Genomic DNA, 144179 nt, shown 5'->3' with positions numbered 1-144179 from the left:
CAGCCTTCCCTGTCCATCACCAACCCCTGGAGCTTACTCAGGTTCATGTCCATGGAGTCAGTGATGCCATCCAACCATCTCATCCTCTGTCATCCCCTTATCCTCCCACCTTCAGTCTTTCCCAGCATCAGGATCTTTTCCAATGAGTCAGTTCTTCACATCAGGTGGCCAAAGGATTTGAGTTTCAGCTTCAGCATCAGTCCTTCCAATGAATATTCAGGACTGATTTCCTTTAGGATTAACTGATTGAATATCCTTGCAGTCCAAGGGACTCACAAGTCTTCTCCAACACCACAGTTCAAAAAGCATCAACTCTTCAGCACTCAGCTTTCTTTATAGTCCAACTCTCACATCCATACAAGACTACTGAAAAAAAACATAGCTTTGACTAGATGGACCTTTGTTGGCAAAGTAATGTCTATTTTTTAATATGCTGTCTAGGTTGGTCATAGCTTTTCTTCCAAGGAGCAAGCATCTTTTAATGCATCTGCAGTGATTTTGGAGCACCCAAAAATAAAGTCTGTCACTGTTTCCATTGTTTATCCATCTATTTGCTACCAAATCATGGGACCAGATGCCATGATCTTAATTTTCTGAATGTTGAGCTTTAAGCCAGCTTTTTCACTCTCTTTCACTTTCATCAAGAAGCTCTTAGTTCTTCTTCACTTTCCTCCATAAGGTGATGTCATCTGCATATCTGAAGTTATTGATATTTCTCCCAGCAATCTTGATTCTAGCTTGTGCTTCATCCAGCCCGATATTTCACATGATGTACTCTGGATTTAAGTTAAATAATCAATATGACAATATACAGCCTTGACATCCTCCTTTCTCAATTTGGAACCAGTCTGTTGTTCCATGTCCAGCTCTAGCTGTTGCTTCTTGACCTGCACACAGATTTCTCAGGAGGTAGGTCAAATGGTCTGATATTCCCATCTATTTAAGAATCTTCAACAGTTTGTTGTGATCCACACAAAGAATTTAGCATAGTCAATAAAGCAGGAGTAGATGTTTTTCTGGAACTCTCTTGCTTTTTCAATGATCCAACGGATGTTGGCAATTTGATCTCTGGTTCCTCTGCCTTTTCAAAATCCAGCTTGAACATCTGGAAGTTCTCAGTTCACATACTGTCTATTCTCCCTACGTATATGTATGGTTAAAAATTTTCATAGTAGAAAATTAATAAAGTCTCCATACTTCTGCCTTTACCACTCCAGGCCCTTAGTACTTCTCCTTATAAGTAGCCATTTTATTTGGAATAGTTAGGAAAATAATAAAAATAATCTATACACACATATGACAACATTGTTTATACTTTATAATTAGTTTGCCTAAAAGGATGATATCATAGATACTGTTCAGTAGTTTGCATTTTTATTAAGCAAAATATTCTAGAAAACTTTCTATTTAGCACATACAAATCTGCTTTATTCTTTCTAAAGGCTATTGAATAATACACTATATAAGTATACCATAATCTATTACAATTTATTTAAGTATTCATCCATGGACAAATGGGCTTCCCAGGTGGTGCTATTAGGAAAGAACTCATCTGCCAGTGCAGGAGACATAAGAGACATGGGTTTGATCCCTTGTTTGGGAAGAGCCCCGGGAGGATGGCATGGAAACTTACTCCAGTATTCTTGATTGGAGAATCCCATGGACAGAGGAGCCTATACGATTGCAAGGGGTCAGACACAACCGAAGTGACTTAGCACACATGCACACCCTCCACGGACAAATACAGACTACAGAATGGATTTGCTTGGTGGAGGTGAGGGCTGGAGCACTAGAGTAGGTGGGGAGGACCTAGAAGTTACTTACCCGAGAGAAATCGACTAGAATAAGGTAATTCAGTGGGATAGAAAGAAGCGTTTAGATTAAAAAATATTTAAGAAGCAGAATTAAAAGAACTTGGTGATTTCTTGAATATGAATGAGGAAGTGGGAGAGGTCAGGGAGGACCCCAAGCTTTTTAACCTGGACAAGTGGTAATAACAGTCTTTAAAGAAAGAAATTAAATCACTCTCACAGGAAGGAAAAGCTAATGAGCTTTGCTCTAGACAAGTTCAGATTCAGCTGTCTGTAAGTCTTCACAGTTGCCTACATGCATCCTAAGGTCAGGAGAAGGTGGAGTGAAGCAGAAGTCTTCGGCATATACTTGGTGATGCAAGCCAAAAGAGTGAATTAAATCACCCAGCCTTTCAGAGATACAGTTCTCTTCTTAAATGGTATGATAATGCTCCTCTCTCAACCTCCAGCACATGTACACAGAGAGAGCAGAACCATTCTGGAGCCAACACTATGATTTACTGTTTTATGATGTGCCAATGCTCACATATGCATTATTTATGAACACAAAGTGACAAAATAAGTTTTGTGTTTTAGAAAGGTTACATGAAGGATGACTGAAACCTTGGAAGGTATAAATTATTATTCTAGTCATCTATGTGAGTAAGAATGAAAGCTTGATCTAAGCATGGCAGTAGACTTAGAAATGAGGAAACAGATTTGGGAAATAGTTATGCTAGTTTCTCTTCCAAGTTTCAAGGCACATCGGCTCACTCAGATGATCTCAGATAATAGATTAGAAAGATGGATGAGGAAATAAGAAATATGAAGCTAAGTATTCTCAGCAGGTTTTGTAGAGAAATAAATCATTATCAGAACATGATACAACTCATGCAATTTGATATTATTTCAATTGACTTATAATTTCTATTCACTTGTGATTTCCCTACCTCATGGTTTTGGCTTTTACAGTTTTCTCCATGTTACTGTTTCTGTGTTTCTCAACCACTTCTGTCCTTCTGTATATGTCTTATATTCAAATTGTCTAGAGAGAATCTGATTGGTTAAATAAATTGTTAGCCAATATAGCATCACCTTGTGAAGAAATCTTTTATGCCTCCTCATGGATTGCCTCTGAGCACTCCATTCCTTGTTCAGTGGAACATTACATATATCAGTACAAATATAGAGGATACATAATCTATTGATGTTCAGAAGAAATGTTTAATGTGTTTAGGACGTTGCCTGGGAAGGCTGGTGGTGTCTTAAAGCCTAAGAAGCTTCACAGAAAGTGATGAATTTCTCTGTCTCTTTTCTCAGTCTTGCAGTCTTGGGTTTATCTCTCAAGGTAAAATCCAATTAAACAGGCCCACTGAGTCTGATGTACAAACCTGAATACTAACTTACCAACTTACAATGAGAAATTTTAAATACTGGGGACTTAAATTACTAAGTCCACGTAACATATATTTTCTCCCGGTGGGAAGACTCACAGCTTCATTCCATACAGGAAGAAAGGGAAAGACAATTCCAGAAAAATAAATGACCCAATCAAAAAATGGGTCAAAGAACTAAACAGACATTTCTCCAGAGAAGACATACAGATGGCTAACAAACATGAAAAGATGCTCAACATCACTCATTATCAGAGAAATGCAAATCAAAACCACAATGAGGTACCATTACACGCCAGTCAGGATGGCTGCTATCCAACAGTCTACAAGCAATAAATGCTGGAGAGGGTATGGAGAAAAGGGAATCCTCTTACACTGTTGGTGGGAATGCAAACTAGTACAGCCGCTATGGAGAACAGTGTGGAGATTCCTTAAAAAACTGGAAATAGAACTGCCGTATGACCCAGCAATCCCACTTCTGGGCATACACACCAAGGAAACCAGATCTGAAAGAGACACGTGCACCCCAATGTTCATTGAAGCACTGTTTATAATAGCCAGAACATGGAAGCAACCTAGATGCCCATCAGCAGACGAATGGATAAGGAAGCTATGGTACATATACACCATGGAATATTACTCAGCCATTAGAAAGAATTCATTTGAATCAGTTCTAATGAGATGGATGAAACTGAAGCCTATTATACAGAGTGAAGTAAGCCAGAAAGATAAAGACCAATACAGTATACTAATGCATATATATGGAATTTTAAAAGATGGTAATGATAACCCTATATGCAAAACAGAAAAAGAGACACAGATGTACAGAACAGACTTTTGGACTTTGTGGGAGAAGGCGAGGGTGGGATGTTCTCAAAGAATAGCATTGAAACAAGTATACTATCAAGGGTGAAACAGATCACCAGCCCAGGTTGGGTGCATGAGACAAGTGCTCAGGGCTGGCACACTGGGAAGACCCAGCAGGATGGGATGGGAAGGGAGGCGGGAGGGGGGATCGGGATGGGGAATACATGTAAATCCATGGCTGATTCATGTCAATGTATGGCAAAAACCACTACAATATTGTAAAGTAATTAGCCTCCAACTAATGAAAATAAATGAAAAAAAAAAATTAAACATGAAAGAAAAAAAATAAATAGTGGGGACTTAAATCACTAAGTCCATGTAACATATATTTTCTCCCGGTGGGAAGACTCATAGCTTCATTCCATACAGGAAGAAAGGGAAAGACAAAGGGCACGATGTGCACGCCTATACCCCTACATTCTTTTTTTTTAAGTTTTTTCTTACATTGCTTTCTTTTGGAACTATTTATTTATGGCTCAGCCGAGTCTTCACTGCTTGCACAAGCGCTTTCTCTAGTTGTGGTGCGTGGGTTTCTCACGGCATTGGCTTCTCTTGTTGCAGAGCACGGGCTCTAGAGCACCCAGGCTCCAGCAGTCGTGGCCCACAGGCCCAGCAGTTGCGCTTCACAGGCTCTAGAGCGCGGCCTCGTTGTTTGTGGCACACAGGCTGAGTTGCTCTACGGCATGTGAAATATTCTCAGGCCAGGGATTGAACCCATGTCCCCTCCACTGGCAGGAGGATTCTCAACCACTGGACCAGCAGGGAAGTCCTACCCCAACTTTCTTAAGAGAAGCTTTAAGGAAGACTCACCCAACAACTTCTGCTTCTATTGTGCCAACTGGAACCATGTCCCATGACCTATTTATCTACAAGGTCAGCTGAGAAAGAATGGATTTTTGCTGGAAGGATTGCCACCCTCAAATAAATCAAGATTCTGCTTGGCAATAGGAGATAATTAATATTAAGTAGGCAAGTCACCATCACTCTCTTCATAAAAAGTAAATGAAAAAAAGTAGAAAACATAGTACCCAGGAACTATGAAGTCTATAAAGGAGAAAAATAGGAATTGTCCATATTGACAGTGAAGGGAACACTAAGCAAATAAAAACAAAGACAGACACTGCTACAGGAAACATAACAGATTTATCAGTCACAAAATGCTATAGGGACATTCTGAAAATATAGCAGTAATAGTAGCATAATTTTTGAATCTCTCTTAATCCCCACATAGAACAAGGCAGGTAAATAGTGAACAAAAACCTCTTAGACAGCACTTATAGAAAACTAGGTGATAAGTTATTCCCATGAACCTAAAATGCAAGTAGCTATAAAATTCCTAAAAGAAAACATAGGAGAAAATCTTTTCAATCTTTGGGACAGAGAAAGGTGTTTCAGATGGGTCACAAAAGGCCCAACCATAAAAGAAACCGCTAAGGAGTGTTTAATTCCTGTGCAGAAGTTGTGTCTCCTATTTGAACTTTCTATCTGCATCTAATAAATGTTTAGATCTAGCTGGAATTCAGTGCATGTTAAATATGATGTCTGTAGTTCAAATGGTTAAAAGCATTGATGAGGGTGAAAGAGGAGAGTGAAAAAGCTGGCTTCAAACTCAACATTCAAAAAAACAAAGATCGTGGAATCTCCTGCAATGCAGGAGACCAGGGTTCAATCCCTTGGTCAGGAAGATCCTCTGGAGAAAGGCAATGGCAATCCACTCCAGTATTCTTGCCTGGAGAAGTCCATGGACAGAGAAGCCTGGCAGGCTACAGTCCATGGGGTTGCAAAGAGTTGGACACAACTGAGTGACTAACACACACACATACTACATACAAAAATCCAGAACGGAGCTAATGGGAAAAATAAAACCTGGAGAACATGGCAAGAAAAATAGTACCACAGTGAGCCATCTGTGTGTTGAAAAGAATCTATAATATAGTGTACAATAAATGCTTAGGGAACTGGTTAGCCAGTAGATCCATAAAACCTTGTGGTTTTATGTTACATACTCTTTTAAAACAGTAAAACCCAATCAGATTTTATATATTAAATCGCATAAAGATATTAAATCATGATGTCCTAGTTAATGGATTTGCATTTTATCTGCTAAGAATTTGAAACTTTCTCAAAAGACTAAGACTACTGTGATTTTCTGTGACCACGTCACACCTTTGTCAAGTTTCTCTGAATTAAGTTGTATGCCTGTTCAAGGAGCTCGCCTTAGTCTCCCTGTTCTTAAAGCAATAGCACCACCCTGTGGTAAGATTAAAATGTTCAGTTACTAGGTCGACTCCAACTCTGCGATCCCCACGAACTGCAGCACTCCAGGCTCCTCTGTCGTTCACTGTCTCCTGGTATTTTGCTCAAATTCATGTCAACTGAGTTGGTAATGCTATCTAACCATCTCAATCTCTGCCGCCCCCTTCTTCTTTGGCTTTCAATCTTTCCCAGCATGAGGATCTTTTTCAATGAGTCGACTTCACATAAGGTGGCCAATGTATTGGAATTTCAGCTTCAGCATTAGTCCTTCCAATGAATATTCAGGATTGATTTCCTTTAGGGTTGAGTGGTTTGATCTTGCCATCCAAGGAACTGTCAAGAATCTTCTCCAGCACAATTTAAGATTATCAGTTCTTCGGTGCTCAACCTTCTTTATGGTCCAACTCTCACATCCATACATGGCTACTGGAAAAACCACAATTACGACTAGATGGATCTTTGTCAGCATAGTGATGTATCTGCTTTGTAATACGCTGTCTAGGTTTGTCATAACATTCCTCCCAAGGAGCAAGTATCTTTTAATTTCATGGTTGCAATCACTGTCCGCAGGGATTTTGGAGCCCAAGAAAATAAAATCTATCACTGCTTCCACTTTTCCCCCTTCTATTTGCCATGAAGTGATGGGATCAGATGCCATGATCTTTGTTTTTTGAATGTTGAGTTTCAAGCCAGCTTTTTAACTCTCCCTTTCACCCTCATCAAGGAGCTCTTTAGTTCCTTTTCACTTTCTGCCATTAGAGTGGTTTTGTCTGCATATCTGAGGTTGTTGAAATTTCTCCTGGCAATCTTGATTCCAGCTTGTGATTCATCCAGCTTGGCATTTTGACTGATATACTCTGCATGTAAATTAAATAAGCAGATTATTCTAATATTCTAAATAATAAGATAATTCTGTCATTTTTGAGATTGCACCAAGTACTGCATCTTGGACTCCTTTGTTGACCATTTCTTCTAGGGAATTCTTACTCATGGTAGTAGATATAATGGTCGTCTGAATTAAATTCTCCCAGTCTCATCCATTTTAGTTCATTGGTTCCCAAAATGTCAATGTTCACTCTTGGCATCTCCTGCTTGACCACATCCAATTCACCTTGATTCATGGACCTAACATACCAGGTTGCTATGCAGTATTGTTTTTTACAGCATTGGACTTTACTTTCACCACCAGACAGATCCACTGAGCAGCTGTTCCCACTTTGTCCCAACTGCTCCATCCTTCCTGGAGCTATTAGTAATTGCTCTCTGCTCTTCCCCAGTAGCATATTGAACACTTTCCAACCTGGAGAGCTCATCATCTGATGTCATATCTTTTTTTTGCCTTTCATGCTGTCCATAGGGTTCTCCAGGCAAGACTACTGTAGTAGGTTGCCATTTGCTTCACCAGTAGACTACTTTTTGTCAGAACTCTTTACTATATCCTGACTGTCTTGAGTCACCACGCACGGTATGGCTCATAGCCTCAATTGAGTTTTGCAAGCCTTCCTCACAGAAGCACATACAACTTTTTACAGCTGTTCTTTTTGTGTGTGTGTTTGCCAATTTATTTTTTAAATTTATTTATTTGTGTGTGTGTGTGTGTGTGTGAAGTGTGAAAGTCTCAGTTGTGTCTGACTCTTTGTGACCCCATGGACTGTATGTAGCCTGCTCGGTTCCTCTGTCCATGGAACTCTCCAGGCAAGAATACTGGAGTGGATTGCTGTTTCCGAAACTAGGGATCGAACCCGGGTCTCCTGCATTACTGGCAGATTCTTTACCATCGGAGCCACCAGGGAGTTGTTTTACAACATAGTGTTGGAGTCTGCCATACATCAACATGAATCAGCACAGGTATACATACGTCCCCTCCTTATAGAACCTTCTTCCCACCTCCCACCCCGTCTCACTCTAGATTGTTCCAGAGCACCAGTTTGGACTCCCTGCCTCATACAGCAAATTCCCACTGGCTATCTATTTTACACATGGTAATGAATATATTTCAATGCTATTCTCTGAATTTGTCCTACACTCTCCTCCCCCCTCTATGCCCACAAGTCTCTTCTCTATGTCTGTGCCTCTATTGGTGCCCTGCAGATAGGTTCATCAGATCATTTTTCTAGATTCCATATATGTGCATTAATATTTGGTAATGATATTTGTTTTTCTCTTTCTGACCTACTTCATTCTGTACAACAGGCTCTAAGTTCATCCACCTCACTAGAACTGACTTAAATTCATTCCTTTGTATGGCTGAGTAATATTCCATTTTATGTATGTACCACAACTTCTTTAGCCATTCATCTGTTGGTGGACATCTACATTGCTTCCATGTCCTAGCTATTGTAAATAGTGCTGCAATGAACATTGGGGGGATACATGTGTCTTCTAGAGTTGTGGTTTTCTCAGGGTATATGCCTGATAGTGGGATTGCTGGGTCATATGGTAGTTTTATTCCTAGTTGTTTTTTTTTTTAAAGAAATCTCTGTATTGTTCTCCATAGTGGCTGTATTCATTTATATTCCCACCAACAGTGCAAGAGGGCTCCCTTTTCTCCACATTATCTCCAGCATTTATTGTTTGTAGATTTTTTGATGATGGCCTTTCTGACTAGAGTGAGGTGAGACCTCATTGTACTTTTGATTTGCATTTCTCTAATAATTAGTGATGTTGAGCATCTTTTCATGTACCTATTGGCCATTTGTATCTCTTCTTTGGAGAAATGTCTGTTTAGGTCTTCTGCCCAGTTTGTGATTAGGTTGTTTGTTTTCCTGATGTTAACTGTATGAGCTGCTTGTATATTTTGGAGATTAATCCTTTATCAGTTGCTTCATTTGCAATTAATTTCTCCTATTCTGAGTGTTGTCTTTTCATCCTGTTTATGGTTTGCTTTGCTGTGCAAAAGCATTTATGTTTAATTAGTTCCCTTTTGTTTATTTTTGCTTTTTTCATAGAAGATCTTGCTATAATTTATGTTGAAGGGTGCTCTGCTCATATTTTCTTCTAAGAATTTTATAGTTTCTGGTCTTACATTTAGGTCTCTAATCTATTTTGAGTTTATCTTTGTGAATGGCGTTAAGAAGTATTCCAATTTCATTCTTTTACACATATTTACAGCTGTTCTTAACAAGCCAAATAACTCTTTAGCACTCTAATGAACCTTTGGATGCCTTCTCAGATTAATATTTGTAAATACACAAAATACAGTACCTAGAATTACAAACAGAACTACTCATGTGAAAATACTGTTATACTTTTATATAAGAAGCCAGAGTAGGAGACTAGGAACATGAAATTATGTTTCCTTCAGAAGCAACGCTTCTCTATTATTCATGTAATTGTGGGTTGTAATTTTAGTTGTGTTTGCAGGTAGGTCTTTAGGTATCATATAATGGTTTTTCCTTGATCTTTATGAATATTTATATGCTTTATAAGAATGAGTAGGATTTTAGTCTGAACAGTGAAAAAAAATGTTTGGTTTTATATCCAGGTCCTCTAAATACTTGAAATTTAGTTACCCTTGCCAAGAAGAAAGGATGGATTTCACAGGGTGCTTCTGAAGGGGTGGCCTTGGAGAATAAGGGCTCACCCTGTGTGCCTTCATGAGACCCATGGAGTGAGGCAGGCTGAGCAGCTGATGCTCTGATACAGCTTTGCTGGGTGATTCTGCTCAGAATTAATTTGTTGCTCACAGTAACTCTAAGTACCATTAGAAGGCATTGTGAGGACTCTGATGCCAGTCAGAGGGGAGGCTATTGGTCAGTTTCTTGGAGGTTCAAAGCCAAATGCTAACATCACACAGGTGCAAACTCATAATGGAATCACAGTACTTATTAATATCTTTTCCTCTTATTTTAGAAAAGGCTGTGTGTGTATATATATATACATATATATATATATATGTTGTGTGTGTGTGCACCTATGTATATTCATGTGTGATTAGAGGATGGTGACTTATCTTTTTTGTTTGTGTCACTGAGTGTATTTTTAGTGCTTGTTTTGTTAGGCATTGTGCTACTATGGCAGGTTTAAATTTTAGACCCCGACTAAGGATGTATCAGAAAGACAATAATTGTATTTAATCGAATTAAGTTAGAGTCTACTCCAAAAATATATATTACTTTTTAATCAGGAGGAAAATAAAATTTAAAAATCTCTATGCCCATATTGCTCAGTCATTATTGAGCCTCTCTCTGTATCAGACATCTGGAGCCCCACTTCACATTCCCAAACCTTCAGCTCCAGTGGCTGTGACAAACAGGTTCCTGCAGGCTTCCTCTCTCTTAGCATGAAAGCACCTCCCCTCAAGCTGCGCCCACTTTTCCTCACTTTCTGCCTCAGGGCTTCTTTGATTCCTTGTTGTAAGTGCCCATATGTGCCTGCTCAGCTCTCATATATACATGAAAACAAGAGAGGTGTATGTCCCAACTGATTACAGGCAGGAGTAGAAGAATAAATGCTTCTTCCTCTTTCTCCTAGTCCTCAATTCTGATGTGAACCCATGCTAGTAACCAACTCAATAATACAATCTGATATTGATTTCCCCTCACTCTCTGTGCTGAACTCCTGCTCCATGGGATTACGTCCCAGATTACCTGTGCCCCAGCTTTTCTCTCAAACTGTCATCTCAAGGAAATATAGGCAAAGACACACTCCCGTCCAACTGAGTTATACAGAAGGTTCAATGGAGCTTATAAAGAACAAAGTAGATGGAGAAACCACTCCAGGCTTTGGTTGCACCACCAACTGGATGCTCATTACTTGAGCTCAAATAGTCCCTTGGAAGTTTGCAAGTATGGAAGTATGCCCCTTTTGGGCACAGTATATTTACAGATCTGGGAGTCAGGTACTAGCATGTAGGCTCACCTATGCACTACACACCTGTGGAGATTCAACCTCCAGTAGTTCCCCCATCCTAAAGGAATATCCTCCATCCTTTCCTTAATTTGGGCAGAAATGTCCACTTCCTCTCTGATCCTATTTCATTCTGTATAAGAATACCCACTCCCCTCCCATACCACTCATACCTAAAAAAATCTCCTTGATGAGTTTAAGCTTTCACAAAACACAAGAAAAGCAACTTTGTTTTCAAACAACAGCTTTCTTCCTTATAATAACTCCCAGGGAAGGGATGCACAAATGACCTTCTTGGAAAATGAAGAAAGGGAAAAAAATAGGGGAAAAAACCCCACATGAATTAATATTGCAAAACAAATTTCTACATTTATATTTTGTCTCATTTGGATGTTACAATTACCCAGTGAACCAGGTCTTATTATTCCTCTTTGAAGATGAGCAGATGGCTTGAAGTTTAGTAATTCTCCCCAGAGTCTCAACGTGGTGAAGCACAAAGTTGAATCTAGCTTTGTCTACCTTCCAAGTCTTTTCCAGTATTAGTACTGTGTTATCGGGATGAACAGTTTTGTTTTGATTTTTGGCCTTCAATCCTCAATTTCTGTTTTCTTTATCACAAAAAGAATCTTGCTTAATTGAGTGTTCTTCTATTTTTCATTGCTATCTCTCATTTGTCTTATTTTATAGAATTAATCTTCACAGGGGGACTGTATTGACTAGACATATTTCAAAAAATTAATTCATGCTGCTTTAGATGTATCTTGACATACAAATATAAATAGAAAAGCACTTACAATCTGGACCAGCCATGGAATTTCTGCAGTTGTCACTCATCACAAGTGCCAAAACAGAATCTGGAAACCTCTCCCACAAGCTGGAGGGAGATTCCTACAGGCATAGATTTAAGCAGCTGGAAAATATAATTTTATGAACGTTTCCAGATCTTCCCTGAGTCTGAATGCTTTTAATGGACAGATGCAAGCTGTAGGGGAAGCTGCAGTCTTCTACCACAGCAGCAGTGGGACTGGATACCACTAATCTTAGAGTACTGGCTCTGGTTTAAGCATTGTGGTTTATGCAGCAGCTGTGAACTGTGTTACAAGGCTCCAGGTAGGACTTTTCCTATCTCTGAAGCTTCAATCACTATACAATTGGCTCTAGGTGATCTCTGTGGAGATGCAGACATGCTCAGGAGACTAAAGCCTTGACCAGGCCATCACTTTCCCCATTTTTGATACAAGTAATACAGAAATATATTGCTATAAAAATTTAAACCACACAGAAATGTATGGGTAAAAAGTAGCCACTGGGGGGGAAAAAAAGTAACCACTATAACAAATTGGTATATACACTAAACCTTTTCCTACACATGTTTTATACACACATGCAGAAGACAATGGCACCCCACTCCAGTACTCTTGCCTGGAAAATCCCATGGACGGAGGAGCCTGGTGGGCTGCTCCATGGGGTCACTAAGAGTCAGATATGACTGAGCGACTTCCCTTTCACTTTTCACTTTCATGCATTGGAGAAGGAAATGGCAACCCACTCCAGTGTTCTTGCCTGGAGAATCCCAGGGACGGGGGAGCCTGATGGGCTGCCGTCTATGGGTTTGCACAGAGTCGGACACGACTGAAGCGACTTAGCAGCAGCAGCAGCAGCAGCAGGTGTTTTACAAAATAGAATTGAACCAATGACACCAAACCCTGCCTTTTTCACCTTAGAGTATAATTAATGGACTGTTGCCACTATGGGTTCCTGGTTTCTAATCTCAACTGAAGAAAAATTTGCAATTCTTTTTTTTCCCCGTTTCAATTCCTAAAATTATCTTTGTTCAACGAGGGATACCTCACTCCTCACTCCCATGGCTTCTCCAAAACCTTTGACTTTTTCCTCAAACCCTCACTGCTGTACTTAAGACCAATGGTTTCACCAAGAAAATAGAGACCATGATGATCTTTACTCATCTTTATTCATCATTCATTCATCTTTAAAAAAAGAAAAGTCCTTCAATCACTGCCTACCTACCATCACAACTGCAAGCTTACCTCAGGTGCATTCTCTTTCAGGCTCTCCTTCTTTGCACTAGAAACGTCATTTTTTCCTTAAAATCTTTCCCTCTACTCATACATTCCCACACCAGGGATGGTGTGAGAGCTAAAAAGTCTAAAGTGCAGTCTTGTTCTGCACTTCCTAGCTGTATGATCTCAGACAAGTTACCTAAGTTCTCTGTTCCTAGGAAAGGGTCTGTGCTCACTGTCAGTGAATGATTTATAATGAAACTAATCTAAAAGGTTTTTTTTTCTATTGTCCCCTAAGAACACTCAATTGGTGATGGACAGGGAAGCCTGGCATGCTGCAGTCCATGGGGGTTGCAAAAAGTTGGACATGACTGAGCGACTGAACTGAAAAACTGAAAGAACATTCATTCACTGGTCTAGTCATTATTCTGTCTCTTAGTATAACATTTTCTTCAATTTTGTCAATATATCATTTTCTTCATTAAAAAAAAAAAAATGCCCAGGTAAAAGACCAAGAAAGTGCCCACAAACATAGAATGTTGTAATAAATTTCTATGTAAATCAACATCTTTAAAATAAATTAGAAACCTTAGAAACTTTCCAGGAAAACAGAAAAGAACCCGAAGAACCTAGACCTATATTTTCTCATCAGTCTGTCACTTTATTGTTATTAAAACAATAACCAGGATGGAGGAATAATAGGAAGCCTACTGTAATGCAGTTGACTACTATTTCTGTAAAAGTTTTCGATTAAATGACTCCCAAAACTATAGCATGGGAATTTGGAAAGGACCCTTAAGAAGGTTCACCTAGTCCAAAGCACAGAGTAGCTCTTTCTAATATTGTTGACATAGTTATGATGGTAGGGAGAAAACTCCACATGCAATTCTATCCAGATGATTCTTTTCTTAAAATAGGATTTAAATTCCCTGAGGAAATCTGTTGTCTTGGGTGCTTCATTTTCAAAGAAAGAAAATTTTGCTTGAGAAGTCTCCAGGAGAATGAACTTTAAAGAAAAAAAAAAAAAAGAAAAAATTTTCTCTTATATTTAAGTTTGTTGTGTTGGCTAATCTCTAGGAGACTCTGTGGTAGGTTTCTGCCGTCCATGACTTGTGATAGCTTAATCAGCACTCTAAGACGTCTCATCTAAGGTGCTAGTATCATTGATAGTAGAGTCTACTGTTGAAAAATTGGATTATCCAGAGGTTCACCTGCTATGGGGTCTCATGCAAAACTCGCCACAAGCTTTTATGCATAACATTCCTCTCCCCATGAGGTTTCACCACTTTTCTGAGAACTGAGACTTTCACTATGCGCCTTTAAGCTTAAGGTGCTTTCTTTCACGTCACATCTCCCCATAGATTCAGGTAGGAAGTTGTGGGGCGTAAGCGAGTCTGGATGTCCTTAACGGAAGTAAAGTCTGGGAGCAGCTCCCTCGCTCCTGTCCAGGATGTGCGCTGCTGCCATCTAACCCCACCTGTGTGACCCTGGGCCAAGACACAGACTTCAGATGCCTTGTTTTCATAGCCACAGCCTAAGGGAAAGACTGCAATTAAACACACATCTAAGGGCTGACTGTAATCCTCTTCAGAGACCCCAGAGCACTATCTTCCTGCTTTCCTCTGTCATGCTCCAGAGCACAAGATCCCAGATTTTACAATACTCTAAGGTATGTTTATGGGCCTCAGTGGCTCAGTGGTAAAGAATCCGCCTGCTAAAGTAGGATATGTAGATTCGACCCCTTGGACAGGAATATCCCCTCAAGGAGGAAATGGAAACCCACTCCAGTATTTTTTTGTCGGGAGAATCCCATGTGGAGCCGGGCGGGCTACAGTTCACGGGGTCACAAAGAGGCAGACAGGACTAAGAGACTGAGCATGCACACACACCCAGGGGACACTTCTAGATTGTTTGGTTAATGGCCAGAAGAACCTGCACTCATGAGTCTCCTGGGACTGCAACAAATAGAGAGACACTTCTTGGTAGCCCACTACCCCAGGGCATATCACAAAAAGATGGACAGAAGTACACCACTGCCCCAGTGAGAAAGAGACCTATCTGCTTGTCCTAGAGCATGACCTAAGGGGAAGACTCCAGGCCTGGCACACACTTGGGGCCCACTAAGATGCCCTCTGGGGAGGCAGTCTCTCCCTCTGCCTCACTCCAGGCCCACAGAGCCATATTTTTATACAAAGTATACGTGGTGTGTACATATTATTTATCCTCTTTTCCCACAGAACCATTTCAACACATCTTAAAATATCATGGCTTATGCAACAACTATTATTTCCATTTTGGGGTTATTTTCAATTTTTTTTAATACTCTAATAACATACATCTATTGTGGAAAATGAACCTCCATCCATAGTTCTTCAGGCACTCTGTCTATCAGATCTAATCCCTTAAATCTATTTGTCACTTCCGCTGTATAATTGCGGCTTCCCTGGTGGCTCAGATGGTAAAGCGTCTGCCTGCAATGCGGGAGACCTGGGTTCAATCCCTGGGCTGGGAAGATCCCCTGGAGAAGGAAATGGCAGCCCACTCCAGTATTCTTGCCTGGAGAATCCCATGGACAGAGGAGCCTGGTGGGCTACAGCCCATGGGATCCCAAAGAGTTGGACACGACTGAGTGACTTCACACACTCACACACACTGTACAATTGTAAGGGATTTGATTTAGGTCATACCTGAATGGTCTAGTGGATTTCCCTTCTTTCTTCAATTTAAGTCTAAATTTTGCAATAAGGAGTTCATGATATCAGCCACAGTCAGCTAAAGCCATCCCCCAAGAAAAGAAACACAAAAGGGCAAAATGGTTGTCCGAGGAGGCCATATGAATAGCTGAGAAGAGACGCTAAAGGCAAAGGAGAAAAGGAAACATATATCCAACTGAATGCAGGGTTTCAAGGAATAGCAAGGAGAGATGAGAAAGCCTTCCTCAGTGATCAATGCAAAGAAATAGAGGAAAACAATAGAATGGAGATCTCTAGAGATCTCTTCAAGAAACCTAGAGATACCAAGGGAAAATTTCATGCAAAGATGGGCAAAATAAAGGACAGAAATGGTATGAACATAACAGAAGCAGAAGATATTAAGAAAAGATTTTCATGACCCAGATAACCACAATGGCGTGAGCACTAACCTAGAACCAGACATCCTGGAATGCGAAGTCGAGTGGGCCTTAGGAAGAATTACTACAAACAAAGCTAATGGAGGTGATGGAATTCCAGCTGAGCTATTTCAAATCCTAAAAGGTGACACTGTGAAAGTGCTGCACTCAATATGCTAGCAAATTTGGGAAACTCAGAAGTGGCCGCAGGACTGGAAAAGGTCAATTTTCATTCCAGTTCCAAAGAAAGGCAATGCCAAAGAATGTTCAAACTACAACACAATTACACTCATCCTCAAACGCTAGCAAAGTAATGCTCAATATTCTACAAGCGAGGCTTCAATAGTACTTGAACTGAGAACTTTCAGATGTTAAAGCTGGATTTCGAAAAGGCAGAGGAACCAGAGATCAAATTGTCAACATCCACTGGATCAAAGAAAAACCAAGCGAGTTCCAGAAAAACATCTACTTCTGCTTTATTAACTATGCCAAAGCCTTTGACTTTGTGGATCACAACAAACTGTGGAAAATTTTTGAAGAGATGGGAATACCAGACCATCTTACCTGCCTCCTGAGAAACCTGTATGCAGGTCAAGAAGCAATAGCTAGAACCGTACATGGAACAGACTGGTTCCAAATCGGGAAAGGAGGATGTCAAGGCTGTATATTGTCACCCTGCTTATTTAACTTATATGCAGAGTACATCATGTGAAATGTCAGACTGGATGAATCACAATCTGGAATCAAGATTGCTAGGAAAAATATCAATAACGTTAGATATACAGATGACACCACTTTATGGCAGAGAGTGAAAAGGAACTAAAGAGCCTCTTGATGAAAGTGAAAGAGGAGAGTGAAAAAGCTGGCTTAAAACTCAACATTCAGAAAACTAAGATAATGGCATGCGGTCCCATCACTTCATGGCAAATAGATGGGGAAACAATGGAAACAGTGACAAACTTTATTTTCTTGGGCTCCAAAATCACTGCAGATGGTGACTGCAGCCATGAAATTAAAAGATGCTTGCTCCTTGGAAGAAAAGCCATGACAAACCTAGACAATGTATTAAAAAGCAGAGATATTTCTTAACCAGCAAAGGTTCATATAGTCAAAACTATGGTTTTTCCAGTAGTCATGTACAATGTGAGAGTTGGACCACAGAGAAGAATGAGTGCCGAAGAATTGATGCTTTCAAACTGTTGTGCTGGAGAAGACTCTTGAGAGTCCCTTGGACAGCAAGATTAAACCAGTCAATCCTAAAGGAAATTAATCCAATGAATATTCATTGGAAGGACTGATGCCGAAGCTCCAATATTTTTGCCACCTGATGCAAAGAACCAACTCATTGGAAAAGACACTGACACTAGGAAAGATTGAGAGCATGAGGAAAAAGGGGTGACAGAGATGGCATCATTGACCCAATGGACATGAGTTTGAGCAAACTCCAGGAGTTGGTGAAGGACAGGGAAGCCTGGCGTGCTGCAGTCCATGAGAGAGTCGGACATAGCGACTGAACAACAACAACAATTGCATGTAAATTATACCTTAATAAACCTGATTTGAAATAAAAATACTTTATAGTTGTACTCCCTATTGCATCACTTAATGCCTGATATATGAATGAGCCAAGGTCCAGATAGAAAAATGGAAACCACACTAAGTACTTCAAGAGGAGATTTAAGAGATTGGTTACATAGGTGTGAGAGACCTGAAAGAATGAATAAGCAACACTGATGTAATAAAAAATGGTAACTGAAGGACCTGCTACCATCCCTAAAGCTGAAGGAACAAAATGGAACTGGCATCTTTGAGTTCAGTGCTCCAGGTGAAACCTCAGAGGAATGAGTGCCCCCAGGCTATTGTGGGTATCTCTGCAGAGACAGGAAGTGATTGGATTAAGAGGAAATTACTGTCACCAGGAGGACGGGCCACTGCTGGGGCAATCCAGACAAGAAAAGGAAAAACAAGAAGGAGCAATCTCTTTTCTGTCTCTTTTCTAGCCTCCAGTCTCTAGCGGCTCCTATTGGTGGAAACTCTCAGGGACCAAGCCAAGAAAGGAGAAATTTTGCTTCCAGAGCCTAACCTCAGCATCAGAGAACAAATTATAGAAAATATGAATGTGAAACCAAAAGATAACACATAAATGACACTTCTGGTTTATCCCACTTTTAATAATACTAAGATTAGTCAGGAACTTCAGGTGGTTTCAGCCTAATCCTTCTATTATCAAATCCCAATCAATGTTTCATTTAAAGGTTTTAGCATCCACTGGTTATTGCTGCCTACATTCATTATTTCATTTGTGTTACAACACAGTAATTTTATGATTTTAGCATTTTTGTGCACTTTTTATATGGAATTCTATAAAGAATCTGAATAACTGTTAGGTTATCCTGAAATACAGTTTATACGGGAAAGGCAGGAAAAATCTTGATTATTATTAATCTTCAGTTGCTGACCTAGCATCCAAAGATGATCAATGAGTTGTGACTTTTGTTAGTATTAGACAATTGGAACTTTTGCTGATTATATTTAAAGTCTTTTTAATTCATCAAAAGCATTCTTCTTTCTGATATTCTGATTGTTTTAATTAGGTCAGTGGGAGCCTTCATAGTTTTTTTTGTTTTCTATATTTTTATTTATTATGGATTATTCTTGCAAAAATGTCAAGAATGTCCAATTTAATTCTGCCTCCTCCCACTTGATTCTAAATCTCTCAGATCTTGGAGGAAATTTGCAACTTATTTTTCACCTTTCCTCACTTAGCAAGGTGCTAATAAATACTTGAATTGTCCACTTCTGAGCCACCTTACACCTTGTGGAAATATTTTTAAATGGCCTTTCAACAGTGCAAACAAACTTAAAATCCAATTTTAATTACTAAGTTTAATAAAGTTGTTTAACCAAATCTTCAAGTCCAGTCTTAAAATCTTGAATATTATGTGTGCTTCTTGGTGGGGGCGGGAAGGAAATAACAGTGCAAAAGGTAAATAGAATTGAATTATGCAATCTAGAGAGGAAGTACCTTAAGATTTTAAATCTGTGCATGTTCTTCTAAACTAAGAATATAGATATTTTTCCTAAAATGGATTCCGTTTAGCTCTTACTTTTGTAACAATGACCATCACTGTGGAGTGTGGGAGCAATTAGAGAACAAAATATGGATTTGGAGACTCATCTTCTTAAGGAAGACCCACTCCAGTATTATTGGGCTTCCCTTGTGGCTTAACTGGTAAATAATCCGCCTGCAATGTGGGAGACCTGGTCTCGATCCCTGGGTTGGGAAGATTCCCCTGGAGAATGGAAAGGCTACACTATCCAGTATTCTGGCCTAGAAAATTCCATAGACTATAGTTCATGGGGTCGCAAAGAGTTGGACACGACTTTCACTTTTGCTTTCACTGGATACTGGAGAGTTTTGATAAGACTGGGAGTAACTCCATCTTTGTTCATAAAATGTCACTGAGTACCTACCACCTGGTACATAGCCAGGACTTCCCTGCTGGCTCAGACAGTGAATCTGTGTGAAATCCAAAGACCTGGGTTCGACCCCTGGATTGGGAAGTTCCCCTGGAGAAGGGAATGGCAACCCACTCTTGTATTCTTGCCTGGAAAATTCCATGGACAGAGGAGCTGTTGGGCTACAGTCCATGCAGTCACAAAGAGTTGGACATGACTGAGGGATTAACACTTTCATTTGTTAGGGAATTCTTCTAGAAAGAGTTAGCAGTCTTTTGGTCTGCATTAATACTGTTCTTTCCTCGTGTGTAGGTAAAGAAATAGGTAAATTACAGCATCTCCAACCAGATGCCCAGGTCAAAACTTGGGGAGATTTCCTAGGCTTCTCTTTCCTGTGTAAGGTGTTATTGATATGACTTCTTTTGACCTATCCAGTCCTTGCCCTCTTTTCTTTCCTTCCACCACTGCAATGATTTAGACTTTCAGTTTAACTGAACTAAGGTTGTGTGTGTGTTCAGTCCTGTCCAACTGTTTGTGACCCTATGGACTGTAGCCTGCCAGGAACCTCTGTTCATGAAAATATCCAAGCATGAATACTGGAGCAGGTTACCATTTTCTACTCCAGGTGTTCTTACCGACCCAGGGATCAAACTCATGTCCCTTACATCTCCTGCATTGGCAGGTGGGTTCTTTACCACTCTGCCACCTGGAAAGCCCTAAATGCCTCCAGTCTTCACACTTCAGTTTTTGCATTGCTATCAAAGTAATATTTCTAAGTGTGGATCATTTCACAGCCTTTGATTAAAATCCTTAAACTGCTCCTCTTTACCTTTTGGGGGAAAAAAGCCAAATTTCTTAAAATGGAATATGAGACCCTTCATGCTCTGTCTTCTATAGAACTTTTGTCTTCCTCCTTCCTGCTTCCTATGTCATCCCCAAGCCCCCTCAAGTCACATACCCAATGCTCCAGCAAGAAATACTGGCAGAACTCACCACAATAGGCTCTGAGACCTTTCCACATTTGAACACAGCTGTTCCTTTTACTTAGAAATTTCTTCTCTTTATTCAAAAGTCAGCCCTGGTATCACCACCTTTGGGAAGCCTTGCCTGATTTCCCTTAGCTGCCTCCACAACCTCATGTGGTTGCATCACCACAGTGATCACCACACTATATGGCATTTACTGTCTCTCCTGGGCATCCTCATGTATTTAATCTTTATCCCCAGCACACAGCACCATACTTGAGTATACCCTAAATGAATGTGTGCTGAGAAAATAAATGAATAACTGCATAATCTTTTTTTGTAGTTTATTTAACATGTATTTTATAATAATTTTGTATTGATGTCATGCCTGATGTTAATCAATATATAACACATTGTGTTACATCTCAGTTTTTTTTATGAGCACAAAATCAAAAATATATTTATAAGCTTTCAGGAGGCATATACATTGGCGCTAAACAAGATGATAATGTATAAAATAGTATTTTTAAGTATTATTTCAGACATCTCAGTATGGAAATGAGAGCATTTTCTTTTATTCTTAACCATGTTTTTATTCTGAGTTAGATCCCAGCAGGTGAAACTGATTGCTCTCTTCCAACGATCTGGGCTCAAAAGACAAATACAGCTGCCGATGTCTTCATCGAATTCACTGATAACGAGACCTTTGCTGGAAGTGTCCATCCTGCTATCGCTCTTCTAGGGTTGTTAAAATGATTGTTATTGTTTAGTCGCTAAGTCATGTCCGACTCTTGTGATTCCTCAGACTGTAGTCATCCAGACTCCTCTGTCTGTGGGATTTTCCAGGCAAGAGTACTGGAGTGGGTTGCCATTTCCTTCTCCAATAACTGCGTAATCTTAACCCAGCATTTTCCAAACATTTTTTACAGAATGGTTCTACCAACTCACTTATACTACCACCGAAAGTATCATTGAGTTTCCTATTACTCCATATTCTTACTATCACTTGATAGTCTTAGACTTAAATTTAAAACATTGTATTCGGCCTGTGGTGGTATCTCACCCTAGTTTTTGTGTCTTTAATACGCTAATAGATACGGTTTTAAGACAAGCTTTTTCCCCCCAACATGTAATACTTACTAAGATTTTCTGAAAGAGCGAATGCAAAGTCCCTATAGTTAGATTTTTTCAAAGAATGGTGGGAAAGCCATTGACTCTGGAGCAAGATGCAGAACTGTAGTCAAGACCTTGGAATCAGAACAAAAATTTATCTCAGCAGTGGTTCTCAAATTTTTGTATTCACATGAAAACCCAATGTCCTTGTTAAAATTGAACATTCTTGGGTTGTGTCACCCAGAAATTCTGATTCAGTAGTTCAGAGACTGAGCCCTAATATATACATTTTAAAATAAGTTTCTCAAGTGATTCTGATGCAGTTGACTTTCAGTCCACAGAATAAAAAGCACTGTTTAGAGAATAAGGTTTCTTCCTAAATGAGCATTTGTTGTTGTTTTTGTTGTTGTTTAGTCACTAAGTCGTGTCTGACTCTTTGTGACTCTGTTGGCTGTAGCCCACCAGGCTCCTTTGTCCATTGGATTTCCCAGGCAAGAATACTGGAGTGAGTTGCCATTTCCTTTTCAAAGGGATCTTCCTGACCCAGGGATCAAACCTTCATCTCCTGCATTGGCAGGCGGATTCTTTACTGATGAACTACCAGGGAACAAAATTAGAGAAGTTTAAAATATACCCTGCAATAAGCGAAAACCTCTGATTGTGTTGCAAAATCAAGAGTAATTATGGGGAAACGGTATGGTGAAAGAGCATTGGTGCTGCTTTCAGAAGAGGTGGATTTGAGACTCAGGGTGTGTCATCTTAGGCAAATCCCTTAACCTTCCTGAGTTTCCATTTTTCACCTAAAATTAGTATGAAACCTATCCTACCAACCTTGCAAACCTGTGTAATGGTTAAAATGATAGAGTGGGAAGGCCCATACAAAAGTAAGATCTAATCATAGTTAAAGTAACGATGATTGTTTTTCTTAATGTATAACTTTATTTATGTATTTTGCTATTTATTTTTGGCTGTGCTGGGTCTTTGTTGCTGTGCAGGCTTTTCTCTCATTGCAGCAAGCAGGGTCTACTCTTTGTTGCAGTGGGCAGGCTTTTCATTGAACTGGCTTCTCTTGCCGCAGAGCACTAGGCTCTAGGACACACAGGCTTTAGTAGTTGTGACTTGTGCGCTCAGTAGTTGCAGTTCCTGTTTACCCGGCTATAGAGCACAGGCTCAATAGTTGTGGCACAAGGGCTTAGTTGCTCCACAGCATGTGGCATCTTCTAGGACCAGGGATCAAAATTGTGCCTCCTGCATTGGCAGGTGGATTATTTACCGCTGAGCCTGGGTAATTAATGAGCCTGGTAATTCCAGGGAAGCAACCCTTCCTGAATTAAAGAAACAGTATTTAGCCTCAGGAGCATTTATTTCTTAAAATAACCTCAGCTGCTCTCTATGAAAAGGAAACTGTAAAACCATTTTAAGTTTGCAAAGAAAATCTTGAGTGACAAGACCAGGGATTCAAATCAATTTTGAAACAAGACCAGGATTCTAATCTTACTAACCCACGTCACTTTTCATCACACATTACTCAAATACCTTTCTCATTCTTTATTATAATCCACAGAGCAAGTGATTCCGACACACACCTGAATCTGAGCACCTCTGCTGTACTGCATTGGGTGTAATAGTGGAGTGGTAATCTTTGTCTTTATCTTTTATTGTACTTATTTGATAAAAAGCTTTATTGAGGCATTATTCACATGCATACAATTCACCAATCTAAATTGTACAATTCAATGGTTTGAGTATAATCACAGAGCTGTGCAGCTATCTCCACTATCAATTTTACATTTTCATCACCCAGAAAGAACTTCCCGGACAGCAGTCATTCTGTATTCTCCCTTCCCCTCAGCCATTGCCTAACACTAATCTACTTTCTGTATGGATTTTCCACTTAAGACCTTTCATATAAAGGGAAACATGTAACATGTAGCCTTTTGTGATTGTCTTCTTTCACTTAGCAGATTTTCAAGGAGTATGCTCTCTTTTAAAATTATCAGTGTATCAACCGTATAGTTTAGAAATAAGACGAAAAAACCCATAATCCCATTCTAATAGTCATTATCATAGTTTTATTTTGCACTCTGTAGGTGCATTTTCATCTTTTTGGAAAACAGATGGAGAGTGACCCTCGCTCCCACCACGACCCCACGAATCCCGCGCCACCGGACTCCCAGCCTCCCAACTCCCGGACCAAGGGGAGCCATGGCAGGGGAGGAAGAAGCGGCCCCGCCCCGCCCCGCCCCGCCCCTCCCCGCCAGCGCCTCGCTGACGTCACTGCTCCGGGACGCAGACCCCCGCCCTTCTTCCCCGTCGCGGTTGCTTTGACAGAACGCGATGGCGGCGTCCGCGTCTGCCGGAGTACCGGCGACCGTGTCGGGAAAGCAAGAGTTTTACCAGCTTCTGAAGAACCTGATCAATCCAAGCTGTATGGTGCGGCGGCAGGCAGAGGAAATCTATGAAAATATCCCAGGTCTGTGTAAGACTACATTCCTCTTAGATGCCGTCAGAAATAGAAGAGCGGGTTATGAGGTGAGACAAATGGCTGCCGCCCTGCTACGACGGCTTTTGTCCTCTGGGTTTGAGGAAGTCTATCCAAATCTGCCTTCTGATGTTCAGAGGGACGTCAAGATTGAACTGATACTGGCTGTTAAGTTAGAAACACATGCTAGTATGAGGAAAAAACTTTGTGACATTTTTGCAGTGCTGGCCAGGAATTTGATAGATGAGGATGGCACTAACCACTGGCCTGAAGGTCTGAAGTTCCTTGTTGATTCAATCTACTCTAAAAATGTGGTTCTATGGGAAGTTGCACTTCACGTTTTCTGGCACTTTCCGGGGATTTTTGGGAACCAAGAGCGGCACGATTTGGATATCATCAAACGGTTGTTGGACCAGTGTATTCAAGATCAAGAACATCCAGCAATCAGGACATTATCTGCTAGAGCTGCAGCTGCATTTGTACTTGCTAATGAGAATAATATTGGTCTTTTCAAAGACTTTGCAGACTTGCTTCCTGGAATCTTACAGGCTGTGAATGATTCATGCTACCAGGATGATGATTCAGTGCTAGAATCCCTTGTGGAGATTGCAGATACTGTACCTAAATATTTGGGTCCTTATTTAGAAGATACTCTGCAACTGAGTCTAAAGTTATGTGGAGACTCTAGACTTAGTAATCTGCAACGCCAGCTGGCACTTGAAGTAATAGTGACCTTGTCTGAAACTGCCACCCCAATGTTGAAAAAACATACAAATATTATTGCACAGGCAGTTCCTCATATATTAGCAATGATGGTTGATCTACAAGATGACGAGGACTGGGTAAATGCTGATGAAATGGAAGAAGATGATTTTGACAGCAATGCAGTTGCTGCTGAGAGTGCATTAGACAGACTGGCTTGTGGGCTCGGTGGAAAACTTGTTTTACCAATGACTAAGGAGCATATCATGCAGATGCTACAGAGCCCTGACTGGAAATACCGACATGCTGGATTAATGGCCTTATCTGCTATTGGAGAAGGATGCCATCAGCAAATGGAATCAATTTTAGATGAAACAGTTAACTCTGTTTTGCTTTTTCTTCAGGATCCTCATCCAAGGGTGAGGGCAGCAGCCTGTACTACACTTGGACAGATGGCTACAGATTTTGCACCTAACTTCCAAAAGAAATTCCATGAAACTGTGATTGCAGCTCTGTTGCGTACTATGGAAAATCAAGGTAATCAGCGTGTACAGTCACATGCAGCTTCTGCACTTATTATTTTTATTGAAGACTGCCCCAAATCATTGCTGGTTCTATATTTGGATAGTATGGTAAGAAATCTACATTCTATCTTGGTGATTAAACTTCAAGAGTTGATTCGCAATGGAACTAAGTTGGCCTTAGAACAGCTTGTGACAACCATTGCCTCAGTTGCAGATACAATAGAAGAAAAATTTGTACCATACTATGATATATTTATGCCCTCACTAAAGCATACCGTTGAGCTTGCTGTTCAAAAGGAACTCAAACTTCTGAAAGGAAAGACTATTGAATGCATTAGCCATGTTGGTCTTGCTGTTGGTAAGGAAAAATTTATGCAAGATGCATCAAATGTGATGCAGTTATTGTTGAAGACACAATCAGACTTAAATAATATGGAAGATGATGACCCTCAGACCTCTTACATGGTTTCAGCATGGGCTAGAATGTGTAAAATTCTTGGAAGTGATTTTCAACAGTACCTTCCACTGGTTATTGAGCCTCTTATTAAGACTGCTTCAGCTAAACCTGACGTTGCTCTCTTAGACACACAAGACGTGGAGAATATGAGTGATGATGATGGATGGCAATTTGTAAATCTTGGAGACCAGCAAAGTTTTGGAATTAAAACTTCAGGACTTGAAGCAAAAGCAACTGCTTGCCAGATGTTGGTTTATTATGCTAAGGAGTTAAGAGAAGGATTTGTGGACTATACAGAACAAGTTGTAAAACTGATGGTTCCTTTATTGAAATTTTATTTCCATGACAATGTTCGAGTGGCAGCTGCAGAGTCCTTGCCTTTTCTCCTGGAATGTGCAAGAATTCGTGGGCCAGAGTATCTTGCACAGATGTGGCAATTCATATGCGATCCCTTAATCAAGGCTATTGGGACCGAACCTGATACAGATGTACTCTCAGAAATAATGAATTCTTTTGCAAAATCCATTGAAGTAATGGGAGATGGGTGCCTTAATGATGAACACTTGGAAGAACTGGGAGAAATATTGAAAGCAAAACTTGAAGGGCACTTTAAAAACCAAGAACTAAGACAGGTTAAAAGACAGGAAGAAAACTATGATCAACAGGTTGAAATGTCTCTGCAAGATGAGGATGAATGTGATGTTTATATTCTGACCAAAGTATCAGATATTTTGCACTCATTATTTAGTACTTACAAGGAAAAGATTTTACCGTGGTTTGAACAGCTACTTCCATTAATTGTGAATCTAATTTGTTCTAATAGGCCATGGCCAGACAGACAATGGGGATTGTGCATATTTGATGATATCATAGAGCACTGCAGTCCAACCTCATTTAAATATGTTGAATATTTTCGGTGGCCAATGCTACTAAATATGCGAGACAACAACCCTGAAGTCAGGCAAGCTGCTGCTTATGGCCTGGGTGTTATGGCACAGTTTGGTGGAGATGATTATCGTTCTTTATGTTCAGAAGCTGTTCCACTGCTAGTAAAAGTTATTAAGTGTGCAAATTCCAAAACCAAAAAAAATGTCATTGCTACAGAGAACTGTATCTCAGCAGTAGGGAAGATTTTGAGGTTTAAGCCTAACTGTGTAAATGTAGATGAAGTTCTTCCACACTGGTTGTCATGGCTTCCATTGCATGAGGATAAAGAGGAAGCTATTCAGACTTTGAGTTTTCTCTGTGACTTAGTTGAAAGTAACCACCCCATTGTACTTGGTCCAAATAATTCCAATCTTCCAAAAATAATTAGTATAATTGCAGAAGGAAAAATTAATGAGACTATTAACTATGAAGATCCTTGTGCCAAACGCCTAGCTAATGTTGTACGTCAGGTACAGACTTCTGAAGAATTATGGTTGGAATGCATTTCCCATCTTGATGATGAGCAGCAGGAAGCCTTACAGGCATTGCTAAATTTTGCTTGAAGCACTTTAATATTACTTGAATGTCATCCCCCATAAAAGTAACTCCAAATAAGTGTTGTGAGTGGATTCCATTATGATTGAGAGATCTGTTCTCTCCCTGCTAAGCAGTTTATATTCCTTCCCAGTGTTTCTCCATGATTAGTCAGTGTTATAGCCTCTTGTTTACCTTGCATGTTTTATCAAACACAGACCTTGGTGATAACCTGTGCTTCTGTTGTCTTAAAATGTTTGTCACCTATCCTCTATTTGATGTGAAGTATGTACGTTGTTGCTATTTGTCTAAATTCCTGATGCTGGGCAAGCAGTGTGCTTGGTTGTCGTGCTGCCTAACACAAGATGTTAAAGAGTGCACAAAGATGGGATAGAAGAACTTCCAGGACAAACCCTTTGAATTGTGAATGAAGAATATAGTGATCATATTCTATGATACTCCTAGTTTTCATAGTAATGGGAGGATACTGGTATTGGAAAAGAGTTTTGAGATACTGCAGAGGATGTGGCGAGTTTTCTCCATAATCAAAGAACTTTTTAATAATGTCCTCCTGAGGCTGAGACATATCCATATTCTAGTTCCCAAGGTGTCCAGCTGATAGTTAAGAGAACTTTAAAATCTTGGCCAGATCAGTCTGTTTTTAACTTATCCAGGACCACAGGACTCTTCAAGGACTCTTAAGGACCACAGTTACTGTAAAGGGTATCTTGGTGCATCTGACATTGGTAGCATATAACGTACTGTAATACAGTATTTGACAAAGAGTAAATGATTATTTGTGGGAGTCAATCACTGTTAAGTGTTTGAGAAGAATATTGCATTGTATATGTATGCCATTTTTCCCTGCAAAGCAGTTTAACAAGAGAAGCCCTGATTCAAAATGGGGCTTAAATTTCTATTTTGAAGAAACTCTTAGTTGTATAGTAGCATTAAAGAGAATTCAATTGTGATCATGAAAGGGAAGCAAAATTAATCTTTAAACATGAAAAAGAAAACAGCTTTGAGACAACCATTGATTTAGCAGTAAGCGTGGATTCTAAGAAAACAGTTCTATAAATCTGGGGTTACTTATATTAGTTACAATGTTGGTCTTTAATCTCAGGCTTTTTGTAGGGTAGAAAAAAAAGCTTTCTACTCAGCAAATTATTTATCCAGAATTTAAGAACAAATACATCTGTCATGGATTTCCTGGGGCTGTTATGAGTACTGTGTATGTAAAGTATTTAGTGAGTATTTAAGATGTAGTAAGTGCTTAATAAATGGTAGCTGTTACTGCTGTTGGTGTTTGTACCTCTTCTGTGTTCTTTTATGGTCTGGAATTCCTTTTACATTAAAATTTCCCTGTTTCCCCTCCTACCAGTTCATGAGCAGGCCATCTAGGCCACTGTGGACAGAGATACGAAATTGAGATTTTAAATATGCAATTCCTATACATTCCCTGCAATTATTTATTGTTAATGAAGAGAAAAAAAGAAAAGCACATTGGTTGGGGTACAGTCATAATTTTAATAAGATTAAATTTAAAAGTATAGATGAATAAATAAAAAAAAACCCCACCACAAAGTATTAATAGAGGTTTTCTATGGACAGTCTGACTGAAAGGCAGTTTTTCTTCTCATTTATCTATATTTCCTAAAAGCTCAAAGAGCTTTTTCTACTTTCATACTAGTTAAATTGGCCTTGCAGTGACATGTAGCTAAATTTCCTTCTACTCATCCAGGAGTCTTTATTAATATTCCTTATTTAAGAAGACTTTGGTAAACATTTCTACCAATTCCATATATTCTTGTGCATGAAAAATTGGAAAATCTACCATATGACTTGGAATTAGGCACCTGGAGAATTTTGAAGACAAACCTAGATTTGAATTTTGCCAAGCTGCTTTTTGAACCTAAATAGTTTTCCATCAGTGAAATAAGCATAAGGCCTAGCTCATGGGATTGTGAGAATTAAAGAAGGTAATGAATATAAAGTGATCAGTGGCACAGCGTTCAATAAATGCAAGCTAATATTATCTGAGAGTCATGAAATATGGTTGGTGGCTAAAGAGAGGAGGGTGACATCTGATGGGATGGGTCCAGATTCTTGGGCTTTCTCAAAGGAAATGAGAGATGTCCAGTCAGACACATTTTTGGTTGCCAGTCCCTGAAGTAAGACTGGTCTGCCTTTGTTCCTGATTTAAGACTCATCTATAGACCTGAGCTCGATTCCTTGGGTGGGAAGAAGGGAAAGGCTACCCACTCCAGTATTCTGGCCTGGAGAATTCCATGGACCATATAGTCCATGGTGTCCCAGAGAGTCTACAGGGCCAAGTGACTTTCACTCATGGGTGCTAAGGAGAGAGAATGCTGTAAATGCCTAATAAATTACAAATGTCTGATGAGGTAAGAGGAGATTTAGATAAACTAGATGATGGGTGTGTGTGTGGGGGGGGGGGGGGTGTCAATACCCTAAAACCTTAAAAGCGCCCCTTTTTAGGTAAGCACTCTTACCTAAGACTGCTATCTAACATACTGGACCCCTCTCCCCCCCGCCCAAAAAAAAAGGAAAAAGCTTTTTAGTTTCGAATTTTATCAGTGCTTTAAAGGTCCACATTGATGGGAAGTAAAACAGTCTTAAGAGTCAAAATATCCCAATCATTTTGTTATACATCTTTACTTTTAAAATGTTTACTTTCTAAAATTTTGATTCTGTATTCAAGTAATTCCACGTTTCAAGCAAGAGCGTCCTGTGTAAGCAGAAAAGGGAATATGTGCATCTTTGAAAAAGAAAGGGAGAAAATAGTAATATCTGCATTAAGGAACCGTTACTTTCTCCTCATTTTTAAGCAATATGTCAACTAATGGAATGATAACCTTACTTCTTAGACATTCCCTAAACAGTAATTTTTAAATGAGATTGAAAGGTTATGCCAACGACTGTTAAATGCTGCAGTTCTGATTTTAAATATTTGAACACTAAGTCCCAAGGACTTTAAATAAGGTTTCATTCCCTTCCTTTACTCTTAGCAGATGTCAAAAATTGAGAAGGTGGGGATGTTTTTTCATTTTAACGGAAAACATGGGATTAACTTCCAAAATAGGAACTGATGTTAAGACTTGGGGACAGGAGTTTTAGAAATTCGAGTTCTACACATCTCTTTTTCTTTTGCATGTGAACATATGTTCCAATTAGTCGAGTTCTTGAACCTTTCTAAACTTTACAAAATGCCAATTCTACGTTGAAAAACCAGCAGTCACGTGGGGAGAGGGCAGTGTGCAAAAGGAAATTTTTTACAATGGATAGGATTTACACTCGATGTCTACTTACAATTCACTTTCCATCAACGAAAGTTGTCTAGCAAGCGCCTGCAGGATTAATTGTAGCTTTCAGCGCTAATAGGTGTCTCGCGGAACAACTATCCTCTTAGCACAGCCCACTTCTAAAACCCTTTCAGCCTCCCACTCAGGAGGTGGCGAGCAAAGCCCGGCGGCCGCTTTGCTTCTCTCTTTACTCCGCCCCTTCCAGTTGGCTACAAACTGATGACATCATTGCTCCGCGCAACCTACCAGGCCTCAGGGTCTGAAGCTGAGACGGAGTCCTGGCTTTCACGTAGCGGTACGTGAGGTGGGGGTGGTAGTGTTCTACTGCGCATGCTCACCGTCGACGGCGACGGTGCCTCTTTCTTTGCCTTTTTCCACAGCTCGCCCCAACCTGGAGAGCCGGGGCAGGGGGGGGGGCTGAGTGCCCTCCCCCTTCTCTCCCGGCCCCTCCTCTTCCCCCCGCCCAGTAGGGCTTCTAACTGACAGTTGTCGCCAGGCCCCGTCCGCGCGCCGCCTCCTCCTGCCTGGGTCCCCCGCAGGTAGAGAGGGGCGGGAGGGGGTGTGAGGGAGAGGAGGAGGAGCCCGAGCCGCGGTGGCCCGGCGTTTCGGCGCCCTCCGGGGAGGCTAGAGAAGAAGCCCACTTTCCTCCTCGCCCCCTCCCTGCCCTCAAGCCGGCCCGGGAGGGGGTGGGGCGCGGAGGCCAAGCCAGGCCTGGCGGGTTAAGAGCGGCCGGGCGGGGCGCGGAGGGGTGAGGCAGGCTAGTGCCGTGCGCGCGCGCCGCCGCCGGGGGGAGGGGAGAGGAGGGCACCTAGGCTCTCCTCTTCTCTCCCCCCTCCCCCGCGCCCCATGTAACCCCGCCCCGCCGGCGGCAAGCTCGAGACCCCCGCGCGCACCGAGCCGAGCCGGCAGCTGAGGAGAGCGAGGCCCGATGCGGCTGAGGCTGCGCGGAGCCCCTGAGCCCTGAGGAAGCGGTCCGCGCTCACGCGTGCCCCGGCGCCTCGAGCGGCCCCTGCACACCCCCAACCTGGGCCTGCCGGAGGCATGAGCGTGCCCGGGAAGCCGGGGGAGATGAAGCCGGCTGGAGAAGAGGAGCGGCCGCCAGCGGCGGCCGAGGAAGAGGACGACGACGAGTTGGTGGCAGCGGCTCCGGCCTCACGGCCGGCCCGAAGGAGTGCCTCCTCGAGGGAGGACGCGGACGACGACGAAGAGGAGGAGGCGATGGTGGTCGGGGGCGGTGGCTGCAAGGAGCAGGAGCTGACCTACGAGCTGCAGCAGGGCTACCGCATCCTGGGCGAGTTCCTGCAGGAGAAGCACCGAGGCCTCACCGCCCCATTCCTCCAGCCCTTGGGGGGCGTTGCCACCAGGGAAGAGGAGGCGGCCGAGGGGCCGCGCGGCGGAGGCCGGGGCAGTCGCGCCCTCCCGCAGCAGCCCGGTGAGGGCATGTGTCTGCTGAAGATGGAGGAGAAATTCGCCAGCGGCCAGTACGGGGGCATCACCGAGTTCGTGGCGGACTTCAGGTTGATGCTGGAGACGTGCTATCGCCAGCATGGAGTGGACCACTGGATCTCCAAACAGGGCCAGAAGCTGGAGATGATGCTGGAGCAGAAGTTGGCGCTTCTTTCTCGGTGAGTGAGCCCAGTTCCCGGCGGGACTGACGGACTGACACAAACACACCCTCGCACGTGTCCGAGGATGGGTTGGGCCAGGGGCCGGGGGGCGTCGCTGATAGGTGCTGAGTCAGAACCCCGGGAGGAGGAGCAGTGCTGGGCGGGGGCCCGCAGGGGTGTGGTGGGTGTGGGCCGAAAGAACCCCACGCCCAGGCAGGAAAGAACCCGAGGAGAAAGCCGAGAACCGAGCCCTGAAGAGCAGGTAAAGTTTGTGGAAGTAAAGTGAAAAGGTGCCCGTAGGAAGAATTACAGGAGCAGGGAGAGAAAAAGTTTTAGTGGGATGGAAGTTGGCTTTGCAACTTTTATTAGACAGTTTTGGCAAGAAAATTTTAAACGTTTATGGAATGAAATATCATTAGAAATTTATTTTGGCGCTTGTAAAAGGTGGTTTCAAACTTAAGGTTATATCGTTTTAGTATTCAGCTCTGTCATTGGAGATGTATAGTGTTATTAAATGGTTAACAGTTACTGTGGCATATTCTTGGTTTTTTCTCTCAGCTTCATCTGAGAGAACCGAATTTTTGTATCAACACAAAAATTTTAATACGCTTAGGATGTTGGTATTTATTCTCCCAGAAGTCATAGGCAGGTCAGGTGGCTCGACTCTGTCGTGCACTCTAGGTAGGTGGGTGAGAGGGTGAGTGGGTGTGTGCGCCCTCGGTACACTCTAGGTGGGTGGCTGTGCTTAGTCGCTCAGTCGTGTCCGACTCTGCAACGCCGTTGACTGTACCCCGCCCGGCCCTCTGTCCATGGGGATTCTTCAGGCAAGAATACTGGAGTGGGTTGCCTTGCCCTCCTCACACTTTAGGTATACTCCACCCGTATATCTACTCAATTATTTTTCCTTTCTAAGAAGTGATAATGTAACACAGGAGGCTACCAAAATAAACATATTAATTTATATCTCTGTGATTTATAGGAGTCAGTTGAATTTCTCTAGCGGAAATTCGTCAGGAATAAAAAAGTAATTGAAAGCTGTTGGAAATTGTGGTTGAAAGTGATCCAGTTGTTTGACCCTTTACTAGTGGAAGTGAACTTGCAAATCACTCTACGTTTTTGGCCTCAGTTTCCTCATCTATAAAATGAGGATAATGACAGTACCTAATTAATGGGGTTGCTGTTTATTAAATGCATTAATAAATGTAAAGTCGAATGTGCCAGTCCCATATAGTTAGCTCAAGATAAGTTTTAACCATTATAATACTAGTAGTGGTAGTTGAATAAAATGAATAGTCTCATATCTGAAACTGGGACGTGTGCGAGTACTTTTATCCAAAAGCACCTGAAAAGTTGTGTTAACTTTTCTGTCCTTGATTTATAATTGTAATTTTAAAATAATCTAATCTGTCGCTGGCTTCCAGTTATGCTGTTTTTGAGACTACCAGTGACTTCTTTCACTGAAAACAATGGTTAACTTAGTGCTTGACTCATTAGGGCAGCTCTGTTTAAGGAACATCTTCTTGAATCTTTTTCTAATACTGAATTATTTGATAATAGAATAATTCACAAATTTGTATATTACTTTTAATACTTTAGTGGTGTTTTATTTATGTAGTGTGTTTGTTACCCTTGTCTTCACAGTGTTTCATAGCTATGACTCACATAAGAAACAGTCCATTCACTTTATTTTTAAGTAGTAAAGTATATTCCAAGTTGATGTCACAAGATTTTAGATGTGGAAGAAGCTAAAGAGTTTATCTAGTCCAAGCATCTAGTTTTACAGGTTAGAAACAGGGATTTAGGGAATTCCCTTGTGGTCCAGTGGCTGAGGCTCTGTGCTCCTGATACAGGGGGGCTGGGCTCGATCTCTTGTTAGGGAACTAGATCCCACATGCCACAACTAGGACTCTATGCAGCCAAATAAATAAAAATAAATGTTAAAAAAAAAAAACAGGGATTTAGAATGAGGCTATGATATAACAGCATCCATACTTAAAATATTCTTTTGTTTATAAATATAATAATGTATTTCTGATGTTCTTAGTCCTGGAGAGATAAAATTCTTGCAGTTTAGTAGTAAATGAAATGAAACATGATGATCTCAAAGAGATAATTAAGGCTTTTTGAGTCCCTCACTTTTTTTGGTATTTGATATGTACAAACATTTTGTAAATAATAGGTTCGACAAACCACAGTTGTAGATCTAGGAAATCGTTTCTTTTTCTGTACTAACCTAAAATCCAAGTCATTACTAAATAAATGCTTTGAGTGAGCACTACTTCAAGAAAAGCGTAGATTATAGCTGTTTGGTATGCAATTAGGATATATAGATGCTCCAGAACAATACTCTCTTATAATAGACTGTCCACGTGACTAAGACTTTCAGCAAATAGATGATTCAGATACCTTATTTCTAAATAAGTGATATATCATATTTTAGTAATAAGAAACACTTAGATATTAAATTTGTTCTCTTTTGTCTTCTCATATGTATTTGTAAGATACTGAATTAACCCTTATTTTCAAATTTAAGGAGAATTTTACAGCTGCTTCATATATTACTGAGCAAGAAATGAGGTACATCAGATAGAGAGGGTATCACATTATTGCAGAGCAGTCCAGTGGCATGTACCTTGGGCAGATTGTATAACTTGAAGCTCAGTGTTTTCATCTGTGCTTTGAAAGTATTGATTGCACAAATGTGTATCTTTCAGAACTATTCATTCAGATATCAAAAGAGAGGTTTTCTGCTTTTTTAAGTGGTATATAGTTGAGTAGGGGAAAAGACACGTAAAAACATTGATGATTCTACAATATAATGGAGTTAAAAGGTATAGAGAAGCTTATACTTGAACTATTTCTTAAAGAAGTTGAAGCTTGCTTCTGGATTTTCTTAGAGGGCTTGAGAGAAACATTCCAGATTATTGAACTACAGTGAATGCAAGGCATGGGACAGCAAGGTGTTTCTGGGAACTACAGATACTTCTTCTGGCTACAGTATGGTCTCCAGAATAGTGTCTGCTTTTCAGCAGGTATGCAGGATGATCGACTGGGGAGAAGAAAGAAAACATTACAACTTCAGTATATTTTATTTTTATTTTATCCTGTTAACATTTCTAAATTTTTTGGTTTGTGTCTTGTGTTTATGATAGCACTACATGTATATGATCTACAAATGACATTTTATCATAATTTAATTATATTAGTAATATATAACAATATGTTATATATATATAATATTTGTGATAGAACTATGACTAAGACTAGCGTATCTAGTCTCTCAGTTACATATTTTAGAAAGGATCTTATTCATGTATTTGAGGCAACTGAGGGCTTCCCAGATGGCGCTAATGGTAAAGAATCCACCTGCCAGTGCAGGAGACGCCAGAGATATGGTTCAATCTCTGGGCTGGGAAGATCCTCTGGAGTAGGAAATGGCAACCCACTCCAGTGTTCTTGCCTGGAAAATCCGATGGATAGAGGAGCCTGGTGGGCTACAGTCCATGGGGTCACAGAGAGTCAGACTTAACAGAACACGCCCGCACACCCAGGAGGGAAATAGCAATTAGCATTAAGGAGTAGGGAGAAAACCATCTAATAAGTGGAAAGGAATAGAAAATACTTAGGAAGTTATGCCTAATAAGAATTTTTGCCTCTTCTGAATTTTAAATTATATTTTTGAATGCTTTTAAATTTTAAAGTATTTTTGAAAGCTTTAAGAATGTTGCCATGTAGTTTTAATAAGTTATAATTACAGAATAGGCATCACTAGTGACCCCAACAGAGCTGAATTTGAAGTTTTAGTTTTGGCCATTTAAAATAATATTTTGGTGAAAATAAGCTTGAACATGATATATATCCTTGTTGATTTCTGAGTTAAGTTGCTGTTAAAGAGAGGCACATATAATGGGTTATTTTTTTTTAAAGGCTTCCTTAAAATACAGGTAAAGATAACTTAGTTTCGTAATTGCTTTTTAGTCAGACATGAACATACAAAAGCATCATTATGAAGCCTCAGAAATTTAAAAACAGAGGTTTCCAAGTACAGGTAGTAACTGAACTACATATGGATTTTGTACATTGATTTTAATCTCCTTCTTAGTTAAATTTGAAATTTGTTGACTTGTTTATTCTCAGCTAAGATCAAAACCCAGAAATTAACTGGGGATTTTAACAAGGTGTTTCTTATTCCCTAGTAGTTCAACTCCCACTGGAATGTGTGATTCTATCTTTTTTATGTAAATCTTTAAAAATTGAATACCTTTGGTAATAGAATCTGGGTTTACTTCTTGTTCAGAATTATAGAATGTTAGTGCTTGATACGCCATGTAGTTCAATTTATTATAGTTGCCATTCTTTTTAAAAAGAAGTGCCATTTAAGAAGATTTAGAAAATGTTCTAAGTGCAGTGATAAAAGGATGAAGCAAGGATTTCAACTAACAAGACATTTTTTGAGCTCCTGCTTTGTTCTGTGACTTAAGGGACAGTTTTGGCCCAAGAGGTTTACATACACAGTTATGGTAAAGGGTTAGAATATATTAAAACTGATTTTCAGATGTGATCCATTGTCAAAACACCTGGAAGTCATGGGGCTGTTTACAGTGCATCCTGAGATATCTATATATTTAGTTGTATGATCTTTTGCTAGGGGAAAAAAAGGCTTAAAACAAATTATGGGAGGAAACCCTTAATGATGAGATTCTGCTGAGCTCCTCAGATTTTTCTCCCTACAAACTGGGAAAACATAATCATTTTTGGATTTTTGGTGGTATATGTTGGTTTTGACACAGTCGAAAATCTGCATCTAACGTGACCCAGCTAGACCCTCCATATATTTTGTTGTTCTGTCACTCGGTCATATCTGACTCTTTGGGACCCCATGGATTGCAGCACGGCAGGCTTCCCTGTCCTTCACCGTCTTCCGAAGTTTGCTCAAACTGATGTCCATTGAGTCAGTGATGCCATGCAACCATCTCTTCCTCTATCGTCCGCTTTTCCTCCTGCCCTCAATCTTTCTCAGCATCAGGGTCTTTTCCAGTGAGTCGGCTCTTCTCTTCAGGCGGCTATAGTATTGGAGCTTCAGCTTCAGCATCAGTCCTTCCAATGAGTATTCAGGGTTGATTTCCTTTAGGATTGATTGGTTTGATCTCCTTGCTGTCCAAGGGACCCTAAGGAGTCTTCTCCAGCACCAGAGTTCAGATGCATATACTTGGTTCCTCCCTATCGGGGGTTCTGAATCTGCAGATTCAACCAGCTGAATCCAACTGAGGACCGTGTTGTAGTGCTGTAGTATTTACTGTTGAAAAAGATCTGTGTTTAAGTGGACTCAAGCAGTTAAAACATCTGTTGTTCAGGGATTAACTATATATTCTAAGGGTGCATTCTTTGAGGACTACTTTATTATAGAGTTTATTATTGAGCTTTATTATAGAGTTTTATGAAAGTACAGAGGAGGGATCAACTACTCGAAGGAGGTGGGAAAGCTGGAATCGAAAAAAATACTTTATTAGATTTTATTTTAGAGGTCATAATTTTGAAAGGTGAATAGACTATTGATAGATGAAGTTGAAGAGTTCATGAAACAATTATTTGACCTATCCTATGATGTAGTTTGTGAAGCCCCCTGTGGTTACAGTGATAAACATGACTTTATCCCTTACTTAAAAGTGGTACACAAACAAACAATTACATGTATGGAGGCAGAAGAGGGCATATTGCAGAGGAGTGGTTTATATCCAGTGGTTGGTTAGTGTACAGAATGATGAGATCCTGTAGTGGCAGATAAGTCTAGAAAGATAAGCTGGGACTAATTATGGCGGATTCGTTCAAAAAGACCCTGATGCTGGGAAAGATTGATGGCAAAAGGAGAGGGGGGTGACAGAGGGTCAGATGGTTAGATAGTATCACCGACTCATTGGGCAAGAATTTTAGCAAACTCAGGGAGATAGTGAAGGACAGGGAAGCCTGGTGTGCTGCAGTCCATGGGGGTCACAAAGAGTCAGACATGACTTAGCAACTGAACAACAGCAACAGTAATTACAGAGGACCTTGATTGCTTGCTAAGGAGTTTATAATGTAGGCATTGTGGATTCATCACAGTTTTTTTTTTTTTTTTTTGCATTTTTTTTCCATTTATTTTTATTAGTTGGAGGCTAATTACTTTACAACATTGCAGTGGGTTTTGCATCACAGTTTTTAGCTAAGGGAGTGACATGATTGTACTACTATTTTAAGGTTTGAAGGCTAAAATGGAAGAAGAGAGAATGAAGGAAACCTATTAAAAGGCTCTTGAGTTAATACCATCAAAAAATAATAAGCAGTAGAAATAAATTGGTGGATAAAGCTATAAGAGAAGTAAATTCTGCAAGTAAAAGTAGTACAGTAGCAAGCTACTGGATGTGGGTGTGATGGAGAGGATGATGTCCAAAATATGAATAAATTTGAGCCCAAGTGATGGTGATGTTGAGGGAATGTGAAAGGAGGCATGCATTTGAAGATACGCAGCTGAGAATTATTAGAAGGCTGAATATGGAGCTCAGAAGTGACTTGTGCTAGATTAGAGGTGTTTAATTAGGAATTAACCTGCAAAAGGAGAGTGGTTGAAGAAATGGGAGGGAATAAGATTGCTCAGGATAGAGTCTAGTAAAAATATAAGGGGATCCAGGACAGAACCTTGTGTAAGGATTTGTCTTCAATTTGGAAAGATTAGAAAAATATGATTAAAGTGTGTATAATTTTATATTAAAAGATGAAATGCTTAATTGAGAAAAGGCAGTTAATGAAGCTGAAAAGAGTAAATAAATAAGGAATAAATAAGGGCTTCGCTGGTATCTCAGTGGTAAAGAATCTGCCTGCCAATGCAAGATGACACAGTTTATGTCCCTGGTCCAGGAAGATCCCACATGCCATGAAGCAGCTAATAAGCCTGTGCACCAAAAAAAAAAAAAACAAAACAAAAAACGTCGTGGAATAAATAAAAGGTATCAGTTGGAATATAGTAAAGTTACAGGCTTTAGTATTTTAGGAGATTTTGTTCCATTTGAAAATGATTTAGATATAATACAGTAAAAAAAATGCCCTAATAGACTGTAAGGTGTTTTGCCTCAAAGTTTGTTTCTCATTGTATTTGTGCCCTTGTAATTATTTTTATTTCTAAGAAAAAAAAGTAGAGCAAGGGTAATAAATCATGTTTTTGGAGAGAAGATTATGTTCTTTTTGTATTTGTGTTTTAGCTCTCAAATGATCTCTAGGTTCTCTCCACAAGAGTAGAGAACAAATAATAGCTGTTTTCATTTACAAGGAGCTTCCATAATAATATGAATCTTTAAAGCGTATTTTAAATTACTTGAAGAGGTTGTTCTTCTTCTTTTTTAATGGGAAGCACTAATAAACCCCAGTGGTGGTGTTATCTGATAACCAAGCCCTTTGTTACATCATCTTCCACTTGGGACCAGTGAATGTTCCACAATTAATTGTGCTTAAAATCAAGATATTAAACATATACACCTTGAAAAAAAAAAGACTAATGAAAACCAATAAAGTGTTAATAGTGGTTATTCATTTTGCTTTTAAAATTTTCTTTATGTCAGATTTTCTGTGATAAGCAGATTACTTTTATAGTTAATAAAAGATTATATTTAAAGGAAATTAGAATCTACAACTTTGAAAAAGAATTGGGTTAAAAATATGTATTATCAGAGTTGTAAGACAGTACAGTCATGTTAGATGCTGTAACTGGGTGGTGTAACTGTGGGTGATTAATTTTCCCGTCCACTTTATACTTTTTTTTTTTTTTTTTTTACAATATGTGCATGCATGCTAAGTTGCTTCAGTCATGTCTAATTCTGCAATCCCATGGACTGTTGCCCATCAGGCTCCTCTGTCCATGGAATTCTCCAGGCAAGAATACTGGAGTGGGTTGCCATGCCCTCCTCCAGGAGATCTTCTGGACCCAGGGATCAAACCTGTGTCTCTTATGTCTCCTGCACTGGCAGGCAGGTTATTTTACTGCTAGCACCATCTGGGAATCCCTGATCGTGTGTTATTGTTGTTACTTTTTATAATACCTTTTTTTTCCTTTTTTTTGAACCCCCTTTCCACCTCCCCATAATATCATTCAAAATATAAAATCTTCAGATTTTTGTAGGTGCAGTTTGAAATGCTTGAAATAGCTAGTACTAAGAGCTCATTTCAAGCTTTCATATTTAAAGCTTTTGAGTAGAGCCATCTGAATGTACGTTCAGACAAAAATAACTCTTCTGATAGCTTGTTTTATATCTCTTCAACGGTAGTATATCTGGAAATTCAGCCTTGTTCATTTCTCTCTAGGCATCCCTCTAAAAGATAAAGATGAGAATACAGATTGAGATAAACTAGTTTAAGGTGAAACTACCTCTTGTTATACTTTGTAAGTACTACTTTATTAATGTTGCTCTTTTGTGGAAGTTTAAGCCTTCCAAGTTACAATCAGTGAAAAAACTTTTGCCAGGTTATAATTGCAGAAAGTATTTGAACTACTATTTAGCACATGAAGTGTTTTGGAGAGCTTCTCTTTCCAAAAGATATCCCCCTTTCTCCTTCAGATATGTCTCATCTGCTCGACAAAGGTTTCTTTCAAATGGTAACGTGCCGGTTTATAATTACTACAGTTTAAGTTTGCAAAAGCTTTAAAGGTAAATAGTTTTGTTTCAGTTCTACAATTTATACTAACCTAGTACATTGACATTTATGGTAATGATGTATGTACATTTTCAGTTTTTTAAGGTTGAGATTAGAAAGAAAATCTCTCTTACAAAATGTGCGTGCAGGTAGAATATTGGAATTACTTTCCCTGTGGCATTTCATGCTTTATGTTCTTAAACTTGTTTTCAATTTCAGTGGTAGCTTACTTAACAAATACAGTAAGGTACACCAAGATTCTGCTAAATATATAATTCCTAGTGAATTCAGGGTCTGTTCTTGTGTCTTCATAAAATAAGAACAAATCCATTTCATTTGGCACTGAGGAGAGAAACAGATCATCTCAAAAACTGATATTACATAGAAGTGTCTCCCCATAGACATAAATGTGGATTGTTTCCATGTTCGCCCATGAGCCCAATTTTTAACATGTGAGTTACTAAAATTGGAAGATAAAAATATTAAAATATAATCAGTAAACAAAGTAGAAGGCATATTTTATATCTATCTTCAAATACTTATGCTTGAGGAAAAGCAAGTTTAAATTTGACTCTTCCCACAGATAAGCTCATTTTCTGTCTCCCTCACTTTCTACTCTGTTGCTACCTTATATGCAAGGCTTTCCCTCTGTCTGGTCAGTATGTATCCTTTCTTAACCTTCTTTGTCTTCCTTCATAGCATTTATTGCAGCCTAATAAAAATATGATTTAATTATATATCTTTTTCCCCTGTCTCACTAGAATATAAAACCTATGCAGGCAGGGACTTTTTCTGCTTGACTTGTTACTATTGACTTCTATAAATGTTAATTAAAAATTAAGTAGTAAGTAGCTATAAGTTGTACCAGTCATTTTAAAAGATTTTGGGACTGTGCCTTTCAAAGAGTATTTCCTAAATCACCAGCATTAGAATTGTGTTAAAGGCAGAGACCTTGGCCCCAGAATAGCATACTTAAATCTGTTAACCCAGTATCTCAGGGTGGGGATAAGGAAGCTACATTTTTAATAAACTCCTAAATGATTTTTATGCAAAATAAAGTTCCAGGGCTGATACTTCAGGATATAGTAACACTGTTTCATGATTGATTTCACCTCAGAATTTGAAATTTCTTTCATTGAAGTATTTTTTTTTAATCACTGCTTTTACACTTGTCAGCCTTTAGGCAGAATGAAGGGAAGGTAGGAGAGAATTAAGAAGCAGATTTCATATAGTCATGTGTTCTGTGAAATACATACAGCTTGAAGAAGTGGTAACAAGTGAGGGATAGTGTTGGGGGAGGGGTGGGACACAGGATACTAGGTGTTTGCATTTCTATTCCTTTGAAAAAGAATGGAGAGACCTTGAAAGTCACATGTTTATCATAGAATATTACACAAAGCAATCTCTAATTTAGAATTAAAATAGTCTACGAGTAATTCCTGTTACATAGGGCTAATGTGTTAAATAGTACCAGAATTTTTAAAAGCCTGAAATTAAAGATCCAAGATTCTATTCCTGTCGCTTTTATGCATTTAAGCCTATTTGTATGATCTTACTCATAAATCAGCTGTGGATAGTAATGGTATTCTTTGTGTTTCTTATTTGATTTTGGGGAGCAATGAATAGAGATCTAGGTTAGCTCTCATAGCTTTGTTCTGCACTGTATCAGGCAAAGTAATGTACTAGTTGACCTTATAGTCTTTTGTTTTTTAAATTTTTTATTTCTCTTTTAAATAGTTCAGTTTGAGTTCCAAGCCTTTATGATATTTAAAAATTAGAGTTCTAAAACCCCCTATCCCATACTGTATGCAAAAGTGTGTGTGGGACTATGGACTGGTGCCTACATTTTATCTAGGGAGAGGGTACAAAACTTTTTATTAGGTCAGCAGAGGAGCACAGACCGAAAAAAAGTTAAGAACTGTAATTTTAAGACACAGAATTAACAAACATTCAATAAGTTATGATGATGTTTGGTTAAAGTAGAGCAAATAAATAACAGAATTTGAATAGTACCTGAAGATAGTCTTACATTATCCCTGTGTTTATACTATTTGGTGTTCAGAGAGACTTGTTTATTAAGTAGTAGTTTCGCTCTGCATTAAATTGAGAGGAAAAACGTTTTAGAAATAGCCCCCTTGGTATTCTAGAACTCTGAAAGAGTTAATATATGACTTACTGTACTGAAGATGTCTTAACTTTGGGAGTAAAGTGAGTTTAATTCTGGTTTTGCCACCGACACTTGTGTTGAACTAGACATTGACTTTCTCTGGAATTCAGTCTCCAGTTGTTGCCATCAACGTCATCAAATTCAGAGCAATTTCAAAACATCAGGAGTGTCTTTTCTTCTTCTCTTTTTTCTATGTCTAGTGAAATCCTAATTATTATCTGAGGCTCAGCTCCGATTTTACCTCTTCTATGAAGTCTGATACAGAATTGTTTTTTCACTGCATTCCATGATTCTTCGCTTTGCATTTGGTTATAACACTTAAAAATTGTATGATAGTTATGTGTCTGTCTGTATTGTGATATTAATTGGTAATCCTTCAGTTAATGAAATAAATGAGCTTATCAAAATCAAATAAATACTCAGTTATATCAAGTCAGAATTTCTGCTTTTTAAAAAATATTCACCAAAATTGTTATCTCATAAGGAGAAATTGCACAATTTCTTCCTCCTTTGTTTCAGCTTGGGTTAGGTATATTCCTCTGTTCTTAGCCCACTTTTTGTATTCATATGATTTGTATTGATCGGCAGTGTTCAAGATGAAAATGGAAAGATGAAAGCTGATAAACTAAGTTGATGTGGAGGTCTTTCCAGGCAACAAGAATAGCATACTCAAAAGTGCAAAGCAACAAAGTCACTGTATGTAGTTAGGAAATGGTCAGTAGTTTAGTTTGGCTAGAGTGCTAGTTATATATAGAAAAGTAATGACAGCTGTGACTGGAAGGGCCAGATTATGGAGCCAGATCTTAAAGTGTCTAATATGCTGTGCTAATAGAGAGTTTGATATTCCTTGTTAGTGAGTTATTAAGTTAAAAGGTTTTAAGCTAGAGAATTACAAGAGACACATAGATGGGATGAATTAGAAGAGAAAACTAACATCAGTTTGATGTTTTCCCATCCCTTAATTTTAAGCTTAGTTAATAAGATTTTAATTTTACATTTGACTTTGCTTCTTTTAGCAGATTTGGTGAAGGATTAAATAGAAATGTATCCATTTACATTACATAAAAGGATTTTTTATTAAGCAAAAATCTTAGAATAATGCTAGAAAGAAGAGGACAATATTTTCTTTTGCTAAATAACTTGGATAATGTGCCATGTTTAAATATCTAAATAATTTAAGTTGGACTTAGGTTTGTTTCTTTAAGTGGATAATTTCAGTCTTCCAGTTTTCAGGGGAAAAAAATAGGTTAAATACAGAATTTTACCTATTTAAATAACTATATCTTCCAAGTTATTTTCTACAATTTTGTTTACCAGTAACCAAAAAAAAAAAATGCATAGGACAAATATAATTATTACATTGCAAGTACATATTGACAATATCAGCTAGTTATGCTTAATTTGTTAGCTTGATTTTTATAGACCCAAACCTATATTTGTAACTGATAGGTATTTATAAGAACATAATCTTAAACATCATAACAAGCTAAATAAAAGTTTTTTGGAAAAAACTAATTATGTTAAATATGACATTATTTCATGATGAGCCAAAGAGCACTCAACAAGTATGAGAACCATTAATATCCTCCAGTTTATCTGAATCCCTGATAATGATACAACTGCCTATACATTAGTAAGTTCCTCTGCTTACTAATTCCATGATAGGAAATTTGGTTGGTAGTGAAAATGAAATTAACTGTTATTTTTAAAGTTTTTTTGGCAAGTGGGTAAATGATAGGATAACTGAGATCTGTTTTTAATTTTTTCAATTCAGTTCAGTCACTCAGTCATATCCGACTCTTTGCAACCCCATGGATTGCAGCATGCCAGGCCTTCCTGTCTAACACCAAATCCTGGAGTTTACTCAAACTCATGTCCATTGAGTCGGTGATGCTATCCAACCATCTCATCCTCTGTCATCCCCTTCTCCTCCCGCTTTCAATCTTTCCCGGCATCAGGGTCTTTTCCAATGAGTCAGGTCTTCACATTAGGTAGCCAAAGTATTGGAGTTTCAGCATAGATCAGTCCTTCCAATGAATATTCAGGACTGATTTCCTTTAAGATGGACAGGTTGGATCTCCTTGCAGTCCAAGGGACTCTGAAGTGACTTCTCCAACACCACAGTTCAAAAGCATGAATTCTTCGGTGCGCTTCTTTCTTTATAGTCCAACTCTCACATCCATACATTGGAAAAACCTTAGCTTTGACTAGATGGATCTTTGTTGGCAAAGTAATGTCTTTGCTTTTTAGTATGCTGTCTACGTTGGTCATAACTTTTCTTCCAAGGAACAAGTGTTTTTTTATTTCATAGCTGCAGTCACCATCTGCAGTGATTTTGGAACCCCCCAAAATAAAGTTTATCACTGTTTCCATTGTTTCCTCATCTATTTGCCATGAAATGATGGGACCAAATGCCATGATCTTAGTTTTCTGAATGTTGAGTTTTAAGCGAACTTTTTCACTCTCTTCTTTCACTTTCATCAACAGGCTCTTAGTTCTTCTTCGCTTTCTGCCATAAGGGTGGTGTCATCTGCATGTCTGAGGTTATTGATATTTCTCCTGGCAATCTTGATTCCAGCTTGTGCTTCATCTAGCCTGGCATTTCATATGATGTCTTCTGCATATAAGTTAAGTAAGCAGAGTGACAGTATACAGCCTTGTCGTACTCCTTCCCTGATTTGGAACAAGTCTGTTGTTTCATGTCCAGTTCTAATTGTTGCTTCCTGACCTACATACAGATTTCTAAGCAGGCAGGTCAGGTGGTCTGGTATTCCCATCTCTCTAAGAATTTGCCACAGTTTGTTGTGATCCACACAAACAAAGGCTTTGGCGTAGTCAGTAAGCAGAAGCAAATGTTTTTCTGGAACTCTCTTGCTTTTTCGATAATCCAACAGTTAGTTGTTGGCAGTTTGATCTCTGGTTCCCCTGCCTTTTCAAAATCCAGCTTGAACATCTGGAAGTTCATGGTTCACGTACTGTTGAAGCCTGGCTTGGAGAAGTTTGAGCATTACTTTGTTAGCTTGTGAGATGAGTGCAATTGTGCGACAGTTTGAACGTTATTTGGCATTGCCTTTCTTTAGGATTGGAATGAAAACTGACCTTTTCCAGTCCTGTGGCCACTGCTGAGTTTTCCAAATTTGCCACCATGTTGAGAGCAGCACTTAATAGAATCATCTTTCAGGATCTGAAATAGCTCAGCTGGAATTCCATCACCTCCACTAGCTTTGTTTGTAATGATGCTTCCTAAGACCCACTTGACTTTGCATTTCAAGATATCTGGCTCTAGGTGAGTGATCACACTATCTTGATTATCTGGGTCATGAAGATCTTTTTTGTATAGTTCTTCTGTGTTTTCTTGCCACTTCTTCTTAATATCTTCTACTTCTGATAGGTCCATACCATTTTTGTCCTTTATTGAGCCCATCTTTGCATGAAATGTTCCCTTGATATCTAATTTTCTTGAAGAGATCTCTAGTCTTTCCCATTCTGTTGTTTTCCTGTATTTCTTTGCGTTTATCACTGAGGAACGCTTTCTTATTTCTCCTTGCTATTCTTTGGAACACTGCATTCAGATGGATATATGTTTCCTTTTCTCCTTTGCCTTTAGCTTCTCTTCTTTTCTCAGCTATTTGGAAGGCCTCCTCAGACAACCATTTTGCCTTTTTGCTCTTCTTTTTCTTGGGGATGGTCTTAATCCCTGTCTCCTGTACAACGTCACAAACCTCCATCCATAGTTCTTCAGGCACTCTGTCTACCATATTAATCCCTTGAATCTATTTGTCACTTTCACTGTATGATTTTAAGGCATTTGATTTAGGTCATACCTGAATGGTCTAGTGGTTTTCCCTACTTTCTTCAGTTTAAGTCTCAATGTGGCAATCAGGAGTTCGTGATCTGAGCTACAGTCGGCTCACAGTCTTGTTTTTGCTGACTGTATAGAGTTTCTCCATCTCTGGCTGCAAAGAATATAATCAGTCTGATTTTGATACTGACCATCTGGTGATGTCCATGTGTAGAGTCTTCTCTTGTGTTGTTGGAAGAGGGTGTTTGCTGTGACCAGTGCATTCTCTTGACAAAACTCTGTTAGCCTTTGACCTGCTTCATTTTGTACTCCAAGGCCAAATTTGCCTATTACTCCAGGTAATTGTTGGCTTCCCACTTTTGCATTCCAGTCCCCTATAATGAAAAGGACATCTTTTTTGGGTGTTAGTTCTAGAAGATCTTGTAGGTCTTCATAGAGCCGTTCAACTTCAGCTTCTTCAGCGTTACTGGTCGGGACATAGACTTGGATTACTGTGATACTGAATGGTTCGCCTTGGTAATGAACAGAAATCGTTCTGTCATTTTTGAGATTGCATCCAACTACTGCATTTCGGACTCTCTTGTTGACTATAATGGCTACTCCATTTCTTCTAAGGGATTCTTGCCCACAGTAATAGATATAATGGTCATCTGAGTTAAATTCACCCATTCCAGTCCATTTTAGTTCGCCAGTTCCTAAAATATTGATGTTCACTCTTGCCATCTCCTTTTTGACCACTTCCAATTTGCCTTGATTCACGGACCTAACATTTCAGGTTCCTATGCAGTATTGCTCTTTAACATCATCAGGCTTTACTTCCATCACCAGTCACATTCACAGCTGGGTGTTGTTTTTGCCTTGGCTCTGTCTCTCCATTCTTTCTGGAGTTATTTCTCCACTGATCTCCAGTAGCATATTGGGCACCTACTGACCTGGGGAGTTCATCTTTCAGTGAACTCTCTTTTTCCCTTTTCATACTGTTCATGGGGTTCTCAAGGCAAGAATACTGAAATGGTTTGCCATTCCCTTCTCCAGTGGACCACGTTTTGTCAGAACTCACCACCATTACCTGTCTGTCTTCGGTGACCCTACGTGATTTGGCTCTTAGTTTCATTGAGTTAGACAAGGCTGTGGTCCATGTGATCAGATTCGTTAGTTTTCTGTGTTTGTGGTTTTCAGTCTGCCTTCCCTCTGATGGAGAAGGATAAGAGGCTATGGAAGCTTCCTGATGGGAAAGACTGACTGAGGGGGAAACTGGTCTTGTTCTGATGGGTGGGGCCAGGCTCAGTAAATCTTTAATTCAATTTTCTGTTGATGGGTTGGGCTGTGTGCCCTCAAAGTTTTTCACCTGGGGCCAAACTATGGTGGTGGAGAAGGCAATGGCACCCCACTCCAGTACTCTTGCCTGGAAAATCCCATGGATGGAGGAGCCTGGTAGGCTGCAGTCCATGGGGTCGCTAAGAGTCGGACACGACTGAGCAACTTCACTTTCACTTTTCACTTTCATGCATTGGAGAGGGAAGTGGCAACCCACTCCAGTACTCTCGTGTGGAAAATTCCATGGATGGAGGAGCCTGGTGGGCTACAGTCCATGAGGTCGCAGAGTGGACTCCTGAGCGACTTCACTTTTCTTCAAACTATGTGGAGGTAATGAAGATAATGATGACATCCTTCAAAATGTCCCATGCACGCAATGCTGCACTCAGTACCCCCAGCTCTGCAGCAGACCACCACCGAATTAGCATGTAAATCCTTTTTTACAAATAGTTAACATTTATCCCTTCTTTCTATATGCTGATAATAATACTTTGCTAAGCATTCTGTGTGCTCCTTGAAGAGGACTGGAAACAAATGGAAAATTGTCAAAAAATAAAAATACAAAATCACCTATCCCATCAGATATCACTTGTTAGTCTTCTTTATCTCATCTGTATATGTATGGATCGTTTACTCACAAAAAGTTCAATATAGAATTTGAATTTAGCATATGTAGTTTATGTATTTTGCCATATATTCTGCTTATCACTTACTAGATTTGATTTTATGTGTTATTTGATTGTTATGTATTTGTATTGTTACATGTCAGATTACAGATAGCAACTGTAGGACCCTTTCCTTTAGTGATGGTTTTGTTTTGCTTTGTTTTGTTTGACTCTGTAGTTTTTTCTTCTAAGGTTATTTTTTCATCATGTGGATTAGCCATCTTGTGCTTTGAAAGGCTACCAACAAAAAAAATGCAAACTTCTTTTCACTAAAAATTAGCATAATTTATTAAGAAATAGGTTGAAGCCATCAGTGATGGCATGATGAATTTGTGAAATTTATAATATATATTAAAACTTTTTAAATGTTTTCAGTCACACAAATTCTAATATTTTCATTACTGTATAGCTATTCTTTTAAACAATACATGTGATTAATTTGCCAGTTTACAATAGGGATTAGCAGCAACATGTCCTGGCTGCATTATGCCAGTACTTCCACTCTGTTTGATAGGCTTTATCTATGTTAAATTATTAATCCTCACAACTCTTGAAGTAATTAATGACTTATATAACCTATTTTACAAATGAAGAAATGAGATACAGGAAAATTAGTTTACCCAAACTAATTAGTGGCAGAACCTGGATTTGAATCTGTTTAGCTCCAAAGCCCAGGTGCTTAATCACAGTGCTTCCTGTTTATGATCTAGAGCTATAGAGATTGAGAGAAAGAAGCCTTTCTACCTGAAAGAGAAACTGGAGAGAATAGGATCATTAGAGATGTCAGGGTGGAGGGAGCATTTAGATACTTGTGGTGGTGAGATTGACAGTATGTGTTTGCAGTATAAATTATTAAAAACTACGCTCTTGAGAAGCCTGTATGCAGGTCAGGAAGCAACAGTTAGAACTGGACATGGAACAACAGACTAGTTCCAAATAGGAAAAGGAGTATGTCAAGGCTGTATATTGTCACTCTGCTTATTTAACTTATATGCAGAGTACATCATGAGAAACGCTGGGCTGGAGGAAGCACAAGCTGGAATCAAGTTTGCCGGGAGAAATATCAATCACCTCAGATATGCAGATAACACCACCCTTATGGCAGAAAGTGAAGAAGAACTAAAGAGCCTCTTGATGAAAGTGAAAGAGGAGAGTGAAAGAGTTGACTTAAAGCTCAACATTCAGAAAACTAAGATCATGGCATATGGTCCCATCACTTCATGGCAAATAGATGGGGAAACAGTGGAAACAGTGGCTGACTTTATTTTCCTGGGCTCCAAAATCACTGCAGATGGTGACTGCAGCCAGGAAATTAAAAGACACTTACTCCTTGGAAGGAAAGTTATGACCAACCTAGACAGCATATTAAAAAGCAGAGACATTACTTTGTCAAGAAGGGTTCTTCTACTCAAGGCTATGAATGGTTTTTCCAGTGGTCATGTATGGATGTGAGAGTTGGACTTATAAAGAAAGCTGCACACTGAAGAATTGATGCTTTTGAACTGTGGTTTTGGAGAAGATTCTTGGTGTTGGAGAAGAGTCCCTTGGACTGTAGGGAGATCCAACCAGTTCATCCTAAAGGAGGTCAGTCCTGGGTGTTCATTGGATGGACTGATGTTGAAGCTGAAACTCCAATACTTTGGCCACCTGATGCAGAGAACTGATTCATTGGAAAAGACCCTGATGCTGGAAAAGACTGAGGGCAAGAGGAGAAGGGGACGACAGAGGATGAGATGGTTAGATGGCATCACCTACTTGACCAACATGGGTTTGGTTGGATTCCGGGAGTTGGTGATGGAGAGGGAGGCCTGGCGTGCTACGGTTCATGGTGTCGCAAAGAGTCGGACATGACTGAGCGACTGAACTGAATGATGCATGAACTGATGCATATGAAGTGTAACTACTGTGATAATCTAAAGGAAATAGTGTAACTGATATACACTGACTTTGCTTAGCAATTCAGTAGTGTTTGTTTTGTCAATAGTTTATTAATTTAAAAAATAATGTATACATCTTGGTGGCAAAAAATTAAATGGTAGGAGAAGTATTACAGTAAAAATGTCTCCTCTTTATTTGCCTGGTCCCCTACTCAAATAGGTTAATACTCTCACTAGTTTCCTATATTCATTTGGATGTCTCGGTTTTGTTTTTTTTTCTGTTTGTGAAGTTTTACCATTTTTTTCTTTTTTTCTTATTGGAGTATAAATTGATTTACAATATTCATTTCAGGTGTACAACATACTGATTGAAAATTTTTGTACATTATACTCCATTTAAAGGTATAAAATATAAGCTATATCTCCTATGTTGTACAATATATCCTTGTAGCTTATTATTTTATGCCTAGTAGTTTGCATCTATTTAATCCCCTACCCCTATGATTGTCTCTCCCTACTTCCCTGTCTCCACTGGTAAATAATAGTTTGTTTTCTATATCTGTAAGTCTGCTTTTGCTAGTTTTATTTATTTGTTTTATTGTTTAGATTCCACATATAAGTGATATCACACAGTATTTGTCTTTCTCTGTGTGACTTATTTCACAAAGCATAATACCCTTCAGGTCCATCTGTGTTGTTGCAAATCGTGAAATTTATTCTTTTTTATGGCTCAGTAGTATTCCATTGTGTATATTTTATACACATACACACAAACCATATCTTTTTTAATCCACTCCTCTGTTGATGGACACTTAGGTTGCTGTCATACTTTGGCAATTGTAAGTAATGCTACTGTGAACATTGGGGTACATGTATCTTTTTGAATCAGTGTTTTCATTTTCTTTGAATGTATATCCAGGAGTGGAATTGCTGAATCATGCGGTTGTTCTGTTTTTAGTCTTTGAGGACTGTCTGTACTTCGGCCAGTTGACATTCCCACCAGCAGTAGGTAAGGGCTCCCTTTTCCCAGTATGCTTGCCAGTATTTGTTATTTATGGTCTTTTTGATAATAGCCATTCTGACAGGTGTCAGATGATATCTCATGGTGATTTTGATTTCCATTTCTCTGATGATTAGCAGTGTTGAACATCTTTTCATGTGCCTGTTGGTCATCTGTATGTGTTATCTGGAAAAATGTCTTATCAGGGCTTCCACCCATTTTTAAATTAGTATTGGTGTTTTGATACTGAGCTGTATGAGCTGTTTGTATATTTTGGAGAGTAATCTCTTGTTATTCGCATTGTTTGCAAATATTTTTTCCCAGTGTAGGTTGTCTTTTCACTTTATTGGTGGTTTTCTTTGTTGTGCAAAAGCTTTCGGTTTAGTAAGACCTCATTTTTAAATTTTTGCTTTTGTTTCCTTTGCTTTAGAAAAGGAAATATCACTACAGGAAAGGAAATATTTAAAAAACATTACTATGAATTATATCAGAGAGTGCTCTTCCTATGTTTTCTTCTGGTAGTTTTATGGTTTTCCATCTTATGTTTAGTTTTTTAGTCCATTTTGAGTTTACTTTTGTATATAGTATAGGAAAATAATCTAATTTCATTATTTTACTCCATTTGTTGAAGAGACTCCCTTTCTGCATTAAATATTCTTGCCTCGTTTGTAACAGATTAATTAACCATAGTTGGGAGGGGGGTTGTATTCTATTCTGTTGCATTGGTCTGTGTGTCTGCTTTTGTGCTAGTATTGTACTGTTTTCATTATTGTAGCTTTGTAGTAAAGCCAAGGAACCTGATACCTCCATCTGTCTTCTTTTTTCTCAAGATAGCTCTGTCTCTTCAGTGTCTTTTGTGTTTCCATAAAAGTTTTCAAATTCTTTGTTCTAGTTCTGTGAAAAATACTATTGGTATTTTGATAGGGATTGCATTGACTGTATTTTCTTGGGTAGAATAGTTATTTTAACAATACTAATTCTTCCATTCTGAAGAATTCTTCCATCTGAAGATACTGAACATGGAGTATCTTTCCATCTGTTTATTTTCAGTTTCTTTCATTAGTCTTATAATGTACACTGTACCAAGTACAGATCTTTTATTTCCTTAGATTTATTCCTAGATATTTTCCCTAGATATGTTGTTCTTTTTGGTTTGATGGTAAATGGGATTTTTTAAAATTTCTCTTTCTGAGAGTTAATTGTTTGTGTATGGAAACTCAACAGATTCCTGTATATTAATTTTGTATTCTGCAACTTTACTGAATTCATTGATGAGCTTTAGTAGTTTTTTGTGGTGTCTTTACAATTTTCTATGTATGATATCATGTCATATGTTAACAGTGACAGTTTTACTTCTTCCTTTCCAATTTTGATTTATTTTCTTTTTATTTTCTGGTTGCTGTGATAAGGATTTCCAATACTATGTTGAATAAAAGTTAGCCATTCCAAATTTTAGCATATTCAAAACTGAACTTTAGGGACTTCTCTGGTGATCCAGTAGCTAAGAATCTGTGCTCCCAGTGCGGGGGTCCAGGAAACTAGATCCTGCATGCAGAAAGTAAAAAGGATCCTGAATGCCATGGTGAAGATCAAAGATCCCGAGTGCCACAGCTGAGACCGGGCACAGCCAAATAAATAAAATATTGAAATTTAAAAAAAAAAACACACCACTTAGCTTTAAGTTTGTTTTTTTCTTTTCTAAGCCTATCCTTGCCTTCTGAACAAATGATTCCACTATCTGTAAAGTTGCTCTGACCAAAAAACTAGCTTTTTTCATTGATTCTTCCTTTTCACTTATTTCTCATTTTAAGTATATCAGCAATTTCTGAGTTTTCTTCCTCTGAAGTATATTTAAATCTTGCACATTTCTCTTCACTGTCTCCCCTTAAGTACAAACTTTATTATTTCTTGACTAGAATACTGCTATAGTTTGCCGATTTGTTTTTCCTGCTTCTGCTTTTTTCTCTTAGAGTCCATTTTCTACCCAGCAGTCAGGGTAAACTTCAAAAAAAAAAATGTACATTGAGATGTCAGTACCTTGCATCAAGCACTTCATTGGCACTTAGGCTATAGTTAGGAGTTTAGCTTACTCTTCTTTATATACCTGCTAAGCCATTTCTCACCTCGGGGCCTTTATTCTTGCTCTTTCTTTTATGTAGAACACTCTTATCCCCAAAGTTTTCTTTGGTTTTTTGATTTGCCTTTTTTGTTTGTCTGTTTTGATCATGGCTGGCGGCTCCTTGTCATTTCCTCGGAGAAATCATTCTTGACTGTCTTTCACAGAACTTACAGTATCTTATAGTATCTTATAGTTAAGACTTATGTGTATGTATTTGTTTACTCACTTTTTTTTTTTTTTTTTTGGTTTACTCACTTTTTGTGTCTCTTCTTACTAGCATGTAAGCTCAGCAAGGAGGAATTTTGCCTATAAGTTTTGATGCCTACACCTAACTCAGTATCTGTGAGAACTTAGTGTTGAAAAAAGGAATAAATGAGTCTGGTCAAGGAGTGAGGTTGAAGTTGAGCTTTATTTTTTACCTCACATCCAGCTAATTGTCACAGCATCATTTTTTTTCCATTGCTTTGATATACTTTTTTGTAATATTAATATATTAAAGTATTTGGATATACTTTTGAACTCTTCACTATACTCTTGGTATGTTTAACTCTTCATCTTCTGGCATTAAAATTCTTTATTACTGTGACTTTTAAAATCCATTTTAATATCTGATCAGTTGAGTCCTCTGTCAAATGATTTTTTCTTAGTTTTCCAGAAATGAAATTTTTATGTTCTTATTTTTATATAAGGTACTTTTTATATTTTTTTATAATATTGTGGAATCAACATTTGAACAACTAATTTTTTGGTCACTTGGCATAAGAAATAAGTGAGAGGTGAAGAGATTAGCTAAGATGACAGAGTAGAAAGACCCCAAGCTCACCTCATCTCACAAGCACACCAAAATCATAACTATTTGCAGAATAGCCTTCAATGAAAAAGACCAGGACCTCCCAGAAAAGATCTTCTGTAACTAAAGACATAAAGAAGGAACCACAATGAGATGGAGTTGAATGATTATTGTCAAAGATATAGAAGTCTCCAAGGAAGGAGAGATTTGGCTTGGGTTTTGAAGAAACAAGCTCACCAGATGGTGAGGGGAAGAAAGAAGAGAGAAACTGGTGCAGAGGTGCAATACCAAGCAGCATATCTGAATGGAAAAATGCAAGAGAGCATAAGTACCTGAAAGACAAAGACCACTGTCTTCTGAATCCCCAGCTCCCAAGACAGAGCCTGGGACCCAGCAGTGCTCACTAAATGTTTGTGGAGTAAATGAGAGGCAGTACAGCTGGACAGAGTCCTGTAACACATGCTAAACCTTGCAAAACCCAGAGGGCAAGGTAAAACAACTGAAGATTTTTTAAATCAGAAGAAAAATATAATTCAGAAATTAAAATTTTAATTATTTGTTTTTAGTTATGTGACCCAGTGGAGGTGTTAGCTAACCCTCTGGTAATCATTTTGCAAAATATTTGTGTATCAAATCATCTGGTAATCATTTTGCAAAATATATGTGTATCAAATCAACACATCATACTCCTTAAACTTACACAGTGGTTTATGTCAGTTATATCTCCATAAAGTAGGGGAAATAAAATGTTCATTTTTGAATTAAAAGTATATAAGAGAACAATAGGAATTACTAGTTTGTGGGGAGTAAGAATGACGTTCTTCCCATTCTTGAAATGAACAATAGAGAAGTTGGTAGCATTACTTATCTTCTATAAACACCATGATATCCACTTTCTACATCTTCCTAATTTCATTTAAGTCTTCAGCCCTTGTCAGGTCCCTGCATGTCTTTTTTATGATCTGTTATTTCAAGTAGGTAGAGGCAAGACTCACTCTAGCTTTTCCAGTTTTCTTCTTTGTGTCTTTGTCACATCTGAAAGTATTCTGAATTTACAGTATCCCACTTTAAATCCTCATCAATACTTGGCAGATATTTAGAGGCGTTAGCCAAGAAAAGGAAGCCAGAGTATCTGCCTGCCCACTTGGCAGACTTGTCACAGATTCAGTGTTTTCTAGGGAAAAATAGCATAACCAGTCTCTGTTAACCAGACCTAGGGAGCCCTCTGTTCTGCCTGTACTGAGAACTCCTGACTGCTTCTGTGTGATAAGGAATAGCTGTAAAGTTAGTAAAATGTTCAACAGGGCAACCCTAACTTACGGAAAATGCATATCAGAGCTCTCAAGGTTGGTAAGGCACTTCTCAGTATCCTTCCTATGTAAATAAAAACTTGACATTTACCTTTGTGCCTTCCTTAAATTAGAAAGGGAAAAATCAAGAAATGGAAATTTATTCTAAGCAAAATGATTGGTTTTCAGTGGTGGTCTTTGGTGCTTCTTTGGGGGAGGGGTGTTATCGTCAAATTTTTTGATGCCCACTTCAGGTATCAGCAAAAATTCTGAGATTTTTTTAACTTACAAAGTTATTTCTAATTATTCCCTTATTAAACTTGCCCTCTTGAATTTTACTAATGAATGTCTTCTTGCTTAATCCTTGGCTTTTACTTAGTACTTTCTCCATCTCCCTGGAGGATTAAGTAGTTTAGATCACTTGATATTGAAACTTTTCTCTTTGTTGGTTATTGTGCTATATCTTGTCTTAAAAATAACTTATCTTTTGAATCTTCCTCTTCTTTTGCTATGTTATTCTTTATAATTATGGATGATCCCTAATGTTATGCTTCTAGATCATGTCTCCCTGTATTTGTTCCTCTGTGGAGAGATTGTTTTTTATGACTTTATCGCTAAGACTTCCACATCTTCAGCCTTTCCTTTTGTTTTAGTTTCCTATTTCTGTCCATAGAACTTTCAGAGCTGGTTGTGTAACTGTTATGTGAAAATGTTAAAAACTAAGTGTATTTCTAACCCAGGCTTCCCAGATTTCCTGTTTTTCTTTTCAACTCTCACTTTTTTTGCCCCCCCCCCCACCAGTGGTGTCACCATTGTTTCAACCTGATTAAATACAAACTGTCAGCGTGTCCTTGCTGAATCCCAGTTGCTCAGTAAATATTTTGAATGAATGAATTTGAATACTATGAATAAATATTTTTCTTCTTAATTAGTATTGCTTCTCCACTCTTGCCTGTCCATCTAAAACTATTCTTCCGTAAAGTCCTGTAAAGTCTTGACAGAAGAGTAGTTGGATGGTATAGAGAAGTTGAGTGAATAAAAAATGAAAAATTATCATTTGAATTACATAAGTAGGAGATCATTTGGGAAGAGGGATTTCAGTGGAGTAGGTGTAGGCAAATGATAGTTTGAAGTGTGAAAAGTGAAACGGACCAGGAGTTTAGATGTGGTACTTCTTGAGGGGAATGGTTTGTATTTAATAAAAACTTGGACATGTTTATATGCTAAAGGCAACTGGCAGGGACAGGCTGAAAATGCAGGAAATAATGAAATACAAATTCTGAAAACCTACTGCTGGATTAGTTTTTGATAAACACTTTTTTCACTGCAACTTAAAATTCAGATAAATTTTGTTTGAATTCAGATAAGTTGATTTTTTGAGAAACAGAAAGTTAATGGAACTCTTTCTTTAAAACTACCATTTTCTGTGTGAAATAGTAGTAAGCAAAGTCAGCTACTATGTGATAATGGATAGTGAGGTGAAGCTTTTGAATAATGGTGACATTTGAAGTTGCTGTTATGGATAACCAAAGAGGGAGTTGCTTCCTTCAAAGAAGTCATCTTAGGTGAGTCCAGTGTAGGTTACAGTTAGACAGTAGACTACAAAGTGGTGATTTTTTTTTTCTACTGTCCTTAGTAGTGAAGGTATAGGAGTGAAGGACCTTTCAGCTGAGATGCAAGAGAGAGATAGAGTGCCTGAGACAGAAAGATATATTGGTCAAGGGAGGTGAGATAAAAGAAGAGGTGAGTCATGGGACCTCTCTGGCAGTCCAGAAGTTAAGACTCTGCACCTCCACTGCAAGGGGTACAGGTTCTATCACCGGGGAGCTAAGATCCCATATGCCGCAATGTGCAGCTGAAACAAAAACATGAAAAAGAGAGGTTTAGTCATATATGATGGATCAGTGGACCTCATCTATGTGAGGCTGAACTATGTTAGAGTAAATAGAGCAAATAAAGAACTCAAACAAGGAACTGGAGGGTTGGATAAAGAGAAGTTAAAAATGCACAGGGAATAGGAGTAACAATTGGGAGAATAGAAAGTAAAGAAGATCAATTAGGAAACAGATTTTACAGTCTGTGATAAATGTGTGTGTGGATGAAGATTTCTTTGTTCTGAAAACTGAGGTATCAGATACATTAAATATACCCTAGATGAGAGAAGTCTCCAAATTTTTATGGTCTGGCTCCTCAAGCAGAAAGTTTCCAAGTTTCCAATATGTACCCCAATTGTATGCATATTTATTTATAAATTATGTATGGATTCTTCTGTACGGTTGTGCTGTATATATTGTAAAACATTATATAACATTAAACTACATAATTGAAGTAAGATTAAGCATATTTTATTTTTTAAAAAAATATCAATATGAAGTTATTTTTTCTAGGATGTTTTGATATTTTTGTTAGTTTTTAATCCTTGGCTCTAGGGCTATTTGAAAGGTTTGTTTTAAGTTGGGGTTCTTTTGGTACTTGATTTCAAAGACTGTTGTAGTTCGGAATGGATAGCCTATCCCTTCTCCAGGGGATCTTCTCGACCCAGGAATTGAACCAGGGTCTCCTGCATTGCAGGCAGATTCTTTACCAACTGAGTTATCAAGGAAGCTCATTTCAGAGTTCATAAAGATAGACAAATACAGATGGAAAAAGTGCATGACAGGCTGGGCTAACTGCATAATGATGCTTATCTATCAAACATGCAAAAGGTTTTGTTCAAATCCACCAAAAAAGTTCTACCTTCCCTAATTTCAGTCAGTTGCTCTTGAAAACCAGTACTAAACTGTTGTGCTGGTTAGTCTTCATTCAGTTCAGTTCAGTCGCTCAGTCATGTCCGACTCTTTGCGACACCATGAACCGTAGCACGCCAGGCCTCCCTCTCCATCACCAACTCCCGGAATCCAACCAAACCCATGTTGGTCAAGTAGGTGATGCCATCTAACCATCTCATCCTCTGTCGCCCCCTTCTCCTCTTGCCCTCAGTCTTTTCCAGCATCAGGGTCTTTTCCAATGAATCAGTTCTCTGCATCAGGTGGCCAAAGTATTGGAGTTTCAGCTTCAACATCAGTCCATCCAATGAACACCCAGGACTGACCTCCTTTAGGATGAACTGGTTGGATCTCCCTACAGTCCAAGGGACTCTTCTCCAACACCAAGAGTCTTCTCCAAAACCACAGTTCAAAAGCATCAATTCTTCAGTGTGCAGCTTTCTTTATAAGTCCAACTCTCACATCCATACATGACCACTGGAAAAACCATTCATAGCCTTGAGTAGAAGAACCCTTCTTGACAAAGTAATGTCTCTGCTTTTTAATATGCTGTCTAGGTTGGTCATAACTTTCCTTCCAAGGAGTAAGTGTCTTTTAATTTCCTGGCTGCAGTCACCATCTGCAGTGATTTTGGAGCCCAGGAAAATAAAGTCAGCCACTGTTTCCACTGTTTCCCCATCTATTTGCCATGAAGTGATGGGACCATATGCCATGATCTTAGTTTTCTGAATGTTGAGCTTTAAGTCAACTCTTTCACTCTCCTCTTTCACTTTCATCAAGAGGCTCTTTAGTTCTTCTTCACTTTCTGCCATAAGGGTGGTGTTATCTGCATATCTGAGGTGATTGATATTTCTCCCGGCAAACTTGATTCCAGCTTGTGCTTCCTCCAGCCCAGCGTTTCTCATGATGTACTCTGCATATAAGTTAAATAAGCAGAGTGACAATATACAGCCTTGACATACTCCTTTTCCTATTTGGAACTAGTCTGTTGTTCCATGTCCAGTTCTAACTGTTGCTTCCTGATCTGCGTACATTCAGTTCAGTTCAGTTCAGTTCAGTCGCTCAGTCGTGTCCGACTCTGCAACCCCGTGAATCGCAGCAGGCCAGGCCTGCCTGTCCATCACCAACTCCCGAGTCTACTCAAACCCATGTCCATCGAGTCAGTGATGCCATCCAATCATCTTATCCTCTGTTGCCCCCTTCTCCTCCTGCCCCCAATCCCTCCCAGCATCAGGGTCTTTTCCAATGAGTCAGCTCTTTGCGTGAGGTGGCCAAAGTACTGGAGTTTCAGCTTCAGCATCAGTCCTTCCAATGAACACCCAGGACTGATCTCCTTTAGGATGGACTGGTTGGATCTCCTTGCAGTCCAAGGGACTCTCAAGAGTCTTCTCCAACACCATAGTTAGCCACCTTCAGATCTATCCTCTACCCTTGTGCATTATGCTGTGTGTCCTGGGAGGCTGATCTCTAAGGACTCCTTCAGTTTGTCTGCCTTGTTCTCTGACTTCTAATTGGATTCAGTGAATTGGAGGCACTGACAGAGATAGGAATATTTATTCTAACAGCTTCTTTTTCCCTGTGTTGCAGGTTGTCAGTAACTCTGCATCATCATGCGTGGCTCTCCTACAATGGCAGCTTCTTGGTTCCAGTAACTACTCCCTCCCCTCCCCTATTGAGTCTAGAGTGATCAAATGCTCTCTGGCTGGTCCACAAGAGCTTCTCCATCCCTTCCTAGTTTCCATTAAGCTTAGTTGCACATTTGTAAATAGATTCTTCATTAAACATCACCTCCTTTTGAGTATTTGCTCTTCCTTGTCCGAACCCTGAGGGCTGTATTGCATTTAAAATTTTTTAAGTAAATGGGTTTAAAAGAGGTTGGAATTCTTCATATAGAATATTTTAAAGCAGATTAGATCATTCTGTTTCCAACTTTTAAGTATACAAAATTTTATAGGTGTCACTTTTACATTGTTTTAGTAACCTAAAGTCATGTAATAGTGGAAATGTTTCCAAATATCTGTATTTAGTAGAGGGTCAGTGTTAGTCCATATGTTAACATTAAGTAAAACTCAGCTCATTTCCATCTTAATGTTTACTTTAGTCATTTTAAACAAAATTGCACCTCTGAATTCTGAAATTTGGAATCATCAACAGCACAGAAAAGACCTTTCATGCTTTGTGAGTGGGAAAAAAAGGATAACTATAAAAGTCAATGAATCAACTATAATTGTTGCTTAGCTTTTACTTACAGTTAGCAATCTGTTATTTTCAAACTACTGCCAGACTGATTTCATAGAATAATTTTCCTAGTAGGAAGGAAAAAGCTTCAATTTTAGAAAAGGGGAGTTATTTTTTGTATAACTTGAAGGTTGATTAACTATCTGACAGTTCCTATTTGGAAGTGAGACTTATTTTCATCTTATTTTATTGCCTTTTATTCTCTGATGAATGAAAATGAAAACTACTAGTTAGCAAGAGATGTTTAATAAGGATTCTTTTACTGTGAATAACAGAAAAGACGACTGGAATTTTTCAACTTTATGTGTGTAAATTTAAAATATAGTTTGGCTTGTATCCTTTCTTTTTTTTTTTTTTTTTGGCTTGTATCCTTTCAAATACTATGTATATTTAGTATTTGAGGCTCTGAAGGCAATGGCCATTAACAAAATAAAGTCCTTATCCTCCTGGAGCTTTCATTGTGGTGAGGAGATGGATAATTACCAAGTAAATAGATAATTATATCATGTAGTATATGATGAGTAACATGAAGAAAAAGAAACTGGAGTAAGGGAATAGAGAATGACAGGGAATCTGTTACTGGTTGTGGTAACAGACAAGAAAGCCCTCTCAGATATGGTGACATTTTAATAGAGATTTGAGTAAAGTGATAATGCCTAGCCATACAAATATCTATGGGGAAAGTGCCTTATAGGAGAGAGATCAAGTGCAAAGCGAATGTTGGTGTGACTGAGAATCATAAGGAGACATTTGTGACCAGAACACAAAAAGCTAAAGGCAGAATTGTAGAAGATAAGGTCTGCAGAGGTAAATGAGAGCCATATCACACTAGCTCTTGTAGACCATTGAAACTTAGCATTGTATTTTAAGTATAACTGGAAGGCTTTAGAGGAGACAGAGCAGGGCATTGACTTAATTACCTTTTTAAAAGGATTACTTGGTTTGTTGCCTAAAGGATAGACTGTAGAGAAATCTGAGTAGAAGCCAGGAGACTGTCACAGAGAGACTGCAATAATCTAGGTAAGAGTTTGAACATGTACACAAACACCCACTACTGGATGCCATATGTTTGTTTACATATGCATATACTTGTATATAATTCCTTATGTTTTGTCCAGAAACAACTTTTTTACATTCAGCAGTGTAATAAGGACATCTTTTATAGTGAGTACATAGAGATTTACCTATTGCTTTTAATAGATGATGATATTGTGTGGTGTGATGTGCGTGTTCAGTCATGTCTGACTTTTTGCGACCCCATGGACTGTAGTCTGCCAGGCTCCTCTGTCCATGAAATTTTCCAGGCAAGAATACTGGAGTGGGTTGCTGTTTCCTTCTTCAGTGTGTGATGTTTGTGACTTTATTTGATCTCTTATACTGAAAGACATTTGTTTCCATGTTGTTCTTTTTGAATAATAAACGTAATTGTATGTGTGTATTATTGCTCACAGTCATGGATATATGTCTGTAGGCTAAATTCCTAGAAGCATGATTGGTCTAAGGATATGTGCACATTAAATCTTAATGATTATTACCAAAGTGACTTCCGAGAAGGCTGTGACAGTTTTACATACACACTCAAGTTGGATAAGAATTTTTTCCTTAGACTCTTTTATCTTTACGTATTGATACAAGGCAAACAGTTTTCTTTGTATTTGAATTTGAATGATAACTACCAAAGCTTATAAATTCTTATTTCTGATGAGTATAAAGGATATTAATTTCTCTTTGTTCTGAGAAAATAATGTTTAAAAAAGTAGTTTGAAACTTCATCTTCTGTACTTAAATGACTGAAGTTAAAGGGTAAAATTTAGTTTCTGACTTGTTTACATAACAGTTTAAGCATATGACTTAATGTTTCCCTTATCTCTTCTTCGCCCCCGTGCTCCATGCCTGTGACTTCTGACATGTCTTCATGTTTTAGTGTAATATTGTCCATTAATGTTCTCTTCCATTAGTATTGACGAGGAGATAAATAAAATCACAGAGCTAGTCAGTCTGCCAGTGTGAACACACTACTAAAATGAACCCACATATACCCATTCAGTATCTGTTATTGCCAGTTTATTTTCCTTGGGCCCACATTTCTTACTGCTAGCCCAATTAACTATTATACAGATGTATGCTGTTGTGCTTAAAAGATCACAGCCTGAAATAGTATGGATAGATTAGCTCAAGTTCTTTAGCAACACTGGAAAACCAGTTTAAAAGTTTATGCCCTGCCAAAAGCTGAATTAATTAAAATGTTATTTCCTCATAGTAAAGAAAACACGTAACAATGCCACAGTTCAGTAGAGCCTTGCAATCATCCTATTCATGGGACCTAGATGGCCTGAGAGTAAGACTGTTATAAAGTTATTCTAACTTAGAGTAATAAACCACTGTGGATATAGTCCAAGATGTATAGGAGTTTATTTCATGCCATAAAATCTTGTTTTGGTGATCCTTTAGCTTATTTGTATTAAAGAAAGCTGTGCCTGTAGGACAGTAGGGAAATACAACTGCAGGATCGACTTCTATTCTAAATTTATATTCATTCCTTTCCAGCATAATGAATGCTTGCTTTTAAGACTGATTTGATTTTACCATTGTAGAAACAGCCTGTACAAAGCTTTCAGAGGCTCTGGCATGTTTTGCAAAGGTACAACAGCAGTTATTTTCCCTAATGCTTTTCACAGTTAGCTCATAAATTCAGAAGTCAGTTTTTGGTCTAGGCTTAAAAATTTGTAAGATTAATTTAGTGTTTCTCTAGTGTAAATAAATAGTTTTTATTCAATTATGGGTAATCAAACTGCTGAGAAACTTTTTCATCATTATCTTTAAGCATTAGGTTAGTTTGCATTACTAAATATGGGGTAAGGGAGATATTTATGGTGAGGTTGAAGAAGAACTCTAGATTAAGTTCTTTATATAGTTTAGTCCGAAAGTTTCTAAATTTACAATTATATATCATAATGCTTACCACTTAATATTTATATATTATAATGCTTCATTTGTTTATAATTTCTTCAATATGTTTATGTATCATAAATTTTCTCTCCCAAAATATTTTTTTATTATTATATACTTTCCCATACTGATAATAAGTAGTATGAAATCTATAAAGAGATGTAAAGATGTGCTACATTTAATTTTACAAATTTTTTAATTAAAGAAATCTTTAATTCTTGATTTACTGCTTCAGTTTTATATTTTTTAATGTAGGGAAGACACTATCACTTAGACTGATTTTATGACATGAGTAAGGAAAATTAGAAATTATGTAGCAAGGATAAAAATCTGAAACATAGCTAAGCACGGTTTAACTAAGTTTTATGTAGTTAGCAAAAAGGATTCTTCTTAAGATGCTGGTTGAGGGGGTTTATTGCTTACCCAGAAGATTTGACCTGTGAATGACTTATTCTTCTCCAAGGCACTTGAGAGAAAAGACAACGATAGCAGTTACATCTAGAGGCTATTATGGATTGGAGGATGAGAAGGGAACTGCATGTACTTCAACAAGGCGTCGGTCAACACCACGAAGTTTGGCAGGCTTGACAAGTGGAGTTTTTGAATCTGTAATGGTTCAAGTTTTGAGACAGGAAGAACAGCTGAGAGCAAAAGAAGAAAAAAGGTAAATGTTAAAAAAAACACACAAAAAAACAGTTAAGTTTCATGTTGTTTAAATTTTCAAGAACTACATTTCAGAGAGTAGCTGTGTAACTTTTGTGTGCCCATATCAAATTCCTGGGCCCTAAATATGAGTTAATACTGAAATACCAAAATGGAACTTGTTTCAAAGTACAGTTTTAAATATTAAACCAAATTATTTTAAAGCTATACAAAAATAATTGTCATGAAAGATTTCAGGTTGCTTTCTATACTTCTGGAAGTAGTCTCAATTGAATTATAAATTTTAAAGGAGAAGAATTTTGAATAGATTTGTAGAACTTTAGAATAGAAGCGCAGACCTCTAACATTTAAAATTAGGAGAATCTCTGGAGATAATGTAGTTCAAAGTGACATATAAGTTCACTTATGCCAGTTCCTTCACTGGTATTAATTTCCTGGATAACTATGCTTATTCTGAGCTCATCAGGAAAGAATGTTGTGCTCAATTAGTATTAACTTTTAGGGTCGGGGGTACAGAGATTGATGACCTATCTATAAGGTTTTTTTAAATAGCAAGAGAGTGGGGACCAGAGAGGTAAGTGATTACTCAGAAAAGACTGATAATTTTTATATTAAATCATATCTCAAACTATATTAAGAGCAATTGCTGATGTAATAGAGAACTACTAATGCTAGTCAAAGTCAATTTATATTATATTGTTACTCCTCTTGTAATAATAAATTTAGCTTGCTTTGTAAGATTAAAATTCAACCTGAGGCTTTCGGTACCACCATACTTTTTAATAATAGTCGTTAGTTGAGAACCCACAGTGTTCTCAGAAAAAAAAAAAAACACCCACTTCTTTTCCTTGTATAGAGACTCATAAAACTACTCCTGCTGTAGAAAAGGGGGTTGTATGGAAGGGACTAAAGATTAATCTGATAATAGTATGTAATAGATTAGTGTAGAGAGAAATTGAAGAAAAGGAAGGCTTATAGGAAGAAGGCTGTAGGAGTCTAGTGCTCCACTGCTGATGACCAGAAATAAGAAGAAGGTCAGATTGTTCTGGAAACAATCAGCAAGACTTAGTACCTTCCTTGATATAGGGGGAACATAGGAAGGGACAAAGAGGAGTCTGGAGATAGTTGTAATAGTAGCAATAAGAAGAAAATAAGAAAGAATAGTTAACGTTTACTGTGCAGGACTATTTGCCAGGTTCAGCTCTAAGTACCTCATATGTATTCAGTATTTGTCCTGAGGTAGATAGACGAGTAACTTGCCTAAAGACAGGCAGTTTTTGAATGGTAAATTTAAGATTTGAATCAGAGCATTGTGGTTATAGAGTTTGTACTCCTGAGAAGTATACTGTCCCTGTGCCCTAAAAATGATGGAACCATCAAAGAAAATAAAAGAACTTGAGTCCACGGTGTGGAGACAGATCCGTGAACTACAGTCTTTAATAAGTTGTTTGAAGTGATGAGGGAAACATTTAAGCAAGTAAGTAGGAGTGGCTAGTAAGAATCTGGAAATATGAGAATCCTTTTCTTTCTCCAGTTATATATATATATATATATGTGTGTGTGTGTGTGTGTGTACTGTGCTTAACATCAAATAAACATGGGTGAATTAAGACATGGGGAAAAAACCCTTCTTTAAATGTCTAGTAACAATGATAATTTAATATGAATTAAGCTTGCTCTTTGGGTAAAGCATGAACCTTTTCTAACTAGGGATATTTTAAGCATGGAACAAAGAATAAAATCAAAGGCCTTGATACCCACTACTCAGCAGTTTTTAAAACAGTTTTAAGTTTTGTTCTTTATTATTCATGAGTTACTTTTGCATCTTTGCTAAAAATCAGTTTGTGAGTTTTTCTGGACTTTCTGTTCTTTTCCATCTATAGGTCCGTCCTTAGGTTATGTTGACTTGATGACTGTGGCTTTATAATAAACTTTGAAATTTGGTAGTGTGAATATTCCAACTTTGTGTTTTGTTTTTTGTTTTTTTTTTCCCCCTAAAATTTTTAGGCTATACTGGGATCTTTGCATTTCTGTATAGTTTTAGAATTATACTGCAAATCCTACCGAAAAAAAAACCTGAGGGAATTTTGATTGAGATTGCATGGAAGTTTTGCTAATCTTTTTTTAATGTAGTGTCTAATCCAGGGAACTTTTTTATTTCAGAGTTTGTATTTTTTCAGCTCCAGAAGTTAACATTTGTTTTTTTCAATATCTTCATTTCTTATTATGTTCCTTTTAATGTCCTTTTCTGCTAGCTCCATCATCTTTGTTTTTGCTAAGCCAATTGACCAATTTTTCTCCTTGTTATAAGTAACATTTTTCTGCTTCTTGACATGTCCAATAATTTTTTATTAGAAATTGTATGTTGTGAATGTTACCTTGTTGAGTATTTAGATTTGTATTTACCTTCTTAAAAGAGGACTGAGCTTTGTTCTTCCAGGGAGTTAAGTTCCTTGTGGATCAGTTTGATGATCCTTTCATCTCTGGGTTTTAAGCTCTTACAGGGTGGGTCTAGAATAACCTTCATTCCAGTTCAGCACTGCTACTAACTAAAAAGCCTCTTGTTGAAAGTGAAAGAGGAGAGTGAAAGAGTTGGCTTAAAGCTTAACATTCAGAAAACTAAGATCATGGCATCTGGTCCCATCACCTCATGGGAAATAGATGGGGAGACAGTGGAAACAGTGTCAGACTTCATTTTTTGGGGCTCCAAAATCACTGTGGATGGTGACTGCAGCCATGAAATTAAAAGACGCTTACTCCTTAGAAGGAAAGTTATGACCAACCTAGATAGCATATTAAAAAGCAGAGACATTACTTTGCCAACAAAGGTCCATCTGGTCAAGGCTATGGTTTTTCCAGTGGTCATGTATGGATATGAGAGTTGGACTGTGAAGAAAGCTGAGTGCCGAAAAATTGATGCTTTTGAATTGTGGTGTTGGAGAAGACTGTTGAGAGTCCCTTGGACTGCAAGGAGATCCAACCAGTCCATCCTGAAGGAGATCAGTCCTGGGTGTTCATTGGAAGGACTGATGCTGAAGCTGAAACTCCAGTACTTTGGCCACCTCACGCGAAGAGTTGACTCATTGGAAAAGACCCTGATGCTGGGAGGGATTGGGGGCAGGAGGAGAAGGGGACGATAGAGGATGAGATGGCTGGATGGCATCACCGACTCGATGGGCATGAGTTTGAGTAAACTCTGGGAGTTGGTGATGGACAGGGAGGCCTGGCGTGCTGCGATTCATGGGGTTGCAAAGAGTTGGACACAACTGAGCGACTGAACTGAACTGAACTAAGATCTAATGAGGTTTCCTGGTGGCTCAGCAGTAAAGAATCCTCCTTCTATTAAGGAGATACTGGAGACAAAGGTTTGGTTCCTGGGTCTGAAAGATCCCATGGAGGAGGAAATGGCAATCCATTCCATTATTATTTCTGGAAAAATCCCATGGACAGAGGAGCCTGGCAGGCTACAGTCCATAGGGTTGCAAAGAGTTGGACTCGACTGAGCGACTAAGCACATACTAAGATCTGACCTCTCTGGAGTCTCCACCAAATGCCCCCAAGTGATGACAGAACTCCGCACTTCCTCTGGTCTCCTTACTGTGTCTATGAACTCCTTGATCTTACAATTTTCTAATCATTCTTGTCCTACTTTGTACCCTTGTATAGATTTCTGAAGCTCTTTTCTGCACAACTTCCTTGTTTTTAGAATTATCTTCACAACTTCTAGGTGCCTTACTCCCCTAATGCTGATTTTCATCTCCCACTCAACTCCACTGGACTATTTGGTTTTCTGCTGTCTCTGCTCATGGTCTGGAAATTAATTGCTTTTAGTTAGGACATCAGTCAGTTGTAGGGATCACCTCATTTGTTTCATTTCTTGGGGATCACAGTCTTGGACTGTTTGATAATCAGTGTCTGAAAACATTTGTTTCATGCATTTTATTCAATTTGTAATTGTTTACAAAGTGAGGGTAAGATTGGTTCAGTTACTGCATCATGACCAGGAAAAGGAGGTATTTTCTGGGCATTTTCTATGTATATATTAATAGATAATATAGCATTGTTTTGTATGTCTTTAACCTTTATATAAATGGCAGTCTTCTGTTTTCACTCAGCATTATGTGTCTTGAGATTTAGCTGTGTTGAATTATTTCATTGTATTTTATTTCCAGTGGTAGTGTATAATATTCCATTATTTGACTGTATTACAGTTTATCCATTTACCTGATACGATACACATTCTGGATTAATTCTAGAGTTGCATTATTATAGAATGCTACAGTAAGCATTCATGTATGTGTCTTCTTTAAGGATGAGGATATGGATAGATAGATGTGTGGCTGTATATCCATTCTACTTTGTTTTTAATTTTGTTTTTCTTCTTTATGTTTTGACTCACTCAACCTATTTTCCCAACTTTCCCCATTCTCTTCTGGCAACTACCAATCTGTTCTCTCTCTCTCCCTCTCTTTTTTTTTTAGACTCTACATATAAGAGAGATCATACAGTTTTATCATTCACTGTCTGACTTTTTTTTCACTTAGCGAATGTCCTCAAAATCCATCCATGCTGTCAGAAGTGGCAATATTTCCTTCTGTTTTGTAGCTATTTAGTATTCCATTGTGTATGAATACCACAATTTCTTTATCCATTCATCTATTGATGGATACTTAGGTTGTTTTTATATCTTGGCTGTTCTGTATACTGCTGCAGTAAATATGGGAATATATATATCTTTTCAAGTAAGTGTTTTCATTTTCTTCAGATAGCTCAGAGGTGGAATTGCTGGATTATATTGTAGTTTTACTTTTAATTTTTTGGAGAACTTCCATAATGTTTTTCATAGTGGTTGCACCAGTTTATATTACCATCAACAGTGCTCAAAGGTTCCTTTGTCTCCACATCCTAACCAATGATTTGTTATTTTTTGTCTTTTTGATAATGGTCATTCTGACAGGTACGAGGTGATATCTCATTGTGGTTTTCATTTGCATTTCCCTGATGATTAGTGATGTTGAGCTTTCTCTTGTACCTGTAGATCCTCTGTGTCTTTGGAAAAATGTACATTCTGATTTGTCCATTTTTTAATCAAATTGTTTGTTTTCTGCTATTGGATTGTATAAATTTTTTTATATATTTTGGATTTTAGCCTCTTACCAGATACATGATTTGCAGATATTTTCTCCCATTAATAGCTTGCCTTTTCATTTTGTTGATGGCTTCCTTTGCTGTAGAGAGCTTTTTAGTATGATGTAGTCAAACTTAGTTACTTTTTTATTTTCTTGCTTTTGCTTTTGTTGTCAAATCCAAAAATCTTTACCAAGACCTATGTCAAGGAGCTTACTGACTGTCTTTTTCTTCCAGGAGTTTTATAGTATAAGATCTTACATTCAAGTCTTTAATCCATTTGAGTTCATTTTTGTGTATGTTAAAATATAGTGGTCAAATTTCATTCTTTTACATATAGCTGTCCAGTTTCCCCAACACCATTTATTGAAGGGATTGTGATTTCCACACTGTATGTTATTGTCTCCTTTATCATAAAGTAGTTGATACATATACATGGGTTTATTTCTGGGCTGTCTGTCCTTTTCCATTGATCTGTGAGTCTGTCTTTGTGCCAGTAACCAACTGTCTTGATTACTATAGCTTTGTAACATCACTTGAAGTCAGGGAGCATGATGCACCCAGCTTTGTGTGGTCTTTCACCTTCTAGGTACTTCACTCTTTTTCATTCAATTCTATATTCATTCTGCTTTTAATCTTATGGTCATGGCAAGTTCTTGAGTGCTTTAAAGAGTGTTGCTACACTAATAACTACAGTAATATGTTCTTAAAGTTGTTGTAAGGAAGTTATATTGATAAAGTAGTTACCATCATATTGGCTTTATATAAAGCATTTAATTAATTATGATAATAAAGTGTCTTATTATGTATATTTAAAGAGTAAATTTAATATACCTATTTTCCTTCCCAAGAACACATGGAATATTTAAACTTTTAACTCTAGACACTCCCCCTCGGTCTTAAGTGCATCATTGTTCAATATTTTAGTTCTTTCTGGTTCTTAACTGCCCAACTGTTGCCACAGCTCTAGTTTTTTTCTAAGATTCTCTCCTTTCTCATGTTATACTTTCTTCATAAGTGATTTCATTCATTACCATACCACCTATATATAGAAGACTTATATGTCTCTTGCCCAAACTTCTCTAAGTTTGAAGCCTAGTTGCATACTTAATATAGTCTCTGGATGTAAAATCTGTTGGTGATGATATCAGTGTATCTCATCTCTCAGGAAATAGGTGGCACATTCAAAATGGGATAATTCAAGAGGGTTTATTTCCAAAGAAGTTGGACTATAGCTGGACGTTAAGACGTGAAGCTGAGATACATTTGTTAGGTTACTCCTTTCTGCCCATGGATGCTGTCAGTAAGCATCATTGACGTCTCCCCACTCCACTGCTGTCATGTCTAAGTCAGAGTCTCCCAAAGAGCCCAAACAGCTGTGGCAGCTCTTCATCGGAGGACTGAGCTTTGAAACAACCACTGAGGGTCTGAGAAGCCATTTTGAGCAATGGAAAACGCTCTCGGACTGTGTGGTAATGAGGGATCCAAACATCAGGCACTCCAGAGGCTTCAGGTGTATCACATATGCCTGTGAAGGAGGTGGATGCAGCCATGAGTGTGAGGTCACACAAGGTGGATGGAAGAGTTGTGGAAGCAAAGAGGGCCATCTCAAGAGAAGATTCTCAAATACCTGGTGCCCTCTTAACTGTAAAAAAAAGTTATTGTTGATGGCCTTAACAACACTGAAGAATATTACCTGCGAGATAATTTTGAACAGTATGGGAAAATTGAAGTGATTGAAATCGTGACTGGCTGAGGCAGTGGCAAAAGAGAGGCTTTGCTTTTGTAACCTTTGATGACCATAACTCCATAGGCAAGATTGTCATTCAGAAATACCACACTGTGAATGGCCACAACTGTGAAGTAAGAAAAGCTCTAACTAAGTAAGAGATAGCTAGTGCTTCATCCACCAAAGAGGTCCAAGTGGTTCTGGAAACTTCAGTGGGGTCATGGAGATGGTTTTGGTGGGAACAACAACTTTGGTCGTGGAGGAAACTTTAGTGGTTGAGGTGGCTTTGGTGGCAGCCATGGTGGTAGATATCATGGCTGTGAGAATGGCTATAATGGATTTGGTAATGATGGAAGCAATTTTGGAGATGGTGGAAGCTACAATGATTTTGGCAGTTAGAGCAATCAGTCTTCAAATTTTGGACCCACGAAAGGTGGAAACTTGGGAGGCAGAAATTCTGTCCCCTAAGGCAGTAGAGACCAATGCTTCAAACCATGAAACCAAGGTCGCTTTGGTGGTTTCAGTAGTAGCAGTGGCTGTGGCAGTGATGGAATGTTTTAATTACTAGCAGGAAACAAAACTTAGCAGGAGAGGAGAGCCAGAGAAGTGACAGGGAAACTACAGCTTACAACAGATTTGTGAACTCAATCAAGCACAGTGTTAGCAGGCCCTAGCTGCTACAAAGAAGACATGTTTTAGACAATACAACTTGAGGACTGTACTTGTGATTAATTGTATAACAGGTAATTTTAATTTCTGTTCTGTGGAAAGCATTCCAACAAAGTATTTTAATGTAGTTTTTTTTTTTTTTTTTTTGCACCCATGCTGTTGATTGCTAAATGTAATAGTCTGATCATGACTCTGAATAAATGTGTCTTAAAAAAAAAAAGACATAAGGCTGTTAGTAAACAAGGGGGATTAGTTACTGGTATGCCAGAGAGGAGTACAGAGAAGAGACTATTGAGTTGATACCTTCTTGTTGAAGGACACAGCTCCCCCCACAAAACTTTTAAGTTCTTTTATAAAAGTTTTATTCTGCTTACATGAACTTAATATACACGTTCTTAACAGTTATGCTTACACTATTCATGAAAATTTAACAGGACATTAAACAGAGCTAGTCATCATCTCAAGTTATTTCCCTGTTATTGTTTGTATAGCACATGCGTGTTAGGCAAATACCAAAAACTTCACAAAGAGGTGGCCAAGCGAATAAATACTTTACCCTACTTTCCTATCTTGCCAAGACTCTCTTGACTAAACCTAAGGGAAGCTAGTGGATGAGGTTGCCTACTGATACAGATAAAACTATACAGTAGAGAGTAGATCTGGAGGCAAACAAAAGATATTTGCCATAGATCTCTTCTTCAAAATTATTACATCAAAAATTAATTATGAAAGCCTAATGCTTACTCCTAAAACTTGATCTCACTGTGGTGCTCCCTGTCTTTGTGAATGGCACCACCATCTGTTAGATTTTTTAAATTAGAAATCTGAGATTCATACAGGACATCTTCCTTTCCCTTATACACAAATCAAAATTCACTCCCAAATATTGATGTTTTATTTCCTAAATCTCTCTTTAATCTGCTTCCCTCTATCTTCTCTGTCTCCATTCAGTTCCTTAATCTCTCACCTAGATGACTATAATCTTCTCTGTTAGTGAAGCTGTGTCCATGCTTACCCTCATTCTATTCTGTTTTTCACCTTAAAGGTAGAATTTTGTTGTTGTTGTTCAGTAGGTAAGTCGTATCCAACTCTTTGTGACCCCATAGACTGCAGCATGCCTGGCTTCCCTGTCCTTCACTGTCTCCAGAATTTGCTCAGATTCGTGTCTAAAAAGTAGAATGAACTTTTCCCAGTGCAGATTTGATCATGCCACTTCCCTGTTCCCATTACTTTTTAGCTCCTCAAAACAAAGCCAGGTACACACAAGAACTTTAATGGCATAATATAGTTTATAAGACCCTGCTTTCAGCTTTTGACCTCATCCTGTCTCTCTAACCCCATTTTACACCCCTTACCCTACATTCTTGCTACCCTTGCCACGCTGGCCTCCCTTTTCTCTCTTATGTACCAAGAGATTGTTAACTTTATGTGCATCCAAATTTAGAATTTACATAAAAACATGTGAAATGTATCAGGAATAGTTAGACCTTTTATTTTAACCTTTGTTTTCTAAATTTTCTAACATAAGCATGATTTTCTTTTATAATTGAAAATGCAGTAAGTATTAAAATATATAAAGTGCGACCTAATTAGTGGGATAAGCAGTTTTTTTTGTTTTTGTTATTTTTTTTAACGTCTTTTGGGCTTTTCCCAAGATTTTTTGGTGGGGAAAAAAAGGAAGGAAAATATGATATGTCTTCAGAAGGAAAATATGACATTTCATCAGCAGCATGTAATGTGGTACATGGGAGTGCTAAGCAAAGCTTCCCTCCCTATGTACAATTATTCTACCAGCTATCATGATTTTATCAATCTGTCAATTCTCTCAGTCTAATTATCCTGTCAAGAGTTAGTCAGAGACTAGCTGAGAATATGGCTACTGAAAAATTTGGTCTGAAAGGGACTTTGAAAACATCATAAAGAAAGGTCAGATTGAAAGACAGGGAATGTTGCAGAGATCATATGGTTACTGTAGTTGTGCTTAAAACCTGAGTATAGCTTTGTCTTTGTTGTTTTTTGATTAAAACTTCTGGTATAAGAAGTGGGAAAATTATCTCCTCCTGTTCATTAGCTTTAAACAACTTTTTATTTGATACAGTGGAAATTCAAGTTGGCAGCAAGCTGAATAATTCTAGTCCATATTATGGTAATATGGCAATACTTCAGTTAACTGACAGGTATCTAATCATTTTTAGGTGATCATCTGGGCAGACACAGACCTAAAAGTAAACTATTTTTAAAAATCTTTTAAGTCCAACAGTTAGGTCTCTGATTTGTGATCTATTTCAGTTAAAGGAAGGGAGTTCTTACTTTGTATTTTATTTTTATACAGTAGGTAGTTTCCCTTGCTTGTACAGTATAGGCCATAAAAACCATGGTTTCTTAGATCAGATTACAAAAATCCTGACATTCCTATACTATTATCTTTATTTACCTAGATGTATTGGAAACAATGCAAAGGAGATGGCAGATGATACATATTTAACAGAGAGAAATAAACATTGAATAAGGGTTGGTGATGGACAGGAAAGGCTGGTGTGCTGCAGTACATGGGGTCGCAAAGAGTTGGACATGACTGACTGACTGAACTGAACTGAGTGAAGGGTTGGTAGTCTGGCCTTCTCCAGGTAAATGCTGTTAGGGTAGCAGCCAGTCTTGGAGCTGATTAGTGTAGAGAGGCACTGTTGATTTAGAAGACAGGAGCACTATTAAGTCAAAGTTCTAAGAAAATGGGATGAAAGGGCTGATGAATGTGTAGTTGCTGGAATAGTCTTTAAGCTACTCATGATCACTGCATTTTGTTAATAATGGTGATGTTGAATCATTAAGGGAAGGTTAAACTATATTTTGTGTTCCTTGTTTATTAAGCCGGAATGTATGTAATACATTTTAGATAACTGTTTTTAAAAAATAAAATTGTTAAAATTGAAAGCTAGCTTTCCTCAAGTAAATTTCAGTTAATCCGAAATATGACAATATTAGGTAGCAGTTTCAATCAAATACCTATGTTAAAAATATTGGACCACTGCACCGTTCTTTTCTTTGCAAAACGGTTTGGATTACAAGAAGTAGTGTGCATGTTTTTAAGTTGTATAAACTTATTGGTATTTTATTGATCTGGAAATTGCTGAAGTTAAAAGTAAAAATGTTTTCCACATTTTTGTGAATTAGAAATTATGACTTACATTTATTTTCAAATTCATAATAACCTAAAGTAACAATGACTTAATGAAGTAAACATTTGTCATTTGTGACCACCCCGCATTTTTGAACAGTTGCCCTACATTTTGGTAATTTCCCATGTTATAAGCCCTAACATAACAAAGCAGTTCAGCTCAGTTCAGTCACTCGGTCCTCTCCGACTCTGCGACCCTATGGACTGCAGCACACCAGGCTTCCCTGTTTGTCACCAACTCCAAGAGCTTGCTCAGACTCATGTCCATCGAGTTGGTGGTGTCATCCAAACATCTCATCCTCTGTCATCCCCTTCTCCTGCCTTCCTGACTTTGCAAAGCAGTTGCCAGGAAATCTGTATTCTCATACCCCCTCACAACTTAAGGTAAAAAGGTCCATGACCAGTCATACTCTTCTCACTTGAAATTGCTTGGGACCAACATGAGGTGGCAGTCTTAGGCAGGGAAGTTTATCTTTTGACAAAGGTGGTGGTGGGAGCTTCTAGTTGTTCTAGGTTCCTAGTATCAGAAGTGCCAAATAATAGTGGCAGTCTAATTTTTCCTGGAGAAGTTGTCAAAGTGTAGTTGCAGTTCATATCTGTTTAAGTTTGGTTCGTAACAACAACAAACCCTTAACAGAGCTTAATTCCTTTTCTACTTAGCTGGAAGAGATTCTTGTTTGTAGCTAAGTAAAAAGCTTGACTAAACAATATCAATGATTGCTTTTCCTAAAATATAATATTTTATATTAAAATGTAAATGACTGTCTTGCTTTCCTTTTTCATTCAACCAGCTTAAACATTGTGTTATAATGGTTTTTCAGTTAATGGGTTATTTTGCATTGCAGTTCCTGTACATGTTTCTTACTAGATTGTCAAGTGTGTGGCCCATACTTTCACCTCTTTGTATTCTTATACATGATAGGCATTAGATAAAATTTATGAAACTACTAAAATTAGGATACTTTAAAACATTGTAAAGCTATTTACTCATGAATGATGTTCCTGCCAAGTTATATATGACCAAAATAACCTTAGGCACAGCTTCTATTAGTATTTTACATAGTAACGGATCAATGTTCTCTAAGCCAGTAAGGAACAATCAAGAACTTGTCCAGGAAAAAAAAAATTTTGTTCATTTTGTAGTGTTTACCTTTACTAACAGTTTTATTGAGAAATGATTGATATATATCACTGTTTAAGTTTAAGATATAGAGCATGCTGGTTTGATTTACATAAATGATTACCACAGTAGGTTTAATTATATCAATCGTCTCATATGGATGTAATCAAAAGATGAAAATTCTCCTTGTGATGAGAACTATTAGGATCTACTCTCTTTAACTTTCCTTTTGCCCATTAGTGAATGTGGCTATTATAAGTATCCTCAGGCATCACCCAAATACTGAAGGCTTAATTTTTTGAGCTAACATTTTAGAAGCATGTAGCACTGTATCTGATTTTAGTAGAACACCTCAGAACAATATTTTAAATTGAGAATAACTTTGAAAGCTGTTTTTTTAAATCTGTCCTTGTGAGCACACTGTGGTTTGCTTCAGCATTTTTTAATATAGTGTTTTTTTTTAATGTTTTACATATATTTTAAGTGTTTAATTTTTTTTTCATTGGCAGATTATAGATATTGACTCTAGAGGTCTTTGGCAAGCTCCCATTGCATTTGTACCACACTGCTGAGGACAGGATGGAGACTCACAATTCTGATTCTAAAGGATTATTCTGCATTACGCTGGCCTGTACCAGACCAGACTTTCTCTTCCTCCTGCCTCTTCAGTACTGATGGTTTGAATTTAGAATCCATCATTGTTTCCTAAAAGGTTTATAGGGAACATGAGCATGAGTAGCAGCCCTTGAATAACTTCAGGCAATGTCCATATTTGGCTGCATCATAACACAACTATGTCACGGCCTTTCCAGGTACCTGATCCTGCAGAATGCATGAATTATTGCCTAAATTTTCTTCTTCCCAGAGTAAGCCAGTTGGTGTTAACTTTAACCTACCAAGGGCAGACCTGTTTATATTGCTGATTCTTACACTAATACACTATGTAAGCCTAAGGAAATTATCTCATTGTCCTTCTATGTCCTTGATGTCCCCAATTGTAAGTTGAATAGTGTCTGAAATTGCCGTATCTCTAGCCTTTATTGGCCAAAGGTTGCTAACACTGTTTTAGGCAAAAACAAGTCCATAAAAGTGTTTTGGTCTGCTCCAGCTCCTCGTTTCATTTTCTTCCCTGAGCACTAGTTATTACTCTTTTCACCCGTACAGAAACAGGGCATCATTGATCGCGACATGGTTGACCAAAATCGGTTTCAGTGCCAAGTATACTAAATGCACTTTTTGATGGTTGATATTCAAACAGATACAATTTCCTATACCAAACCTTTAAACTCTTGAGTTAGATTTCATGAGAAATAAATCGAAAACCTTTTCTTTAGTTAACAGAACATTAAATAAATGATTACCCTTCTCAGTATATATTAAGTGTAGAGAAACTCAATTTCCTGTTAAGATACAAAATACACATAAATCTAACATGGTAAGAAATACAGTATCTATAAATATTTCTGGTTTTGGCTCTTTTATAGCTCCTGGCTAATATTCTTTAGCTTTTAAAAAGTTGATTTATGAATTTTTTTTTAATTTCATTGCCTGTATAGTTTAAAAATCACATAGTACTACTGAGGCTTTTAATGAAAGACAGCAACCCTTACTTCAGCTCATCTTCAAATTCATGACTCCGAAACATCTACCTTTAACTTTTTAGGTAATTTTTCTGTTAATTATTTCCATATTTCTTAATATATGCTTATGTTGCTATTAATAGTTCTTGATTTTTCAGCTTGGCGTTATCTGTTGACATCCATCTGTGGAAGTCAAGGTTTATTTCACTTACAAGTATTTCTACTTATTTGCAAGTTACATGCTCTCTTTCTGTTAATATGGATCTTTTCTGCCTCATTTGTCTTATGTATTATTGACTAATAATTCAGCTCTATCTCATTTTTTACCCCAGACTAGACATTATTCTTACTGTTTTTTGTAATAATGTTTATTTACCCACATGGTTCACAGTTGATTTGTTCTTCAGTCCTTCTTTCATCTTAGAACTTCTATGATCATCTTTTTCCTGAAGTACATACTGTAGAAGTATTTTCTCTGTATCTTTAAATTTGGATAGTTTCTATTACTGTCTTCAAGTTCACTAATCTTTTCTTCTGCTATGTCTAATTTACCATTAGTCCCATTCAGTATATTTTCATCTCAGACATTGTAGTTTTCATCTCTAAAAGTTTAAGTTGAATCTGTTTTATATCTTCCATGTCACTATTTAATTTTTCATGTCTCTACTTAACTTTTTGACTGTATGGATTACAGTTTCAGTTACTACTTTAATGACCTTATTTGCTAATCCTATCATTTGTTTCATTTATGGGTCTATTTTGATTGATTGATCATTTATCTCATTATGGATCATGTGTTTCTACCTTGTTGTATGCCTAGTACTTTTGGTTTGGATGCCAAACATTGTGAGTTTTATCTTGGAGGGTGCCAGATATTTTTATATTTCTATAGGTCTTCTAGAGCTTTTTTGTCTGAAATGCAGGTAATTATTTTGAAACAGTTTGGTCATTTTGGATCTTTTATGATTTGTTACTTGAGTTCAGTCTAGGGCTAATTGTTCTCTACTACCTGTGCAAGACTATGCAAAGACTAGCAAAGACTGTGCTGTCTAACATCCTTTGAATTTTGAATTTTTCCAGTGTGGCTTATGGGAATAAACACTTTATTTTCTAATCTTTTGGTTGTTTTTCCCTCAGCTAGTTTTGGGTTATTTCCTTGCATGCTAGTTTTGGGTTATTTCCGTGCATGCATACACTAGTCATTGCTCTGAAGTTGAGGAGGACTCTAAAATTTTGCTGTTCTCAGTTTATGCAGCTCTTTGCTCTTGAGTTTTATCTCTTGTAGACTCTGACTGCCTTGGTGTCTCTGGACTCTTGGCTTCTCATCTTGTGGAGTCTGTTAGACTCTTATCTGGGTTTCCCTTCCTGCATCATGGCCTGAAAATTCTCTGAAAGCAACAAACTGCAGTAGTTTTTGGTCTCACCTTCTGTTTCCCATCTCTCTGAGATCACTGTCCTTTGCTTGATACTTAAATTCTTACAAACCATTGTTTTATGTATTTTGTCAGGATTTTTTGTTTGAAAGTATCTTTATTTTTGTCTTAAATTTTTGAAAGATACTTTTGCTCTGAATGGAAATTTACACTGATAGTTATTTTTTAAGTACATTAAAGATATTCCATTGTCTTCTGGCTTCCATGATTTCTGTTGAATTAACTGTAAATCTTTTAAGTTCTTAGTTTCCATATTTACTCATTTTCCTCAGTTCTTTTTCATACTACCTTGTCATTTTAAAATAATCTCATCTTTACCCATGTTTTCAGTTTCTTTTCACCAGACCTATTTTCCACCTCCTAAATTTCCCATGCCTATGGTTTTTTAAGAAGTCATACTTTTTTTCCTGAGCCTCACAATAACTTCTTTCCTTTTATGTTTTGGGTGTTTTGTTTTGTTTTGTTTTTTAACTCGTTCCTTGTCACTGTATCTGTGTGGGGGTTCCTTAAGATCCAGTTACAAAGTGCATTGCCTTAGCGATTTGATTTGTTTCTGTTCAAGTCATGGGACTACATTTTGACATGAGACCACGTTAAACTTTTTTGAGCACCCAGGAAATGTGAATGTGGGCAATAAATCCACATTAGTCAGCTTACAGTTATAAATTCTTAGAAGAGAATTTGTTTTTTTCCGTCCACCAGTCCTATTGTGAAGACAGTTTTCCTTTCAGGCCTTTAGCTGGGGCCAGAAGAAGGGACTGTTATTGCTAATACACCTTTCTGCTAATTCTGTGAACTTTTGGAATCTCAGCTTCATACTGGGGAAGCCAAATTCTACCATCCCACCACCACCCCCATTCAATAAAAAACTGAAACTCCTCAAAACCATAAGCACTTATGAAAAAAAATTTTTTTGTTAAAATGTCTAATGTTTGTATATATAGATGTAATTAATATACTTAAACACCAACATTTTATGTTTCTCTGTTAACTTCTTTAATGAACCAGACTACTTGATCAGATAATTTGTTTTATCAGTAATAGCAAGGTAGTTATAGTGTGACCTCTCAGCCAGAAATATAAAAGTAGGCTTTTTCAATAAAATGAAAAGTCCTAATACTGCTAAAATAGTGTTTTTACTGTGTTTTAACAGATTATAATATGATAGTACAGAAAAATAGCCAATGTCAGACATTATACCTCAATTTTCATTCAGAGTTCATGAATTAGTCACATCTTTATATATCTGTTCTAGAGGAAGAGTTCACTATTGAAAATTCAGGAATAAGAGAAGTTATTACATTTTACCCCCTTTGTTGTCGTATACTAATGTCTCTCCTAAAACCTTATATGCTTCATTTTTTTTTAAATACAGATTTATTGTATCATACACCATAGAATTCACCTATTTAAATATAAAATCCTTTTTTTTTTTGTATATTCACAGAGTTGTACACCCCTCACTGCAGTCAGTTTTAGAACATTTCATCACCCAAGACAGAAAGACTGTTAAGATGATTCCCAGTTCCCATACCTTTTCAGTCCTAGGAAACCTCTAGTCTACTTTCTGTCTCTCTACATTTCTGGACATTTTATATAATTGGAATTATACAATATGTGATATTTTGTGGATGACTTCTTTCGCATAGTATTTTGTTTCAGAGTTCGTCCATATTGTAACATGTATCAGCACTGTATATTTTTTATTGCCAAATAATATTCCATTGTATGGATATGCCACTTCTTATTTATCCATTGGACAGTTGATGGACATTTGATGTTTCTACTCTTTGACCATTTTGAGTAATTCTACTATGATCATTCATGTACAGGTTTTTGATATTTTCATTTCTCTTGGACATGTACCAAGGAGAAGGATTCCTGGGTCACATATTTAACTTTCTAAGGAACTGTTAGACTGCTTTCTGTACCCTTTACAGTGTATGAAGTTTCCAGTTTCTCCACATTTCTCACCAATAATTGTTATTATCTCTCTTAGAATAATCATCTTAGTAGACATGAATTGGTATCCTGTTTTGGTTTTTGACTTACATTTCTTGAATGGATAATGATGTTGAGCATCTTTTTATTTGCTTATTATTCATTTGTATGTCTTCATTGGAGAAATTATCCTTTGTCCATTTTTAGTTGGGCTATTTTATCCTTTTTTATTGTTATATGTGTTCTTTCACTTTCTAGATACAGATCTCTTACTAGATACATGATTTTGAAAAAAATTTTCGCCCATTCTGTCGTCTTTTCACTTGATGATGTCCTTTAAAAGCACAAAAAGCTTTAGTTTTGATGATATCCACTTCATCATTTTTCCTTTTGTCACTGGGCTTTTGGTGCCATATCTAAAAACACATTGCCTAATGCAAAATCACAAGACTTTTAATTTATTTTTTTTATTTAAGAAAATTTAAAGCAGTGCCCATAAAGAAAAATTTTTGTTTGTTTTTACAGTTTCAACATGAGGAAATTTTATTTTATTTTATTTTTCTTTTTAAATGTATTTTTTATTGGAGGAGGAAACCTCTTTGAACTGAAAGGCAACTGACACACACACAAAAAAAGTAGAAACCAATAGTCACCTTAAATAACCTTCAGTGGCATTCAAATGTTTTGCAACCATTGCTTCTATCTAGTGTCAAAACGTTTTCATCACTATGGGAGCTCTCTGTACTATCTTTTTTTTTTCCCATTTATTTTTATTAGTTGGAGGCTAATTACTTTAGAATATTGTAATGGTTTTTGCCATACATTGACATGAATCAGCCATGGATTTACATGTATTCCCCATCCCGATCCCCCCTCCCACCTTCCACTCCACCCGATCCCTCTGGGTCTTCCCAGTGCACCAGCCCCGAGCACTTGTCTCATGCATCCAACCTGGGCTGGTGATCTGTTTCACCCTTGATAATATACATGTTTCTATGCTGTTCTCTTTAAACATCCCACCCTCGCCTTCTCCCACAGAGTCCAAAATTCTGTTCTGTACATCTGTGTCTCTTTTTCTGTTTTGCATACAGGATTATCGTTACCATCTTTCTAAATTCCATATATGTGTGTTAGTATACTGTATTGGTCTCTATCTTTCTGGCTTCACTCTGTATAATGGGCTCCAGTTTCATCCATCTCATTAGAACTGATTCAAATGAATTCTTTTTAATGGCTGAGGAAATTTTAATTTAATCAACATGAGGAAATTTTAAAGGGGAAAAAAACACTCATAGTCTCATTGACCTAGGAGTCATTTATGTTTGGAATATTGTCATTTCCTTATTTAGTATGTGCATATATTTATTATTGATATTGTTTGTTAAGTACTATGCTGTGTTCTGATTTTTTTTTGTTTATAGATGATATTCATAATTTTAATTTAAAGGCTATATAAACATAGCCAGCTTATTTCCCAGCTATGTAATACAACTTCTTTATAGTTTTTTTTCTTAAATAGAATCCAGTTAACACTAACAGATATGTAACTTTTGCTTCTATTGAATTATCTTCCTCATATAACTTTTTAGGAATGGAATTACAGGATTAAAGGATGTAAACATCTTTATAACTCTTATGTGATGTCATATTGCTTCTAGAAAACATTAAACTGTGCTTTTGTTTAGTAAACAGTTAAAAAATTTTTTCCATTTATTTTGAAGTTGATGGACATTGTGATTTGAATTTTACTTTGAGTGGCAATGTCAGTGATGATCCTCCATCCATAAAACTCAGTATCAAGTTGTATGTGTATTTCTTCATCTGAAAAAAAAAAGAAAGAAAAAATAGCAGTACATCTAAACTGGAAAGCCTTGTTGTCTGAAGATAAATATGACATACTTAAAATTCAGTATTTTATGGTATTCTCTATTTTAAATAGTAATAATGTAATTTGTTAAATTTTTTTAGGCTTCGGGAACAGGAAAGGAAAGAAGCAGAAGAAGCTAGTCAAAAGGAAATAGAAGAATGGGAAAGGAAACTTCTAGCTCAAGCAGCTCCAGCTTGCATGGAGACCATGTGGGAAATTCCGGCCATTGGGCATTTCCTTTGTTTAGCCCAGCAAATTTTAAATTTGCCAGAAATAGTCTTTTACGAATTGGAACGTTGTCTTCTGATGCCTCAATGTAATGCTTTTCTATCTAAAATAATGACTTCTCTATTAAGTCCTCCCCATCGCAGACCTACCTTACATCGAAGACCTACTTTGCCTTATAAGACCTGGGAAGCAGCACTGAGGCAGAAAGTGCAGCAGTGGTACACGGCTGTAGGGCAGACAGAAAATCCTGACAACTGTGCCGAAAAACTTGGGTTGTGTCCTCAGTTTTTTAAAGTTCTTGGAGAAGTTAATCCATTGGAAGAAAAACATTTTCATGAACTACCTTTCTACCAAAAAGTGTGGCTACTTAAGGGTCTTTGTGACTTTGTGTATGAAACACAAAAGGAAGTTCAAGATGCTGTACTTGGGCAGCCTATTCATGAATGCAGGGAAGTTATTCTTGGTTATGATTATTTGGAGAATGCTTATGTACATTTTCCACAGTTTTGTGGTGCAGATGTACGGATTTACAAACAAAGACCTTTTCAGGCCCCAGAATTTCCAATTCCACCCATTAAAATACAAAGAGTACCTCGAATTAAACTGGAGAAATTGAAGTGTGACTATGTTAGTGCAAGTAATGGAGAGCATAGGTGTAGTAGAGAAGGCCTGCCCTCTGCCTTCAGAAAAGAGCAGGAAATTAATTTTGATCCAACCTGCTGCCCTGCTAAAATGAACTTAGATAATCATGACATCTCTGTTGAAACGGAAGTGAAATCTAACTGTGAAATTAGAATTCGCAGGTCCTGTGAAATGAATATAACTGATTGTTGTAAAGAAAATTTAGAGAAACCAGGAAGTCCAGGAGAGGTTACTAGCTTTGGAGAGCCTCTCAGTCCAGGTGAAATAAGGTTTATAGAAAATCAGGAAAAATATGGTGAAGCTTCCAGAGTAAAGCCTGAACCCAGTCCATTAAAAGAAAATGCTCTGAAATCTTGCCAGATACATGTAAATGGAAGCCACAGTGATCATCCAGACATTAACTGCCACAAAGTTGTAAGGGATATTCTATTAGAACAGTCACTGCAGAGCCACAAGAAACTCAAACTAACTAAAATGAGGGCAAAAAAGAAGAAAAAGAAAAAAAAGAAATTGAAAGATATTTTGAATGAAAACTTACAGAGAAAGCGCGAAAATCTTCATTCCCTTGCATTCAAGTCTTACAAACCTGAGATCCAGAATAAGTTACTGATCATCAAAAAGAAAGCAAAACACAAGAAGCACAAATCTGGTAAGCTGACACAGATGGGCAACGATTACATTTTAGCATACTTCAAGTAGTTCTTTCAATTAGGCATCATGGAAGGCTCCGATTGATGAAATGAAATATATTTTGAGTGTGTGTGTGTGTGTGTTTGAATGTCAAGTTTTATATTAGTCCCCATAATTAAAACCCAGAGCAGAAGAGGTTTTACATACTAGCAACAACAAAATACCGATGTAATACATTTGAATTTAATTCTCAGTTGAAAATCTTTGAACATTCTCTGGACCGGTTTCTCCATAAGTGATTCTTGCCATTCTTTTTAAGAAGTGTTTTTTCTCCAGCTTAAGGGCAGTTCCATGCAATGGACAAAGCACTGATATCAGGAGCTGTCATTCCTAGAACTAAAGTTCATAGCAACTAGCTTCTTAAACCAAGGCAAGTTAGATTATCTTTCTGGGTCCTAGTTTTTTCCCACATGAAAAGTTCTCTTAGTATATATTTTCATATCCAGGAAAAAATGTTATCTATAAAGGAAAAAATTACATCAACTTAACTTTTGAAGTTTATTTGTTTTAAGGATTTGTAAGTTTGTCTTACATCAAATTTTAAGTACTTACTGTATTTGTCACAAGCCTTTTTGAACTTTAACAACAAGAAAATCTTATGAATAAAGTTTTCAGTGAGTGAGTGAGCTGCATTTTAAATTACTCAGGTGCTTTTGCTTTTCCTATTGTTTGCCATTTAATCAATATCTGTCTCAGTTACCAGTAGAATAGATGAGATAAAAGCTTTATTTTATTAACCCTCAGAAAATGTTGCCTGATTGGGAAAAGCTTGAATGTTTTACTGAAACAAGTTGTGGTTTATCATCATTTGTGGGTTTCAATTTTTTACTCCTTCCCTCAGTAACAAAGATAATTAAGATTTGACAATAACTTAATGAGTTGGCAAGTGAGGGAAGTGAACTTTGTTTAGTTGATATAGTTGCTGTTATACCTTAGTTGTTTAAATCATTAAATACAATTAAATATTTTAAAATGTGTATGTAATATATAATTGATAAAGAAATAGTATAAAATTTACTATCAAGAACAGGCTTAATTTGTTGAACTAAAAATTGCAGAGTGATCCACAATGATCTATAAAAAGGTACCGTTTTTTTTTTAGGTAACTCTCAGCAATAAATCCATTAAATTTTACAAGCAATCCATTAGACTATATAAATTTATTTTGACTGATTTGCCAAATTCTCTTTGAAATGTTAGCCTCTAAAATAGTAAGTAATGTTTTTAAATTTAAAAACCTTTTTCAATTCTAAAGTATGTAGTATTGTTTTATTAATACCAATTGTCACCTAAAACCTTTTAAGTGTTCATTTATGACCTACTATTCATGAGTTCAAATGTAGTTATGACTTATGATGGTTTATAGAATAGATATTGATGTAGCTCCTATACAGACTACCAATCACAGAAGAAAAATATTAGCTCCTGAGGATTGAATTAAAAGTTTATAATGTAAACACATAAAGTGTTGCTACATTTTTTAAATGAAAGTTCAGAGTGTGTATAGGTCAGATATAAAATTTGTGGGAGTTGCATGTCCAGTTCTAAGACAAGTATATGAAAAAAACTCAAAAGCAAATTCAGTGAGTACTTTTGCATGCTCTCAGAGCCTGTTGTTGGGAAGAAAAGGCTTTGAGCATGAAGTAGAAGAAAATAATGCACTTGCCTATACACTTTCTCTTTTTTTCTTCAGAGCAAATTTTAGAAAGTCAGTTTTCAATGACAGAAATGCTAGGATCTGGCAAATACAGTTTTCCTCTCCCTTGTTAATACTGAGTTAGCATAGACCAATTATTTTTCTTCATTGGACACTAAACTTCTTACTGTCATAACAGTATTACATAAAATGATACAACAACAAAACATTTGTTTTACATCATTCTGTATACTTGTCTTTCTGAGACTTTGCCCTGAGCTTTTTTTTATTAGATATGTGACATCAGGGCCTTTTATAATTGGTTTTGGGCATATCCTAATCCAGTGTTTTCTTTCTTACTCTTTTTAAAAGTGAGCCTCATGGTCATAGGTTTGGGAACTGTTCCTCTTATAGATTCACATTTTGCATTAATACAGGTCCACAATGCAGGTTACAAAACTTTCTACTAGATATTTCAGAAATTTTCAGATTTTAGAAGGGTATACTGACACATGTAATGTTTATTCAATAACATCCCCAGTGGACCTTAGGGCAACCTCCGTAATCAAATGTATAATTTCTAGAAGAAAATGTATGGCTAGTCTAAATGAGATGAAGACTATAAAGAACCTCATAACACTCATATTATGATATAATATAACCTTTTTAAAATTTTAGTTTTCAGAAACTTGGACTTTGAATTACACATATATGATTCTAAGCTGGTGTATTAAGGACTCCAGAAAATCTCGAAGAAAACTGTTTAGTTTTGTTTAACCTAGTATTTTTCAAGTTTGCTTGAATACAGAACTTTTTTTCATGTAATAGTATTCTGTAGAACAGCAGTCCCCAAGCTTTTTTGGCACCAGGGAAGACACTTTTTCCATGGTTGGGGGTGGGAGTAGCTCGGGAGGGTGATGGTTCACGTGGTAAGGAGGGGTGGGGAGTGGCAGATGAAGCTCTTCTCACTTGCCACTCGCTGTACAGCCCAGTTCCTAGCAAGCCAAGAACCAGTACCAGTCCCTGCACCAGTTCCAATCTGAAGCCCAGAGGTTGGGGGCCCTTGCTGTAGAATATGCTTTGGGATAAGCTGTGTCATCCATGGCTGATTTATGAACCTCTACTTAGGGTGGACTAAATGTGGTTGGTCTGGATTTATGTAGTCAACCTAGTCCATTTTCTGTTGATTACACATGCCTAAAATTTTGGTGGAATCTTCAGTAAAACCTTTTATTGTAATGGCAGATGATTTTTAGTAGAAGGCACAAAGACAAATTAGGTGAAAATGATTTGCCAATTTTAGTGCACTGAGGCAGTTTTGTGACCTGTAAACATTTTAGTCTATTTTCAAAATTAGACTTTTCTTTCTGCTTTTTTAAAATATAATTTTGTTTTTAATTTGCGTATGTATGGCTGTTCTGGGTCTTTATGGTTGTGCAGGCTTCTCCCTAGTTGCAGCACCGACTTCTCACTGCACTGGCCTCTCTAGTTACAGGGCACGTGGACTCAGTCGTCGTGGTGCACAGGCTTAGTTGCTCTGCAACATGTGGAGTCTTCCCAGACCAGGGACTGAACCTGTGTCTCCTCCACTGGCAGGTGGCTTGTTTACCACTGAGCCATCAGGGGAGCCCTCTTTCTGCTTTGTAAATTTTGAATTTATTTTCAATTATTTAAACCTGTTCCTTATTCTTAGAAACATTATAGAAATAAAAACATTGTCATTTTTCCCAGTTGTGCATACTTACAGCACCAGATACTTCTCCTTCATAATACTTATTTATAAAATTTATTCTTAATAGTTGCATTTATTTCTAGGTTATTTTGATGCTTGTCTCCCCTCATTTCTATAACATCCTTGAGAATAGAAGGATTATTTTTGGTTTTGCTCCCTAATACTTAGCACAGTAACTGACACATTGTGTAGGAATCTATTGAATGAATAAATGAACACACATGATATGATTCTCCAAGATATATTAATAACTAAGATTTACTGTTTAACATATATTTTCATATTCAAACACTTTCATATATCAAAACACTTTTATTTTTGAAAAGGATTATACTACACATACCATTTTGCTGTCTGCTTTTTTCATCACATGACAGTTTACCGTGAACATCTTTGTGCAATAAATAGATCTCTGTACCATCATTTTAAATGAGTGCCTAGGATTCTGTTATGTGTATTGTGTAGTTCATTTAACTAGCTTCCTTAATGGACAGTTTGGTTGTTTTCAGTAACATACTGTTGTAGATTGTATAGAGCAAATAGAGTTGACTGAAATGAGTTATAAATTTTAAAATTAGAGGATTTTTTATAAAACCTGAAAAACTAAACAGAAATGATTCACAATACACTGACTGTTATGAAAAAGCTTGTGGTATTTTTAAGTCATTTACTTCAACCAGTTTGGTTTGGAAGGTTTTTCCCTACCTGGTCATTATTTTCAACCAGATCATTTTGTGTAGTTCATCTAAACCAATTAAACAGGATAAGTGTTGTTATTTTCTTATAGGTGAAGAAATTAAGATTCAAAATTAGTAAATAGCCTCATTTAATAATTGTTAAGTATATGGTAAAGACCATACAATCAAAGGTCAGAGAGGATAGATCAGTGTGTTCTATAGTATGATTTTATAGAGGATGAAGGACTTTGAAGAATAAGGGAGATTGGGTAGATGAAAAGTGGTTAATAAGTGAGCAAAATCTGGAGGTATAAATAAGCAAAGTGTCACTGAGAAAAAGTAGAGTAATTAGAGAAAAACTTAAGGAAAATGTTGACGGTTTAGAAGGTGTTTGAATGATGGAAAATATGCTATTGGGGGTGATATCTTTCTGGGTTTGTGGTGCTGTTTTAGATAATTGAATCAGGAGTACAGTCTGGGAAATGAGGTTGAAATAAAATATATCAAATGTGTAAAAAGTAATGAGCTGCTTTTAGGGAATGATTGAGAAAGTAATGTAATCTACAATATTTGATTATATTGTATAATGAAATAAGCCCAGGCCCGTATTTTTGAAACAGTTGTATAATTCTGTGCTAATATTACTATAGATATGTGTCTTTATGGAGAAAATTCTTAGAGAACCAACTCAAGATGTCAAGATACAGGAGTGAAAGAATTGATTATATTCCATGGCCTTTTATTTTAATGCCTTCTACATCCCCCACCCCCAAAAAGCCAGTACTCTTATAATGCTTACTGTGTACCAGTCACTATTCTAAGCCTTTTAAGTCTCGTCTAAGTCTTAGAATAAATAAAGTAAAATGCCAACTTAAAAAGAATATATTAGCCAAGATATGGACATTTAGTAAATAAAAATGATATTTAGACTTCCTGTGACTTTACAGTCTAACAGGCACTTGCCAGAATTGCTGATAATACAAATGCCTTTGGGTTTCTAATTTTAACAATCATCAGTGTCTTAGTATAGTGATCAGTGTGTCTTACTATTCATTCACATCAGGATCCCTAAAATGAAAGTACTGAGACAGAAATGTATGTGTTGAATAGTTTTTAAACATGAGAATGCTGAATCTAGGAGCATTGAAGTGGAAATCTGAGTAGTTCAAGGAGCCAAGGAGTGAATAACAGGCAGGGATGCCAGGTGAAGGTAAAAATGAAGAACAGGAGACGGAGGAAAGAGTTGGATTGGGAATGATAGTCACCTTAATTTTTCTGATGAGGTGTATCTCCTTATTCTTGACAACTACAATTCTATGCCTATGTTATAGTGTAAATCTATATTTTTAATTCTATCTTTCCCTGTTAGGCTTCCTTCTAGAGCTGATCTAAGCATAATTTTTAAAATCTTCATTAGGTTGTGCTTATATCATTAATTAGGAGGCCATATTTAGGTTTCCTTTTCCATTTTTGAGGTGCATGTTGATACTTTTTGCCATGTCTATGTTTTGGGCTCAAGAATTGTGTTGAAATTTTTTATATGTTTTAAATTGATTTTTGACAGTTATATTTTATGAGACCAGGTGACCTAGGGCAGTGGGTGTATAAAACTCTGGTATGATCAAGTTTGCCCTCTATATAGCTTCTTGTTTTTTAGTCATTTCCAGCTCTGTGACACTATGGACTGTGTAGCCTGCCAGGCTTCTCTGTCCATTGGTTTCTCAGGTAAGAATACTGGAGTGCGTTGCCCTGGAGCAAAAACAGATTACCAAATAAAGGCTATGTGGTTTTATAGTATTCCATTCTCCATTTTAAAAGCAATAGTTAATGAACAGTAACAGTTCGTTTTTATTGATGAATACAGGAAACTTTGTATTCATATTGTTCCATTGAGGACAAAGATATTAAGTAATAGTGAATATGCAAATCTTATAACCCTAATTAAAGGAATGTTCTGAAACCAGTCAAATACAAATTACATCCCTGCAGAAAGTCTGCAGAAATGCAGTATTATACCATAAAAAGAGCACAGCTTTGAAGTGAGACATATGTAGTACATATAGGTGCTTCAGTGCATATTAGTTATAAGTTCTCTGTTAATTTATCTGCTTATAGTCTGTTTATTTCTCTGTGAAAAATGAGCTAATACTTTTCTTGCTGTAGTTTCACAAAAATTAATGGAATAGCAAATGCATTATACCTTGCATGGTGCCTGGCACATGGTAGGAATCAATAAATGGTAACTATGATTTTTAAGAGGTTAGAATTATATAATGGAAAGAGCATGAACTTTGGAGTTAAGAGTCCCTGGCTGTGGGGATTACTTATTATAGTGTAACACTTAAGTAAGTTAAGTAACCTTTTGATCTTCGTTTATCCCACTTTAAAATCGAGGTTTTGCTTACCTTGGAAGGTTGTTTTGAGAATTAACTGAGATAATTTATATATCACCTTACTAAGTGTCCTACACATAGTAAGCGCTCAATAAATGTTAGTTTCCTTACTACCATTCCTAGGTCATGTTGTGAAACTCTTTGTTAAATTGTGTAAATATTTAAATTCTTTGTCAGTGTTTTCCTCATTATAAAGTGGACTCAGAATTGTAAACAGTTACCTGCCTCCCTTTTCCTACCCCTAGCCTGAACAGTTTCTGATGAAGAGTAGGATTCTTATATTTAAGGATCTTGTATACAAAATGAATAATGGGATTTTTTGTTATCAGTAATTCCCAATCTAGTAAGGAAGAGAAACATGTAAACAGATAATTGTAACACTGTATAGTAAGTGTTACATTAATTGATATATGTACAAAGTTGAGTGGTAACATAGAGAACATCAGAACAAGAAGAATTAAAATGAAGGAGTAAGTTAATAAATTGAAGAAGGTTAAAAAATAATTAACATTTTGTTTAAACTCTTATCACAATGTATCTAAGGCAGATGAAAGCCACTAACATGTGTTGATGATTTACCCTGTGTCTAATAGTAGTCTAAACTCTTAGCATGCTTTAACTTGTATAATTCTCACAAAGTTCGTGATATTATTATCCCTGTTTTAGTGAAGCTGCACAAGGAAATAAAATAATTTGCTCAAGGTCTTGCAGCTTGTAAGTGGTTAGAGCTGAAATTCCAATCCAGGTAGTTTAGTTCCAAAACTGAATTCTTAAAACTACTACCCAAGACTACTTCCAGTTTCTTAATAACATTTAAGTTATCTAAATGACATGATGAAAAGAGGTACCCAGTAACCACCTCACTGCTTAATTCATTCAAATAGAGTGGTTGTTATTGTTAATTGAGAATTTATTACCTAAGTTTAGTGTCTCTGTGGCAACAATATCAAATTGATTGGAAATATAAAAAATGTCCTCTTGTGCTTATAAATAAGTAAATACAAAATCAAATTATTTTTTAAAAACTAGTTAGAGGAGTTCTGAGGGGTGGGGAATAGAAATGAGGAAGAATTTCATTTTCTTCAAACTGTCTTAAGTCAGCAAGCAATTAAATCTTTTCCTGTAAACTTTCGATAATAGTAAAGGTAGCGTGTCTCAGAGGAGAGACATTTTGGTGTTCAGATTCATCAGTCCACTTGAGAGTTACCTATTGCCCCCAGTTAGAAATCAGTTATTAGCTGTTTTATATAGTATGATAGTGGTCAGTCATGTCCAGCTCTTTGTGGTCCCCATGGACTGTAGCCTACCAGGCTCCTCTGTCCATGGGATTTTCAAGGCAAGAAGACTGGAGTGGGTTACCACTTCCTTCTCCAGAGGATCTTCCAGACCCAGGGATTGAACCCACGTCCCTTGCATCTCCTGCATTGGCAGGTGGATTCTTTAGCAGTAGCACCACCTGGGAATCACTTCTCAGATATTGCTAAAGCAGCCCACCCACTTACCTATTTTTGTATAAATTTAGTTCTAATATTTGTACTGTGTGAGCACATAAGCAAATAAGAGTAATGAGAAAAGAAAATATATGTTAGGTTCTTAAATTTAATTAAAGGCAAAAGTCAGTAGCAGGTTGTTACCTATTAGAACAAAACACTAAAACCCTTGTGATTCTCAGCAGTTGAAAATTGCAGTAGTTCAAGTGTGGTATACTTGGATTCTATTGAGTCAAAGTTAGAAATGATTCAGATTACAGTTCTGTGATCTGATTTAAAAAATACAAAAGAAAATAGTTATATTGTAAACTAGAATGTGCTTATGCCTTGAATAAAATGCTGCAATCAAATTGATTGTTTTCATGCAAAATCATATCTATTAAGAAAATATTTAGAAAAGAACGATAGGGATTATGTAGTATAGCAGTTTTCTCTTTTGAAAAAATAGTAGTTTTTAAACTGATTTTAACATACAAATGATTGTGAGCTAAGATTAATTTTTTATCCCCTTACATAGTAAACTTTTGGAGGGCAAGGTTTCCATTTTATAATGCTTTGTTATCCCCATACATTGTACTGTATCTCGTGTTTGTTAAATAAATAATTTATTAATTGATTTTGCCAATTATAAATGGGGGAAAACATTTACTTTAATATGTTCCTTACTAGAATAAGATAGAGGCTGTATGTATGCATGTATTTCTTTAGTCTGGTTAAATACATATTGTAGATTATATATGCTTTATGCTATAAACTGAAATTCTTTAAGAATATGGATTTATTTTTCCCTGTGGTTTCTGATTGCCCAAATGATGAGGTGCACTTTAAAGGGAAATGTTTACCTTGTTTTAAAACTGGTTATTGAATACTGCCAACAGCAGCCCATTAGGTGAGTGCAGAGCTAAAGAGATAGAAGGAAAATCTTGTTTCCTAAGCTACTGAGAGGATTTTCACGTTAGGTTGAATAAAGACCATAGTCTTCAGAGTATAGTTCTGTGCAAGTTCCTGACTACAGAAGTCGTTGTTAAAGGTAAGGTTTTTTTTCCCTTATGTAACCTCATTTTAAGTTGTGAGTTGTATTTTAACTAAGCAGTAGTAATGTGACCTTTTATTTTCCAAATCTTATTGTAATAAATTCTGGTACCGTGCAACACGTTAGAGATTATATAATAGTTTGGCTTTTATATAAAGAAAACACCATTTGTTAATATGTCTGTTATGGGTAGTTATAGTTTGATGTTTGCTTTTGCTGGGGCTTGTTTTGATTCATCATTTTTATTTGACTCACTAGAAGCCATCTGTTAGTTATAATTTAACTTTCAAGGTTCTATGTAATTTGCTTTTTGTTAATGAAATGCTATAAACAGCATTATGAAGCTTTTCTCTTTTAATCTTGAAAGGAAAAAAATCCATATCTAAAAAAGCAATCACAAAGAAGAGGAAAACTGTCACAAAGTCACCTACTGTACCAGAATTTCAGGTAAATGTTTCAATTTTGTCTCAAAAGTTTTTTAGTTTAATTTTTTGTATTGGTGTTCACATTATTCCTCAAGAGACTGGCCAAGTTCCGCTGTAAGACACAATACTTCAATGAAATATTTCCAACTATGGCTTTTTCCCTGCAAGTGCAGACATAGCCATGATTTAATCTGCTAGTATTTCAGAAATTTTTACCTCTCTTTTTGTCTCTTGATATTAAAAAAATCTGTGGTTTTTTTACGCTATGCTATCTTATGGAAGTGGTTTAATAGAAATATGTTAAACTGTTAACTACAGTATAGCATATAGTGTATGTATGTGTATATACACACATATATACACACACACATATATATAAATGTGTAAATGAAAGTCTTCTAAGAACAAAACTCTAGTTTGTACATGTTAATATTGCCTAGGTAATCTATTTTAATTTATTTGGGCACTGTAGAAATGATAGATTTATTAACTTAAAAAACAGGTTTTTTTCTTAACACAGTTATATATGACCTTCAGAGACAATATTAACTGAACGGTTTTTAAACATTTCTGCAAAAAGAAAAAAGTACTTTTATGTTCTGCTGTGTGATTATGTGAAGAGTTTTCTGTTTGAAGCTGTTACTGGAATAAGCAGAGAAGTTTACCTTAAATAATACTTTTATTTTCTACTTTATAAAAGATGAGTTTTCTACAACAAATGACTCTCTAAAAATTTTCTTGTAGTAGTGTGTCCTATCTATTTTTGGTTTAGGTTATAAAACTAACAGTTCCAAAAAATATAAGTGATGTTAAAATGAATTTCTGTGAGTATAACAAAGAAGAAAATAAAGGAGTAATAACTCTGAAAATATTGATAATATGTAATATGAGTTTAGCCATTACATATATCCAAAAATGTAGACACATCCTTTTTTTTTAAGTAAAATTTCTATTTTGGAAGTGTTGTTTTTTTTAATGGGAGTTACTAATTGGTCAAATTTAATATTTTTAAATGAACAATAAAGAAAATAGACATGTCTTTCTCTTAGTATTTCAGAATATTTTTAATGACATCCTTAGGATGAATAATTTCTACAGAATCCTTTTATATAAAGTAACCCTGGTTCCAGCATATTCAGTAAAAAGAAAAAAAAAGTATTTACTCTTTATTTAGAGACCTTTCTACCATTGTTTGTGTGCCTTATTTAATGCTACAATAGTATATGGTTATTCATTCTTCCACTGATTTCATGCTTATCCCACTTATTTTTTTTTCCTTAATACCTCAAAGTATTCATCCTGGGAATATGAATCTCAAGACAAATCTGGTCCATTGTTGATATTTGCCTTCATGCCTATATTAAATGGATGATTTTTATATGTAGTAACACTGCATAAAGGATTGTTTTTTTTAATTGAAGGTGGTACTCATAAGTGAGGCATGAAAATTAATTTAGTATATTACATGGCCAGCATTTCTTTTTTAAGCTAGCACAGTTAAAATAGAAATTTTAAGAGTGTGTCAAATATAGTAAAGGTAATGTTATTTCATAAAACTTTGGTTTCCATTTTGTGTGTTTACTGACATCCAGTGTAAAATGTATTTTTGACCATGAGTTCTGGGCAAAAAAGTATGAAAAACATTGTCTTAAGTGATGCTTTTAGTTAGTTACTGACCATTTGCTTACCACTCAGAAACTGAAGGTCAAAAGTACATGTTTTGCTGAATTGAACTGTTTAAAATAAACAGCGTCCTCTTCCTGGTTCTTAAGGTGTTCTGGAAAGAGGGCAGGGCTGTGTGTTGGCGGGGGGAGGGGCTAGGGATGGGGAATAGACTTATGAGAACAGGGGTTCTTATGCCTAATTTATAATTTAAATACCATGGTAGTATTGAGAAAGAAAATTGACAGCCGTTTCCCAAGAAATAGGTCATTTGCTTCAAATAAGCAAAGAATAGGAGATAATATTAGTCACTAGTAAAGTTTTTTGTTACATGCAGAACTTATAGTTTTGCCTCTCAGAATAATTCTAATATTATAGTTTCTTTAATTATTTGAAAGTCTCCCACATGTAAGAAGACTGGTTATTATAAAACAAAGAAGTGAATTTATTTCACTCTCAAAAAGCTTTAACAATATGACATTTAGCACTTCAGAAACATATCCAGGGATTAAATTGCATGAAGTTGTTTTGTTTTGTTTTGTCTAAGGTTCTGGTGAATTGAAAAAGTAAATCCTGTGTTTGACCTCAACTACTTTTTAATTTGATAGTTGTTGATTTTTTTTTAGCTAGATGAAACGTGTAAGCCTGTTTGCTTCAGGAAGAATCCATGTTTATTCATATAAACAAGTGATACCTATACTTCAGGACAAGACAATAATCATCCCACCCCTATTTAAAGTATACACTGTAAGCAGTCAAAGGCCTGTTGTATTTATATTTGTGTGTATATTATAATGAGACTGACCATATCTGTACCAGTTTTTCCTAGGAGTTATATCAGTGGTTCTCAAATGTTCAGTGGCATAAAAAGAAACTTATACTTTTATTAAAAATGAAAAATCCTGGGTTTCATCCTCTAATCGTCCATCCTTGATTCAGAGGGTCTAGATAAATATTACTAATCTGGATAGTGCTTAAGCAATGTGGATTCTGGAACCAGGCTACTTGGGTTAGAATGCCATCTTAGCACTAATTCTGTAACTTAACTGCTCAAAGCTTCGAATTTCTCATGTGTACAGTGGAGTAATAATAATAGTTCCCACCTCATAAGGTTGTTATTAGGATTAAGTGATAGGACTTAATGTTTTATTATCTTATTTTTCAAACAAGCATGTCAGATGCTTCAGACAGTACTGTACTTATGAGTAGGAAAATCAATTAATTACTGGTTTAAAGGCATCTACTACTGACCTTTACCACTTTCCCCAGCAACTTAAGATCTTGGAATAAGTCTCAGATTTGGTCAGATTTCATCATTAAGCCTATAAGTATTTGAAAAGTGAAAAACCAAGTAGTAGTATTTGCATCATTATATTAGGGGGAAAACCTGTGCTTAGCCCTTCTTACTATAGTGCTATCGAGAGTTATACATTTGGCATATAGGGGAAGTTGCCATGTTTTTACTTAACAATAGTTGCAAAAAGTCAGGAAATATTTTTAGCCTTCAGCATGTGGGTGATTTAAGCTTTTGTGTCAGATTTAACAATTTTACTGATTGTTAAATTTGTTAAATTGTTACAATTTGTTTAATTGACTAGATTATTTTTTTTTTCTGTATCAGTTTTGTAGTACAAGGAAGACTGTTAGATTGAAAAGTGAATATTGATTTTCTTAATGAAGTTAGCTTTTACCAAGAATATTAATATGTTTAATATTTGAAAGAGAAGTCTAATATTATGTGAATTTTCTTTCTGTGCACAGTTATAACAGAGTCATAGAAAATATTCCTAAAATGTAGTTTGTCAAGTCTCAATAAGATATAGTTTTAAAATAATTTAAGAGCCTTAGTTAACCGTGACTCTGCTTTTTATTGGTAACGGAAATCTTCCATGTCATGTGTGCTTGCTCCTATTCCATGTGTGTGATTTATTCTAAAGGCTTCTTTGCAGAGGAAATCCAGAATCCAGGTGTTGACTAAGATTTATATAGAAGTATTGTTTTTTAGCATAAGCATAAACTCACTGATCCTTAACATACCTCTGAAAAAAACTCTGTTGCTCCATTTAACCAATGGAGAAACTAAGGGATATGAAATAAAGTACACTCCTCAATGTGACAATTTGGGATCAAAATTAAAATTAGAATTTTCTGCCTCACAGAGTTAAGGACCTTTTGATTATATTGTTATTTCGAATTGCTGCCTCTCATAATGAGTATTTTCAGCTTCAGCTTTTTGTTTCACTTTTAACATCATGTAATTTTACTTCCCCCTGAAATTTTTTTCTGTTTTTATATATTGTGCCTTGAAAGAAACACCAGTTTTTACTCATATAGTGGTATAAAAATGTTTTGATTTATTAATCAGACTTGTCATGTTGCACATGATATCTTTATTTGCAGGTTTTGAAGTAGTCATTATTGCTGATACGATGATCATAAGAAGTGAGAAGGAATGTTCCTGTCCTAATAGTTTTAACAGATGTCAATATGATTTTAGCTTTAATATAGATTTTGAATTTACACCATGCATTTATTGTTTTGCTTATAATTTTATAATTATTGGAATGTTTTATTAGAATGGTAGTGAACATGATCCATTTTATTTGGACCTATTCATTTTGACTTCTCTGCATTTCCCTTTGCTTTTTAATGTAATTTACCATATTTTACTTTTGTATGCTATCTTACTTATGTTCTTTTTGGAACAAATAAAGTAAATATCTCTCAAACCTATTGAATTTATACCCGAAGGACATAATATGTAGCTTAAAATAGTGATTTACTTTGTAATTTTTCTGAGATGTGATTATGGAGTTCTTTTGATCTCCACAGGACCTCCCGTTCTCCACCATATAAACTTATTTCTATAGACTATATACACACATTTTCTGCTTCTTGAGTTGGAGAGAGGGCCTTTTAATATTTACATTTAATAGATATAAAAGCTTAGATATAAGTTAATTCCTAAAACTATAATGTGGTGCTCAGTCGTTCAGTCCTGTCCGACTCTTGCGACCCCATGGACTGTAGCCCACCAGACTCCTCTGTCCATGGGATTTTACAGACAGTGCTGAAGTGGGTTGCATTCCCTTCTCCAGGGGATCTTCCCCACCCAGGAATAATACCTGCATCTCTTATGGCTCCTGCATTGGCAGGTGAATTCTTTACTACTTGCGCCACATGTGAAGCTCATAACTATAATACATGTTCAGATTATTGTTAGATTTTTTTAAAATTTATTTTGCTTAGAACCCTTAAAGAAAATGATGTAAGAGGAAGAGGAGTCCTAGGTTCCATGGTATCCCTCTATGAGTGTGTCATCTTTGGTCACTTCATCTCTGTTAAACTAGCTTGTGAATTGGAGATAGCCCTCTTTAGCCTTGGCCAAGGTTTGGACCAAATTACTTTTTTTTTCCTTTTGGTCCCTTTCAGCTCTAAGATTTATGATTTCGTGACTCTTGTCACAAGTTGCACCAAGTGAAAGATTAATTTGAGGGAGAGTTTAACAGCCTTGAAGAGGTTCTTCCTGGGAGATAAAACTCTTCTTGTTAACCTCTGCAGTATGACTGAAAACCTCTTTGAGTGTTGGCAGTGTGTCCTGACGCTAATCCAAGCTGCTGTGGAGCTTTCTTTCACCCTTGGAGGCACTTAGCCCTAGATTTTTTTAACCCCCAAATTTAAGGTAATGAGAAGGTGGTCTTAATAACGTGCTTTTGCTTTGTTCAAAAAAATTCATGTTCTCCTTATTAAAGTGAACTTTTCTTATTGGATTGATTTTATTTTTAAAAGCATCATTTGAAATTAAGTTGAATTTAAAGCCCGCACACACAAAAAAAGGCCACACACACACACACCTTATTTTGTAAAGAGAAGAGTGTATAAATGACAGAATTGACATAATTATTTTTCCCTAAAAATATAACCTCAAAATGATAATTATGACATAATTATTTTTCCCTCAAAATATAACCTCAAAATGATAAGTAACAAATTTAGAATAATGTTCCCATACAAGAATTTTCTAATACCTTGGCTCTATATTTGGAGTATATATATTACATATTTATGTAGAGGGAGGTATATATTAGTACTTAAAGAGTATAAATTGTTAGGTAGGTATTAAGTCACTTTAAGATAAGTTCAAAGTAAATATTGCTAAAAATATTTTAACCCTCAAATTCAATAAAATTTATGTTTGAATCATGGCATTTAAGGAACGTTTGTGTATTAACATTGAATATTTGTGCTTTTAATTCAGTATTCTATCCCCTATTTGAAGATAAATCTTTTAAAATTTTGTACTCGTTTAGCTCCATACTACCAAATGTTTCTGTGACCATGCAGATTTGTAGTTCATAATCATTTAGTACATAATTGCCCAAAAATGTGAGATTTGCAGCCCATACCTGGGAACTTGTTACAAATGTAGAATCCTAGGTCCCACCTCAGACCTACTAAATCAAAAACCTCATTTTAACAAGATTCCCAAGTGACTCAACGCTCATTGACATTTGAGAAGCACTGATTTAATACAGCTTGCTAACTAGGAAAGTATTTTTTTAATATATAGCTCTTAAGGTATAGAAATCATTCCTAGTTTGACTTCAAAACTATGTTATCTATTTCCTTAAATGAAATGTAAATGTTTTCTGATCTCATGACTAATTGCTAGTTAAAAGATTTTAAATTTTTTAGGATGTGTTCAGGTATTGGGGTATATATTTTCATTGTTACTCTAAGTTTCTACAAAGTACAAACAAAATGTACTCTTACTCCATGTATCATGAGACAGCTAAGTGAAAATGCAAGTGAAAATTGCTCTGAGCTTTGCCATATGTACAAATGAGAAATCCATGCCATGTCATTAACTGGTACACCAAGTTCAGTGAAAGGGGTGTAACCATTTGCAAGCTCCATGGCAAATTTGACATGGTAGTCATAATAGCAGATTATACAAGTTTAGTTCCCATTGAGTACTTACTGAAACCTGGTGTATGGCCAACATGGTTCTGATAGAAGTTGAAGACATTATCTAGTTCTAAAGGCACTTATGTAATTAGCCACTTCACTACTTAACCATCAGCATTTCTTCCATAATTCTAGATTTGGCAAATGGAAATGTGTATAATGTGTCAGCAGCAATATCCTACTATTTAGTTGTTATACTGGTGTTTTCTACTCTGAAATTGTTAATTTGGGTTACTTAAATACATGTTTTCCCTGCTTTGTCAGTTCTGTGAGTTTGAAATTATGTAGATGTTTCTAATCATTGTTAATACTAAGTATAATTTATATTATCTGTGATAATTCTTTCTTAGTCTTCTAGGTTGAACCATATTGTCTTTCTTGTAGATCAAAGGCATATCAACGTTTCATATGGTTCAACTTAAAGTGTGGAGGCTCCTAGTCTCCCATTTTTGTCACATAGTCACTAGGAATGATCTTGTTGTATCCTCTTTTGCTTTGTTGTTTTTGTTCATTTTCTTTTAAAAGAAAATATGCCTTTTAGGAAAACAGTGCCCTTACCAGAAATTAATGAATTTAAAAAACACGAAACTAATAAAAAAATTGATGAATTAATAGCTTTATAATATTTTTCGTTTATACAGTATATACATTATAAGACTTTCATTAAATCTAAAACTTTTCCCCTGTGTGTGATTGCATTTCTTTTTTAGAAATCTTCTATTTCTTTTTCACAACAGATTTTTAAAAATATAAGCTTAAATTATTTTAGAAAATAAGTTAATATTATCAAACTGATTGAAACATTCAGTATAATTTTACAAGAACTAAAATGTAGTTACTAATATTTTTGTTATGTTGCTGATGCTTCACTGTTTAAATATTTAGCAGTTAAGCCAAAATTGTTTGATTATTAATTAATAATTAAAGACCAATTATTTTGACCATTTGCCAATATTACCAAAGTGAAATAAAGTGAACCACACAGTTATGAAAGGCAATAGATGCTATCTTTGGATCTGGTTTTATTAAAGACTACTAAGACCATATAAAGAATGTACACTTAATTTCATTAACTTCTTTCAATATGTTCATATAGTTGGAGCCCCTCTTTATTAGCAGTCCCAACAGCAATGATACAATTTGTTAAGTTATATAGTTAGCAACCAAAGCAGAAGTAAAACAATAGTTCTCCAGGGGTGCATTTATTCACCTGCTCGGAGACTGCTTGATGAAACATTTCATAAAGGTGATCCAGTAACTTGTGAAATCTAGGGTGAGTTTCCAGATCTTTGTCATTCTGGGCTGAAAGTTAAGAATGTTTAAAAAAAAAAACAAAACCTGGACTATAAAGCAAACTGAAAGATGGGGACGTGGGATGAAACCACCAATGTTGAAATTTCAGCTAATTTTATACTAAGCCTGAAGTTCATACATCATAACAAGTAAATATCTTCTAAAATATCAAACTGTGGAGCTTTCTTTGCATTTTACTGTTACAAAGGCAAATAATTGTGAATTCAATGTGTGTTAAAACAACTTCTGTTACCACATTTTGGGTGTTTTATATTATGTGTTATCAAGCTGTGTTTTTGTGTTTTATTTTAGCTTATTTGCACTAATCTTGATGAACTCAGGGAATTAATCACAAAAATCGAGAATGAACTCAAAGATCTGGAAAACAATAGAAAAAAATCGGTAGGTGTTGATCCAAAAGTTCTATCTATTATTGTCAGCATTAAAATTTATTCCTGCTTTTTCTAAAGCCTTTTTAAATCTTGTTGTCCTGAATTACATATAAATTTGCTTGAAAAATAGAAAGATGTTTTCTTTTATTTTTCCTATGTGGTCTAGTTTTCACTTTTAATAGACAAACATGGTGCTGGGGCAAGTAAATTAATTTTCTTTGCCTGGTTTCTATCAGGTTTAGTTTTATGTATTTCCCAATATACTGGTTGGTTGTTTTCTGACTGGTAGTTTTGGGGTACTGTTTACCTTACAGATATTCTTAATTAATTATATGCTTTTAATGGATTAGCTCTGACATAAATAACATGTAAATTATTTAATCTTGCCCCAGATGTTTTTGATACATGCTTAACAGTGTATCTTAAGAACCTTTAGCATCTAAAGGTCTTCTTTTAACTTTCACTATACTAAATTCACAGTTAATCTTTACCTTCGCTTTTAACTATTCTTGAGAGAATACAGTATAAAGGGCTTTATTTTTATTCACCCAGCACTTGGTAAAACACTCAATTATGTTATATATTAAATCAGTAATACCCATTTAACTGACACTTATAGTTCTGTTATATCATAGATTTGAAACACAAACACCAATAAATAAATGGAGAAGGCTTTAAGCATTGAAAAAAAAAAATCACTATTTTTAAAAATCCCTTTATTTTATGCCTCAGGAATGTCATGAAACCACATTTAGGAGTTTGTTCGGAACCTGTTAATCTAGAATTGTGTATGATAATAAGGTTAGAGGTACTGCAAGCTTCATTCATATCAGCAAATTTGTAATACTCATTTTATATGTTGTTCAGAAAGGACATATTGGTAGCACTCCGAAGGAAGGAAATTAAAGTACTCTAAGATCATTTAATACAGAGGTAAAACAGCCTTAAGCATTTCAGAAGTCTCTCACATGATACCCCTGAGACTATTGGCTATAATCTAAGAGATGAGATAATATAAGGATAGCCATCAAATGCATTAAGAAAGCATCATGTTCAGTACACTGTGTAAAATATATAATCTGAGAATGCAGAAAACTTTATTTTAGAATTATTTCCGTTAAAAATGATTTAGATCATCATAAGACTGTGAGAGGTTATCTGTTTTGTTTTGCTTCGTTTTGTTTTGAATATGTCAGCAATCTCTTGGTGTGGAATGAACCCTACGTGTTGTTTTAAAACAACCTCTGTGATATATTTCTCAAGCTATATTATATTATAATATTTTTTCCTCAACCAGTGTTTTTTAAATGTATTTTATGTGTATGTTTTTAAAGGATTGATTCTATTATTTAATAGGAAAAAAAATCTTTTAATCAGGATATTTAGTTTTTTTGCAGAAGCCGTTTATTTTTAGTGACTTGTCCATACTTCATGACTCTAAACAGAATTCTGTTAGGTAAATTTGTTATTTGTTTTTTATTAACTGCAGTTAAACAATAACATTCATCTTAAATTGTTCTCATATTATAAACTAGGATTTTCTTTTTAATGGATAGTTCAAAGCATAATAGGCTTATGTGCTTACTTATGGTATGTAGTGTAAGACAAAAAGACTTTTGCAAGCATCCTAGAGTTTTTCTGTAAGCCATCCACCTCATTTCCATTGGTAGTATAAGGGATTAGCATATTGCCTTCCTTCACAGAAGTAATTATAAGAGTAAAAGAAAATATAGATTACAAATATTTGACTCTATAGTACTTGGGGGTATGTTTATCAGAAAATTTTAGGTTATGTATGGGTTTTCATTGTTTAGATTTTGTGTCTCTAAATTTTTGACTTGTCCATAACCCTTAGTATTTGCATATAAGTTTTAAAATATGTTTTCTGCTCCTCAGGAAATAGAAATTCTTTGAACTTTACTTATTGGGAATAATTGAGATTACCAATATACAGGCTACTTGCCCTAAAATAAATTGACTAAAAAATTGTTTTCATGAATAACTTACCTTAATCAATGAAATGGCCAGGAATAAAGGAATAGTAAAAGTTTGCATCTCAGTGTCATTCCTTATTTTTTACAAAAGCTGATACTGAGTGTGATAAACTTTATTGAACTTTTATGTTGGTATTGAATACTAGTTTGTCATCATTTGGGAGTAGAGGTTCCACTTAACTGAATTTTCTAGAAAACCTAGACATTTAGTACTAAAATCCTTACTTTAATCATTTAATGAAAAAGATTTCCCTGCCTCCTGGTACTATACTGAACATAATTGAACCCTTTTCTTGATAACTCAGGGATCATTATGAATATCCATAATTGTACTGATACCCTAAAACTCTATTGATGTCAGTAAGTCTTATTAAACATTCACAGATAGGCCTTTAGGTTAGATATTTTGAAGGTTTTTGTTTCTTTGCTTGCTTTTGTTCTGTCTCTTCATTGTCAGTCTGTCATTTCTTGTGTGTGTCCATTTACTTGCCCTACCTGATACACTGTCAGTTGCAAAGCAAGTAGCCATATTGTCAAAATTTGGCTCATGGTAAGGACCTGAGAGATTTTATTAATAATGAAATGTATGAACTTGGTGATAGTGATAACCATTTTGTTTATTCCTTGCATAGTGAGCTTCCTTCACCATTGCCAGACAAATGAAGTTATTAATATTGTTCTTCTTAAGAGGATATCACTGAAAAATAATGTCAAAATAACTCTGTTCATCATCAACTTTCATATCCATGATAATGGCTTCAATAACAAAGAAGATGTATATTCCATATTAACTTTTGGTTGTCATAAATGTCATTACTAAAGATAGAAATTACATATGTGATAGAGGGTTTTTAACATGGATTCATTTAAACACCTGGTTGTTTTGGGAAGCTTCTCTACAGGGCACTTCAAAATGTTTTTCTTACCAAAGCAACAAAGAAGAATTACGCCATTTCCATATCCAGGTCAACGTTCCATTAAAAAACTTTCTTAATCTCTTGGAGGTTTTGCCATGAACTGCCCATTGTACTGGAAGAGTTAGTCTTTTAAAATCTGGATTGTTTACTCATTACTGCAGGACAGTTAATTCTACTTAAGATTTATAGTGTGAAGAGAGAAATAAATGATTTAATTTTCTTGAGTTTACTTTAGTTCACTTGATCCCGTTACTTCATTTAAAGGTTTATTCAAAGAGGAATCAATGTCCTTTACATCTTCCAGTGCCATACCAATTACCTACCCAAGTTTTGTTTAAAGTGAGACATCTGACAGAGATAAATAGAATTATATAGTTTGACAAAATCCTTTTAATTTTTGTCTGTTTCATCATTATTTAGCTCATAGGGGTTTTTTTTAGTGCTCTAAAGAGGACATCATGATATTTTATTTTTATCTTTGTGAGTTTAATCATGAGATAAAAGTTGTACTTTGGAAATGTATTTGTTTTACAGAAAGATAGTTTTACACCTAAGATATTGATAAATTTTCCTGATCCTATTATATTTGAAATTTATTAAACATTTTTGCTGTATAAATAATCAAACTTGATAGATTTTTGTAAGACTAATACAGAAATGGTTATTATGTTTCTTAATTTTTCATGTGACCCTTTTCTCATATTTGCATAATTTCCTTATGTTTTATATTATTGCTTAGATCTTAAAAGAGTTTTCAGTCTTTTTGATAATGAAAAGTCAGTGTAGAGATGGGTTATATGGAAAAGTGAACGTTTGGCAGAAAACAAAAAGATGTAAGATAAGAAACTTTGCACTACGACATGATAAATGATAGTCATCAATATAGATAAACTAAAATTTAAAATGTAATACCATATGTTTCTAATATACCTTTTAGCAGTTAAGCACCTCAGCACCGAGCAGGTTTTAAGACTTCAGATATTTCCAGATTTCACATTCATATGTAATAAAAGCTATAAAACTGTCTGTTCTCTTTGGTCCTGTAGTCCTAGTTAGTATTTAACTTTTATCCTCCCCATTTTGCACACTACTCCCCTATCCCCCCAAAAGTAATTTACACAATATTATGTTCAATGTCTCTCTCATAGTAGAGAGAGCAATAATGTTAACAGTGGTATGTCATAAGCCTGATAAAATATTTGTAGATCATTGTTACTATATGGAAGTATTTGTGAAATTGTTAACTTTTAAAAACATCCAAAAATATACACATAACAATTACAGCATTTCAAAAGGCATAGTTTTTTATAAGACATGATTTAAGATTAGAAAGAAATTACAAGTCATGAATAAAATTAATCTTTACTGTGTCCTTGAAATAATTTAAATTCATAATAATAGGACTTCTCTTAACCCAAGGCTATGCATTAATAGATCAAACATTAGAGAAATCAGAAGCTTAGATCAAAGATGATTACACCCTAGTTTTTGTCAGAGTTTTATATAAGCCAGTGGTTATCAATGAGGAATGATTTTGCACCCCCAATATGAGACTTTGGCAATGTCTGAAGATATATTTGATTAACATAGTTGAAGAGGTGGTACTGGCACTTAATGGATAGAGGCCAGCAGGGCTACTAAAAATATTCTACACTGTATAATCTTACAATGCACATGATAGCCCCCCACAACAAGGAATTATCTGGACTCAAGTATCAGTCATGCAGAGATTGCAGCAATATCTAAATTATCCTTAAATAAGTTTTTTATGATTACATCATTATGTATCTTATTTTCTTATTCTAGATCTTTTGATAAAGGTAAACAGAACTGACAAAAACTCTCAGGTGTGGATGCTTTGCTGTTAAATAGTCATATTTAAAGCTTTCAAAAAATTAAAATAACCTTTGGGAAATCCTGTATAATAAATAAGTTCCTTTACCTGTCATATTCTAGTCTTATTCATTAGGCACATACTTCCTCATTCTGGTCTGTGTGCTGTACATAACACCAAGGAACTTGGTAGATATTCAGAGACTGGAAGTCTTTATCCTCAAGGAATTCACTTTAGAGCTTAAGCTTTTTCTCCCCAATCCTGAGGATAAATCTTTAATCAGGATTGGTTGGGTTGACTCCTATTCTTTTTATAAAAGACTTGATCTTTGATTTTCAAGCCATTTTTAAATTCAGGAGTCACTACTTCTAGACAGTTGCTTCACTCACTTAATGACGTGTTTATGTATTATTTGGGAGTAAGGGTAGAAGGGTAGATAACATATGGACTTTATGAAGAATCAGATATTAACTGACATACTCAAAATAATAGTAGTAAGGAAAGAGAACTAGATGATGGGAAACATGAACCAGAACCATAACTGGTAGTAAGACAAAGCTTCAATTGACTGTAGTCACCAAATTATCTGAGAATGCATTATCTTCATTTATCTGTGTGTGGTAGGTCTCATTTTGGGGCCTTTTTTTTTTTTTTTTTTTGATATTAATAACTACTCTGCTCCACTGAGAACTGGATATTAACGCCTATTAATAGTGCTTACTGTTTCCACTTACTGGAATTTGGTATAGTGTGTATCCCATCAAGGAAGCTTTCTTAAAAGTAATATTTGAACCTGTTTTCTCCCAATGAAAGTTCCAATTAAAAAGGGAAAGTGTTTTATATTTTTTACATCAGCCAGAGAATTAATACTGCATGTTCTCAGTATGGAGTGAACTTCAAGGAAGAATTGAACTAGGTGACAGATCCTTCTATAGTTAGAGCTTCATATTGCAGCTTTTATAATTTACCTTAAACTGTTTTGAATTACATATCATACACACTTACTCAAATATAAGTAAGTTTAAATGCCAAATATTTTTCAAAGCCCCAAGTAAATTTTTATTATTCTCTATTTAATTTATCTGTTTCTATTTAACTCTACTGCCTTTCACTGACAAGAGTTCTGACAAATTGAATTTAAATCCATGAGGTGCTTGAGACTAAAAAATGAACTTCACATCATTCTGTTTATTTATATTACAGAAGAAATCAAAATCTTTGGAACGCCCCCAAAATTTAAAGCTAGAATAGTTTAATACTTTTTGTGAACTAGGGAAGAATGTAATCCAAACAATAGAGAAGATTAACCACTAATAAAACTTCCCTACCATCTTATTATACTCTATAGATATGAAGGTAAAAGTGATACACTGTATATTAAAGGAAAATTAATCCAGATCTACCAAAGAATAAAAATGAGTCTAAATAGAAGACAGAGTCCACATATGGATCTCTAGCACTTTAAAATAGAAAAAAAAAAAAAATATATATATATATATATGTATATCTCCTTGTACAGAACCAGTTTCTTTTAATGAAGATACGATGCTAACTAGTTGTAGTAGGTGCTGTTAATTAGGACAAAAGTATTTTAAGGCAGATTTAATAGCATGAAATACTGGTAGTTTAAAAAAAAAAGATTTTAGGGTCCAAAATGAACAGTAATCAATAACCACTTAGTATAGGAATATAGGTTATAGCCCTGTAAACCCTAGCATCACTGCTTTAAAATATGAAACAATGGCTTGTTCATAATGATGAACAAGTCAGTAAGAGTTAAATTATATTCATTGTGTGCTCATAAAATCTGGAAGACATGTATTTTAGGAATGTTTTTATCAATTTTTAAAAATCTTTTCAGCTAAGTAGAAAATCTCAGCTAAGAAATTTACTTCTGTGGTTTGAATACTTACTGTGGTTTGTGGACCTACTGTGTGCTGGGTATTGAGCCTGAGAAAGTAAAAATAAGTAGAATACTGACCCTGCTTTTAGTATATCCCCAGTCTTAATTTCACTCACATGGAACTGTTTATGCTCTGATGTTACCAATGTAGCATTACTTAGTGATTCAGATTGTGCTGTGAACTGCTTGAGAACCCACTTTTCTTATAACAGGTATAGATTTGATTAAATGTTATTACCCTCTTTGCTACCACCAATTTACTAAAAAGGGTCAGATTCAGAGGCTACCCAGTAGTTAATTTCTAGTCCAGGATTTTTTCTTCTTTATGAATGCAAGTGGTTACGTACCATCAGTTATATCCATATTGTTAGATTTTCTTCCCCGGTAATAATGACTACTTCACTGCGAATATGATCTGTCCACTGTCTCTACAAAGTCAAGTGACATTGAAACTTCAGTATTATCACTGATGTAGTTGTTTATCATCATGCTTTCTAGTTAAATGCTCATTTAGAAATACAATGGAAACATTGTACGTGCTGTGCAGTGTTGGATATCGTTAAATGCTGTTGTTTCCTATTGAATTAGTATTAAGAGTTCCTAAAGAGCAAACACTAGTATATGATAGAATAGTTCATATTAAGACCTCTGGTAATGTTAAAATACTTTTTTTTTTTTTCATTTTTTTTTTATTAGTTGGAGGCTAATTACTTTACAGTGTTGTAATGGGTTTTGTGATACATTGACATGAATCAGCCATGGGTTTATATGTATTCCCCGTCCCAAACCCCCCTCCCACCTCCCTCTGTACCCAATCCCTCTGAGTCTTCCCAATGCACCAGGCCCGAGCACTTGTCTCATGCATCCCACCTGGGCTGGTGATCTGTTTCACTATAGATAATATACATGTTTCGATGCTGTTCTCTCGAAACATCCCACCCTCGCCTTCTCCCAGAGTCCAAAAGTCTGTTCTGTACATCTGTGTCTCTTTTTCTGTTTTGCATATAGGGTTATCATTACCATCTTTCTAAATTCCATATATATGTGTTAGTATGCTGTAATGGTCTTTATCTTTCTGACTTACTTCACTCTGTATAATAGGCTCCAGTTTTTTAACTTCTTCCATACTAATATTCAAACACTTCACTGTATTGTCTAACGTGCTTTTTCAAGAGACTGTATACCACCAAGATGAATGTGGTATTTTACCCCCAAAACTGTGAATATGCAGGAATATATTAATACAGTGGTAGTTTCTTTAGGTGAGCAATAAGATAAAAAAGTAAATACTTGTTACCTTTCAATTTACTATTACTTAGATTAAGGAGAATGTGAAATAATTAAATTATTAAAATGCTTAATTCCAGTTAATTTGTGCTATGTCCATTTCCATTAAATTATTTGCAACCTAACTTTGGATATTCCTAATGTTTTTAAATAAGACATGTTTATGTATAAATCCATTTGACTTTTCTAAAAGCTATTTGAATTTTATTGGAAAAGCATGATGTATTATTATAATCCCTTTCTACCATATGATTTATGTCTGTGACAAGAACCAAGCCTATAACAAAAAATGTTGTTTTATGATCCCTGTTTCTATGCTCCAACAACACATGTAAGTAGAAGCATGTAGAAAGAGAGCAGTGATGCCTTTTTCATATACATTTTGTTTTTGTGCTCTTCTTTTTAATAAAAATTTTATTTTTATCATCACAATACCATTTCAATTTAAAAAATATTCTTTACCTATTTATATATGATAATCTTTTTCTTCATTAGAAATCAGTGTAAGAAAATCTATAAGTAACAGAATGAATTGTATAAACCAATTACTTTAACCTAATATTCAGAGTATCTACACTTATTAAATGTGCAAAAGATCCATAGTGATGAGACATCTAATAAATCTAGAATTTATTTGTTTTCCTCTTTTCTTCCTTCTAGATGTTCAGTGTCCCCAGCATCAGTAGATTGCCAATTCCCTCTCCTCGCAACACCCCAGCCAGTATTAATGCTGGTCTGTCATACCCATCCCAGATTACTGCAGCAGAATGGAGTTTTTCTTTAGTTGTAAGGTAAGTTTCCCTCCCCACTCATTTCACACACACAGACTTAGCTTTCCATTTTACAATATTGTGTAGTTTTGTAAGTTTTATCAGAGTATCTTTTCTCTTGTGGTTCCTTAGGTTATTAACATTATCACATTACAAAGCTTATAAAACTGCATAATATAATAAAGCACTTATCTTGTGACCATAGACGAACTCCTTGTTGTAGTAATCCCTATCAGGTTATAAAACCTTTAGTATTTGACAGTTGAGCCATCTCATGGAAAGGGAGCTGGCAATCTACAGCTGCTGTGGACATTGGATGAGAAAATATTGCAAGGTAAGCCTCAGATTTAGATCATATTGTATACTTTTGGTTCTATGGTGTGTGCTAGAATTCATACTTTTATGTTAAACTTTATAGTAAATTTATAAAAGAAAGATATATCGCTCTCTTCTTTTTAAAGTGACCATCAGTAAATATTTGGATTATTAAGTTCATGTAACACATTGGGATTATTTTGGAAACATTTTTTATTCCTGAAAATAGAATTCTAATTATTAGAAATGGTTCATTTATCCCCATATTGACATACCTGTTTATAAAGAAAAGTCAGGACTAAACTCATATATGTAAAGCTTATTGAATGTATTTTTTATTATAGAAACAGTTGTAACACTGTTCCACAAATAACCATTTACTCCTTAATCTTTCTACCTACCATCTTTTTTGTTGTTGTTCTTTTCTTTTTTATTTTAATTGGAGGCTAATTACTTTACAGTATTGTGGTGGTTTTTGCCATACATTCACATGAATCAGCCATGGGTGTACATGTGTTCCCCATCCTGAACCCCCCTCCCACCTCCCTCCCCATCCCATCCCTCAGTGTCATCCCATTGCACCAGCCCTGAGCACCCTGTGTCATGTATCAAACCTGGACTGGCGATCTGTTTCACATATGGTAATATACATGTTTCAATGCTATTCTCTCAAATCATCCCACCCTCACCTTCTCCCACAGAGTTCAAAAATCTGTTCTTTACATGTGTCTCTTTCATTGTCTCTCATATAGGGGTCATCGTTAACCATTTTTCTAAATTGCATATATATGCGTTAATATACTGTATTGGTGTTTTTCTTTCTGACTTACTTAGCTAGGCTTCAGTTTCATCCACCTCATTAGAACTGATTCAGATGCATGCTTTTTAATAGCTGAGTAATATTCCATCGTGTATATGTACCAGAGCTCTGTTATCCATTTGTCTGCCAATGGACATCTAGGTTGCTTCCATGTCCTGGCTATTGTAAACAGTGTTTCAATGAACATTGGGATACACGTGTCTCTTTCCATTCTGGTTTCCTCGGTGTGTATGCCCAGCAGTGGGATTGCTGGGTCATATGGCAGTTCTATTTCCAGTTTTTTAAGGAATCTCTCCACACTTCTCCATAATGGCTGTGCTAATTTGCATTTCCACCAACAGTGAGAGGGTTCCCTTTTCTCCACACCCTCTCCAGCATTTATCGTTTGGAGAGTTTTTGATAGCAGCCATTCTGACCGGCGTGAGATGGTACCTCATTGTGGTTTTGATTTGCATTTCTCTGATAATGAGTGATGCTGAACATCTTTTCATGTGTTTGTTAGCCATCTGTATGTCTTCTTTGGAGAAATGTCTGTTTAGTTCTTTGGCCCATTTGATTGGGTAGCTTATTTTTCTGGAATTGAGCTGCAGGAGTTGCTTGTATATTTTTGAGATTAATTCTTTGTCAGTTGCTTTATTTGCTATTAATTTCTCCCATTCTGAAGACTGTCTTTCCACCTTGCTTATAGTTTCCTTCGTTGTGCAAAAGCTTTTAAGTTTAATTAGGTCCCATTTGTTTATTTTTGCTTTTATTTCCATTACTCTGAGAGGTGGGTCATAGAGGATCCTGCTATGATTTACATCAGAGAGTGTTTTCCCTATGTTTTCCTCTAGGAGCTCTATAGTTTCTGGTCTTATGTTTAGATCTTTAATCCATTTTGAGTTTATTTCTGTGGCGGTGTTAGAAAGTGTTCTCAGTTCAGTTCAGTTGCTCAGTTGTGTCCGACTCTTTACGACCCCATGAATCACAGCACACCAGGCCTCCCTGTCCATCACCAGCTCCCGGAGTTCACTCAAACCCATGTCCATCGAGTCGGTGATGCCATCCAACCATGTCATCCTCTGTCATCCCCTTCTCCTGCCCCCAATCCATCCCAGCAGAAGGGTCTTTTCCAGTGAGTCAACTCTTCACATGAGATAGCCAAAGTACTGGAGTTTCAGCTTCAGCATCAGTCCTTCCAATGAACAGCCAGGACTGATCTTCAGGATGGACTGGTTGGATCTCCTTGCAGTCCAAGGGACTCTCAAGAGTCTTCTCCAACACTACAGTTCAAAAGCATCAATTCTTCGGTGCTCAGCTTTCTTTATAGTCCACCTCTCACGTCCATACATGACCACTGGAAAAACCATAGCCTTGACTAGACGGACCTTTGTTGGCAAAGTAATGTCTCTGCTTTTTAATATGCTGTCTAGGTTGATCATAACTTTCCTTCCAAGGAGTGAGCATCTTTTAATTTCATGGCTGCAATCACCATCTGAAGTGATTTTGGAGCCCCAAAAAATAGCCACTGTTTCTACTGTTTCCCTGTCTTTTTGCCATGAAGTGATGGGACCAAATGCCATGATCTTAGTTTTATGAATGCTGAGCTTTAAGCCAACTTTTTCACTCTCCTCTTTCACTTTCATCAAGAGGCTCTTTAGTTCTTCTTCACTCTTTCTGCCATAAGGGTGGTGTCATCTGCGTATCTGAGGTGATTGATATTTCTCCCAGCACTCTTGATTCCAGCTTGTGCTTCTTCCAGCCCAGCCTTTCTCATGATGTACTCTGCATATAAGTTAAATAAGCAGGGTGACAATATACAGCCTTGACGTATTCCTTTTCCTATTTGGAACCAGTCTGTTGTTCCATATCCAGTTCTAACTGTTGTTTCTTGACCTGCATACAGGTTTCTCAAGAGGCAGGTCAGGTGGTCTGGAATTCCCATCTCTTTAAGAATTTTCCCCAGTTTATTGTGATCCACACAGTCAAAGACTTTGGCATAGTCAATGAAGCAGAAATAGATGTTTTTCTGGAACTCTCTTGCTTTTTTGGTGATCCAGAGGATGTTGGCAATTTGATCTCTGGTTCCTCTGCCTTTTCTAAAACCAGCTTGAACATCTGGAAGTTCACTGTTCACGTATTGCTGAAGCCTGGCTTGGAGAATTTTAAGCATTACTTTACTAGTGTGTGAGATGAGTACAATTGTGTGGTATTTTGAGCATTCTTTGGCATTGCCTTTCTTTGGGATTGGAGTGAAAACTGACCTTTTCCAGTCCTGTGGCCACTGCTGAGTTTTCCAGATTTGCTGGCATATTGAGTACAGCACTTTCACAGCATCATCTTTCAGGATTTGAAATAGGTCAACTGGAATTCCATCACCTCCACTAGCTTTGTTCGTAGTGATGCTTCCTAAGGCCCACTTGACTTCACATTCCAGGATGTCTGGCTCTAGGTGAGTGATCACACCATCGTGATTATCTGGGTCATGAAGATCTTTTTTGTACAGTTCTTCTCTGTATTCTTGCCACCTCTTCTTAATATCTTCTGCTTCTGTTAGGCCCCTACCGTTTCTGTCCTTTATTGAGCCCATCTTTGCATGAAATGTTCCCTTGATATCTCTAATTTTCTTGAAGAGATCTCTAGTCTTTCCCATTCTATTGTTTTCCTGTATTTCTTTGCATTGATCGTGGGGGAAGGCTTTCTTATCTCTCATTGCTATTCTTTGGAACTCTGCATTCAAATGGATATATCTTTCCTTTTCTCCTTTGCTCTTCGCTTCTCTTCTTTTCCCAGCTATTTGCAAGGCCTCCTCAGACAGCCATTTTGCTTTTTTGCTTTTCTTTTTATTAGGGGTGGTCTTGATTCCTGTCTCCTGTACAGTGTCACAAAGCTCAATCTATAGTTCATCAGGCACTCTATCAGATCTAGTCCCTTAAATCTATTTCTCATTTCCACTGCATAGTCATAAGGGATTTGATGTAGGTCATAGCTGAATGGTCTAGTGGTTTTCACCACTTTCTTCAATTTAAGTCTGAATTTGGCAATAAGGAGTTCATGATCTGAGCCACAGTCAGCTCCCAGTCTTGTTTTTGCTGACTGTATAGAGCTTCTCCATCTTTGGCTGCAGAGAATGTAATCAGTCTAACTTCAGTGTTAACCATCTGGTGATGTCCATGTGTAGAGTCATCTCTTGTGTTGTTGGAAGAGGGTGTTTGCTATGACCAGTGCGTTCTCTTGGCAGAATTCTATTAGCCTTTGCCCTGCTTCATTCCAAGGCCAAATCTACTTGTTACTCCAGGTGTTTCTTGACTTCCTACTTTTTCATTCCAGTCCCCTATAATGAAAAGGACATCTTTTTGGGGTGTTAGTTCTAGAAAGTGTTCCAGTTTCATTCTTTTACAAGTGGTTAACCAGTTTTCCCAGCACCACTTGTTAAAGAGATTGTCTTTTCTCCACTGTATATTCTTGCCTCCTTTGTCAAAGATACAGTGTCCATTGGTACATGGATTTATCTCTGGGCTTTCTATTTTGTTCCATTGATCTGTGTTTCTGTCTTTGTGCCGGTACCATACTGTCTTGATGACTGTAGCTTTGTAGTATAGCCTGAAGCCAGGCAGGTTGATTTCTCCAGTTCCATTCTTCTTTCTCAAGATTCCTTTCTCTATTTGAGGTTTTTTGCATTTCCATACAAATCGTGAAATTATTTGTTCTAGTTCTCTGAAAAATACCATTGGTAGCTTGATAGGGATTGCATTGAATCTATAGATTTCTTTGGGTAGTATACTCATTTTCACTATGTTGATTCTTCTGATCCATGAACATGGTATATTTCTCCATCTATTTGTATCATCTTTGATTTCTTTCATCAGTGTTTTATAGTTTTCTGTATATAAGTCTTTTGTTTCTTTAGGTAGATTTATTCCTAAGTATTTTATTCTTTTCATTACAATGGTGAATGGAATTGTTTCTTTCTGTTTTCTCATTAGTGTATAGGAATGCAAGAGATTTCTGTGTGTTAAATTTATATCCTGCAGCTTTACTATATTTACTCATTAGCTCTAGTAATTTTCCGGTGGTGTCTTTAGGGTTTTCTATGTAGAGGATCATGTCATCTGCAGAGTTTTACTTCTTCTTTTCCAATCTGGATTCCTTTTATTTCTTTTTCTTCTCTGAATGCTGTGGCTAAAACTTCCAAAGCTACATTGAATAGTAGCGGTGACAGTGGGCATCCTTGTCTTGTTCCTGACTTTAGGGGAAATGCTTTCAGTTTTTCACCATTGAGGATAATGTTTGCAGTGGGTTTATCATATATGGCTTTTATTATGTTGAGGTATGTTCCTTCTATGCCTGCTTTCTGGAGGGTTTTTATCATAAATGGATGTTGAATTTTGTCAAAGGCTTTCTCTATCAAGATAATCATATGGTTTTTATCTTTCAGTTTGTTAATGTGATGTATCGCATTGATTGATTTGTGAATATTAAAGAATCCTTGCATCCCTGGGATAAAGTGCACCTGGTCATGATGTTGATCTTTTTAATATGTTGTTGGATTCTGTTTGCTAGAATTTTATTAAGGATTTTTGCATCTGTGTTCATCTGTGTTGCATCTGTGATATTGGGCTGTAGTTTTCTTTGTTTTGTGGCATCCTTGTCTGGTTTTGGTATTAGGGTGATGGTGGCCTCATAGAATGAGTTTGGAAGTTTACCTTCCTCTGCAATTTTCTGGAAGAGTTTGAGTAGGATAGGTGTAGCTCATCTCTAAATTTTTGTCTACCTACCATCTTTTATCTTTTATTCTGTATTGATCGGTGCAGATGAAGATTGTAAGAGCCTTTCTGATTTTCATTGTGTCCATATTCTCTCATGTATTTAGAGATGGGGAGCTTGCTGTTTTCCTTGTTTTTTAATTCACTTTTAAACTTTAGATCACCATAGTTTTAAGTACTATTTTAATTAAAGTAAATTTTACAGATTTTAATATTTGCATCACAGAGACATGTAAATATAGGGATTACACAATACAGTCTCTTCTTTAGGAACTGTCTGTATGCAGGCCAGGAGAAGTGACTTTGTGCAGTGGAAGGAAAGTGGATATTAGCATTCAGGAGATCTAAAGTTCTAAAGTCTTCTCCCACCTACAAGTACTTCTCTGTTTACCTTAGACATTTTCCATCTGTAAAATTATATCTGCTAAGTTCCCTTTTAGCTTTAAAAATTTCATCCTAGAAGCAAGATAGTTTTTCCTTTATCTGTGTATATAAAGTTGGCCAGTCAGAAAAGCTATTGCTGACTTTCAGTTAATCTGATTGAAGGTTCAGGAAATACTTGTTTGATTTTAAATAGATTTTTGTTTTATATTAGATCTAAGTTAAGTCAGATTATTACCATTTGGCTGACTTTATTCATAACTTCTCTACATTAGTTCCACTGTATACTGTGATGCTCTTTAGATCAGCACTGGGTAGAAAAGAACATACTATTTTAAATCCATTTGGGTTATATTGACCAAATAAGATAATAAATGAAAAAAGCAGTGTGAGTTTCTCTTTTACTGTCAAGTGATTAAAGTACATTACTGCATCAAACACCAGTCCCAGAGCAGTGAGTCTGAATTTTTTTTTAAACATGTCCCACCTTTTGATCGATAACACACATATCCCATGGCAGGTATAGGGATGCCCTTTTGTTGAGGTCATTATATCCTTTATGTGTATCTTCTTCTAGTCAAAAATTTTATCAGCCTTTACTTTCTGTAACTTGTGTTATGAAAATAATAAACTTTTTTTCAAATACAGAGTGATTAAATAGGCATTTTCAAATATAAACTAGTAGCCACACCATCACTACCCCAAGTTGCAAATATGTAGAATAAAGAAAGGGAAGAAAGACCAAAAAAATATATAAAGTTAAAAGGCTTTAGACATTTACAAACAGGTCAGGCGGTGAAACAGAATTATACGAAAGTTAGAACTCTGTTCTCTATTGAATTTATATGACCCCTTCCCTATGTGCTGTTAGTTCAGTCATATATTTTCTGGGCATTAGATTAATTAAAATTTAGTAACCAAAATAAAATCAACATGTAAATTCTTCCTAATATGTTTCAAATTCTTTCCTATAAAAATTAATATTGTAATATAATCAAGGCACAAACAGCTGATAAATGTCTTTAAATAGTATCCAATTACACAGTCTCTACTTCATGTGTCTCAACTACCTAGTCCTGAACATCCTGCAATTCTGTTAGTTCTGTATTCTCTACTCCACCACCACTATGCTAACTTACCCAGCAACCATACTGCCTGGCTTAACTCAAATCTGTCATCCTTCTTATTAATTCCCAGTTAATAACTGGGGGAAGGCATGGCTATCCACTCCAGTATTCTTGCCTAGAGAATCTCATGGACAGAGGAGCCTGGTGGGCTATACAGTTCATAGGGTTGCAGACAATCTGACACAACTGAAGTAACTTAGCTTGCATGCACAATAAGGAATTCAGCATGTTGGCACCCACTAGTCTTTTAACTCTTTTCCACTTAATTGTACCAGGAAGAGCATATTCTCCCCTGCTTCATTCCTTGTATCTTTCCTCTTTCTGCTCTCCTTAGCTTCAGTTCAGTTTAGTTCAATTGCTCAGTCATATCTGACTCTTTGTGATCCCATGGACTTGAGGACGACAGGCCTCCCTGTCCATCACCAACTCAGGGAGCTTTCTCAGATTCATATCCATCTAGTTGGTGATGCCATCCAACCATCTTCTCCTCTGCCATCCCCTTCTCCTGCCTTCAGTCTTTCCCAGCATCAGGGTCTTTTCCAATGAGTCAGTTCTTCGCCTCAGGTAGCCAAAGTATTGGAGTTTGAGCTTCAGCATCAGTCCTTCCAATGAATATTCAGGACTGATTTCCTTTAGGACTGACTGATTTGATCTCCTTGCAGTCCAAGGGACTCTCAAGAGTCCTCTCCAACACCATAGTTCAAAAGCATAAATTCTTTGGCACTTCGTTTTCTTTATGGTCTAACTCTCACATCTATACATGACTACTGGAAAAACCATAGCTTTGACTATATGGACCTTTGTTGGCAAAGTAATGTCTCTGCCTTTTAATATGCTGTCTAGGTTGGTCATAGCTTTTCTTCCAAGGAGCAAGCATCTTTTAATTTCACGGCTGCAGTCACCATCTGCAGTGATTTTGGAGCCCCCCAAAAATAGTCTCTCATTGTTGCTACTGTTTCCCCATGTATTTGTCATGAACTGATGGGACCAAATGCCATGATCTTAGTTTTCTGAATGTTGAGTTTTAAGCCAACTTTTTCATTCTTCTCTTTCATTTTCATTAAAAGGCTCTTTAGTTCCTCTTCTCTTTCTGCTATAAGGGTGAGTATTTTCTGTGTATCTGAGGTTATTGATATTTCTCCTGGAAATCTTGATTCCAGCTTGTGCTTCATCTAGCCTGGCATTTTGTATGATGTACTCTGCATTTAAGTTAAATAAGCAGGGTGAAATATACAGCTTTGAGGTACTCCTTTCCCAATTTGGAACCAGTCTGTTGTTCCATGTCTGATTCTAACTGTTGCTTCTTGACCTGTATACAGATTTCTCAGGAGGCAGGTTAGGTTGTCTGGTATTCCCATCTCTTAAAGAATTTTCCACAGTTTATTGTGATCCACACAGTCAAAGCCTTTGGCGTAGTTAATAAAGCAGAAGTAGATGTTTTTCTGGAGCTCTCTTGCTTTTTCTATGATTCAAGGGATGTTGGCAATTTGATCTCTGGTTCCTCTGCCTTTCCTGAATCTAGCTTGAACATCTGGAAGTTCACAGTTCATGTAGTGTTGAAGCCTGGCTTGGAGAATTTTGAGCATTACTTTGCTACCGTGTGAGATGAGTGCAATTGTGCAGCAGTTTGAACATTCTTTGGCATTGCCTTTCTTTGGGATTGGAGTGAAAGCTGACCTTTTCCAGTCCTGTGACCACTGCTGAGTTCTCCAAATTTCCTGGCATATTGAGTGCAGCATTTTTAATGGCATCATCTTCCTGGTGGCTCAGCTGGTTGAAAATCTGCCTGCAATGTGGGAGACCTGGGTTCAATACCTGGGTTGGGAAGATCCCCTGAAGAAGGAAACACCCTCTCCAGTATTCTTGCCTGTATAATTCCATGGACTATATAGTCCATAGGGTTGCAAAGAGTTGGACATGACTAAGCGACTTTCCCTCTTTAGCTTAGGTAAAGTTTATTTCCACACTCACCATTTCATTTTTGAACCAAACAGAAGTTGAGATGTAGAAAAAGGAATGTTGTTAATATGCCTTGTTAAAGGGAAAAGTCTTCTCCATCTACCTATTTTCTATTTTTTATTGAAACAAAATCTTGCCTCATTCCAAAAAGGATTTAGGGTGACTATCATCTACCTTTTCATCTTCCTCAGATAGCTTTCCATAGGTTAAAAGTATTTTTTGGCTCAATTTTATTGTTCATAGTCTAACAGTTTCACTTTCATGGGTTAGAATAAGCGCTTTATACTACCCCATAACATTCCTTTGAGAAAAATAACTTGAGGTATAACTTCTTGTTAGTTGGATCCTTTTAGAAAGCTTTTGACAAGATATCTGTTCAGGTTAGTATATTATATGAAATAAAAATTAACTTAAAAGTTTTTTCACATACTATACATTTCTTATGCTGCTGCTGCTGCTAAGTCACTTTAGTCGTGTCCGACTCTGTGTGATCCCATAGGCGGCAGCCCACCAGGCTCCCCCATCCCTGGGATTCTCCAAGCAAGAACACTGGAGTGGGTTGCCATTTCCTTCTCCAATGTGTGAAAGTGAAAAGTGAAAATGAAGTCTCTCAGTCGTGTCCGACTCTTAGTGGCCCCATGGACTGCAGCCTACTAGGCTCCTCCATCCATGGGATTTTCCAGGCAAGAGTACTGGAGTGGGGTGCCATTGCCTTCTCCGTTGTTATGCTGCTAAGAAGACACAAGTAAAGTTGGGAATTTTATGCCCAGATTAGTATATGCTTTACTCTCGGGAGTGGTTATTTTTCTGCCTGTATGCAAATATGACTCAGAGTTCCTGTGGGATGAAACCTAGCTTTATACAGGTTAAATGTGATCTGTGACATATACTTGTATGTTTTTGTTGTAAAAGAAGTAAAGTGAGTGGACGGTGTGGTGTGTAAATTATATCTCAAAGCTGTTTATCAACTAAAAATTACAACATGGTTATATAACAGTAAATGATAATAGTGATTGTGGTGGTAATGTTGATAGATGTGGAGAAGTTGCTTACCTAAGGATATAACTTCTATAATCTTATTGTTCCTATGGTATACAGATAATTTTATGGGTACTGTGAAATATATCTTACTAGAGGTTTTTGTAACCTGTGTCAGACTGAATTTATGTGATACAGTTTTTAAGAGGTAGTGATATAGCTAGTTCTAGAACTTGGACTACACCAACAGGCAGATCTGGGTTTAAGTCAGAGAGCCTTTAAACAAGTCATTTAACCTCCCTGACCGTTAGTTTCATCATTTGTTAAGACAGACTAAAAATGCACACACTTTAGAAGGTTTTTGTAACTATTTCGTGTACACACTCATGCTCACTCAATCTCTCTCTCCCTGTCTCTCTCCCTGTCTCTTTCTCTCCATGTATGAATGAAATACTTAGGATAATACTTAGCAGATGGGGGGGTGTCAAATTGTTATCCCCTATTATAGCATGAAAATAATGGAAATGGTGACCACTTGTTTGCTTTTCATTTTAAAACATTTTAAAATAAATGTTTTAAGACATTTTAAAATAATTGTAAAATTTCCTAAGGAAGTTTGTTAAGAGGACTGCTTTTGGACATGAAAACAATTTGGGTTTTTCTCTTTCTTTTTCCCCCCAGCCTTTTGGAAAAATTACAGAGACATTACAGAAATGAGCCATATAATTTACATAATTATGTGAATGTTTGTATCTTTACATGCATTTTTGTGATTTATTGAATATTTGTAATTGACCCAATTAAAAGCTTTAAAAAACTTTTTATGTCCTAGTTTGATTAAATGGGTTTTAGATTTCTCCTGTATAGTTGAAAATCTCTAAAGTAGATCGAAGATTTATTATGGGACATTTTTCTCCTTTCTGCAACCTTCTGAAGAAGAGAGATGTGCTTATTTGACGGGTATCTGCATTTTGTTTTGTATTTTACTCAGAAAATAAGTCTTGGTGTTGACTTCTAGATTAAATCTAAAGGATTTACTTTTCAAATTGTGTTTTTAGGGCAAATGGTATCATCGGAGGCAAGCTGTAAAAGAATTACATAGTACATTGATACGTCTTTTAAACGAATTGTTGCCATGGGAACCAAAGTTAATGAAAGCTTTTCAAAGAAACAGGTAAATAAAACTTTATTATCTGTTTTACTTAGTTTAACACTCTTACTTTTATGATTATGGAAGATGTCCTAGAATTAGTAGTGTCCTGTTGATTTGTAATTCAGATATTTTTGAGCCTGTGTGCAGGGCACTTCCTAAGTCCTGACAAGGTAATGTTAATTAAACAAAACCCCTACTATGTGGTTTATATTATTTTTCCCCCAGTTTTTTTCATTGTGGTAAAATGCACAAGTAAAATTCACCATCTTAACTAGTTTTAAGTGTATGGTTCAGTGGTATATTTAATACCACTTTTTTTTACCACTTTTTTTTAACATTCATAATGGTGTGTTTCAGCCCATCCATCTCCAGAACTCTTCATCTTGTGAAACTGAAACTCTGTTATCTTCCTTCCCCCATCCCCTAGCAACCACCATTGTACTTTCTGTGTCTATGATTTTGACTACTCTAAGTACATCATATAATATAAAATATTTGTCTTTTCGTGACTGTCTTTATTTCACTTAGCATAATGTTTTCAAGGTTCATCTATACTGTAGAGTTTACTTCCTTTTAAAGACTGAATTAAAAAAAAAGACTCATTTGAAAAGACACTGATGCTGGGAAAGATTGAAGGCGGGAGGAGAAGGGGACAAAAGAGGATCAGATGGTTGAATGGCATTACTGACTCAATGGACATGAGTTTGCGTAAACTCCAGAAGTTGGTAATGGACAGGGATGCCTGGCAAGCTGCAGTCCATGGAGTCACAGAGTCGGACACAACTGAGCAACTGAACTGAATATTGCACTTTATGCATATACCACATTTTACTTATTCATTCATCTGTAATGGGCATTTGAGAGGCTTTTCATGTTTTAGTTATTATGAATAATGCTTCTGTGTACACGGGTGTACAAATGTCTAAGACCTTGCTTTCAAATGTTGGGGATGTATACCTAGAAGTGAACTATGGTATTCTACTTTTAATTTTTTTCTAAATGAAACAAAGATGAATATTTTTAATGATAGAAGGTACATTTCACAAAGAAGATAGACATCATAAACCTGATTTTTTGAGGAACTATCATATTGTTTTCTATAGTGTACATCATAAATGTACAAGAGTTCCAGTTTCTCCACATCCTCACCAGCATTTGTTATTTTCTGATTTTTTAATAGCCATCCTAATGAGTATAATGTGGTATATATTGTATATATATGTATATATTGTATATATACAATATACATGTATATGTATGATAACATGTATTATGTATATATTGTATATATACAATATACATGTATGTATGTATAATATATACAATTTGTATATTGTACACATGTATACAATATACAATATATATGTATATATTGTAGTTTGGATTTCCACTTCCCTAATAATTAGTGAAATTGAGTACATTTTTTAAGTGCTTATTGGCAATTTGTCTTTGGAAAAATGTCTAGAGGTTTTGTTGTTGTTGTTGATTGAATCTCCTTACTAGTTACGTCTATTCAGACAAACTCAAATGTCAGATGATGATAAGTGCTATGAAGAAAAATGAATCTGGTTTAAGGGAATAAGATATACTTGTTTTGCAATAAATTACAATATGTAAAATAGATAGGCAGTAGAAATTTGCCGCATGACGCAGGGAACTCAAATCAAGTGCTCTGTGACAACTAGAGGGGTGGGATGAGGTGGGAGGGAGGTTCACGAGAAAAGGAACTTATGTACACCTATGGTTGATTCATGTTAATGTAAGGCAGAAGCCAGCACCATATTGTAAAGCAATTATCCTATAATTAAAATGTTTTACTTGTATTTTATTCAAGTACAGTTGATTTACAATGTTGTGTTGATTTCTGCTATACAGCAAAGTGACTCATCTATACACTGTATTCTTTTTTGTCTTTTTCATAATGGTTTATCACAGGATATTGAATATAGTTCACTGTGCTATACAGGGAAAAAAAAAAAAAAAAAAAAAGCTTGTCTTGGACTTCCCTGGTGGTCCAGTGGTTAAAAATCCACCTGCCAGTGCAGGGGACACAGGTTTGATCCCTGGTCCAGGAAGATTTCACATGCTTTGGAGCAGTGAAGCCCATGGGCCATAGCTATTGAAGCCGCCACGCTCTAGGGCCCATGTGTTTCAAGTACTGAAGCCTGCACACCCTAGAGCCCATGCTTCTCAACAAGAGAAGCCACTGCAGTGAGAAGCCCATGCATCACAAGTAGAAAGAAGCCCTCACTCACCGTAACTAGAGAAAGCCCAAGTGCGGCAACAAAGACCCAACACAGCCAAAAATAAATACTTTTTAAAAAAGAAAGAAATGCTTGGTTTAGATGGGATGATGATTGCTCTTTTACAGGGTGTTGGGTAAAGTTTCCTTGATGAGTTGGTGTTTGAAAAGAGACCTGAAGGAAATAGGGAAGAGAACCATGTGGATATCTTAAGATGCAGAAGCTCTAAGGTTGAAAGCACGTTTGACATTTATAGGAAATGCAAAGGGGTGAGAATAAGCAAAGCTGAGTGAATGAGGAGGGAAATGGTAAGAGTCTAGAGTCAGAGAAATACAGAGAAAGGCAGCCAGATCACATCTTTTCCAGTGAGTCAGCTCTTTGCATCAGGTGGCCAAAGTATTGGACCTTCAGCAGAAGCAGGGCTTCAGAGGATGAGATGGTTAAATAGCATCACCAACTCAGTGGACATGAATTTGAGCAAACTCTGGAAGATAGTGGAGGACAGAGGAGCCTGGCACACTGCAGTCCATGGGTAGTGAAGAGTTGTAGATAACTTAATGACTGAATAACAACACAGCCAGACCATATAGGAATTTAAGGAGTTTGACTTTTACTCTGAGACAAGAAGCCTTTGAAGGGTTTTAAACAGAGGAATTACATGACCTGACTTTTTTTTAAAGCATTCCCTCTGCCTACTTGGTTGAAATTAGAATGGGACAAAGATACAGGCAGGAAATCAGTTACGCTTAGCAAGTAGTCCAGGTGAAAAATGATAGTGGCTTGGACAGCAATAGTAGCAATGCAAACAGCAAAGAGTAGTTGAATTCTGGATATATCTTGAAAGTAGGACTGGTGGAATTTCCTTAAGACTTGCATATGGAGTGTCAGAAAAAAATGAGAAAAAGGTGGTGCCCAATATTTTTATCTAAACAGCTAGAATAATGAAATTGTCATTAGTTGAGATAGGAAACAAAGAATTTTGGAGAGGGGATGGATTGAGGATTTAGGATTTCAACATATTAAGTTTGATATGCCTTTCAGCCATCTAATTGGAGATACTGAATAAGCAGTTTAGTGTATGAGTGGCAATTCAAGGGAGTAAGTCAGACTGAAGGTACAAATTTGGGGGTTGTCAGGATATAGATTATACTTAAGCTGTGAGATAATAGAAGTCACCTAGTGTATGAACACAGTTAAGAGAGACTGAACCCTGGGACATTCCAGCGTTTAGATGTGGTGGAGATGGTAGGACTCAGCAGAAGAGACTGAGGAGGAGTATTCAGCAAGATAGGAGCATAACCAAGAGAAATAGTGATGTCTTAGAAACAGGTAAAAAGTTTCAAAAAGGAAACTGCTCATGATGAACTGAGGAAAATGAGGGTAAAAGTCTTCATCTTTTGAAGAGAATGAGGGGTAAGGAATTGGAGTTTTTCTGTAAAAGGAGAGCAGAGAAATAGGGCAGTACCTGGAAGGACAAGTTGGAGTCAAGAGAGAGTGCTTCAGTTTTGCCCTTGTTTGTTTTTCTTCCTGGGAGAAATAACATGTGTGTATACTGGCGGAAATGATCAAATAGAGAGGCAGAAATGGATCAGACAATGGAAGGTACTTTGGAGATTCTTGACTTGTTGAGGGAGGATGCATAAGTTGTGGAGGGGTTAGCTTAGAGAATATGAGGGGGTTAGATGGAAAATATGAGTACAGTGAAGGTTTTAAGTTGCAGACAAGATGTGAGCATATGAAAGTTCTTGTCTGATTGCTTCCATTTTCTGTGAAATAAGGAGCAAAGTCTTTAGCCAAGGTGAGAAGAAGACTGAGAAGGGAGAAACTTTGTACTATCCCCATTTAGATAGTTCTAAAATGAAATTAAATTTAGTTATCCTTTGATAATCCAGTCGGTTATCTTATAGCTATCATCCGCTCTGTAAAACCCTTAAGCAATCATTCAAGCATAAATAAATTGAGAGTAATTATTAACTAACATTTGTTAAATATTTATGTGCCACACATACTATAATAAGATAAGTATCTTTGTATCTTTGTACACATAAGTAAACTGATGCTTAGAAAGTTTAAGAAACTTGTCCAAAGTCTTAAAACTGTTAAGTGACAGAGGTGAGATTTATACTCCGGTATGCACAGATAGGGATTTGTAGAAAAAGTAAATTGGAGAATGTATGTTCAGATTTTTTTAAACAAACAAAATAAACAGAGGTTAAAGAAGAATAGAGAAACTCAATTGAAAGCAAATGAATAATAAAGGATTTCTAAAATACCATGCAATCACTTGGAAATGTTTCTATCTATTGTAATGTCATAGAAACATAAGTACTGTGTTTTTATGTGAAAAATCACTTTCCAGCTTTGTTTCCTTATACTTAATTAAAAAAAAAATTCTAGTGAGACCTAAGGTTTAGATAGGATTGCTTTCAGTATTAAACAAAGGATTATTTTTGTTGTTACTACTTGCAGGAGTCAAAAATAATAGATACTGTTCCTTAGAATTTTTTGATTAACACTTTTAAGTGACCTTTTAAACAATATTATAATGAATTTTAAGACTATTTCAAGTCTATTTCTGTCGGTGCAGTTAGAAAAAAAAGTTAATCTTTTTCACATTTTCACATTTAATAGGTCTCCCAGTAGCCTTTAGAATGACAGTGGGTGGTATGTGCAAATACTTTACAGATACAGTCTTTAAGTTTCCTATGCCTATACCCTGTTGTGTCTTCTTGAACAATCATCATTGGATTAATTGGACAGCAGGAATAATTGAACAGCAGAAAAAAATGAATGTTTTTTATTCTTTAGAGTCTCTCTCTAAAAAAATCTTACACACACTTGATTAAGATATAGGTTTAGTGACTTAATTGAAAATACTGAAATAAATAGTTTGAAATGTTGAGTTACTTTAGCTTCCAAGAGATTAACACATATGTATTTTTATGCTGAATATTTTATTTCAGGAGTCGCCTAAAGAAAGACTATGATGACTTTAGAAGACAGCCTGATCATGATAAATTTGCTAGAGAACTGTGGAATAGTGAAGAAGGTGAAGGAGATCCTGGAAGAGAAACCCCTAAAGTAGAAATCAGTAGCAAATCTATAGACACCACAGAACCTCTAGATATCCTGGAGAAGGATCATTTTGATTCAGGTAGGCGTTCAAACTTTCTCTAAATCAACACTACAAGCACAAAGAAATTTTAGTCTTTTGTGGAGATAGAAGATAGTCTGGTTAATGAGGTTTATTGATTGGGGAAATCTATTATGTTTGAAGGTGTGCTAATGTCTTATTAAAGGTTCTTTGGAGTCATTATTACTGTTCTAGGAGTTTCTGGAACCAGTATCTGACTCCAAACTATAGGCATGTTATTGCTCAGTAGAGACCACACATCGTTAATATACAATCCCTTTGAAATAGGTGTACCCTCTTCTTTTTATTATTATTTTTGAAACAATATATCTGGGGTTTGCTTAAATGAAACTTGGCAAGTCTTTAATAATTGTGAAGTGGTTTTTGTTTTTTATGTTGATGACCTAATGAGACTAGAGTGGACACCTCGTTCTGATAAGAAGGCTGGATAAGATTATCTTTAATTCCTTTTGGTTTGTCAGATTATATTATTCTGTAAATCCAGTTAAATAACTTTACTTAGTTATCTAATAGGTATGAAAATTTGTGCTTAGAAATGTATTAACCTATTACATTTCATGTCTTTGGTGAATTGAAAAGGTATAACTTCTCATCAGCCCAGTTTGACCAGATATGAACATAAATTTTTTACTGTAGGAATAATTGAACGGCAGGGAAAAATGAATGTTTTTTATTCTTTAGAGTCTGTCTCTAAAAAAAAGAAAATAGGGAGAAACATCTCTCTTTGATATGAAGATTTCTCTGTCTAGAAGGAGAGAAGTAGACTAGTGAGTACTAGTCTACTCTAAATTCTGAGCCCTAATTGCTGGCTTGAGTATCTCAAGTTGTAAAGTTTCCTTTTACACTTGTATTGGCAGCAGAATCTGACCAAAAATAATTTCCTCATTAATAATATGTTGTTCTTGGGAATGGTTACAATATCAGGATTACCATGTCAAAGGTCTCCTTACCTTAATTTCCGTCAATGGTACTGAGACTTTTGAATCACACTACAGTTTTTTAATAAATTGCTGGTTCAAAGATTGACATTCTTTTTTATAATTGATGCTATCATTGCTATTCAGTTGTGTTATATAAACAAAATGCTTGTTTTTATCATTTTCAGATGATATGAAATTGTCAGAAATAGATTTTCCTATGGCCAGAAGTAAGTTGTTGAAAAAGGAATTGCCTTCTAAAGATCTAAAGACACTGCCTAAAACACTTAAACGACAGTCCAAGCAAATTAGTTACCTGGATGATAGCACAAAAGAGCTTTCCCCAAGGAAGAAAGCTAAGTTAAGCACAAATGAGACAGTGGTTGAGAATGTAGAAGGTGATGTGCAGATGGACTGTTTGAATGAATCAAAGCATACAGAGCCACTGTTTCCAGAGTCATTTGCCTCATTGGATTCAACACCAGTGTCTACTCTCCAGAAAGGGACCAAACCTATTCAGGCCTTGCTTGCAAAGAATATTGGGAACAAAGTGACCTTAACAAATCAACTGCCCCCTTCCACAGGTAGAAATGCCCCTGCTGTGGAAAAGCCAGTTATATCTCCTCCAGAAGCAAGCCCCATAAAGCCAGCATTGACCTGCCACACCAGTACAAAAGGTCCTTTACAGATGGTATACAAAATGCCCTATGGCCAGTGGTTGCCCATAGATCTTCATAACAGCTCTGTAAAAATTCAGATGCAACCTATGCTAGATCCTAAATCAGGAGAAAAAATTATGCAACAGGTTCTCATTCTGCCTAAGAGTTTTGTGATTCAGCACAAGGAAGGGAAAGCAGTTGCAAAAGAAATACCACCACTTCAACAAAAAGGTACAGAACAACATGGTTCATCTTTCCCACAGACAGCAAATGTAAACTCTTCTTTACCATCAGTTCTTGTCAACCCAACAGGAACTGTTTCTACCCAACTATCTAATACAGCTTTCAACAAGACAGTTACCCCTTTGTCAAATGTGAGTAGTGCTAGACCACAGTCTTTGACACCTGTAACCTCCATAAGTAATTTGTTAGCACCACCAGTTAAAACTAGCCAGAGTGAGGCAGGAAAAGTCAAGAACGCAGTTTCAGCCGCCGCATTCCCACAGCCCATTGCTTCACCCACCACCTCCTCCACAGTTCAGCCTCAGTTATCAGCAACAACACTAAATGGATCTACAAATCCTCCCAGTAGTTCCCTGAGCTGTTTTGCACAACAAACTGCTGATTCTTCTGAAGCAAAGCAAGAACTGAAAACTGTGTGTATCAGAGATTCACAGTCAATTCTTGTTAGGACACGAGGTGGAAACACTGGAGTTGTAAAAGTTCAGACCAATCCAGATCAGAGTTCCCCCAGCAGTCTATCTTCAGGTTCAGTTTTTACTATTGCTCCTCAGCTTCAGGCATTTCTGGTACCAAAGTCATCAGCTTCCTCATCATCTGCTTTTTCGTCAGTAGCTGGAACAACCGCTACATCTAATCTCCCATCTTTTGGCCAAGCACCTACTTCTGTTTCCATTCCAGCTGGCTTTAATCCATCCACGGGGAAAAATCTTAAATTTACATTAAGCCAACCTTCCTGCAGTGGTAATTTGGGCCATACGATAGATAAAACTTCACCCATGCCTTCCTCTCCCTTAAAGTCCTCTGTTTCTTCCAACACTCTATTATCATCAACAGCAAATAGTTCGGTAAGTGTAATTAGCATATCAACAGGAAATTTTGGACAAACCAGTTCAAATGTTATTCGTACACCAGCGAAACATCAACAAGTAGATTATGTCACAAAAAGTTACCCTGTTACAAGATCAGACACAACAGCAGCAGCAAGTGGAGATACTGTCAGTGGGACTCCAGTGCAGAAACTTATGCTGGTGTCAGCTCCATCTGTTCTTTCTTCTGGCAGTGGAACTGCGATTAATGTGACACCAGCACCAACATCTCCAGGTGTTTCTGCCCAGAAATTAGTTTTTATAAATGCTGCAATTCCCAGTGGCACTTCAACCCCAACCATTGTAGCAGAACCATTAAAACAAGCTCTTCCTTCTCCGTTGAGTAAAACATATGTTAAGTCTCCAGAACAGCCCCAGATAGTACTAATTCCATCTACAGTGGGAACACCAATAAAAATAAATTCATCACCAACTGTGTCTCAGATAAAAGATGTGAAAATTGGGCTAAACATAGGCCAAGCAATTGTTAATACTTCAGGCAGTGTGCCAGCTCTGCCATCAATTAACATACTGCAAAATGTAACCTCAAAAGGCGAAGAAAAAAGTAGCAAGGGCTATGTTTTACCATTGTCAACAAGTGGCAGTTCAATTCCAGTAAGCTCAAATTTTATGAGTCAAAATATTACTCCTGTTAATGAATCAGTGGTTTCTGCTTCAAGAACAGTAAACATGTTTTCAGGAACAGGAGCAAATGTATCTTTGGGTTCTGTTTCAGTGACCTCAACCTCTGCCTCAGTTGGGACACGACCTCCTGTTTTAGTCAGTGGAAATGATACCTCTTCAAGAATTATGCCTAGTTTGTCAAACAGACTTTGCACGTCAAATCTCGGAAACACTGTGGCTATATCAACTGTGAAAACAGGACATCTTGCATCATCTGTTCTGATTTCAACTACACAACCAACAGTGTCTCCGAAATGTTTAACATCAGCTTTGCAAATCCCTGTTACGGTTGCCTTGCCTACACCTGTGACTGTGTCCCCTAAAACAATCAACACTGTTCCACAAGCAGCAACAGCACCAGGAGCCACACGTTCTGTATCTCTTTCTAAAAGACAATCTCGGACTTCGGTCCAGTTTCAGTCACCGGGGGTTTCAACTACAGTGCCAACAAATATAAACACAAATAAACCTCAAACTGAATTGCCATCCCTTTCACCAAATCCAGGTAAAATAATTAACATTTCCAATTTTGCTTCTCTGCCAAACCAGCAAATGTCCCCTGCTTTCTTAAAATCAACCCCTAGTTACAGTTCTACTCCAGGTGTCACTGCCATTCACACTGCTACAGCACCATCAAATGTAACTAGTGTAATAGGGAGTCAGTTCAGTGAACCTTGTATTCAGCAAAAAATAGTCATCAATACCAGTACACCTTTGGCACCTGGTACTCAGATCATGATTAATGGAGCCCGGTTTATTGTTCCACCACAAGGTCTTGGAGCTGGCAGCCATGTTCTCCTTATATCTACTAATCCAAAATATGGACCTCCCTTAGTTCTTAATAATGGCCAAGGCACTCAGCCTACACCAGTAGATAACCTGGCCCAGAAGATCACACTAGCATCAAATAATTCCTTAAGTGGGCAACCTGTAAAACATTGTCTAAAAAGCTCTACAAAAATTGTAAACTCTCTTGTGAATGCAAGTTCTCTATCCACAGTACCTGCAGCACCACAAATCATAAACCCAACTGCTAAAGTTTCTGTTCCACCTCCTGTACCAACAGTGTCACTGACTTCAGTAATTCAGTCTCCTCCAGCAACTCTTTTGGCTAAGACATCTTTAGTTTCTGCCATTTGTTCTAGTAATCCTCCACTGCCAAGTAACACTTCAGTATTTCATTTGGACACATCAGTCAAAAAATTATTGGTCAGTCCAGAAGGAGCCATTTTGAATACCATAAATACTCCATCATCTAAGGTTTCTTCAGCCTCTCCATCACTCTCTCAAATTGTATCTGCCAGTCGAAATCCTGCCTCTGTCTTCCCTGCTTTTCAGTCATCTGGCTTAGAGAAGCCTGACACAGCTGCATCTTGAATTTAGACTAAACGAGCCAGTTTTTAAATAATGGGGCATTGTTTTGACTCCCATAAAAATTTTAACTGTTTATTATACTGTTGAAAACATACTATACATAGTTTGTGTGTGTGTTAATGTATCTTTTCATTAGCTTGCAACAAGGCTTTGTTTTTCTTGGGGAGGGAAAAATCTGTTCCATTTCACTCATTGGTATGAGTATGTTTTCAAAGGTTATTTGTTTAAAATAGACAGGATTTACCTGTCTGTATGACATAAATTGAACAGTCAAGTTTGACTAGTTTGGAATAAGCTAGGGTTTTGCACACTTGCATTGACATGTTTCTTCTTGAATTTGAACTGTTGCAGCGTGTATCTCCAATACGATATTCTATGTCTTTAGTGGAATAATATTTTTGTTTCTGTAAAAAATATATATATATATATTTATGCATTGTGAAAATGCAGTCCATTGTGTAAAATTGTACATATCCCTAAGTTCTTAACAACCTGTACTAAACTATATGTACAAAGAACTATGCTGTCTTATTTATGTTTTGTTTACATAATGTATAGTTTTTTAAGTATTTTAGTAATTTTGGACCAGTGAACTGTTAGCATCAATGCAGAAGAATCTGCATGTAATAAACTGAGTTGCTGTATTTCCTTGTTTGAATACCATTTTTGAAGTGCGTTCTTGTTCTGTTGAAAGATAACGTGATATGAAATGACAGATCTTTACGAAAAGGAATTTTAAGCTAGGAAATTTGAATCACTAACGGCATTTTTACAAGGCTTTACAATTTACAAACTTTGTTTACACATATCTCATTTGACTTTCACAGCAATCTTGAAAGCTTAAATGGTGTGTTGTAGGTCACTCAGCTAGTGGATGCTATGTACTGTGCTAAGTCGCTTCAGTCATGTCCGACTCTTTGCGACCCCATGGACTTAAGACCCCCAGGCTCCTCTGTCCATGGAATTCTCCAGGCAAAAACACTGAGTGGGTTGCCATTTCCTTCTCCAAGTGGATGGTGTATTCAGTATTTGAATCTAATGCTTTAAATACTTTTTGCATAACTTTACATGACTTCTGCTTTAAAATTTCACTCTGGATTTCATTGTTTTAACTTTTTTTTCTTAATTTACCACTAAATTCTACATTGATTAATCTTAAGCCAAATATATTTTTTTTCAACCTTTTACTTTTAAATAATTTTAGATTCAGAAGAAGTTGCAATGATAGTACGAGAAGTTTCAGGTACCCTTCACCTAACTTCTCCCAATACATTTATTTTTACATTGAGGGGTTGGTTCATAGTGATTTTTCAAAATGATATTTAAAAACATGAATTTTTTTTTTAGTTCATGGTGACAAATGCGAGCACCGTTTTAAATTGTTTATGAGTACTCCCTCCTTTTTTGTGTATTTTTCAGTACAGAGCAGTTACTTAAATTTCATGGTAAAGCAATGTTTATGGGTCAGCTTACTCTTGGGGTTTAACATTATGGTATTTCAGATTTGCCATATCTTAAATAAAAGGTAGATTTTATACTTAATGTTTGTATCCATTATCTTATTTGGGATAATGATTGTATACTCATCCACATTCCATTTGTAGTGATATTATTAAGCCTCATCACATGGAGTTAATAGGCCAGGGTTGAAGATTGTAGGGAAGAGTAGGCCTAAAGACTTCTTTTGAAACTACATTGAAATTTATTAGTTATCAAAATGAAAAGGGCAGTGAGAATATTCCTGGAAAGTTGTTAAAGTCTCTTGAAAGCCTGTATTTATACTCTAAGGCAGTAACACTGCTAATCATGTGTATGTTGTACTCTAGTCACCTTCCCCATTTCCTTGTCAGTTTAGAAACAATGGTTGGATTTCAGGGAGAAGTGGGTGATGTTTAAATACATTGCATTGTATTGATACATACAGGTGTGCAATAAATGGATTTATTTACCTACTCAACTTTTAACATCTAAAACCATTCATCTTTTGTCTGAGAAGAATTCTGTAGATCACTTCCAGAAACTAAATTACTTATGACTCACTTTATTCCCAGTGAAGGCTCTCACTTATTAACCAATTCTTTTCTAACTCATAAATCAAAATCCTAATACGACTTTCAAAGCTCTGTGTGGTATGGTGAACCTTTAAGTCCCTCCTCCCTACTTAGGGATCTTCAGTATGTGCCTGCTTCACTCTCCAGCTTCATTTTAATTGACCATCCTCCTTGCTTTCTGTACTGTAGTTTTCTTTTAGTTCCTAGAAAGTTTAAGACGTCACGGTCTTCCCAGGTGTTTTCTTTGACTTAATGTTTCATTATATATGCTCTCATTATGTATTACATAACTCTCTTTCCTTATGCCAGCCAGCATCATGTTATTGCACTCACTCAGATTGAGGTCATAGAGTGAGAAGTACATGGAACTCCCTCAAAGCTGTAATAAAATTCTTTGTATGCAATTATTTAAGGCCTGTCTTCCTTAAAAAGAGAGAGACCTTGTTAGTCATCTTCATCATTGTCACCCCAGCATTTGGTCCATGGTAGGTAGAAGGAGAAGGCAATGGCACCCACTCCAGTACTCTTGCTTGGAAGATCCCATGGACGGAGGAGCCTGGTGGGCTGCAGTCCATGGGGTCGTGAAGAGTCAGACGCGACTGAGCGACTTCACTTTCACTTTTCACTTTCATGCATTGGAGAAGGAAATGGCAGCCCACTCCAGTGTTCTTGCCTGGAGAATCCCTTGAATGGCGGAGCCAGGTGGGCTGCCGTCTGTGGGGTTGCACAGAGTCAGACACGACTGAAGTGACTTAGCAGCAGCAGCAGCGGCAGCAGGTATTCAATATGCATTTGTTGAATGAATGAGGAATCTAGTTAGCTTATATTATTTAAGGTCTAGTTTTCTTTTTAAAAAGTAATACCCCATTTTTACTAGAAATGTGACTAAATTAATGGATTTATATAATCAGAAAGTCAACTTGTTTTTCCACTGCCTCCCGTTTGGTAAGTTATGTGGATTTCTGGGATCTTGGCCAAAGAGTACAAAGTCAAATACCCCAGTTCTTTGTGTTCAGTGTTATTTCAGTTCAGTTTAGTCACTCAGTCATGTCCAACTCTTTGTGACCCCATGAATCGCAGCATGCCAGGCCTCCCTGTCCATCACCAGCTCCCGGAGTTTACACAAACTCATGTCCATCGAGTTGGTGATGCCATCCAGCCATCTCATTCTCTGTCATCCCCTTCTCCTCCTGCCCTCAATCTTTCCCAGCATCAGGGTCTTTTCCAATGAGTCAACTCTTTGCATGAGGTGGCCAAAGTATTGGAGTTTCAGCTTCAGCATCAGTCCTTCCAATGAACACCCAGGACTGTCTCCTTTAGGATGGACTGGTTGGATCTCCTTGCAGTCCAAGAGATTCTCAAGAGTCTTCTCCAACACCATAGTTCAAAAGCATCAATTCTTCAGCTCTCAGCTTTCTTCACAGTCCAACTCTCACATCCATACATGACCACTGGAAAAACCATAGCCTTGACTAGACAGACTTTGTTGGCAAAGTAATGTCTCTGCTTTTTTTTTTTTTTTCCATTTATTTTTATTAGTTGGAGGCTAATTATTTCACATTTCAGTGGGTTTTGTCATACATTGATATGAATCAGCCATGGAGTTACATGTATTCCCCATCCCGATCCCCCCCTCCCAACTCCCTCTCCACCCGATTCCTCTGGGTCTTCCCAGTGCACCAGGCCCAAGCACTTGTCTCATGCATCCCACCTGGGCTGGTGATCAGTTTCACTATAGATAATATACATGCTGTTCTTTCGAAACATCCCACCCTTGCCTTCTCCCACAGAGTCCAAAAGTCTATTCTGTACATCTGTGTCTCTTTTTCTGTTTTGCATATAGGGTTATCATTACCATCCTTCTGCTTTTTAATATGCTGTCTAGGTTGGTCATAACTTTCCTTCCAAGGAGTGAGCATCTTTTAATTTCATGGCTGCAGTCACCATCTGCAGTGATTTTGGAGCCCAGGAAAATAGTCAGCCACTGTTTCTACTGTTTCCCCATCTATTTGCCATGAAGTGATGGGACCAGATGCCATGATCTTAGTTTTCTGAAAGCTGAGCTTTAAGCCAAATTTTTCACTCTCCTCTTTCACTTTCATCAAGAGGCTTTTTAGTTCCTCTTCACTTTCTGCCAGAAGGGTGGTGTCATCTGCACAGTCCGTCGCAGCCGGCACGCTTCTGCGCCATGTTATCATTTAATATTCTTTAAAGGTCATCCATTAAAGTGTCCATGTAAAGGAAGAAAAATCGCCACAATGCTACCTGCAAGACTTCATGATCCTAACAGAGTATGTTTCCACATTTAGTATAGAATTAATAGGCTATTTGGATGTCAATATTTGGTATCATTTTAAATGCTAAGTTAAAACATGCTGAAATAACATTCCTCTTTCTCATGTATTAGCTCTTTTCTCTCATTCCTTATAACTTTTCATACCAAAAAATTTTCCTTTGTGATTTTGTATATGTATAAAATACTAAGTGGCTGTTTAGATCTCTGTTTTCATTCCGGGGCTCTAATTTTATTGGTGTATTTAATATGTAATTGACATCAATAATTTTATGATCAAAGCAGTGATGGCTATAATATACGTTAAGATAAATGAAAATGATCTAGTTTATCATTGACTTAGAGTGAATTAAGAAATATTTAATATTAAAAGCTTGAGAAGGTGGCAGGATCTGAAAGTGATCTAAAAAATATGATGGGGAGTTTAGTTATTAAAAATTATACTGTATTATAATACAGAAATGATATACAACTTACCTTCATTCCAGAAGTTGTTTTGCCATCACTTGAAGCTGCATTGTCACTAATAAGACTGTCATCTGCCCCAGGTATTTTTCCTCATTTTGTCAAAAAGCATTTATATATACCATGGTGCTTGATGCTTGGTTGTTTACTAACAAGAAAGCTGAAGGGGATGGTATGGTTCCGGTTCTTATAGTTTAACTGGGAGACAGACTCTGAAAATCTATAATCAAATCTATAGAAAAAAACTATAGTTAATATATGAAGTGCTAGAGAGCCAAAACTATGTGTGTTCTTATGTATAATATCATTGTTTTGACGGGGGTAGTGTTAAGTCTTCATTGCGGCATGCAAGCTCTTAGTTGCAGCATGCAGGATCTAGTTCCCTGACCAGGAATTGAACCCAGGCCCCCTGCATTGGAAACATGGAGTCTTAACTATTGGACGACTAGGAAAGTCCCTTTAATATCATTCTTAACATATATAGTTATCAACATAAATTCAAGGCATAATTTTCAACATAAAATCAAATTTGAAGAGTTGTATAAACTCATTCTACACATTTATTGAGAACAATATAATACAAAAGAGGCTATAGTAACAACATAGATAAATTTCCATCCCTGTCCTCAACACAAAAATCAAAAGAATATAACAAGTTAAAAGTAAATGTCAGAGGAATAAAGAACTAAGATTAGTAGGGAGCTGCCAGAGGTTTTATACACAAGGTGGTTGTATTGAGATAAAAGAGTATGTTTAGAATTCAGCCTGCAGAGACTCAAGGTGCAGAAAATCACAAGGACGTTAACAACACTACGGTATACTTGAAAGAGTGGATCTAAAAAGTTCTCACAAGGGGGCCGGAATAGCTCAGTTGGGAGAGCATTAGACTGAAAAGTTCTCACCACAAGAAGAAAAAATCATGTAACTGTAGTGAATGTTAAAGTGGTTATATGTCAATTGTACCTCAATTTTTAAAAAGGAAAAGCTCAAGGAATATAGAGGGAACAGAACCTTTGGGTTTGAATAGAATAATACGGGTTAAGAGGATTAATGAAGAAGGGTTAAAAATTAACTTGCGTTGGGTGAAAGAGGGCTGAAATATATGCTGAAAGTAATTAGGAAGCTAAGGAAGCTTTGAAAGCATAAGTAATGTGGGTGAAGATAATTAAATTGCCATTCATGATTGCTATGGGAATTAGGTGAGATAATGCCTGCCACATAGTAAATGTTAATAAATTTGGAAAACTCAGCAGTGGCCACAGGACTGGAAAAGGTCAGTTTTCATTCCAATCCCAAAGAAAGGCAATGTCAAAGAATGTTCAAAACTACCATACAATTGCACTCCTCTCACATGCCAGTAAAGTAATGCTAAAAATTCTCCAGGCTCCAATAGTACGTGAAGGTGAACTTCCAGATGTTCAAGCTGGCTTTAGAAAAGGCAGAGGAACCAGAGATCAATTTGCCAACATACACTGGATCATCAAAAAAGCAAGAGACTTCCAGAATAACATCTACTTCTGCTTTATTGACTATGCCAAAGACTTTGTGGATCAAAACAAACTGTGGAAAATTCTTAAAGAGAATTGGGGAATTCAAGATGGAAATTGGGAATTCCAGACCTGGAATCCAAATCCTCACCTGGGATTATCAGGTATTCCCAGGGGAATACCACACTACCTTACCTGCCTCCTGAGAAATATATGTGGGTCAAGAAGCAACAGTTAGAACCAGCCATGGAACAACAGACTTGTTCCAAATTGGGAAAGGAGTACGTCAAGTCTGTATACTGTCACCCTGCTTATTTAACTTACATGCAGAGTACGTCACGCAAAATGCCAGACTGGATGAAGCACAAGCTGGAATCAAGATTGCTGGGAGAAATAGCAATAACCTCGAAATACACAGATAACACCACCCTTTTGGCAGAAAGCAAAGAACTAAAGAGCCTCTTGATGAAAGTGAAAGAGGAGAATGTAAAACTTGGCTTGAAACTCAGCATTCAAAAAAACTAAGATCATGGCATCTGGTCCCATCACTTCATGGCAAATAGATGGGGAAACAATGACAGACTATATTCTTGGGCTCCCAAATCACTGCAGATGGTGACTGCAGCCATGAAATTAAAGACACTTGCTCCTTGGAAGAAAAGCTATGACCAACCTAGACAGCATATTAAAAGGCAGAGACATTACTTTGCCAACAAAGGTCCATATAGTCAAAGCTATGGTTTTTCTAGTAGTCATGTGTGGATGTGAGAGTTGGACTCAAAAGAAAGCTAAGTGCCGAAGAATTCATGCTTTTGAAATGTGTTGGAGAAGACTCTTGAGAGTTCTTTGGTCTGCAAGAAGGTCAAACCAGTCAGTCCTAAAGCAAATAAGTCCTAAATATTCATTGAAAGGACTAATGCTGAAGCTGAAACTCCAATACTTTGGCCACCTGATGTGAAGAACTGACTCATTGGAAAAGACCCTGATGCTTGCTAAGATTGACGGCAGGAGGAGAAGGGGCCAGCAGAGGAGGAGATGGTTGGATGGCATCATGGACTCTATGGACGTAAGTTTGAGCAGGCTCCAGTAGTTAGTGATGGACAAGGAAGCCTGGCATGCTGCAGTCCATGGGGTCGCAAAAAGTCAGATACGACTGAGCGACAACTGAGAGAGGGGAAGGCTGATTGATTACTAGGTGAGTTGAGCAGGCGATGTGAGGACCTGATACCTCCCAGTAGTGGTAGCAAAAGAGAGGTGAGTTAAAAAAAACATGGGAACTGTTCAGGGTGAGAAGGATAAGGGTTTTGGGGGCTTTTTAAAGGGCAAGCTTTTTGCCTATTACATTCAGAGACATCTAAGGAGCAAAATGCTATGAACAAAGTATTATCTGCCCTAAATTAACCTATAAAATTATTGCTAAACTAATGGAAAATCTAATAGGTTTAGTTGAAGGTGTTGTTTTGTTTGGGGTTTTGTTTTTAATGGGGTTCTTGTTTTACATTAGTTTTAAATCTAAACTTACTGAATTTTTATTTTTTTACTAATTTGTTCTGACAGTTCATAGCATATATAAATGATCTTTATTGATTTAAATATCTCTTCCTGATCATATGAAAACTCAATTATGGATTAAATAATAGTGGAACATTTAGTTCAATCTAGGTACAATTCTTATATGGATCTAATTCTAGAAAGTCTAATGGTCTGTTGTCCATAAGAATTGTATTATATTCATCTAGATTTGCAAAACACTCTCTTAGGAATTATAATTCTGTCAAACTTCAGTTTGAGCAAATGTAGCATCAATTAAGTAAAAGCAGTTAAACTGAAAAGAGATTTACTTAAATTATTTTTAAAGAGAGAAAACGGTCAGATATCCTGCTGTGGATGTTTAGGAGCTGGCGGTATAAACTTGAACCTAGGATGATGCTAATGCCTGAGCCCTCTGAGCTTAACCCTCTGCCTTCCTTGGGGACCTGATGATCCAGAATCTCCTGATACTCTTCTACTTCTGTCCAGGGCTGCATGTGGAACAGTGTGGGCAACTTAGGAAATGCTGGATTTAAACTGCTGGGGCCAATTTTATCTGTTTTGATTATTTTATCTTCTTAGCTCAGTAACTTTCTTTTTTTTTTTTAACTTTTTATTTTGTATTGAGTTATAACCGACTAACAATGTTGTAATAGTTTCAGGTGAACAGCAAAGCCATACAAAGCCATATGTATCCATTCTCCCCCAAGACCCCCTACCATCCAGGCCCCACATACCATTGAGCAGAGTTCCATTATATGTAGAATCTAAAAAGAAATGATACAAATGAACTTACAAAACAGGAAGAGACTCACAGACTTAGAGAAGGAACTTATGGTTGCTGGTGGGAGGGTTGGAGAGGGAAGGGTAGTTAGGGAGTTTGGGATGGACTCGTACCTTCAGCTGCTGAACAACTTTCTTGAGCTTTTTTTCTCATGGGAGACAATCCGGCTTTGATAAAAGGAAGTGCTTCTTTCCAGCTCTTTTTCAAGGCCATCCCTTCTAGGGATCATCCTTCTGATGTATATGACTAATATTTTTGTGCACTTTGGGACATTTCTTCTCAATTTATATGCAGTAAATTCTCTCCTTGATTGGTTTTCTGCAAATTTGCATCACATGTTCTTATTCTTAACATAGTTCAGACACTATTTGAAGTTTTAGCTGAAGTTTTTGGACTTCACTTTCAAACTATTTTCAGACTGCAAAGACTTTGTCTCCTTTGGAAAGCATTCATTTGAACTGTAAGTGATTTGTTCATTTAATTTTCTTCACTTTTTAAATAGTCATGTCGGTTTTTCTCCTTCAAACCTTTTTAAGGAAATATTTGTCAGGGTCAGTGGATTCCTTCAAACTGACTTCTGATTGACAGTCCAGAGAGTTCTCAAGTTTCTGCTTTTCTCTTTATCTAATTTCAAGTTGCCATCAACCATGTAATCTCTAGAGAAATCAGGCAAACATTGTCTTTAGTGCAGTTTCAGAGATTTTAATGGGCTCTCTTTACCACGGAAAGCCTCTTTCATTTGTGTTTTCAAGTTGTCAAGCATTTTTTCCTATTATTTATTTTCCACTCTTTTCCTCCATCTCACCCATAGCTTCTTGGGATAGCAGTTTTAGGCTTTCTTTAAAATAAGTGTTTTCAAACCATCCATGATTTCCCTTTGAAGTTGTTCTGTGTCCGTCTGAAATGCTTTTAATATGTTCTGAGACAGTCACTTGAGATTGAGGGATTTTGATGCAACTTTTAAATGACCTGGGTCTCCTGCATTGCAGGCAAATTCTATACCGTCTGAGCTACCAGGGAAGGCCTTAAGTGACTGTCCTTAAAATCAAGCCATGGAATGAGAGTTTAGGGGGCTCACTTTTGTTCTTTTGAGAGAAGTTCTACAATGTTCTCAAATGACGAGTGGACCTGTCCAGATATGTATAAGTACTACCAAACTCAGTGTTCGCAACTTCAGAGAACTGGAGGTGACTTGAGCACATCATTGGTTTGTGCAATCAGTCTGGTCTTCTCACTGACTAACTTGAGCAAAAAATCTTTTGGCTAGCTTTTTTTTTCATCTTTACAGTATCAGAACCTCCTCAGGAAACCCATGGAGACTTGCACCTTATCTCAAAAATGAGAAAACAGCTTCTGAGGGCTGGTGCAGGGTGAGTGAACGAGGGAAGACCAGAACTGTCTAACTTTGCTCTGCTTACTGCACAAATAGTGATAATATCTGCCCAGTGCATTTGGATAAGTGGAAAACACTGATTGCAGCCAGAGTAGATCACCCATGAGCTCTGACCACTCTAATCTTAACCCAATTCTGCAGGAAACCTCTGAGATCAAAGCAGCTCCATGCCATTATGTATTCTCTACCCATGAGCTGGACAGGCATAATGGTAGGGCACACTGCAGTAGAAGACTCATGCCCACAGCCCAGGGTGAGGCTCATTCTCTTGAATTATAATTGCCTTCAACAGGGTGGAAGCCTAATCCTGGCTGCAAAGGTCACAGAGACCTCTCTCCCCTGGAGGCTTCTGGTTTGTGTTTGGTCAGTTCATGTCTGCAGGGGCAGAGCCCTGAAGGTCCTCAAAAAGGTATTAAGTAACAGCCTTGGACTTCAGTATCAAATTTGGCAATGTGTTAACAGTTGATGGATTTCCTCTGAGGCCAACTTACCCCCGTTTCATCGAAGCATTCCTGGATGGGGGAGCCTTTCCTCCAGGGGTGACTCAGTGACCAGCTCCTCCCGTGTGGCTCTGCTGTCTTCACCTCCTGGCTCCCAGAGTGGTCAGCTGACCTCCAACCAGAGAGGCATGTTCAAAGGTGTAGCTGCCTCTGTGAAGGAAGCAGTTTCTTCTTTTGACTGGCACTTTCTAGTCCTTTAAATGGAATCTCACTCTTCTAGCTGCTCTCTGGCAAACTAAGTGAAGCCTTGTCCATCACCTGGAACACTACCTTGAAGAATTCTGTGAACATAGCCTTTGTCCATGAGGAAAAGAGAGAACTCTCAGCGAATGATGGTCTGGGGGTCTTGAAGGCGTCCAGGGCTCAAGCCATAGGTTCTTTATTATTATTATTATTATTATTATTATTATTATTATTATTATTCTTTGCCAAGTTGTGGTGCAGGGTGTAGGTAATAATAGTGGCCAATGAGTGGCGATGAAGTCTCTGCAGAAGATAGAACATCTGTGGGAAGGTGAGGGCAGGGGTGACTTTGGCCCAGAGTAGGGAGTGAGCAGCCAAAGAAGTCTGAGGAGGTCATGTGCACAGTGGGTGGGGGGATGGGGTTGGTGATCACTGAGCTAAGGTTGTCAGAGCCCACTTGTGATAAAGAGGACATTTGAACAGCAGGTTCCATAGGAGGTCTATGTCAGGGGGAGGCAGACAGTTAGAAGCTTGGGCACAGGGTATGGACACCTGAGCAGGATAAGGAGGGTTCCAGTTAGGGAGCTGGTT

At 36.9% G+C, this 144179-nt stretch overlaps 2 protein-coding genes across 6 annotated transcripts; both read left to right on the top strand.

Annotated features, from left to right (window-relative positions):
- The first annotated feature begins 24119 nt into the window (after nucleotides 1–24119).
- RANBP6 (RAN binding protein 6) lies at nucleotides 24120–28741 on the top strand. 3 transcript variants are annotated; one of them, XM_020904587.2, is made up of 2 exons: nucleotides 24120–24295; nucleotides 25411–25578. In XM_020904587.2, exons 1-2 carry the CDS (start codon nucleotides 24160–24162, stop codon nucleotides 25479–25481), a joined length of 207 nt encoding a protein of 68 aa, XP_020760246.1. In that variant the 5' UTR covers nucleotides 24120–24159; the 3' UTR covers nucleotides 25482–25578. The 3 variants fall into 3 exon arrangements, with proteins under 3 accessions (XP_020760246.1, XP_020760244.1, XP_020760245.1); XM_020904586.2 differs by having other exon boundaries at nucleotides 24125–24354; nucleotides 25411–28741; XM_020904585.2 differs by having other exon boundaries at nucleotides 24124–28741.
- Nucleotides 28742–31093: 2352 nt separating this feature from the next.
- On the top strand, nucleotides 31094–133546 carry BRD10 (bromodomain containing 10). Of its 3 annotated transcripts, XM_020904588.2 has the most exons (8): nucleotides 31094–32396; nucleotides 64478–64678; nucleotides 83420–84837; nucleotides 94207–94286; nucleotides 102500–102589; nucleotides 122668–122783; nucleotides 127969–128159; nucleotides 129265–133546. In XM_020904588.2, exons 1-8 carry the CDS (start codon nucleotides 31813–31815, stop codon nucleotides 132903–132905), a joined length of 6321 nt encoding a protein of 2106 aa, XP_020760247.2. In that variant the 5' UTR covers nucleotides 31094–31812; the 3' UTR covers nucleotides 132906–133546. The 3 variants fall into 3 exon arrangements, with proteins under 3 accessions (XP_020760247.2, XP_070336555.1, XP_020760248.2); XM_070480454.1 differs by lacking the exon at nucleotides 64478–64678; XM_020904589.2 differs by lacking the exon at nucleotides 102500–102589.
- The last annotated feature ends 10633 nt before the right edge of the window (nucleotides 133547–144179 follow it).

Source organism: Odocoileus virginianus, chromosome 18 (genome assembly GCF_023699985.2).
Source record: "Odocoileus virginianus isolate 20LAN1187 ecotype Illinois chromosome 18, Ovbor_1.2, whole genome shotgun sequence".
Lineage (NCBI taxonomy): Eukaryota > Metazoa > Chordata > Mammalia > Artiodactyla > Cervidae > Odocoileus > Odocoileus virginianus.
Note: the sequence above shows the minus strand (reverse complement) of the source record. Positions and strands in the feature narration are given on the sequence as shown.

Excerpts from the sequence above, each read along its gene's own strand:
- RANBP6 (XM_020904585.2), top strand. The coding sequence starts at position 24,160 with ATGGCGGCGTCCGCGTCTGCCGGAGTACCGGCGACCGTGTCGGGAAAG.
- BRD10 (XM_020904588.2), top strand. The coding sequence starts at position 31,813 with ATGAGCGTGCCCGGGAAGCCGGGGGAGATGAAGCCGGCTGGAGAAGAG. Across the intron at positions 32,397-64,477 it reads AAGTTGGCGCTTCTTTCTCG|GCACTTGAGAGAAAAGACAA; the intron begins GTGAGTGAGCCC and ends TTCTTCTCCAAG. Across the intron at positions 94,287-102,499 it reads CTACTGTACCAGAATTTCAG|CTTATTTGCACTAATCTTGA; the intron begins GTAAATGTTTCA and ends GTTTTATTTTAG.